Genomic DNA, 143,510 nt, shown 5'->3' with positions numbered 1-143,510 from the left:
CCCCAGGGCAGCAAGGTCTGTTTTTCTCACTGATGTTCCCATTCCAGGAACCACTCCTGGTCTGGAGGAAGCACTGGGCAAATATTTGTTGAGCGAATAAAAGAAGGGACTCCCAGCAGCTGAAGAAGGAGAGGCAGAGAAAGAAGTAACAGATTCACGAAGGGACTTCCCTGGCAGTCCAGTGGTCAAGACATCGCCTTTCGATGCAGGGGTGCAGGTTCGATTCCTGGTCAGGGGGCTAAGATCCCTCTGCACTAAAAAACAGAAACCCTAAAAGCAGAAGCAATATTGTAACAAATTTAAGAAAGACGGTCCACGTCAAAAATATCTTTAAAAAAAAAAGAGATTTGTGAAAGCGTTCCTGACACTTTCCCTTCCCTCCTGTCTGGGCCTTTGCATCCCAGGTCTGAGTGACAGGGCCTTGTCCTAAAACCCTAGATAGCCCAGCCACGGAGAAGCTACTTGCTAACTGTTTATGATATTAATACCAGTCCAATCAATCAATTGCGGCCATGTTTTTTCTAACCTACTATCTTCAATTGAGAGTCTTCCCTATGTATGTGTCTTGTCAGCCTGGATTTTATGTTCCTGAGGGCAGAGGATGGCCTTACACCCCTCTGCATCCCCAGGACAGGGGTCTCAAGAGAGTGCACATCCCAGGTTCAATCCCTGGCTGGGGAGCTAAGTTCTCAAATGCCTAGGGGCCACGTGAGGGCATCTGCCCAGGTGTGAGGAGGGACAGTTAAAACTACAATTTATATTTATTTTTTAGTATTATGGATTTCTAAAAAATAAAGTTAACCATTTTATTTTTTAAACATCTCCTTTTCATTTTATTTATTTATTTTAGCCACACCAGGCAGATGTAGGATCTTAGTTTCCCAACCAGGGATTGAACTGGTGCTCCCTATATTGGGAACACAGAGTCTTAACCACTGGACTGAAGGGAAGTCCTGATATTATGTTTTGTTTTTTTTTTCACTTTCTGTGCGTATATTTTGCAATGTGTATTCTGCTAGTTACTCTAGGCCATTAGTTCTCAATGGTGGGGGAGTGAGGAGTGAGTTTGCTCCCAGGAGATACTGAGCAGCATCTGGAGACGTTTTTGATGGTCACGGCTGGGATGGGGGAAGGGATGCTACCAGCATCCTACAGTGCACGGGATGCCCCACAAAAGAGGCCGGTCTGGCCCCACGTGTCAGCAGTGCTGAGGTTGGTCTAACCAACTATTTAGATCTCTCTGTGGGTTTTTTTTTTTTTTTTTTTTTTTTGGCTGTGCCAGATGGCTCATGGGATCTTAGTTTCCTGACAAGGGATTGAACCCAGGCCCCCTGCATTGGGAGCTCGGAGTCTTAGCTACTGGACCACCAGGGAGGTCCTGAATCTCTCTGTCCCTTAATGTTCACCTTTATTAAAAAAAAAGGGGTGGGGGGAGGATAAGACTAGTGCCTACCTTCTAAGTTCTTATCAATATGAAGAAAGTGTGCTAATACATGTAGGACATTGAGAACCAACAGGACCTCTTAAAGCTGGGCATATATTCATTTATAAATGATTGCACACGTGTTACTGGTTGGCTCAAAACGTTTTATCCTGATAAGAATGCAGCATAAAAAAATTGCAAATTATTACCACTTCTGGAGCTGAAAAAGGAGAGGGCTAAATTCAGAAGCTCATCAAGACTTATAGCTGTAGGGAGGGTGGTGGGACAGAAGCTGTATCCTTTAAGCAGTAGAGGACACAGCGATGGCCAAAAAGAGATCAGCAGGGAGGGAGTGGGAGGAATCAATACCTTGACCTCTTTCTCCTCCTGCCCTTTGCGTCTGCTGATGCTGCCCACTGGCTGAAGCCAACTAGGAGGCAGAGGGAAAACAGACTGATGGATGCAGTTCCTAAGAGCCAGCCTCTAGGGACACAGAGCAGAGTGGCTCTTGGTGGGGGGACAGAAAGAATGTCCAGCCCATCTGGAAGCTTGGGAAGTAGATGTCAAAACTATGGATCACCATCAATTGTGTAATTATTGAATTATATTGCCATGATGCTTATATCTTCAAAGTGAATTTTTACATTTAGTATTTCATTTATTTTCACCCTTCAAGGATGTTTCCTCAGCCCCATTTTCAAAGGAAGAAACTGGAGTCAGAGAAGTTAAGTAAGCACCAGCCCCGCCACCTCCCTCCTGATGGATGGATAGATTTGAAGAGAGTGGACACAGCTGATGAGTATCCATGGAAGCTGTGGTTCCTAAATACCAAGTATGGCTGGACTTCCCAGATGGCTCAGAGGTAAAGAATCTGCATGCCAGGCAAGAGACAAGGGTTCGATCCCTGGACTGGGAAGATCCACTGGAGAAGGAAATGTCAACGTGCTCTAGTATTCTTGCCTGGAGAATTCCATGGACAGTGGAACCTGGTGGGTTACAGTCCATGGGGTCACAAAGAGTTGGACATGACAAGGACTAAATAACGGCAACCACCAGGCATGGTAGGATGAAGGTGTCTCTCCGGACCCAGGACATCTCGGTAGAAGTGCAGTCAGCAGGCTAACTCACTGGTATGCCAAGCCAGCCTGGTCTGTGTGTGCTGTGAGTACAAATGCCCAGAGCTAGAAAGAGCACGCTTCCCTGCCCAGTGAGAGAGAAATTCTAGAAATTCCACTTGTAAAGCTTCTTGCCTGTAGTGGGAAAGTTTAAGAAAAGTTGATTGTTTTTTCTTTCTGTTCAATAAGCAATCCTCGAGTTTCTACCATGTGTGTTCAGCCCCTTTTCCTAAAGAGCTTGCTCACAAATGCAGAGCCCTAGTACACCTCAGATGTTCTTCCTTGTTGGATATGGATGCGCAAACCGACTCGAGTGGCAAGTTCTGAGAGGTGGAAGAAAGGGGCATGCCAACACAGCGAAGGGCACCGAGAGTGAGGGCTGGAGGGCAACTCAGCCAGAGAGCCTGGGATGCATGGGGGGCTCCGACAAGGGCAAGCTGGCTCCGGGCTCCTGTTTCTTGGCAGATGGGCAGATGAAATGCTATAAAAGACAAGAGGTAAATGTCAGCCAGTGACATACATCCTTATGTGTGATCAGAAATGAAATCGTGGGCAACCCAAGAACTGTTTTAACTCAGTGTGGGGACAGCTGTGCAGAGCAAAGGTGATTGTTTTATGTGTTCAGTCACTGGGAAGCTCTGCTTTTAAATGTCTGCTTTCTAATTAAGAGACAAAGTGTCCTGTTTTATTGGCAGCCACAGTGGATGAAGCCCCCAAGAGGGAAGTAAATGGCACCTGTGATCTGAGAGATAAAAAGAATCAAAGAGAGCAGAAGCTTCTTCTTCCTGCTCTCATCACATTCCTGCTGGTTCCACGGAGAGGTGCTTGTTCAGCCATTAGACCATTCACTTGATTGATCCAGTCATTCATCGGTCCATCCATCCATTCACCCACCTATCCATCCATCTATTCGTTAACTCATTCTTCATTTTTCTCATGTATTGACTAATCTACAATTTTCCTTACTGATACAGTTGACATTTATTGAATTACTGTACTGGATTTTAGGCAATGCAGAAAAAATCAATATCAAGACAGCAGTCATGCCCTCAGTAAGCATCCTGATGGGTCCATTGTCCTTTGTCCTTTCCGGCTTCTCTGACTGAATTGTGTTCGGGTCCAGTGGTCAGTGCTGTGTGCAACCGATGGGAGTATAAATAAAGTTGAGTCTCCCCAGACCAACTCACAGGAACTTCTATGGAGTTACAAACTGAATACAAGCATTCTCCTTCTTTGTAAATTGTGAAAAATCTTGTAATCAGATAATGTGAGTCCTCTGAACTCGTTTTTTTCAAGATTGGGTTATTCTAGGTCCTTTGGCTTCCCGTATAAATTTTAGAATCAGTTTGTTAATTCCTACAAAAAAGATGCTGCTAGCATTTTAATTGGTATTTTATTGTTCTATTTATTTAGAAGGAATTTGCATCTTAAAATATTAACTCTCTCAATTCAAGGTTATGGTATAATGTTCATTTATTTAGGTGTTCTTTATTTTTTCTTTGCAATTTTCATTATTTTCAGTGTTGAGTTCTTATATATCTTTTGCTACATTTATCCCTAAGTATTTTAGAGTTTTGATCCTCTTGTAAATAAGATTGTTTCAAAATTTTTATTTTCTACTGTTTCTTGCTAATATAAATATTTGACTGATTTTTACATGTTGTCTTGATATCCTAATACCTTTATAAATTAATGTGGTAATTCATAAATTAAATATGGTATTTTTTCAGTTCAGTTCAGTTGCTCAGTCATGTCCAACTCTTTGTGACCCCATGAATTGCAGCACACCAGGCCTCCCTGTCCATCACCAACTTCCAGAGTTCACTCAAACTCATGTCCATCGAGTCAGTGATGCCATCCAGTCATCTCATCCTCTGTTGTCCCCTTCTCCTCTTGCCCCCAATCCCTCCGGCATCAGAGTCTTTTCCAATGAGTCAACTCTTCGCATGAGGTAGCCAAAGTATTGGAGTTTCAGCTTTAGCATCTGTCCTTCCAAAGAACACCCAGGACTGATCTCCTTTAGGATGGACTGGTTGGATCTCCTTGCAGTCCAAGGGACTCTCAAGAGTCTTCTCCAACACCACAGTTCAAAAGCATCAACTCTTCGGTGCTCAGCTCTCTTCACAGCCCAACTCTCACATCCATACATGACCACTGTACAATCCATAGCCTTGACTAGACAGACCTTTGTTGGCAAAGTAATGTTTCTGCTTTTCAATATACTATCTAGATTGGTCATAACTTTCTTTCCAAGGAGTAAGCATCTTTTAATTTCATGGCTGCAATCACCATCTGCAGTGATTTTGGAGGCCAAAAAAATTAAGTCTGACACTGTTTCCACTGTTTCCCCATCCATTTCCCATGAAGGGATGGGACCAGATGCCATGATCTTCATTTTCTGAATGTTGAGTTTTAAGCTAACTTTTTCACCCTCCTCTTTCACTTTCATCAAGAGGCTTTTTAGTTCCTCTTCAGTTTCTGCCATAAGGGTGGTGTCATCTGCTTATCTGAGATTATTGATATTTCTCCCAGCAATCTTGATTCCAGCTTGTGTTTCTTCCAGCCCAGCGTTTCTCATGATGTACTCTGCATATAAGTTAAATAAGCAGGGTGACAATATACAGCCTTGATGTACTCCTTTTCCTATTTGGAACCAGTCTGTTGTTCCATGTCCAGTTCTAACTGTTGCTTCCTGACCCGCATACAGATTTCTCAAGAGGCAGGTCAGGTGGTCTGCTATTCCCAACTCTTTCAGAATTTTCCACAGTTTATTGTGATCCACACAGTCAAAGGCTTTGGCATAGTCAATAAAGCAGAAATAGATGTTTTTCTGGAACTCTCTTGCTTTTTCCATGATCCAGCGGATGTTGGCAATTTGATCTCTGGTTCCTCTGCCTTTTCTAAAACCAGCTTGAACATCAGGAAGTTCATGGTTCACGTATTGCTGAAGCCTGGCCTGGAGAATTTTCAGCATTAATTTACTAGCGTGCGAGATGAGTGCAAGTGTGCGGTAGTTTGAGCATTCTTTGGCATTGCCTTTCTTTGGGACTGGAATGAAAACTGACATTTTCCAGTCCTGTGGCCACTGCTGAGTTTTCCAAATTTGCTGGCATATTGAGTGCAGCACTTTCACAGCATCATCTTTCAGGATTTGAAATAGCTCAACTGGAATTCCATCACCTCCACTAGCTTTGTTCGTAGTGATGGTTTCTAAGGCCCACTTGACTTTACATTCCAGGATGTCTGGCTCTAGATGAGTGATCATGCCATCGTGATTATCTGGGTCATGAAGATCTTTTTTGTACAGTTCTTCCATGTATTCTTGCCACCTCTTCTTAATATCTTCTGCTTCTGTTAGGTCCAGACCATTTCTGTCCTTTATTGAGCCCATCTTTGCATGAAATGTTCCCTTGGTCTCTCTAATTTTCTTGAAGAGATCTCTAGTCTTTCCCATTCTGTTGTTTTCCTCTATCTCTTTGCATTGATCGCTGAGGAAGGCTTTCTTATCTCTTCTTGCTATTCTTTGGAACTCTGCATTCAGATGCTTATATCTTTCCTTTTCTCCTTTGCTTTTTGCCTCTCTTCTTTTCACAGCTATTTGTAAGGCCTCCCCAGACAGCCATTTTGCTTTTTTGCATTTCTTTTCCATGGGGATGGTCTTGATCCCTGTCTCCCATACAATGTCAGGAACCTTCATCCATAGTTCATCAGGCACTCTATCTATCACATCTAGTCCCTTCAATCTATTTCTCACTTCCACTCTATAATCAAAAGGTATTTTTTAAATCTTTTGAAATTTAGAGTTATTATTTCTTAGAATATTTTTCTGTCCCATTCTTCTTCTCTTTTCTTTCTGAGACTATTATACGTATCTTAGATTAATTGATATTGTTGCACAAATCACCAAAATTGTACTAATTTTGCTCACTTCCTCCACCCCCACCTTCATACTCAGTTTGGATAATTTCTATCGACCTGCCCTCAAGTTTACTGATCTTTTCTTTCGCAGTGTCTCTTTTGCTGTTAAGCGCCCCCCCTTTTTTTTTTTGAAAATTTCTAAGTTCTAGAACCTCCATTAAATTAAAAAATAAAGTTTATAAATTTAAAAACTACAATAAATATATAGTTTCTGTTGAAATTCTCTCTTTCTCTCTCTCTCTGTTTTTAAAATTGTTTGCCAGTTCTAGTATCTTTGATACCACTGGGTCTGTTTCTATTGACTTCATTTTTCTCCTGCTTCATGTCATTAGTAATTTTGACTGTATGCAAGATATTGTTGAGATTACATTATCTATCTTCTATATTATTATTGATAGTCTGTCTTTAAAGTGTTATGTTTTATTCTGATAGCTTATTAGTAGATCAGCTTAATCTCGTCATGGCTTGCCTTTTAGTTTTATTAGAGAGGACTCAGCATTGAAAAAAATAAGATTATGGCATATGGTCAATTCATGGCAAATAGACAGGGGAAAAATCGAAACAGTGACAGATTTTATTTTCTTGGACTTCAAAATAACTGCAGACAGCTATAGCCATGAAATTAGAAGATGCTTGCTCCTTGGAAGGAAAGCTATGACAAACCTAGATAGCATATTAAAAAGCAGAGACATCACTTCCTGACAAAGGTATGATTAGTTAAAGCTATGGTTTTTCCAGTAGTCATGTACAGATGGGAGAGCTGGATCATAAAGAAAGCTGAGCATCGAAGAATTGATGCTTTTGAATTGTGATGCTGAAGAAGATTCTTGAGAGTCCCTTGGACTCCAAGGAGATCAAGACAGTCAATCCTAAAGGAAATCAATCCTGAATATTTGTTGGAATGACTGATGCTGAAGATGAAGCTCCAATACTTTGGCCACCTGATGCGAAGAGCTGACTCATTGGAAAAGACTCTGATGCTTGGAAAGATTGAAGGTGAATGGAGAAGGAGGGGACAGAGGATGAGATGGTTGGATGGCATCACTGACTCAATGGACATGAATTTGAGCCAACTCTGGGAGATGGTGAAGGACAGGGAAGGCTGGCATGCTGCAGCCCATGGGGTTGCGAAGAGTAGGACGCAAGAGAAGCTCCTTATCATGCACACAAGCAAGCTCCCTCTCGGGCTGGAGGTCCCAGCTCCTGAAGCACATGTATGTCTAGCAAGTAGAGAACCAGGTTCTGTTGGCAAGGAGAAGGGGGCAGTGGGTATGGAGCAGCCCAATAGGGCTGACACCCATGGACCCCATCTTTCCAGTCTCCAACTCCAGTCTCAGGGAAGTCCATCTCTGCTCTGGGGTCAATGCCAGTATCTTTGTTGTAACCTTCTGCACTAGGTTGAATGCCATTGATCACGTCCACCCAGAACCTGTGAATATGATCTTGTGTGGAAGAAGGGTCTTTGCAGATATAATCAGATTAAGATGAGGTCATATTGGATTAGGGTGGCCCTAATCCAATGACCGGTCTTTGTAAGCAGAAGGCAATTTGGACACAGCGTCATGCACAGAGGGAAGACAGTGTGAGATCCAGAAAGGCAACCGTGTGAAGACGGAGGCAGACGCTGGAGTGTTGCCTCTATAAGCCAAGGGTCACTGGCAGTCACCAGAGGGACTCAGACGCTCCCTCAAAGCCTCCAGAAGGAACCAGCCCTGCTGACACCTTGAACTCGGACTTCTGACCTCCAGACTGTGAGACGACACATTTCGGTTGTTTCAAGCCACCCAGTCTGTAACTAACCCATCTTCCGATAGTAGATGGCTTTGTTAAGTTGGTTTGAGTAGGTTTCTGTCCCTTTTAACCAGAGGGAAAGTCAGCTATATTACTTTCCTTTCCCCTTCCTACGTCTTTGGAAATTCTATTTCTTCTTGACCACAGTCCACACACACTCAGTTACCCTCACCAGCCCTCCCTCCCTCTCGCCAGTGACCTACCCTTGCCCTTTATAACCTTCACCTCGGTCACATGAGCTCATCTCTCAGCAATGCTACAGACCCTGGAGGGCACCTGCCCCAGCTTCTGCCCCCCGCTGTCAGCCCCCAGCGGGGAGAGGCTGGTGGGCGGCTGAGGCCCCCCACAGTTTGAGATGGACAAGTGCCTCTCGGGAACAGGTCGGGGACGGTGGATGGTGAAACTGTCCGAGGCAATTGTCTGAAGCAAGTCAACCGTGCTGAGTCTAGAGAGGCCAAGAGTCCCCGTGCCCCGGGCTCCTCCCCCTCACCCCAGCCTCTGCCTTTGGAGCTGAGTCCCTTCATCTGCCAGAAGCAAAGCAGAAGTGAAGGACTCCCGGGACCTGGGATTATGGACACTTATAACTAATGCCAAATAAACAAGACAAAATTATACATAATTACTTCTAAAGTCATTTACTTGCCCCAGTAATTGACCTGTGCATCCTTTAATCTTTAATGCTCTTTTAAAATTCAGCCTCAGGGAGTCATCATCGTTATTGACGTTTGTCATGGTGAGGACTCTGGAGCCACGAGGCTTTGGTTAAGACATCTTCAAAAGGAATAGCCAATTTAAGAAGACATGACATTCATACGTGGGGTGAAGAGGTGCGGGCTGAGGGGCTGAGGCTGGCTGCATTTTCCTGGGTTGGTTAACAGTGGTGATGATGATGACGATGATGGTGACGATGATGGCAATGGTAACAGTGACACCAAGATGTATCGATGGCTCAACACACGCTGCAAATGATCTCCATTCATCCTCTTAACAAACCTTTGCAATAGATGCTATTATTAGCTAATTCTCCCAGAAGAAACAAAGGGTGGAGACCTGCATGAAGACAAGACACACAGCTCTTGGCTACTGAATTCAAGCTGGACCTCATTTCTTTGGGAGCCTCAAATCTTACTCCGCTATACCTTGCAGGGTGGCCCACAGCCTCTGCTCTGCAGAGACACCTGCCTAGGATGCCACACCTGCAGATACCCTTGGACAAGTTACCTCTCTAACCTTGGTTTTCTTATCTGCAAAATGGGGGGCAGTGGCTCCTACTTTATATGTATGTTGTGAGAATTAAATGAGATTCTATAAATGTTTCACATATGGCAGTTCTCTCACTTCCTTCCAGGTAACCCTGGAGTAAGGGATTCAAGCAGAGCACTCACCTTTCCCTTCTCACCTGAAGACAAAAAGAAGGAGACCCTTTGCAAGCTTATTATCTTCTTCCTTCTAGTGTCGCTAAGCTGGTGTTCTGAATGAGCTAAAAACAGGGCTAGATTTGTGCGGGCGTTACCAGTTTTCCTTCACATAGATAGGAAATGTTGGTGACATCAGATAAAGTATCTCTGCATCTATAAGTCATCCTCTCAGCAGTCAGGCGTCTGGTTGTTGTTCAGTCACTCAGTCCTGTCTGACTCTTTGCGACCCCATGGACCGCAGCACACCAGGCCTCCCTGTCCATCACCAACTCCCAGAGCTTACTCAAACTCATGTCCATCAAGTCGGTGATGCCATCCAACCATCTCATCCTCTGTCGTCCCCTTCTCCTCCCACCTTCAATCTTTCCCAGCATCAGGGTCTTTTCAAATGAGTCAGTTCTTCGCATCAGGTGGCCAACGTATTGGAGCTTCAGCTTCAGCATCAGCCCTTCCAGTGAATATTCAGGACTGATTTCCTTTAGGATGGACTGGTTGGATCTCCTTGCAGTCCAAGAGACTCTTTTAAGAGTCTTCTTCAACACCACACTTCAAAAGCACCTTATCCTACCCCGTCTTATTACAATAGGAACATTTAACAGAGATCTTCTCTCTTGAAAGACTTTCAAGTGTACAGAACAGTGTTGTTAACGACAAGCACCAGGTTGGAAGCAGAGCTCTAGGATTTTCTCATCTCTCGCAACTGAAACTCTGTACCCCTTGGACAGCAGCTTCCTCCTCTCCCCTCTGCCTTGGCCTCTGACAATTACCATTCTCCTTTCTTCTCCCAGAAATCTGACTGTTTTAGGTCTTTCATCTAAATAGAAACTTGTAACACTTGTCCATCTGGGACTGGCTTATCTCACGTAGCATCAGGTCCTTAAGAGTCATCCTGTTGTCCTGTTTGGCAGGATTTCGTTCTTTTTTTTAAGGCTGAATGATATCCCATTGTAGGTATGCTGTGGGTGCTAAGCAGCTTCAGCTGTGCCGGACTCCTTGTGACCCCATCGACTGTAGCCCCCCAAGCTCCTCTGTCCATGGGATTCTCCAGGCAAGAATACTGGAGTGGGTTGCCATTTCCTTCTCCAGAGGATCTTCCTGACCCAGGGATGGAACCCACATGTCTTATATCTCCTGCTCCGCAGCCGAGTTCTTTCCCATTAGCACCACCTGGGAGGCTCTCCTATTGTATGTATCTGCTACGTTAATGTATGCATTCATCTAGGTATTTCTCCAAAGAAGACATACAGATAAGAAAAGGTGCTCAGCATCACTAATCATCAGGGAAATGCAAATCAAAACCACAACGAGGTACCACCTCACACAGGTTAGGAAGGCTATCCTCAAAAACAAAAAAAAAAAGACGACAGTGTCAGGGAGGATGTGGAGAAACTGGGACCCTTGAGCACAATTGGTGAAACGTAGAACGGAGCAGCCGCTGGGGGAAACACTGTGAACGTTCCCCCAAATTATTAGAAACAGATTCACCGCGTGCTCCAGCACCACCTCTAAAGATGCCCTGTGATTCTTCTCCCTCCCCTCTTGGTTCCAGCTCCCATGGTCAAGGACAGCTGGAGGCCAAGGAAAGCTTCCTGAATGTCAGCTGTGTTAAGTCAAGGAATGGAGCTGACGTCCTGTTATTTCAGGTCTGCCGTTAAAGCTCAGTCAGTTAGGAGACCGACACCTGAGCACCTGGAATTTGGACTCCTCCTCCGCCAAGGTGTGTTTCCATGAGAGTCAAGAGGGGAGGTTGCTCCTGAGGATGTCTCGGTCTGAGAGCGGGCAGATCCTGAGTTTCTGGACCTCCCTGGGGGCCCACACCTGTCCTTCCTCACCCTCAGCTTCCGGAGCGTGTTAACTTTCCCATCATCAGTGCCTCCCTTGGAGCAGCTCTGACCCCAAACCGCTGCCCAGTCTTTCTCCCTGGTGGATCTTCTCCTGGCGATTCAGCTCACACCCCAACACCACCTTTCTCTGAGCCTCACTTCAAAAAGGTGTCCAGCCTTGTGATTCTGCCTTGGAGTTTTCCCTTGAACTCCTCCCTTCCTTCTTCCCAGCGCTGAGACCAGCATAGGCACTTTCTTGCCCAGATTTGGCGTCAACTTCTTTCCTACTCTCTAACCTGGGCTAAGTATCCCAGATGAGCCCCTCCACTGGAGCTGGCTCCCGCCAAGGTGCGCCTTTCTCACTCTCCCCATCATCAGTTTACGCTCCATCACTAGGCGACCATGCCGGACCCAGGCCAGGCTCCCACTTTTACTGCCCTTGCGTGCCTGCTAAGTTGCTTTAGTCATTGCGACTCTTTGCGACTCTATGGACTGTAGCCCACCAGGCTCCTCCATCCATGGGACTTTCCAGGCAAGAATACTGGAGTGGGTTGTCATTTCCTCCTCCAGGGGATCGTCCCAGCCCAGGGATGGAAGCTGCGCCTCCTGAGGCTCCTGCATCACAGGCGGATTCTTTATCACTAGCGCCACCTGGGAAGCCCTTTCCTGCTCTTATGTCAGAGTGAACATCCGTTCCCCCTGTTTCAAGACGGGTCATCCTCTAGCTTTCGGCTGGTTTCCCGACACTGATGCTGACGGCAGTGGAGATACATCTCTCACCATCCGGGTGCCCACCACCATCCACGAAAACCAGTGCATTCTCCTCCCTAGGCTTCCTCAGGAGCTCACACTCTGCCCCACACTAACCACTTAATCGTTTTTCCTTAATTGTCTTCCCAACAGCAAGCTTCTGGAAGGCGGCAGCCCCTTCCTACATTTATCTTGCCTCTGCCTGAGCCCTGAGCTGGGCACGTACTCAGCACACAATCCACGCCTGCCTAATGAATTGGCTGAATAAATTAATTTGGGGCTCACTTTCCCAGCTTCCTGCCTGGGTGGGGAAGCCACCTCCCTGACCCGTGGGGTCGGCCCCCACCCCCCAAGGGTGGGACAGACACAGCCTGGCATGTGAAGCCTGGCCCCAGAGCCCATTAAAGGGAGCGGGAGGGCGGGCGGGTGGCGGAGGCTCGCCCCAGAGACCCCGCACGTGGTCTCGCTGTTTAAGGAGGTGAGCGCGAGGGGCAGGCTCTGCTGCTAATTGTCCTCACGCATTAATCACAGCCTGCTGCTGGGGGCTCGTCTGTTCGAATGTGTTAATTTGGTAATTACCGAGGAGAGGGAGGCTGCTCTGCAGGCTTTGTCATTATTTTTTAGCTGAAATATGAAATGGAAATGGGCAGAGTGAGACATTCCAGTAAGGGTTTAAACAGAGATGCTTCTGTCTCCAGCTGGGATTCCTGCAGCCTGGGAGGTGAGTCTCCTCTCTCTTTGTTCCTGCTCAGCGTTCACTGTCTTCTTCCTCTAAGAAGAGGGGGCCCCAACCCTGAGAGGTCAAGTTCTGTTTCTTGGAGGGGCAGAACGGCAGTCTCCACTTTATGGCAAACATTACAACAGAAAAGAGATTCCAGTCCCCAACACCCACAGACCTGCTTATATCCCTGACAGCCTTCATAAGGGTCCGGGAGCTACCCACTCCCCCGAGCTGGGGCCTTCTTCCCAAATCCCAGCTTTAACAAAACTCCCCTTCACCCCTGGCCCCAGTCTTTGCCCTTGAGTCTGTCTCTCTTCTCCTGGCCTCCAGGGATGGCTAGGTGGTCACCAAGACCTCTAGGATGCTTTGTGGGGACCCTGCTGTCTCTTTGTAGGTGGGTCTTCATCTCTCAACAGTGCAGCAGGCAGGTGTGTGGCTTTCCAGAGCCTCACAGCAATCACATGGGTCCTCCACCCGGACTGCCCAGGCGTGATCTATTTTCTGATTCGGCAAGTGTCCCCAGAACCACGGCCTTTCTCCTGATTCTCATCGCTGCAAAGGTTTGAGAGCAAACTTTGGTGTCTCTCAGGACCATCCGGCCGCCTGGTGAAGTCTCCCCCTTCATCCAGGCTCTGTCCCCTTCCAGCCTTCCCTTTGCCATCCAAGGGCACAGGTGTTGGGACCAGACAAACTCTGGTTGCAACCTCAGACAGACGGCACCGTCCTTGGGGTAGCCTTGCAGGACCGTCAGTGACCAGGCCCCTGGTGGCTCTGGCTTCTCTCTCACTTGGTTCTAGTCGCACTGAGCGCATGCTTCTGTGCAGCCAGGCTTGAGAACCAGGACCTCCAGGATGAAGGTCAAGGTCATTGGGTACTTCTCCCACCTGGCCTGGGTCTATTCTTCTAGGTCTCTCTCCTCACCACCCCACCCCGAGCCCTGCCACCAGGCCCCTCCTCCACTCTCCTCCCAGTCACTGCTCTGAAATCACCCACACATAGCACACGCTTTTTCTCACCTCTGTGCCTTGGTGCTTACAATCACTCCACAGGAAAGAATCTTTGTTAACATCTCAAATACTTCCTCCAGCCCTGACCCTCTCCCTCCATCTCCTTGATGGAACCTTATGGATCCCTTTCCGTTCCCTGTCTCACTTTGCCCTTAAATGTTTGCATGGCAGATTGTGTCTAAGTCCTTCAGTTCTGGGAGGTCATATTAAATCATATCTGCCAAGCTCTGAAAGCACAGGAAGCCCTCCATTCACATCAACTCTTCTGTCTTAGAAATAACCACCTGCTGAGCAGAGAAATGGGTCTTACACTGTCTTACAGGGTTGTCAAGAAGATTAAATGAGATAATGTTTGTAAAGCTTGACTTAATAAATGTGAGTTCCCTTGCCTCTCCACACGTCCCACCTTCTGTATTCCTTGAGGGCCACGTTCCTTGGGGACAGTAAGCTCCTTGGGGACAGTAAACACATCTTCTATAGTCTGCCCCTAGCTGAGGGACTGGCATGCAGTTGGGACTCAACACATATCCGGATGATGAAACTCACATTTCCAGTCCTGCCCACCTAGTTTCCACAATGTCAGCACTTCCTTCCTCCATTCATCCACCTTTCCATCCATCTATTTATTCATCCAGGAACTTAAACACCTATCGTGCGCTGGACACTGTTCTAGGCAAAGATCCCTGTCCTCAGAGAGCTGACACTCAAGAGAGGGAGACAGACACAGACCTGCCTGCCTGCGGGTAGCGAGGCAGCACACTCCCGGGTAGCGAGTGATACAGGGGGCAGGTAAAAATAAAGACCTGTGAGGGGTGGATGTGATTTCCTTCCCGGCAGGCAAGGGAATGTTTCCTGTACACTATTGAGACAAGCCCTTTCTGAAAAGGTGACATTTGATCATTTTTAAAGTAACATGTATCTTTGTTAACATTTCAGAAAGCACTGGAAGAACATAACGTTCTCCAAATGCACCATTCAGAAATCACTCCATCCCCAACACTTTGTCTTTTGTCTTCGTGTTTAAATGCACAGATTTGTATCCCACTCTTTAAAGTGTAACATTACATAGCAATCATTTTGTAGCTACATTTATCTTTTCCATTTCCTGTGTATCCATATATACCATGTATTTTAAAAAATCGGTGCCATGAATATACATGCAGTTTTTTCCCACCTTACAGAGGAGATGCATATTATTGTTTAAATTCTAGAAAATCAAGATAAGTGAGAAAATAAAAGTTCTAAGCCACCATTTAGCATATTGGTTTACACCTTTCCCATTTTTTGCCCCCTTCCTTATAAAAGTGGGACTATACAGCCTGGAGAGCGCCTTCAGTTTTTGTATCTGGCTTTTTCATGATGGTGTTTTAAATTGGGGAGGTGGTTGGATTCAGGTGGCAGGAGAAATATCAAAGTCCAGAAGTCGTGCCAAGTCCAGGACGCAGTGTGAGAACCCTCACGCTTTGGTCCATCCCCCCCAGGTCAACTGTGCCAAGTTCTTCAATTCCTCATGTGCAAAAGGGAGCCGGAAGTCCTCCCTGGATACACACTGGAGACGGAAGTACACCTGCCTGCAGCTTGCCCCAGAGGAACACGCAGAGAGCTTAGCGAAGACCAGAGGTGGGGTCTGAAGGGCATGAATCCCCTTCAAGAATACACTGTTGAGTCTCACTTCACACTCTCTTCTTTACCCCTAGCACCCTCCCCTCAATGTTGTCATTGCTCTGCCCATTTTACAGGTGGAGAAACCGCCTCGAAGAGGTCAGGACACCTGTCCCAAGTCCGAGAGTCCTAAGCTGGAGCGCTGTGGGGCCATTCGCACCTGGTGGCCTCCCTCTCGACAGCTCAAGGTAAACTGGCCTGGCACCTCCCTGAAGTGTGATGGGCAAAGTGCCCAGGGTGTCCTGGAGAGCAGCAATTGTGTTTGTGGTGAAATTACTCAAGCTAACTGTGAGCAAGAATCTTGCTAAATGAATCCCAGTGTTTACTTCTCGCTGAGTTGACGTGGGGCCCACCTGGAAGCAGGATTCCGGGCCAACAGGACATCAGCCAGATGAGGCTCTGGGCTTGGCTCCAGCCTCTGCCCCTTGAACATCAGTGCACGGGGCTCTGGTGTGGACCTGGGAGGCCCTGATCCGAACAGGGCGGCACACGCATCTGGGCCTGCCTGAACTCATCTGTTTAAAAGTTCCTTAGCAATACCAATGTACTTTTTGAATGTAATTTATTTCTTTTCGACTCTGACGGGCCTTCGCGGCTGCTCGGGCTTCTCTCTAGTCTGGGCAAGCAGAGAATATCCTCTGGCTCTGGTGCACAAGCTCTCATTGCAGCGGCTTCTCTTGTTGCAGAGCATGGGCTCGAGGTCTTCAGGAGTTGTGGCACGCGGCCTCAGTAGTTGCAGATGGGAGGCTCCAGAGCATGGGCTCACTAGTTGTGGCCCTGGGGCTTAGATGCTCTGCGTATGTGGGATCTTCCCAGATCAGAGCTCGAACCCGTGTCTCCTGCATTGGCAGGCAAATTCTTTACCACTGAGCCACCAGGGAAGCCCTGGAAATACTAATTTCATTACTGAAACAGCAGCACTTGTAGAACCTAAAACTTAAAATAATGATAAGAAGTATTTGCCTAAGAGTCCCTCTCCCTCTCACCTCAAGGGCCCCAGGAGGAACTATCGAGAACTGCTTGTGTACCCCTCCAGAAGCTCCATGTACAAGTAATCGTATATGTTTGTGTATCTTTGCTATACACACTGTTCTGCATTCTTCCTTTTCAAATAATGTATGTCTGATAGCTCATAAAAGCAGCACATTTGCATTGAGCCCAACATTTTTCTTGGCTGCATAGTATTCCATCACCTGACTGGGCCCTGGCTGATTTACCCAGCTTCATATTGATGGGTATTTTGGCATTTTACAGGCTTTTGCTGTTGTGGATGCTGCTGTAAGGAGCATGCCTGCACAGGCATTTTCACTGGCCTTGTCCAAATATATTTATCTATAGAATAATTCCTAAAAGCAGAACAGAATTTGTTATCACCCTGGAGGCAGTAGCAGATGGAAAGGGAGGTAAGAAATAGAAAGAAGAGGTCCACAAACTAGAAAGCATGAGACAGAGCACCTTCTACCTAGAATATCCTCACAAAGAAGAACTAATGCGAGAACTCAACAGCACAACCAGAGAGCAGCTCATCACAAAAATCACCTGTCTTTCTATTCTCCAACAGTAACCTTTAAGAAGATGTAGCAGGAAAAAAGTAGTGGAATTTCTGAGACAAGCTGTCCTGTAAGCCAGCGCTTCTCTTTAGACTACGTGAGCATCTGCTTGAAGAACTTAAAACACAGATTCCTGGGCCCTGCCCCCAGGTTCCAGTTCCCAGTTCAGCAGCTCGGGGGGAGGGGCCTGGGAATCTGCATTTTGACAAACTCCAGGTGATGCTGGCCTTTGGACCCCACTCCGAGCAGCAAGTTCTAAAGTCACTGTTCACATTTCCACTGCGCCCAGCAGCGTGTGAGGGAACACTACTGCCCCCTACTTCCTCACCAAAGCTGGGTGCCATCGAAGTTTGTGCTGTTTAGAGAATTGAATGGGTGAAAAAATCTTATTTTATTGTTTCAGCCTACGAGTGAGGCTGGGCATCTCCTCACATGTTTGGCCTTGGCCTTAATTGTCCTGCCACTAGATGTTAAAGGGCCATCCACGGGTAATGTAAGTGTTCACATCACCAGATGGCAGTGCCATCTCCTGCTGCATCCTACCCAAGCCTCCAGCTACATGCCCCACTCTGCGGCAAGAAACAATGTAGAAGGCCCTGCTGGCCAGGCCCCCTGCCTCCAGCCCAGGGTCCTGTGAGTCTCAGCCCCCTAGAGAGCATTTTCCAACACTGGACCTTCTCCTTGGTGGAAAGAGCAAAGAATGTGAATCAAGAAAGCCTAGTGTCTCAGACCACAATGCCTTCCCTGAAAATGCAAAGCGATGCCAGAGAAGTCCGTGGAATTGCAGCACCGCCCTCGTCTCATCCCAGGGCTTGATTGCATATTTAAAGCAACACTTTGACACTCAGGAAATAGTAAGATGGATCGGAGGAAGCTGGCGAGCCGCCCCGTGTGAGATGGGGGTTTTCATGCCGTTCCAATCCTGCAATTTTAGCAATGCGTCCTGGCATGTTTGTTAATAAAGACACAGAGCTGAGGCAGCACGTCGGGGTTTTGTTTCAGCCCATTGTCTATCTCCAGAGAAATGTTATTGGAATCATATTGCATTTTCAGGCCCGATGAAGCTGCAGTAATATAAACATTTTATGCAAATGTGTTGTGGCGGAGAGGCGAGCGTGTCGGGTACCATAAATCTTGAGGTAGCGGAGCCCTTATTACTCCTCAGTTTTAACACAACCTGATAGGAGGCGATTATTTTGGACCAACAATCTGCCTTTCACGGAAGTTTGTCTCTGCTTGCAGCTAGAGTCTGTTTACTAGTGCCTTCTTATGCGAGCCCAGGTGGCCATAAGCAAGGACCGGGAAGGAGAGGAGGGCCCACCACTCACTGTGCAAGCCCTCACCCATCCGTCCTCCCATCAGGCAGCACCCTGTTGTGGGCAAGAAGGGGGGCTCTGGACTAAGGTTCTGGGTTAGAGCAACCGAAATAGTCTCTGCCCTTTACCACCTGGATGGCCTTGGACAGCCTTCTTCTCTTAGCTCCATCTTCCTCATCAGCAAAACGGAGATGACGACAGTCACTTGGAAGGGTCAAGTGGGGCAACACGTGTAAGCTGCTCAGGGCGGAGCCTGACATCACACATGGTCAGGATGTTTGCCTTTATAACATTGGTTCGTTTGGCCACAAAGCCAGCAAGGGCCTGCTCCTTAGGCAGCCCCATGGGAAGAACCAATTGAGCTTGTGTATATTGTGTGTGTGTGTGTGTTGGGGACCAGGCATGCCCTGTAGCCTGGTAAGGATCCTGCAGTCTTGAAAGCTGGGTCCCTCACTGTTGGCACATGTGTGACTCTTGATACACACTGTCCACAAAGAACCTGCAAAGATCTGTCACCATGCCGATGACTCTCTCAGTCCCCTCTGTTCCACACCACAGCCATCCTTTCCTTGGAGAGCTGTGCTGATGGAGGGAAACACAGAAAGATCATCTCCCACTGGGACCACCAGCATCCGTAGCTGGGCCACGCCCCACCCCCCCACCCCCCCGCCCCCGACACACCTGCCTGAGCTCACTTGGTCCTGGGACCATGGGACCATCTTCTTGGCACCTAGCAGCCCATCTGGAGATATCCACTGGCCGCCTGGTGTGTGGAGGACAGTGCTGGAGACAAGGATGACTCACAGGTGGGCAAGACCAGACCCTTCCTAGTGGGGGACGTGCCCCAGGGGACCATGACACCTCGAGGTGTACAGCATGTCGGTGGGTGGAGGGACTGGTCAGGAGGGAGCGGGTCTTCCAGCTGGGAATGCAGGAAGGATAGCGGCCCAGAACCGCCTTGAAGAACACGTATTTTGGTTTTTTAAAGATATTTTTTCCCCCTATGGGGACCATTTTTAAAGTCTTCATTGAATTTGTTATAATATTGCTACAATTTTATGTTTTTGGTGGGTTTTATTTTCTTTTTTTGCCTGAGAGGTGTGTTGGATTGAACCCGCAGCCCCTGCACGGGAAGGTGAAGTCTTAACCATTGAGCCTCCAGGGATGCCCCCTGGACAGGTGGTTTTGACTCTACCCAGGAGGCACAGAGCTGCCCAGCATTCCCTGGAGCCTTCCCGTCCTGATCTTATTCTGTGTCCTCTTGTTGACCCACAACCAGATCTAAGAGCCCTTCAGACCTGAGAGCCCTTCCAGGGCATAGGAAAGAAAGACTGGGGTGCAGAAGGAGCCTGCCTGCCCTCACGGGCTTCACTCCAAACCATCCTTTACATTTCCCTACATCCTTACTGCTGTCTCAGGCCTTCTGGAATTGAAATAAAAAGGAAAAAAGAGAAAACCCCGAGTTCTCAGGCTGAGACATTTAGAAGGCAGGGAGGGGATGAAAGAGGCCACAGTCAGGGGAGGGGTTCACTTAGAAAAGGGTTTTTCAAATTTCTTTAACTTTGACTCATAGTAGGAAGTAGATTTTGTACAGCAATCCAGTCTCCATAAAAATGTCTATGAACCAAAAATATCTTTCATGAAATATGACCCTTTCTATGTGGGAGACACACCAATAGTTTCTACTGCCTGCAGCCCCTGGTTCCCGTGGGGAAGCATGGAGGGAGGTCACGTGGGCAGAACACAGGTGGGAGCAAAATGGGAGGTCACGTGCGCAGCGTCCAGGGTGGGCCCAGCTGGAGGTCAAGTGCACAGGCCTGTTCCCAGTGGGCGCACAGCGTCACTTGCGCGGGCTGAGCCCACGTCCATTTCCTTCTCCCTCCCGTAGGCCCTCCCAGGCATTTCCTGCCCTTGGTCACCTCTTAGTTGACCCTTTGATAATGGATCTTCAGGGTCAAGGGTCTCAGGAACCCCCAGAGGTGGCTTCTCTAACTCTGTTAGAGCTGGCCCAGCGGGGTGGGAAGTCTGTCCTATGGTCGGTGTGTCTGTCCTTAGCGCATCCAGGCCAGGCCTGCAGACTCCTGGAGCTCCTCCTGGTTTAGAGGCAGGAGGGGACCCCGCCACCCACTGACCCAAATTCAGGCGGATCAGAGGACCCCTGGTGTGGGCTGGAGGGGCTCCTAACCCTATCAGACCCTGCTTTACTTCTCTTACAGAGTTCTGACAATTCAGAGTCATTTTTTTCAATGGTGATAAAATTCACATGACATAAAATTAACTGTTTTAAAGTGAATAGTCAGTGGTATTTAGTACAGTCACAATGATGTGTAACTGTCACTTCTGTCTAGTTTCAGAATACTGTCAGCACCCCAAAAGAAACTCCGTTAGCAGTCACCCCCCTCTTCCCCTCTCCCTAGTCCCCAGAAACCACAGATCTGTTATGTTTTCTGTCTCTGTGGATTTTCCTTTTCTGGGACTTTTTATATAAACGGAGTCATATGACGTTGGTGCTTTTTTTCACTCAGCATAGTGTCTTTAAGCCTCATCCGCATTGTAGCCTGACAATGCAGGAGACAGAAGAGATGCAGCTTCGATTCCTGGGTCAGAAAGTTCCCCTGGAGGAGGAAGCAGCAGCCCACTGCAGTGTTCCTGCCTGGAGAATCCCGTGCACAGAGGAGATTGGTGGGCAACAGTCCATGGGGTCGCAAAGAAGCGGACACGACTGATGCGACTTAGCACACACATGTGGTAGCCTGGGTCAGTATTTCATCCTTTCTTATGGCTGAATAAGATTCCACTGGGCTGGACTCATGAGGAAAGTGGCCACACGCTTATGGAAAGAGATCCCCACGGAACTGTGTGACGTGGACAGAAGCGCATATGAAGTTCTTAGGAGGAGCAGAGTGGCTGCGGCAGTTCAGTCTCCAGAGGCAGGAGGCAAAAACCGTTGTAGCTCAGGCTCCAGCCCCTGAGGGGAAACCAGAGATCTTTTGTTTAAAAAGTCTTGCTGATGTGGTAGTTTTTAAATCAGTGCTCCGTTGCCATAGATGAACATGTCTATTCTGGGTAGGGAAGTCTGCTGCAGTCTGGGAGAAATGTGGTCGGTTATAAAAATGGAAAGTCGGCCAGTTAACCTCATTTGTGGGCACCAAGAGCCAGGCATAGGGTGGGGGGTGTTGCTGAGGGCCAGAAGGGGCACTCTTAGTTTAGAAGGGGCAGAGTGACAAGAAATGAGCATCCCTTGGGACCAACCCTGGGTGGGGAACCGAGAGAGATGCTTCTACCCTGCTTCTCCCTGAGGAACCCTACTGGGCAAGTGTCTCCCCATTTTACAGATGAGGACACTGAGGCACAGAGGAAATGAGCAATAGCCTAGCACACACAGCTCCCCAAAGGCAGAGGAGCCCTTAAACCCTCCAGAAATGCTGAATTCTATTTACTGTGTCATGCCCCCAGAGGGAAGCAGCGAGATTTCCAAGACCAGAGACGCTATATCTGCCAGCCCAGCTCCTTCCAGCGAGGCCCACGGGCGCAGGAAGCCCAAGGTGGCCCTGCCCCACCAGGCGTCAGCCTCTTTTATTGCCTTAATTTGCAGTGTAACGTGCTGCCTGCCTCATGCTTGCGTGGAGCTTATATAAATTACCCCACCAGTGCGATTAGCTGTTTGTCCAGGCTAATTGTCAGTATTAAATCTTGCTCAGGCACGGTTTTAAAGCTTAATTTAAAATCTCTATCTTTTCGAAATCCCTGCTCCCTCCCACCAAGGGGAAAGAAATAGCTTTAACGGGTTTAGTCCATTTCTGTTTGTAGCAGCCCAAGTCATAATTAGGAGTATGCCAAGTGGACGAGGAAGGAGCCTGCAGGCTGGTTCCTCTGCTCGCTGGCAAGTCCTAACAGGAGGTGCCCTTGTCTCTGCTCTCGTGGATGATGCTCCGAATTAGGAGTTATTGCTTGGAGACCCCCAAGCCTCTGCGGTGGCCCCTCCTCGATTCAGCATAAATCCTGTCTGCGTGCTGAAGAGACAGGGATAGAATTCACCCTCGAAGGCAAGGCTGCGCTACAAGACAGGAGAAAGCCGCCAGGAAGCCAGGAGACCACCATGCTCCCAGCCGAGGACTAAAGGGCACCCGTGGGAGGGAGGGGTGTGGATGGGGAGGGGTCCTCTTTCCCGGAAGGAGTCAAAGACCCCAAGAGTCCACAGGCTCCCACCACCTTCCTGGGACCCGTGCCCCTCCCGGCACCCCATCTCCTTGAAGACTGATATTGCCACTGCAGCCTCTTAGGAGTGGGGAGGGGTCCCGTTCCTCTCCAGGGACCAGCCCTCCCTCCCTCTTTCTTCCTATTACTAGATCCCCGGTCAGAAGGAGGCGGGACCCATTGCTATGGAAAATCAGGAAAAGGCAGAGAATTCACTGCAAGGAGCCATCAAAGGCCCCAGGCTCCCCCTCTTCATTATCTCAGGCAGACCAGAGAGGGGCTGGCACACGGCTGGGCTGGCTCCAGGCTGAATCCCAGGGCTCTCGGCCCCCTTCACCCTGCTATGTGCGTACAGTCGCGTGACCGTGCAGCTCATCACTCCAACAGACATACTTGGGGATTAACATCTGTGTGTGCACACTCAGTCATGTCCGACTGTTCGCGACGCCATGGACTGTAACCCGCCAGCCTCTTCTGTCTATCGAATTTTCCAGACAAGAGTACTGGAGTGGGTTGCCATTTCCTTCTCCAGGGGATCTTTCTGACCCAGGGACTGAACTCCTGTCCCTTGTGTCTCCTGCACTAGCAGGCAGCTTCTTTACCAGCTGAGCCGTCGGGGAAGCCCAGGGGTTAATATGACTAGTGCCTATTACTAATGCTATGCATTCTATATGCACACATTGGCCTGTATTTGTGCCCACTGGCCCTCATCCTCTCCCCTGGGTATGCAGAGCGGGCTGGAGGGAGCAGAGAGGGCGGACAGGGCAGGACAAGGCGGACCAGCGTGATAACAGAAGAGATGAGCAAGATCCAGCATCAAGCTCGAAGGAAGACATAATAATTATTTCAGAAAGATCCCTTGGAGATGGAAATGGCAACCCACCCCAGTATTCTTGCCTGGAAAATCCCATGGACGGAGGAGCCTAGCGGGCTACAGCCCATGGGACCGCAAAGAGTTGGACACGACTGAACAACTTCACTTTCCTTTCCTTTTAGGATTTCAGTCCCCTGGTACCAGCGGCTCCAGGCAGCCAGCGACGGGGACCCTGGTTTGCTGGGGAAGGTGAGGCTGCCGGCGATGGTTGCCCCATGGACCTCTGCCAAGCTTCTAAGCTCCTGACAGGCAGGGCCATTTCCACCTTGGTGTGTCTAGCAGCTGCCAGAGCCGGCGAGGATCTTCAGCTCAGCAAATGTTGTGGAAGAATCCGTCAAGAGCCGAGGAGGGGGCCCAGCTGCAGGGGAATGACAATGAGCCCGCCTCACTCTTGAGTTGTCCCCAACCTCTGAAGGAGTCCACACAGTTGGGGCCGGGGAAGCAGGAGAGGGGGTGTGCATGGCCACACGTGAGGGTAGGGGGTCGGGCGCCCTGGGGAGAGGGGTGGATAGCAGTGCCCAGTTGCCAGGGGGGTGGATGAGGCTGAAAGCCAAGGCCAGGACCTTGGCCTTGGGGTGTGGAGTGTCGCCGGTACATTAGGGGCTGCTGTGTGCATCGGTGTACATTCAGGGAGACCAGGAGAGCCACAGAATTGCTAGGGTTAGGAAGGAAGATTAGGAAGAAGCTGAGTGCATGGCTGTCCATCCGGAGAAGTTGTGAGAGAGGGTGGGTAAGGTGGGCAGGATAACAGTCTGGAAAAGAGCATGAGGGGGCCGGAGGACCAAGGAAGGAAGTGGGGGCAGGTAGGGAGCGGGGGAGGAACAGGAGGTGGGAGATCACTCTGGAGACCCAGCCCCAGGCATCATGGAGTGAAACAACCCTCAGGGCAGAGTGGAAGGAGTTGTTACCCTCAGCTGCCAGTGTAGGAGGAGCTGGGGGTCTGCCCTTGTGCAGTTTTGTGGGTGGAACCTGGTGCCTGCAGAGGGTCAGGGAGGGGCTTGGCGGCCTGGGAAGAAAGACGTAGGAAGCAAGAGAAAACAACCTCCTACCCTCTGCTCTTGCCTCTCAGGGAAAAGCCAAAAGAATCAGAGCTGCTGGCTTCCCCGCTGAGCTCCCATTGCAAAATTAGGGGAAATGAGGAGGAGAAATTACCAGTGAGGCTGGAGGAGAAAAAGCCTTAGAAATGAGACGTGCTTGGAAAAGGTGAAGTGGGGAGGAGCGGGGGAGGGGAGGATGCAGGCATCTGGAAACGGGTCCAGAAGCAGGATGCTGGGAAGGGAGGCGCAAGCCTTGGCTGCAAGGGAGCCTCGGGGCAGGAGGCTGGGCTGCCTGCCCAGGCAGTCTCTTCTCTCCTGACTCTGGTGGCGGCCACATGGGGGGCGCCTGAACCCCCGCTTCCTGCCACAGCAGTGTGGCTGCATGTCTTTGCTCTGACCTCCCTGCCCTCCTCCAGCCTCTTCCTTCTCAGGGTCCAGCCCTGCTCCTGCTCCCTCCGGTTACCCTTCCAAGGCACGGCCCCCAACAGAGCTCCTGCAGGTTTGACTCCATCCTGGCACCCACTTCCCAGGGGACCCACACTGACTCCCTCCTCATGGCTCAGAGCCAGCAGCTCCTAGTGACACTGCCCCGCCCTCCCCCCCACTCCCTTCCACCCCCAGCAGCAAGCCTCACCATCGCAGGGCCCCTGGGCCCTCAGCCCCTCCGAGAGTAGCCCAGCACCTGTTCATTTCTCAGGGGCCTCTCCTGGTGTTAGGGTGGGGTGGGTGCATCCCAGGGCTCCTTGGTCAAGCCTGGAATAGACTGGCTTCTGGTCAGTGACACGGGCATTTAAGGCAGCAACAGAAATGACCAGTGATTCCCATTCTGGCTTCATTTGGTCCAAGGCCCATATGAGAGGAGGAAAAAGTCCTTCTCTGCCACCTCGGGGCACGTCCCAGGCCTGCGTGGAGACGCAGTGGAACAGAGAGCCCACCGGCAGGCGCCCTGGGGGAGGTGGCAGCCCCAGCCCTGGGCCCTCGCCCACCCTGGCCACTCTCCCACTGGGGAGGGAAGTGGAGGGCAGAGAAGACTACAGTGTCCTGGAAGCGTCTGTCCTTTCTCTGCCCAGGAACCAGGTGCATGGGAGGCCCACAGGGCCTAGACCTGAGCCCTTTCATGCCCAGATCCCTGGTGTTCACACTACTGGTCTTGTCTGCCCATGCCAGGCTCCCTACAGGAAGGGAGGAGGCTGGGTTGGTGTCTGGGGCCGCCAAAACAAAGCACCATGTGCTGGGAGGTTTAAAACAACACAGACAGACTCTCTCCCGGTCCTAGGGTCCTGGCGGGCAGACATCCAAATCCAAGGTGTCTCCGGGGCTGGTTCTTTCTGGAGGCCCCGAGGGTGAGGTGCCCCTTCAAGGTCTCCTGGCTTCTGCGGGTCACTGCAATCGTTGGCGTCCCTTGGCTTGTGGCTGTGTCATCACCCAGTGTAACCTCAGCTGTAGCCCTCTTCTCCGTGTCTCTGGGTTTTCTCCTTGTCTATTTCTCTCTGGAGTTAGGGCTCACTCCGAATTCAGGATAATTCCATCCCCACCTTTACCTAAATTACTTCTCCAAAGACCCTTATTCTAAAGAAGGTCACAGCCTCAGGTTCTGGATGGACCTGAATTTGGGCCACCCTGATGCTGAGAAAGATTGAGGGCAGGAGGAGAAGGGGACGACAGAGGATGAGACGATTGGATGGCATCACCGACTCAACGGACATGAGTTTGAGCAAGCTCCAGGAGACAGCGAAGGACAGGGAAGCCTGGCGTGCTGCAGTCCATGGAATTGCAGAGTCGGACACGACTGAACAACTGAACAACGCTTCAATCCACTGCTGCAGGAGATGGGGGTGGGGCTGTGGTCCCCCAGGGTGGATGGGGCACCCCTGTGTGTCCCAACAGCAGGAATGGGCCCAGCAGGTGGGGGGGTGTTGCTTGGCAGGGTCCCGAGGGCAGAGGGAGGTGAGGCCCCCTCCCCACCCCGTGCAACTGGCTCAGTGCCCCCTTGTGGAGCCTTCCTCCATCCCCGTTTACCCACCTGCCCTCGCCTGGGGCAGGGGGGACAACTGCAATGTTGCCTTTTGATTTTATCAAGTGATTAAGACAAGTGACAAATGCTCTTCAAGGAAGGTGATCAGGACCGGCAGGCAGCCGGGAACAAAGGATGATACCCACCCTCCACCACCGTGGATGCGCCAGGGTTGGCTGAGGGAGGGGAGGGGGAAGGCTGGGGAGGAGGGCGTGGACTCTCCCACCGCAGCCAGGCAGGGGGGAGGCCCAGCCTTGCCTTCCCTTCCTGGGAAGCGGGAAGCAGCGTGGCCACGATTTAATATGCAAAGGTGGAGAGGCTGGCACCGCAGCGTGCCATATTTCAAACAAAGAATATACAACAAAGGGCTGGAGGACGCGGGGATTTGTCAGAATTCAGCGATGGGAGAGATTTATCTAAGCCGAGTGGAGGGGCCTGTGACCTTGGGCTTGAGAGCTTTGGAGCGAACAGGCGGCTGTTGAAGACGGAACAAAGAGATGCTTGTGATTACATTATTTAATAGAATGGTCTTAAACTGTTGGGAGGGGGGATTAGGTGGCACCAGAGAATTGTTTTTTCTTCCAGGAGATGTAAGGAGGATGTAATGGAGGGGAAAAAGCAGGGGAGGGGGGAGGAAGAGGGTGGAGAGATTTCTCAGAGGAAAGGAGAGAGAGGTGGTGAGAAGCGACCTTCCTCCCTCTCTCCCTCCCTGTGGGTTCAGGTTCAACCCCAAAGAGCAGGTGGTTTCAGGGAAGGGCTGGGGTTTGAGGAAAGTGATCCAAGACGCCGCAGGGCTGCCAGCTTCCCCAGCCTGGGGGTCCAGGCGTCTGGGCACAGGGGAGGGGTGTATGTGCAGCTTTGGCTCAGTGATGACAGGGTCTGGGAAACAGAGCTGGTGGGAGGCAGAGAGCCATGGGGTCAGACTGGGCCCCCTCACGCAGGTGTCAGACCCTTGAAAGTGCCAGCTATGGCACACTGTGGGACTGCGGGCACAGGGGTGGGTGGCGGGCTGGACCACCTTGCTGCCAGATCGGATGCGGATTGGACCCACCTGCATGCCCACCTGTGCCAGGCGTCCCTGGTGTCCCTGAGCCTGAGCAGAGCACCCCTGCCAGGACACTGGAGTCTAGACCCTTCGCTGTCACAGGGCTGGTCCCCTTCTCCTCGTTTGTGTCTTGGCATTCTTTTTCTTAAAGTTCCTCCCACTCCCAAATTGTCTAAGCTTCAGGTCCAGCTAAGATTGGAATCTACCAGGTGGTCTTCCCGACCTATCCAAGGCAGGATGGCTGTGGTTCCTCCTGGAGCATGCCAGAAGCCTGACCACCCAGGCAGCTGGAGGGTGCGAAGAGGGTGCTCAGGAGAGCATCAGAGCTAGGTGGGGGCTGGGTGGAGCAGAGTGGGAGAGGGGTGTCAGGGAGGGCTGGTTGGTGACCAGGGCAGCTCTGTCCAGGAAGTGGGGATGCCCTAGTGGGCCAGACAGGGACCCTCATTTCCCGGCCCAGGGTGGCCAGCCACCTAGAACATGTTTCCCCTAGAAAGATTTTCTCGGTTTTACACTAGCTGCTCCGGCCACGGACTGAGTCACTCCCAGGACCTGGGAAACTAGAGGAGAAGAAAATAGAGTTTCTAAATCACACTGGAGGGGTTGAGGCCAAGCAGGAAGAGGCTTCTGGAGTTGGGAGCGGGGATGTTCTGGGGAGGCAGGGCACCGAGGGTCATCGCCTCTGTTCCCAGACCTGGCTCGGCCCCAGGGGCACTGGGGCAGCTGCTGGGCCCCCTTGGACCCACTGAGGTACACCCTGCACTGGGGGTGAGTCTGTGTTCTAACAAGTGCTCTGGAGACTCTGATGACCCCAGCCCAGCATCAGGCCAAGCACTGATCTCGGGGCCAGTGGCAGAGGGCCCTATACCTGGGAGCTGCCTGCTCCGCTCCAGAGTGGGGGGCTTCTAGCGCCTCATCCTTGCTCTTCAGCTCTTTTCTGCACAACAGGAGGGGCTGGGAAGCAGTGGAAGAGAAGAAGCAGCTGTTTCTTTTTCTCCTCTACTCCCTGGGGACTGGGGAGGGGCCTGCTCAAGAGACAGGAGGGGCAACTGTGGACGCCAACAGTCCAGGAAATCTCCCTTTAAACGGGCTGGAACTCCAGCTGCGGGGCGCTGGTGGACCCCCTCCTCATGAGGCGCCAGTTGCAGGAAAGCAGGACACGCAGGGCATGGGTGTTGTAAACGACCCGTGGCCTCTTGCACACGTGGGGGATGCTCAGGACCCCTTTGGTGAGTGGCAGGTGGCTCAGACAGTAAGGAATCTGCCTGCAATACAGGAGACCTGGGTTCGATCCCTGGATTGGGAAGATCCCCTGAAGAAGGGAATGGTTATCCACTCCAGTATTCTTGCCTGGAGAATCCCACGGACAGGGGAGCCTAGTGGGCTACAGCCCATAGTGTTGCAAAGAGTCAGACATGACTGATAGCACTTTCACTTTCAGTGTGGCCTTGGAGGAAGGGCAAGGCTGGAGTTGGGGCGCCTGGGCCAGTCACCTGCTTAGGTGTGGCCCTGGGCCTCAGTCTCCTCTTCTGCAGAATGGGGGGAAGGATAGGACGTGCTCATGGGGCAACTGTGAGAAAGGGGAGGAGCGAGGCGATATGCGGGAGAGGGCTCTGCAGGTTGCAGGGGCCTCTCACCCCACCTTCTGCTCTGACTCCATCTCCCAGGTAGTCGTCATCTCCAGAATCAGCATAAAAACAGCCCCCTCTGTCCACCCAGAAAGAAACCTGGGTCGGGGGCGTGATGAGCTCTGCTCAGAGGAAAGACAAGCCTTTGCCTTTTCCTGCATCACTTTAACCCTTCTAGAGCCCAGGTTCAAAGCCATTAAGCCCTTCAAGAGGCCACCTGGGAAGTGTGGCTAGGCCACTAGAAACTGGTCAGTGGTTAGAGACTGATGCTTCTGCCTGAAACAAGCCTCTGTGTGTGTGTGTGTGCGTCTCTCCATTTCGATCTCTCCCCCAATCCCCTACCTTGATGCCCCAGGACACGTTTCTAATGCTGTTCATGGGGATGTGACCTCTCTATTATTTGGTCTCTTAGCTGTCGTCCTGGTGATTTTCTGTTCCCCAGAATAGAAATTCCCCCCAAAAGGGGACATCTCCCTAGCCCGTGTGAAACTCTCTGCTTCCAGGGATAGCTGAGCTTGTCTGCACTGCCCCTCCCACTGGAGACTTCTACTCTAACCCACATCCCTCAGGCCGTAGCTTAAACTTATTTCATGTTCTGCTTTCCACTTTCATTCATTTCTGTACTTAACAGACTGATAGATGGAGAATGGTCCTTTATCAAACTCTTAATTCCATCTCTGGACCTTTCATTCTTTTCTGCCGCAGAAGAGCCCCAGCCCACCGGGGTCTGGTGCCCAGGGATCCTGGTGAAGCCCTCAGCTTGGCCGTCACCCAGCTTTGGCAGGATCCAGGCTTGGGCGTCCTCTTGCAGAGTCCAGGGTCCTCTTTCCCTTCACTTCACGTCATTATTAAGAGATGATGCTGGTCTGGGAGCGAGAACCCTTTGGCTCTGGAAAAATTATGTGTGACACTTTACATATGGATCAGGTAATTAATGGATGCCCCGATTTCCTCCACCAGCACATAAAGAGAGCGAGGACAGGACTCTAATTCCAGATAATTAAAGAGCGATCGAGTTCGCTCGCGCTGCTCGGAGAGTGCGGGCTGCTGTCATTAACACTGCTGAGCCCTCTCCATTCTCCACACCTCGCTGCAAACTGCGGGGCCTCGGCTCCCCCGAGGGCTGGTGAGCTGGAGAGCCCATGCAGCCCGCCCGCCACGTAATTGAAGCGGCCACATCTGCGGCACCGCCGAGTCCGGGATGGGGCGGAGCAGTCTGTGACCGAGGGGGGGCAGCCTGCTGCCACTGTCCCCTCCAGGGTCAGTTTGCCTCTCTCTGCCCTCCCCAGGTAGGCATCCGTATGTGTGTGTGCACACATGCATGTGTCTGTGTGTTTGTGTGTGCATGTATGTTCGTGTGTGTACATGTTTGTGTGCACACACGTGTGCATGTGTAGGTACATAGGCATGTGTTTGGGTATGTGTGTGTGTGTGTGTGTGTGTGTGTGTGTGGTTGGGATGAACCCCAGAATGGCCTCTCCAGGTCAGCCACATCTGATCTTAGGAACCTGGCTTCTGGGAACCACACAGAGCTCAGAGGCTGCAGCTGCCACCCAGGAAAAATGAGTGGCACTGGGTGAGAGCAGCCCCGATGAGGGTGCAGTGTCCCCGCTTCAGCCCCAAGGAACTGCCCCTCACTGCACTCGGCCACAGGAGACTTCCAGGACTTCTGAGGGCCTCCACTGCCCGAGGAACTAAGGGCTCTCTGGGTTTGGGATGTGGCCATAACTGGTGGTCCATGAGATGAACCACAGGCAGCCTCGTTCCTAAGGATCATCGTCCCTGTCGACGCCCGGGGTCTCCAGGCTGTTGTTCCTCCTGGGGAAGCTGCAGGGGTGGATGGACATCCCGTGGTGAACATGAGCCCGTCCTCGGCAGCCTCCCCGGGAGAGCAGAGCAGCGCCTAATTGCGGCCGAGAGGACTGACATATCCTGGTTCACACCGCACATCTGCCACGTTTCCTGATAAATATCAGCCCTTACTCTGTCAGCTGGGGCCTCTGGGGTCTCCGTGCTTTTTCACCTGTCTCCGGTTCACTCTTGGCTAGTGGCCTCTAGAAACACAGGTGTGCTTATTTCCACAGATCCTGACTAAGTGACTGCGGGGGCCAGGTGGGCACTGGCTAGTCGCTGGACCGGGGATGAACAGAGCGAGTTCTGGGCAGCTGGTAGCCACCGTGGAAATGCAGCTAGGCAGCAGAGTGCGGTGGGCGTGCAGGATAAGCCGAGCCCAGGTCTGCTGGGGAAGTCTGCGGAGGAGATGGAGCTGGCCTGGTCCCTGCCAGGCAGAGAGGGCAAGGGAAGGGAGGGACCCCACGTAGGGTGTTCACAGCGGACATGAGGGTGTGTGTGCCAGGATCTGAGTGTGCGCAAGCCAGTGTGTGCTGTGGGAGCTCCAGAGATCACCCCATCTCTCCTCCGCCCCAAGTGGCCCACATCCTCCTCCTGGAGAGCACCTGGCCACGCCTCTTAGGAAAAGACGCTGAGAAGTTTCAGGCCCAGCAGGCTGGCAATCATCACCTGGCTTTCCCTACAAATTAGGAACAGTATGAAGTTTTCCCTGAAACCCACTTTCCCCTAAGCCTGGGTGCAGGGCAGGGGGCAGTGCTCACACTTAGTGAGATTTTTATTTCATCCTATACCTCTCCCCCAAACCCCAGACTCTTATGTCCACGTGCCTACTCAATATGTCCACGTGTATGGCATCTCAAATTCAAAGTCAAAATTAAACTCAACCACTTCTTCACCTGGCAATCTGCTGCCGCTAAAAGCCTTGGAGTTACCCTTATTCACTTCTTCCTGATTCATCCCTAAACCCAATGACAAGTGTCCTTATAAGGGAAAGGCAAGTCTGAGGTTCTGAGACTAAGGGAATAAGGCCATGTGAGGTCAGAGCCGGAAACTGGAGTGATGCAGCCGCAAGCCAAGAATACCTGCGTCACCAGAATCTCAAAGAGAGGAACTTCCCTGGTGGCCTGGTGGTTAAGAATCTGCCTTGAAATGCAGGGGGCGCAGGTTCGATTCCTTGTTGGGGAACTAAGATCCCACGTGCTGCAGGGCAACTAATGCAAGATTCCACATGACATAATGAAGATCCCACATGCCAAAACTAAGACCCGAAGCAGCCAGATGGGTTAAAAAAAAAAGAATCTAGAAGACAGGAGTGTACATCCTGCTCAGGAGCCTTCAGGGGCAATGCAGCCCCGCTGACACCTTGGTTTCCGTTTTCTGGCCTCCAGAACTCTGACAGAAGCAGTTTGTTAAGATAATCATGATGGTTGTCTCTAGTTGGGTAGATTATTTGGTTATGACTTTACTTTTTTCCTTATAGTTGATCTTCCTTGCAGCCAGAACCAGTAAAAGCCATTCTAAAGCAAAAATAATATACCTAGAGAGCAGGCAAAACCAGGAATTGGTGAGTATATTTGGGTGAAAGGCTCTCAACTTTCTCATCGCCTATCACCTGGACACCTGTCTAGGCCACACCTGCTGTGTCCTAAGTTGCAAACTACCATTCGGATCAGAGTTCCTCATTCCTAAACCATCCCTTCTAAAGTGATCATGGCTAATATGCTTTCCCAGGAATAGCTTCATTGCATCAGAAAATCCAAATTCAAGGTAAAATCTTGCCAGTCAGTTGTGGCCTTCGGTGGGGGGAGACACTAGACAGGGGAGCCGGACAAAAATCACAAAGAATACAGGGTCTGCAAGCAAAGCACTTAGACTGAAGCCACAAGCTGTATGACTTTAGGCAAGCTGCTTAACATCTCTGTGTGTCATTCCTCATCCGTAAATTGGGTTTCATCAGAGTCCCTAACATACTGAGTCATTTGTGAGTCTTCCGTGAGATGCTTTCCATAAACCCAGGGGACGATGGCTGGCATACACCAGGAGCCCACTGGAGGGTCCCTGCAGCTGTGATGAGTAAGCCAGTGCATGGGAACGGATGCTCCCAGCAGCGGTTCTCAGCTCCACAGCCCCCGGGTACCTGCCCTCATGCCCCTTGCACACAGAAGCCAGCACCAGGCTGCTGCACACTGAACCAAGGGCCCAAGAGAGAAGCAGGGCATCCAGTGTGACTTCTGATGCTCTGGGATGGGGTCTCTGGGGATCTGCAGGTGACAGGGGAGGCTGCTGGTGTGTTGGGCAATTTCCTCCAGCCCAGGAGTGAGGGGCAGCCTGGGGAGGCAGCCTGCCCTCCTGGAGGCCCAGAGGCTGCAGACGGCAGTTTGTGCATCTGTGAGAGGCAGTGTGCTTCAACAGGTTTTTCCTTTTTCACTTTTTGCAATTTGCTTTTGCTCTGGCAGAATCAAGGTGGCCCTTGCATAGAAACACTGAGAGAGAGAAGCTGAGAGGTTCAGACCTGGCGAAGCAGAGGGCACGACTTCCTTTCCCAGAGGCTGCAGCGAGCAGTTTGGGGGAACTCAGGTGGACTTCTCTGCAGGCCAGCGGTCACAGCAAGAGGCTGTGTTTCGAGGCCTCCAATCCAATCCATGGAGCCCCGCACGGATCTCAGGTCCCTCCACCTCTCAGCATCTCTGTGGTCAGCAGGGCAACCCGGGGATGTCATTTCTCATCCCACTCTGTAGACTCCTGCCTTCTAGGACTCCAGGAACCTACAGCCACCCCAGACCTGCTGCATCAGCCTCAGGCCAGGGTTTGGGAGTCTGTATTTTGAGCCAGAGCCCCCAAGAATTCTAATGACAAAATGGCCCCAATCCCACACCTTCAGGTGCTGGGGGCCTGAGTTAGTACATGGCCTTCCCCAGGCAGGGTCCCCAGTGAGCGCTCTGTGGAGAGCCCAGGTCCTCTGCTGGCAGGTCCCAGGGAGAAGGCTGGGCCAGGTGCCAGGCCGGTCACAGGACTGGGCAAGCAGCTAGCTGCCAGTGGGCATTTATTGGATGAACAAATGCTGTCTGTGGGCCTGGAGATTCCCTCCCAGCAGATGGACTTGGACAGAGGAATTCAGATGCAGGGACTCGGCCTTGCCCCAACCACAGACACCTCTGTTGGCAGGCGCCAAGGAGCTCTGGTGGCTGAGGATGGGGAAACACACATTGTGCAACAGATTGGCAAAGGGTCGGCTGGCTTGCGCTTTTCAATTTTTCTGGGGGGTGTGTGCACACCTGTGTGTACATGTGTGCATGTGTGTGCTTGGGTGTGCATGGGTGTGTTTGTGTGCACATCTGTGTAGATGGTCCTGTGTGCATGTGCAGCAAGAGGCTGGGGGAGGGGTGTGGAGTTATTTGTGTCCTTGAGTGTTGAAATCTCCACTGTTCCTCCTTCTGGGATGCACAAGTCCAGGAACCCCCCTCCCCTTGGATTGGGGTGGCTTGTCCCCAAAGATCTGAGGAGGGACAGAGGGACACGTACCCAGAGCAGCTGTGATCCGGGGCCAGCTAGGTAGAGGTTCGTGGAAGTGGCAGGGAGAGTCGTCTTTGCATCACAGAGCTATATCAATGCCTCCCCCACATCTGAGGCTGCCAGTTCTATCCAGGCTGGGGGGACTCCTGGCTCAGGTTTGACCTCCCCAGGGCCTTCCCCAGGCTGGGATGCAAGCGACCCTCCCCGGGGCCACAGGGCTCTCAGGATACCGGAAGGCGAGAGGGAGATGGTGAGGCCATAGCCTCAGTCTTTGGCCTGGGCTTCTCTCTGAAGGAGCTGCCCTGCGACAGAAGTCTCCAGGAGCGGATCAGAGTTTTCCAGTGGCTCCTGAAAGGGATACACAGGCTTTTCCAACCCCTTTCCTCACGCTCGCCCCAGGCTCCCAGCCGCCCTGCCCTCTCCCGCCCCCTCTCCTCCCACCTCTCTCTCCTGCCTCCATCTTTGGGCCCGCCCCCGGTTTCCATCTCCAGGTCCCCCTCCCTCCCCTCCTCCAATCCCCAGCCTGCCTCCTCCGCTCTCCCCTCTTCTTCCTGCAGCCAAGAGAGGCACGACCAGTCAGCTGTGCCTCTAATGAAAAACACATATCCATGGGCTGCTTCTGCCTCCTGCCTTATTAATTCAACCCTTCCTCAGATGCTGCCTCCCACCTTTCTCAGGCTCCGTAAATAAATGTAATTAGCCAGCAGCAGGCACTTTCATCTGCGCTTGCCCTGTGAGCTGGGTCCATGGGCTGAGTGCCAAGGACGGCGTTAGCTCCACAGGGGGTGGCGAGGTCTGCCTTTGGAGACCCCCTTCCCTGCTTGCAGGCTGGGCTCTGGGCCCTTGCAGGATGGGACATACCCGGCTGTGATGCACAGGCCAGGAGGCAGCTGGCGCGGGTCAAACCTCTGTATCTGGGTCGAACCTGAGTCCTGCTGGGGCTGGTGGGAATAAGTGCGTGAGCTCAACAAAGGGGCTGGGCCCATACCTGCCTTGCCTGGGCGCTGGGGGAGGAGGTGGTTGGCTCTGTGTGGGCATATGGTTTCAGCTCCGATGTTAGATCTCAGGGGGGTTTTACAGAAGAAGTGACTGATGGATGACTCCAAATGGCGGCGGGAGCGGTCTCCAAGTCCCTTTCTTTCTGGTTTTGGGTGATTTGCTTGGCTGTGCCAGGCTGATGGTGCAGCTCTGGAGCAGCTGGCCCGAAGGCCTCCCGCTCACAGAGCAGCACCAAGGTGACAGCAGGCTGCCCTTGCCCGGGGCACGTTCAGTGCAGGGAGTCAGGAAGAAGGTGCCGCTCGCGTGTGGGGTTTTGCCCTGAAACTCCGGGGGGTTGCCCAGGTGGAAACAGGAATACATGTTCTGACTGTGAGCATCAGTGGCCTCGGCTGCAGTAACAAAATACCACAGGCAGCTCAAACCCAGGAACTATCGCCCTCAGTCCTGGAGGCCAGCAGACCGAGGTTTCTTCCGAGGCCTCTGCCGCTGGCTTGCAGACGGTGTCTTCTCCCGGTGTCCGCTCATGGCCGTCCCTCTGTGTGTGTCTGTTTCCCAATCTCCTCTTCTTATAAGGTCACCACTCGTGTGGGATTACGGTCCATCCGTATGACCTCATTTCAACTGCATCCTCTTTTTAAAGACAGCCTTTCCAAATATGAGCTGAGGCCCTGGGGATTAGGACTTGAACATACCAATCTAGGGGAGAGATAATTCAGCCCACAACAGCCTCTGGATAATAATAAGTCCCTTTGATCAGTCTGCACAAGTTCAGTGAGCTGTTGGTTTTCTTCTTTGGACTCAGTCGCCTTCCGATGCCACAGGCTCTGGTGAACATCCAGCCTTTGTTGAGCCCCTGCAACATTCCAAGTCCTGTCCTGGGCACGAGGGCATGTGGAGGATATTACAATCCCACTTTATAGATTGGGCAACGGTGACTGAGGTTAGGGAACATGTCCAACCAACGAGTGGGAAAGCTGGGATTCAAACCTGAGTCTTTCTGCTTACCCACCCTCTGTCCACACTGCCTTAGCAAGCCACATCTCCAGCCAGCTGCTGGCCAATCAGAGCTCTCTCCCATCTCTGCCCCACCTCCAGGTCCAGGGGTCTTTGCAGATCTGCCCTGAACCCTTATTTTAAACTTGCTCCCTCCCCACTCCCAGGCCCCCCTTACTTTGCTCGATAAGCCTCTAGACCCTTTATCATTTTTTAACACCACCGACAATATGCATATTTATCATATTCATGCTGTCTCCCCTCCATCCACTGCAACATAAATGAGGGATCTTGGCTTTGTTTCCTGACGTATCTCAAGCACCTCTGACAGTGCCTGGCACTTAGTGGGTGCACAGACTCCTTGGATGTCAAATGACCAGAGGCAAACCTCCCCCGCAACGTCAAAACTCTCAAGTCTTGGCTTCTGCCTGGGGGCTGGACAGGGAGCTAGGGCTGTAATTGGCAGGTACATATGTCTTTGATTAATAAAATCGGGGAACACATTTCCACTTCCTTAATTTATTCAATTTTGTTGGCAACATTTTTGAAAATATGGAGTCCATGCAGGGGAGGCAGTGAGGTTAGGACAGCAATAATTGGAAACATTGGCTCAGAAGCAGAAGAGCCAGCCCTGGGTTTGAGGCCCGTCCTGCAGCCTCACTCATTCACGTGGGACTTCCTGCAAAGTTCGTTCCCTTCTCGCTTCCTCATCTATAAAGGGGGATGCAGACAACCGCTGTGTGTGCCTCACAGAGGCGTCGTAAGGATTTGAGGGGATAATCTGTGCAAAAAACCATGAACTTTACATAAAGCTGTAAATTCACAACCTGATTCATTAGGGAAAGAATGACGTCAAGGAAAGACTCTGGATCACTCTGCATTTGAAGCCAAAATCTCCCTTAATGAATCGTGTAACCCCAGGCAAGGTAGACTAATAATAACACACACTCTCGGCCATGCCAGGCCCCGTGGCGTGCGAGGTTGCCGCTAACACCTCCAACACTCCCGACTATGTGTGGGGTCCAGTTTGTGTGGGTGATGAATAAACGTGTGAGTTGAAATGCAACCCCCTGAGACCCCGTGTTCCCCATTATAGAAAATAACACTAGAGATACCCATTGAGCACACCCAGAGTTCCCTCTTCTCATGATCCGGTCCTGGAGGAAAAGTACTACGAACAAGGAAGCAAGGAAGATGGCAAGACCTGGGGTTTTTATCCTGTTCATCCTAACCGGACCCGAGCTCCTGCCACCCCCACCAGGTAACCGCTCCGCAATTTGGGCAAATGAACACTGCTTGGTCTCCGTGTCCTTCTCTGTTGGGCAAAAATGCACTGCCTACCAGTGAGGACCAGGCTCGTGATTCTGGAATCCTGGTGTCCATTCCTAATTCAAGGAATAGAATATGGAGAGTCTGTGACTTGTCACCTTGGGTCCTGCCACTGATGCTGGGCAGCATTTCCTGGGGCTCTATGCACTGTTCACATTTCACAAGTGTCAAAACCAGCCACCCGCCCCACCCCCTGACCCCAAGGAAGGCACATCAGCAGCCAGCCTGGATGAGTTAATTTGGAAATAGAACTGTTTTGACTTGTCAGATGCCACTGCTTTGGCTGTTTTTGGCGCACGTGGTCCAAGCTTTGGGTCACTTGCCCAGAAAGCAATACCATGGGCTGAGGGCAGCTTTGTGCTCCCATCTCCAGAGAATTGTGCAGGCTGAGCCAGGTGGGCCTCTCTCCCTTTGGAGAAGCTCGCACATGCTTCCGAGAACCTCTGCCCCGTCTTTATCAGCAAGGAGCCTCCACAGCTGCTGGCGGGTCGCCAGCTCAGCTCTCCAGCTCCATGTCTGCCCCGGAGTCGTCAGTCTGGGCATCACTGCTGGGATACTGTGCATCGGTTGGCCCAGTAACCTGGATGCTAAGTCGCTTAGTCGTGTCTGACTCTGTGCCACCCCATGGACTGCAGCCCGCCAGGCTCCTCTGTCCATGGGATTCTCCAGGCAAGGATATTGCAGTGGGCTGCCATTTCCTCCTCCAGGGGATCTTCCCCACCCAGGGATCAAACCTGCATCTCTTAGGTCTCCTGCGTTGGCAGGCGGGTTCTTTACCACTGAGCCACCTGGGAAGCCCTACAGGGATGCTGAATGTCCCTCAGTGCTGGGGAGCCCTTGGACCCACTGGAAGGGAGTGCCCAGGTTGCCAAGAAACTGGCAACAGAGTGAGCCCCAATCCCTGCTCGTCACACTGGCGAATCTGAGGTTCAGGAATCTGACCCCCAGAGCTTTGGTTCCCAGGCGGTGCTTTAACCACTGCACTGCCCAGCCACCTCATCCCACCCAGTTAGAATTCCCCTTCTGATGAACCAATGTTTCAGTGGCCATTCCTCACTTCCCAACCTCCTTCATTGACCTCATTATGCAGATGACACCACCCTTATGGCAGAAAGTGAAGAGGAGCTAAAAAGCCTCTTGATGAAAGTGGAAGAGGAGAGTGAAAAAGTTGGCTTAAAGCTCAACATTCAGAAAACAAAGATCATGGCATCCAGTCCTATCACTTCATGGGAAATAGATGGGGAAACAGTAGAAACAGTGTCAGACTTTATTTTGGGGGGCTCCAAAATCAGTGCAGATGGTGACTGCAGCCATGAAATTAAAAGACGCTTACTCCTTGGAAGAAAAGTTATGACCAACTTAGATAGCATATTCAAAAGCAGAGACATTACTTTGGCGACTAAGGTCTGTCTAGTCAAGGCTATGGTTTTTCCAGTGGTCACATATGGATGTGAGAGTTGGACTGTGAAAAAGGCTGAGCGCCAAAGAACTGATGCTTTTGAACTGTGGTGTTGGAGAAGACGCTTGAGAGTCCCTTGGACTGCAAGGAGATCCAACCAGTCCATTCTGAAGGAGATCAACCCTGGGATTTCTTTGGAAGGAATGATGCTAAAGCTGAAACTCCAGTACTTTGGCCACCTCATGCAAAGAGTTGACTCATTGGAAATGACTCTGATGCTGGGAGGGGTTGGGGGCAGGAGGAGAAGGGGACAACTGAGGATGAGATGGCTGGATGGCATCATGGACTCGATGGACATGAGTTTGAGTGAACTCTGGGAGTTGTTGATGGACAGGGAGGCCTGAAGTGCTGCGATTCATGGGGTCGCAAAGAGTCGGACACGACTGAGCAACTGAACTGAACTGAACTGAAGGCAAACAGAGACACAAGGTCTGAAAGTCCCAGAGGAAGGGACCCCATCAAGCCCAGTGGCTTGTCCCAAGAAACCCAGACAAACCAACCCTCCAGACTGTAGGTGCCAGTCACAGCATCCAACACATCTGAGTGGGGAGCATGGGTTGCTGGGTGACTGTGATGCTAAAAAGACTGTCCCACTCCTCCACAGCCCTTTCTGTCCTTGATTACAGCTCTTACCAGTTGGCCTGACCAAACCACTGGAGTTCCCAAGGCTTCGTGGAGCCCTCCTCAAGGTCAAGGTCAAGGTCATCTTCACCTCCTACATGGCCTTGCCCACTCATGACCTCTCCTGCACATTGGTCACCCTGAGGCCAGACACTCAAAGCTGTGGATTCCATGGGGTGAGACTGGCTTCCCTTTCACTGATGGCTGTGATCTGGAACACCCAATGCAGGTGTCCTCTCTGTTTTCTTTTTTTTAAATTTATTTTTAACTGAAGGACAATTACAATATTCTGCCAGTTTCTGCCATACATCAACATGGATCAGCCATAGGTATACATATGTCCCCTCCCTCATCCTCTCTGTTTTATTCAGCCTGGGAAAGAAAAGAGGGAGGAGGTCTGGGTGAGGTCTAGCATCAGTCAAGGGTTTCAGCAAGGTGGGATGCAGATGTGCACATTTGCAGAAAGGGAACAGGAGCCAGAGAAGCAGGGAGGAGCATCACTGAGATGGGTGAGAGAAGGTTGATGGGGTTCCTGGAGGAGGCAGCAGGTGGAAGTGGGAACACACAGGAAGCTGAACTTTATAAGGTGGGAGAGGGACGGGACTTGGTCATCACTGCTTGGAAAGCCACTGGAGCAAGGGTGCTCCCTACGGCCTTTTCCAGCTGAGAGGGAAGAGACCTCTCTGATTGTCTGCCTTCCCCGTCCTCATTGGGGATGTCTTACCCTGTGACCCCAGTAACCATCCCACTGCCTTCCTGCAGCCCAGCTCAGCTCCCTGGCTGACCCCCCCCCGGGGGGCCTGCAGGTATGTGCAGGTAGCCGGAGGGACCTGCTCAACATCACATTGCACCTGGATTTCAGCACAGACTCTGCAGGCAGCCTGGGAGCAGAAACCCTAGGGGATGAGGAAGAGAAACCAGAGCTGAAACGGCATGTCTAGGGCAAAGTGAAGCCCACCCTCCCACCCCCAGTGACATGCCGTGACAGCAAGGGGACTCAGGGAGACCCTTCTGTTTGGGAGAGCTTAAGGGGCGAGGAACTCCATCTTTGGAACCTCAAAGCATCGGGAAAACTGGTCTCCTGAACGCGCTCATGACTCTGGTTGGACAGCACCCATGTGCCCTTGGCAGGTCCATTTCTTGCCATGGACTAAGCGAGGCCCTGGACGCCATTGGGGCTACGCTGCCCTGGCCCTGAGGCTTGGCATCTCTCCTCGCTCCCCTCAGGTCTCCTCTGCACCTCTGAAGACACCAGCAGGTCTCAGGCCCACGTGTGGCGCTGAGGGTGCATGGATGCTGCTGCTGGGGCCTCCCATAGAAGAGTCCTTGGCTGCAGATGGAGGAGGCTCCCGGGCCAATGGGAGCAAGAGAGACCCATGGGAAGGCTCTGGCGGGTGAGGGGTGCTCATAGAGTCGGGGTGCTGGTAGCAAAGGCTACTGCGCCAAGAAGGATTCACCCAGATTCGTGTCCATCTGGAGTCCCCTGATCAGGGGTCATGGTCCTGGGAGAGTGTCTGGACATGTCTACCCCCTGGCCCTCTGTCCCAGGGCAGGGGACACAGAACTGGTCTTTTTGTCTTCTGTGGGGGGAGGTGGGCACCCGGAGGCGCTGAGAGGGAGATGACACCCCTGGAGGAAAAGCAGGGGCCTCTTGGCAGCTTGAGCTTGAAGCCAGCGACAGCAGCCCCACATCCGTTTGGCGAGATATCAAATGAAAGGCTTGAGAGCAGAGACCAGGAGAGCAGAACCGAGTGAGACGCGGATGCGGCTGGGGGCGGGGGTGTGAGGGAAAGCGTGGATCCGGGGGCAGGCCCTTCCCAGCTCAGGTTCCAGTGACTTCTGCAGGCCGTGCGTTCTGTTTAGAAGCCTTGGCTGCTTGGTTGATGTTCAGATGGTGGTCCCACACCGAGTGCTAATCTCTGCTTCACAAAACATCCCTGAGAACACCACGAGTGCTTGTTCCCATACTCAGGCTAGACCTGGAATCCACAGGCCTCTGCCCTTTCGCTCTGCGGCTTCTGAGCCCAGCATCCTGGGGCCCCGCATTTGTGCAGCCAATTGGAGCGCATTTACTGTGACTTTGATCAGCCTGGATTGGGAAACCTCTAGGAAAGGGGGAAACTTCCCAAATCTCCATTCCACAGAGTCAGTGCTTATTTCAATCAAGAAGCCTCGAACTCACATATTTCTATTCTTGGGGGCTGTGGTTTCGCCTCTTGAAAACTGAGCTGTTCGATTGCCTCTCTGCACAGTCAGATGCCAAGGGACAAGGCAGAGCACAGTTTCCAAAGGCAGGGAGTGGAGGGGTCTGGCCAAGCTCGGGTTTGGACCTGGGTTTAGAGGGCAGATCTTCCTGGCTCATCCCAAACTGGCAATAAGCCAGGAGTCTCCCTGCCAGGAGGGCCTCGCCTGGCGCAGGCGCCTTCCCCCAAAGCTGGCTCTCCCTCTGTCTGCCCTGTTAGGGCCTGAGGCTGGGTGGGGGGGCGGGGGGGTGGGGCGGGAATCAGTCCCTCATTGCATTTTGCCTGGCCAGTCGTCCACCTGCGAGACATCTTTGTAGCCTCAGAGTCCTTCTCCCACTGGAGTCTTGACTGGAGCCTCCTTGACCTGTGCCTGGACCCTCCATGAGCCTTTTCTTCCTCCAGCCCAGATGGGTACAGGTGGAAGCGTTTCCCGGGCCCTCCCCCACCCGCCCCACGCCAGCTTCTCCCTGCCCTTTCCCGCTGCTGTTATTGCTTGTGTTGATTTGCATGCCATTTTGCTTGTGGTCTCCATAGCAACAACTACCAAATGGCCTAAGGATAATAGAGGGGCTGGGGGGTGCTGGGGGAGCGCAACGATGAGGGATTTGACTTTTAAAAAATGAACACGGTGATTCCACTGCATGCTTGGCACAGGCTGGCAACCCCTCCCCAGTCTTTCCATCGCTCAGGCCCCCTTGTGTGTCTCACCCTTGGTCCCTACCTTCCGAGGGGGAGGGGAAGCAGCATCCTGCAAGGAGCAGTGTCTCTGGCTCTAGAACAATGGAAAGAACAGAGTGAAGCAGAGAAGGCCAGGGATGGGGTGGGAGTACCCACCGAGGGCAGCCTGACCTCTGCACGAGCGGCTCCATCGTATGATAAAAATCTCAAGTCAAAGTCCCGTCTTTTCTTCACTGCCCGTTTTGCCTCTGGTCCCGCCACTTCCTTCCACCCTTTCCAGCCTCCTTTCTGCTAAAAAAAAAAAACCCAAAAACCCACAAAGCGTTACTTCATGTCTTAGGGCCTAGCTGCTAGGTCCAGAATTCAGAAAAATAACCCTCTAATTCCTTACATGTGTCCAGCCCTGAGCTGTTTACAAAACGCATTCATGGCAGCAGACCTCAAGTCCCAGGGAGGCTGGAGGCAGGACTGGGGGATTGTCCTTATTTAAAGATGAGAATGCAGAGGCTTGGGGGTCGGGGGCAGGCAGGCAGGGGCCGGGTGGAAGTGGGGCTGGCCTCCCCCAGGCCTGTGCGTCTTGTCACAGGAAGCTAGAAACCCATTCCTTATTTTGAATACTTTACATACTGCTGGGTAATTTCTCACTTCCCAGTCCCACAGCTCTGTGAGTCAAGGAGATCGACCCTGGACAGGGCTCCTGCCCCATCCCCCAGCCCTGCCGTCCTTGGTCTCTGCGCATGGCACTGATGGCACCTGGGAGCATGATGAGAGCGGCGGGCAGGGAGTGGAGAACGTGCTGGAAAAGAACAGATGACAAAAACAAGCATTGCTTGGGGAGCGGGAATAAACCCATACACCGATCATTCCCTTAACAGATGCTGAAATGAGGCCCAGGGAGGGAGCAACTTTTTGAGCATATGTGTGCGTACATACCGGAGAAGGCGATGGCACCCCACTCCAGTACTCTTGCCTGGAAAATCCCATGGGCAGAGGAGCCTGGTAGGCTGCAGTCCATGAGGTCGCGAAGAGTCGGACACGACTGAGCGACTTTACTTTCACTTTTCACTTTCATGCATTGGAGAAGGAAATGGCAACTCCCTCCATTGTTCTTGCCTGGAGAATCCCAGGGAGGGGGGAGCCTGTTGGGCTGCCGTCTATGGGGTCACACAGAGTTAGACCCGACTGAAACGACTTAGCAGCAGCAGCAGCAGGAGTGTGTACATACAAAGACAAGCACAGAAACACACACACAGTGTTTCTGCTGGGACCATAAGTCATCAAAGGACAGACCCCACTTGACAAATGCCTTCCTCCTAGAATCCACCTGCCCATTCAGGAGACAGATTCGATCCCTGGGTCGAGAAGGTCCCTTGGAGAAAAAAATGGCAGCCCACTCCACTACTCTTGCCTGGAGAATCCCATGGACAGTGGAGCCTGGTGGGCTGCAGTCCGTGGGGTTGCAAAAGAGTCGAACACGACTTAGTGGCAAAAGAGCCACAGTAACTATGTCCTCAAGCCCAGCCGCTCCGTTTCGGACAGGGGACGGCACACTACGGCCTGCGGGCCGCATCCAGCCCTCTGCCTGTCTCTGTGAATGGTTGCTGGAGCACAGTGTCCACGCCTGCTCTCATGCTGTGAACGCAGAATTGAAGAGTTGCAGCAGAGGCTATGTTCGCAAATTCTAAAATATTGCTTGTCCCTTTAATGAAGTAGCCCAACTTCTGGTATAGAGGGCTGACTGCAGAAATATTATCAGGCTCATTGTTTTTTTTTTTTTTCAGTCGAGTTCAGTCGCTCAGTCATGTCTGACTCTTTGTGACCCCATGAATCGCAGCACGCCAGGCCTCCCTGTCCATCACCAACTCCCGGAGTTCACTCAGACTCACGTCCATCGAGTCAGTGATGCCACCCAGCCATCTCATCCTCGGTCATCCCCTTCTCCTCCTGCCCCCAATCCCTCCCAGCATCAGAGTCTTTTCCAATGAGTCAACTCTTCGCATGAGGTGGCCAAAGTACTGGAGTTTCAGCTTTAGCATCATTCCTTCCAAAGAAATCCCAGGGTTGATCTCCTTCAGAATGGACTGGTTGGATCTCCTTGCAGTCCAAGGGACCCTCAAGAGTCTTCTCCAACACCACAGTTCAAATTGGGTCACTTGTTGTCCAACCGCTGTCTGTCATTCACGATCTGAGGAGAGTCACTTATTTAAGAGACATTTCTGGAACCTCTGCTGTGTGTTGAGAACCAGAATAAGCCAAGAAACACACAGAGGGGGCACACTGTCCTGCCCTCAGAGGGCTCACAGGATCCCGAGAGCCCGTGACTGCAGATGCAGGGTACAACGGTGGGAGGATGGATGCTCCATCGCAGGCTGAGCCGTGGTGGGAAGCCAGGATGCATGTGGAGTGCGAGGGGCTGGTGGCGTAGCCAAGTGGAGGTGAAAGCAACACCATTGCCTGCATAAGGGTCCAGCGTGCAGAAGCCAGAGTGTGGGCTGGGCATGCAGGGGTGGGGGTCATTTCTATGTGGCTGGTGTGGTCGAGAATGACAACGTGCTAGAGAGGCTAGGCTGGGAGAAGGAAACTTTAAATGGGAAGCTCAAGGTGGGTCTTTCTGCAGCACAAGCCGTGACACGGCCCCACACAGCACTCGTGTTGATCTCAGTAAACTTCCAGGAAGTAGAGCAGAGCCTCTAAACACCTCAAAAGTCCAGGAGTCTGACTCTGAACCCCAGGTTCGGCTAAGCGAATCTGACCCCCCCCAGATTTCTGCACGTCCCTCCAGCACAGCCCTGGCCCCACAGAAGCGATGGCGACACGGTCACCGTGCACATCTCCACTCCCTGCTCCTCGAGGGTGGGGGACCGTCTCCCTCTGCTCGGCAACCCCGGGTCTCCGCACCACGCCTGATACATACAGTGCGGGGGCTCAGTCATTAAGCCTGCATTGATGGGCAGTCTCCGTGCAGGGTGTGTGTTCGTTTCTTCTCCTAAATTTCCTTAAGAATAACGTACATGGATTTAGGCTGCAATGAAAACAATCGTTAGGATGGTCGCTGCAGGCACAGGTGCGCCAGCTGCTGAAGTTTAGCCAACAGAACGTTCACCGAAGTAGGCAAGGTCCCATATCTGCACCATCCAGGATGGTAGCCACTGGCTGGCTGCCTGTGGCTATCAAACACTTGAAATGTGGCTAGAGCAACAGAGGAACCGCATGTGTACATTTTATCTCATTGCAGCTGATTTTAAATAGCGACATATGATCAGAGGTTTCTGCACTGGACAGGACAGCTCTGGGGGCTGTTCTCATGTGTCAGGAGCTTCTAGCAGGGGGCCTGGGTCCCCTTCCTCCGGGAAGTACCTGGGACGTGCCGGCTATGGGGACAGAACCCCAGTCTGCTGAGCTGACAAGTGCAGGCAGGGGGAGAGTGAGTGAATTGCCCTCCAAACAGCTGGCTGTGCTCAAGGAGAACTCCCGCTCCCCAACCTCCCACCACTTCCCCCCTGCCCTGAACTGGCACGTGGGCAGTGTGTTGGACACTTGGCAACTGCAACCACTCTGCTTGCCAACTCCCACCCGCCGGCCTCCCTCCCTCCTTAATTAGCTTAGGGGCAGCAACTTCATTTCCCTTTGCCAAGATCAGGAGCCAGTATCCTGGCATGTGCCAGCCCTGATGGAGTGGAGAGGAATCAGCCAGCACAGGCTGGGCACCTCCCCCTCGTTGGGGCAGCCTCCCTATCCCACCCTCGAGGCTCCCCCAGAACCCCAGGCAAGCTTAGTCCGCGGGGCTCAGAGATTTGCATCTCAGTTAGGAGGAGGGTTGTGCCTCCTCTGGGCTGTGCAGAGCGATGTCTCCATTCAGGGATGGGGTCAGCCTGAGGGAGGAGTTGAATAGGGAAGGGATGGGAAGAGGGTAGGCGCCAGCTCTGGCCCTCTCCTTCTCTGTTCTGCCCTCCAGTCTCTGATGAGCATGGATGCATCCTGCAGAAGCTGAGGCTCCTCTCCAATTAATAAGAGAGGATCGATCCCTGGGTCAGGAAGATCCCCTGGAGGAGGAAATGGCAACCCACTCCAGAACTCTTGCCTGGAGAATCCCATGGACAAGGAGCCTGGCGGGCTACAGTCCATGGGGTCACAAAGAGTCAGACAAGAGTCAGAGTTAGTGAGAGACTAACACCGTCACTTTCTCACTTCATTCCTCCCTGTACTGCCTGCCTAAACCTCCATTGCCTCCATCCTGGGCCCTCCGCTGAGGCATCTTGTCTTGGGTGCCTGCAGGGCTCATTCAAGGGGGTCGGTAGGCACACCAATTTCCAGATCCCATGCCCAGCTATTCCAGTCCCAAGATCAGCAACAGGGCCTGGGAATCTTAACAATCCCCCAAGGTGCTCCTGCAGCTGGAGGCCCAGGTCCACTCTGAGAACCCTTGCTCTGAAACCCAGGAGCGGGAACCGGGCTGGAAGGGACCTGGCTTCAGCTCATTGGGCCCCATGGCACAGACAGGCAAACAGGAGAGGGGCGGACCGTGGCAGACAGTTGGAAGATACAGAAGAGGAAGCTAGGGCTCCCTCTCCTCTCAGAGCCAGGACAAACGGTCCTGAGGCAGAAGGTGCCCCAGGAGGGGGTCGTGTGGCTTCCCCCACACCCCCCAGCCTGATCAGGGAGGTGAGGAGCTGGCCTGAGCCGGAGGATGGTGGACCAAAGCCCCCTCTGTGTCCCCTCCCCTGCGGGTTAAGCAGGTCTGTGCTTGTTTCCCCTCAGAGATGCTGTCAAGAGGCCAGCTGACCTCGGCCTGATCCAACCTTCAGGTGACCCTTCCTGGCCCAGGCCCTGAAAGGGCCCCGGAGGTCCTGCTGTGACGGGCAGCTGCCCCCCAGGCAGGGACAGGGGGAGTGTGGACACAGACCGTCGAGGAGCATGGGAGACCAGCGCGCCTCCAGAGCTCCTGCCTTCTGGCCCTCCCGACACCGCTTCTCCTATAGCCGCTCTCCCTGAAATGCCCCCGCGTGGCTGTCTGCAAATGGGGCTGAGTAAATAAACAGCAGGGAGTACCTGGCAAGTGGAAGGCTCTCTGCTGGTTGTGAAAAGGGAGGGAGGGCAGGGATGTGGGGCGGGAGGATGGGGGGGTGGGGAGGTGAGCGAGCGGACAGAGAAGGGAGGGAGGAAGAGAGAAAGGAAGAGAAAAAGAAAGCGTTTATAAAATGCCGGTGGAAGAGCAGAAAAAAAATTACCGAACTGGAAACTAGAAGTGTCTGCGTTTTGGTCTCAGCCCCCTTCTTAACTAGCAGTGTGACCTCTGCCCTCCTCCCCTGCAGATGCTCTGCCAGGGGGCGGGGGGCTCTCTGCAGGCCTCGTGTGGGTGGGCCGAGGTGCCCTGACATCGGCTTTAACATCCTAGGATGGCAGCCTTCTCGCCGCCACCGCCACCGGGACCTTCTCCAGAAACAGATGGGTTTGTGGCATCTGGGGTCCCTCCCAGGCTCCCTAGCGGGACTGGGAGGAAGCCGCCGCCTCCCAACCCCACGCAGGTGAGGCTCATCAATAATGACAGGGAAGGATGTCAGGCTGTGTCTGAAGCCACCCGGGGCCCAGCAGCCTGCCGCACTTTGTCATAAAATATGTTGTCACCTGGGGAAGAATCATCACCGATGAAATATTTCAGGAGACAGAAACAAGAGGTGCATTGATTTTTCTGCGAGGTCAGACAACTTCTGGGAAGCCTCTTGGAACTCAGTTGTCACGGGGTCTCTCTCTGAACATCCATTTAGCCTGTGATGTCGGTGGCCTCTGACCCAGGTGGGCTCGCTTCCCTGAATACAGGCTGTTCTTTGCTGAGGCCAGCATCATCCTCTGCTCTCACCGGACTCTGGAGAGCACAGGTGACCCAGATCCAGGGAATATTTCCTCTCTGGACTCACCCAAGGTCTGCACAGGTGGCTCCAGGGCAGCCTCTGTTGATGAGCAAAGTTCATTATTAGTGAAGTTAATGGCTCGTGCAGAAGCACCTGCAGGGCTCCCCGACCGCCACCCCCATCTACAAAGCTGAAACCAGAGCACTCTAACGTGCAGGATAGTAACAGAACAGCTGAGACTGAGTGAGGCCGACAGATCAGGAGAAAATGACCATTGAAAAGACAGTTTGTGATTCATGGTTCCCAAGACGGGGGGCCACACCAGGCCAAGAAGGGCCACATGGGGAAGCACCAGAGGCAGCGAGGAGAAACATGGGTAAGAGCCTGGGTGGTGGTTTCTGTGGGAAGGTATAGGCAAGGCAGAGAGTGAGCAAGCTTAGGGTTGGATAGCTTGGGCTTAGGGGCTTCCCCTGGTTGTCTGGTCCCTGGCCCTGGGGTGATTAGGGCAGGTTGTTAGGAGTCCAGAGGGTGAGAGCCCTGTAGAGAAGGTGGGTGGTGGTGTGGACTCTGGATTAGTTTGTTTGTATATAAAAAGCACATTCGGGTGAGTTGTTTGCAATCTCTAGGAATTGGCTCACCCTGGAAGGATGTCTCTCTAGTATCAGGAAAGACCCAGATGTCAAAGCATCAGAAATCTAGTCAATAAAAGACATGGTGAATACACAGAGCTGAAGTGGCTTTCCCCTATTTGCAGATGGAAATAGGGATCTATACAATACGGTGGAGACCTAAGCAGAGTTTCTAACATTTTGTCACAACTGGTCCCCAAGAACAGGATGGAGACTATAGGCAGGAGCTATCCAGTATGATACTCACAAGGAACATGTGACCTGCGACTAGTCAAAATGTTCTGTGCCATGTGCGCAGAATTCACACTAGGTTTGGAAGACCCAGTATGAATCGAGGATTGAAAATATTTCGTTATCTGTTTTTATGTCAAAGAAAAGTTATAACCAACCTAGACAGCATATTCAAAAGCAGAGACATTACTTTGCCGACTAAGGTCCATCTAGTCAAGGCTATGGTTTTTCCTCTGGTCACGCATGTATGGATGTGAGAGTTGGACTGTGAAGAAGGCTGAGCGCCGAAGAATTGATGCTTTGAACTGTGGTGTTGGAGAAGACGCTTGAGAGTCCCTTAGACTGCAAGGAGATCCAACCAGTCCATTCTGAAGGAGATCAGCCCTGGGATTTCTTTGGAAGGACTGATGCTAAAGCTGAAACTCCAATACTTTGGCCACCTCATGCGAAGAGTTGACTCATTGGAAAAGACTCTGATGCTGGGAGGGATTGAGGGCAGGAGGAGAAGGGGACGACAGAGGATGAGATGGCTGGATGGCATCACTGACTCGATGGACGTGAGTCTGAGTGAACTTCGGGAGTTGGTGATGGACAGGGAGGCCTGGCGTGCTGCGATTCATGGGGTCGCAAAGAGTCGGACACAACTGAACGACTGAACTGAACTGAAATATTGACATGATAATAAATAGAATACATTGGGTTAAATAAAATATACCAATGCATTTCATTTTACTTGTTTCTTTTCACCATATCTACTAGAAAGTGGAGAAGGACTTAAAAGTGGCTCAAATTCTATTTCCATTGAACAACACTGCCCTCAGCCTCCCTAGGGGACTAGACCCCAGTACACACAACACAGTCAAAAGATAGTATTGAGAGATGTTATCCCAGGATCTGGTTTACTCTCCCAAGTTTACTGTTTTTCCAGAGTCAAAAGGACCTAGGAGAAGGAATCACTGCACCCAGTCCCTAGACACATGAATAACTATGCTGTAAGAACCCAGTCCTGAAAACCTGTGTCCTCTCTCTGGACCCCAGAATGTAGTTTTGAGTCCTTGGTGCCAGAAACTTTTCTCGAGGCTTTACAGGACATCTCCTCTTTGAGTGAACGTAATTTCTTCTCTCCACATTGGGTCTGCACTGGCCCTGGGGAACGTTTGCTCAGTTCTCTCCTGTGAGTCCTTGCTGTGCTGCGCTCAATCACTTCAGTCTTATCTGACTCTTTCTTTGGGACCCCATGGACCATAGCCTGCCAGGTTACTCTGTCCATGGGATTTCCCTGGCAAAAATAGTAGAGTGGGTTGCCATGCCCTCCTCCAGGGGATCTTCCTGACCTAGAGACCAAACCCTCTTCTCCTGCATTGCATTTGGCTTCTTTACCTGCTGAGCCATTGGAGAAGCCCCTGTCCTTATGCAGTGGTAATTGGTCACTTTAAGAATAAGGCCAGAGGGACTTTCCTGGTGGTCCAGTGGCCAAGACTCAGCACTCCCAGTGAAGAGGGTCCAGGTTTGATCCCTGGTCACGGAGCTGTTACTAGATCCCACCTGCCACAACTAAAGATGGAAGAGCCATGTGACAACTAAGACTCAAAGCAGACAAATAAATAAATAAAATGCATATTTAAAAAAAGCAAGCCCAAACCCTGAGCTCTGGATCTATGGCTGCCACTGACCAGCTGCTGGACTTGGAGCAAGCTACTCAACCTCAGCCAACCCTTGGTTAAATGACAGTGATAAGCCCTCTGCGGTATGATGAAGACTGTATCTTGCTCTTTCTCCCCAGTTCCCGGCACAGAACTTCAAAAACTCTTAGAATTTTCTCAGTGAAAGGAGAGTTTCTGTTGCTAGTGAGATGACCCATGGCAAGTTCTAGATGGCTTCAAGATGGGGACTGGCCACCAGAAAGCTCAACCACATAATTAGAGGGTTAGCACTTTGGACCCCTCCCTTTTCCAGGGGAGAAGACGCTGGGGATTGAGTTCAGTCTTGCAATTAGTGATGTAATCAACCGCATGTGTGTAATGAAATCCAATAAAAACTCTGGACTCAAAACTTTTATTTATTCTGGATATTAATCCCTTATCAGATACATGGTTTGCAAAAATTTTCTTCCATTCTGTACTTTTTTACTCTGTCAATAGCATCTTTTGATACCCCAGCACTTTCAATTTTCATCAAGTTCAGAAGTCCAACTTGTCTGCTTCTCCTTTTGCTGTCCAGGCCTTTGCCGTCGTAAGAAATCATTGCCAAATTCAAGGCCACAGAGTTTTTACCCTATGCTTTCTTGTAAGGGTTTTGTAGTTTTAGCTTAGCTTTTGGATCTCCGATCCATTTTGAGTTAATTTTTGTATGTGGTGTTAGAACTGACATTGGCCTTGACACTCTTGTCAAGATCGTTTGTGTGTGTGTGTGTGTGTGTCTATTTCTAGGGTCTCTGCTCTATTCTATCGGCCTAAATGTCTGTCTGTATGACAGCATGCTGTTTTGATTACTGTAGCTTTGTAAAGTGAGTTTTGAAGCTACTGGTGCTTGCTGGTTGGTGAACACAAGGCCACACCTGGAGAACGATGCCTCCTGATTCCACACAAAGAGGGCTGGGAAGTTGTGTGTCCAGTACTCTCCCAGATCTTGCCCTGTGTGTAGCCTTTACAATAAAACTGTAATTAAAAAAAAAAAAAATAGAGCACTGTCCTGAGTCCTGTGCATCATGTTAGAGAATTGCCAAACCTGAGGTGGCCATAGATAAAGCCATCTGGTCGGAAATGAGGGTGTCCTGGGGCCCCCTGGCTGGCCTCTGACGTGGGAGAAGCCTTGTGAAGAACTCAGTCCTTACTTTGTGGAGTCTGACAATAACTTGACGCAAGCCGTGTCACACTTGAGTTAGTCCATCCAGCTGGGATGGAAACAAAATACTCCTGACGAAGTGTTGCAGAGATTAAATGGAGTAATAAGTGTAAAAAGTCAGCCCTGTGCCCTGCCCACACCAAGACCTTTGGCACATGGCAGCTCTTACATTTGATTGTTTTAACAAAGTCTTCTGTTTCTGCCAGTGGATGGAAGGCTGAACGGTAAGGCCAGTCCTGGCTTCTAAACGGCCACAGAGCCTCGAGGGGACCGCGTCACCTCTTAGTCCTCTGTTTCCTTGGCTGTGGCATGGAGATACCAGACAAAATCACTTTTAAGCTCCCCCCGGGCTCCAAAATCTATGAACAGGCATGCCAAATTTTACCGCCAAGTGTGCTTTTAAATCTCAGAAATAAAACATTCTATGGTACTCTGGGCTTCTTCATTAATAAAGAATTTCAGTTCAAGAAAGAGATCCGTTGTCATGGGCAACCATAATTGAACGGCAGTATGCGTACCCCTTCTGTAGCTGATGCTGATGCCGTCCACCAGGTTGAGAAGCCCCCAGATTGCAGGCAAAGCACCTGGAAAATCCAGTGTTCCGGAGGGAGCCCCTTGCTCACACGGGGAAGTGTCTGTTCTCCCAAACTGGAGATAATGAGGCACCCACACAGTGGGACTGGAGCCTGGCTCTTCGGGGGCTCGTATAGACGTCCACTGGGGGGCTAGCATGATTTTAAAACACCGTGCAAATCAACCAAGACTGAATTGGTCTCTGCTGAGTGTGTTAAATGTGTTTCACAGCATTCTGATCCCTTTAAGCCCGTAACTGTGAGCCATTCAGATGCAGGAGGCCTATGTGACCCTGTGAAGCACTGTCTCTCAGGGTCACTCCAAGCACCTGCTCCTCACCCTCTCGTTTCCTGCCACCCACACGGCAGACCTGCCGCTTGCTCTCATCTGACTCCCCTGGGCTAATGCCTCTAAATCTTCTTTGCTCCAGACTCAGGCTCAAGCTTTACATGGGGTCCACTTTCCTGCACAGCTGACCTGGGGTGTCACACTCCTCATTGTGGAAAAGTGGGTGACCACCAGGCAGTAGGGCCTCCCTCCATCCCAGAAGGTGTAGTGGGGATGGGACAGTGCTTGTGCCCGCTGGTGACTCTCCTGTCTCCCCCAAACCACGTGGATGCAGATTCACACCGTGTTCATGCTCCAAGGATCTGATGCACCTTCTGGAAAAAGGAAAAAAAAGAACACTTTGCTTACCAATGAGGAAGGGGCTGGAATGGCCTGGCCCCAGCTTATGTCTTCTATGTGGGCATGCGTGCATTCCTGAGTCCCCAAGACCATCTTCAGGTCCAGGGATTCACTGGAAAATCTCACAGAACTCAGCAAAGCCATTGGATTCCCATGAGCACAGCCCATCCCAGGGAGAGGATGCAGATAAACGTCAGCAGTGGAAAGAGGCGCCCAGGGCAGCATCCAGGTGAGACCAGGCCTGAGTGTCCAGATTCCTCTCCCAGTGGAGTCCTGTGGAAGGCCTCCAATCCTTTCAGAACCATGTTCGACAGCGCTCACCAAGTGGGGATGCTCACCTGAGCCCTGGGGTCCAGAGGGTTCACTGGGAACTGACCACATAGACATCAATGACCTCGCACATGGTTGACCTTTGTCTGCATCCCCCCAAGAGGTCAAACTGATAGCTCGTTGGCCCGAGAACACCTCCCTAAACCACACTGTCAGCACAGACTATGTAGTGTGGTCCAAGGCCCCCAGGTAAACAAAGACCCTCCCAACAGCTTTGTGGGAAATGGGTGGTAGCTCTTGTCTCCAGGCACCAGACGGCTCCCAGAGGTTACATTACTTGCCCAGGGCCTCACAGTTACTATGCAGTCAACCCTGATGCTCCTTCTAAAGATCCTCTCCCTCCCCTTAGCTTCTAGGCATCTCTCTACCCGCAGGCTGCAAAGCCCCTTCCCCTCTTTCTCTGTCCTCACCCTCCCTCCATAGAGAATTTAACCATTTCAGCCTCCCCCACCACATGATTAGACCTCTCCAGAGCTGACTCTGCACTTCCCTGCCCGTGCTCAGCGGTATCGCGTTGGCAGTGAGGGTATTTACATCATGGACCTTGACGAAGGCCTAGTGTCCCCGCTGACCCTGTGTCCAGTTCCCTTTACCCCACCCTATCTTCCACCGCCAGCTGGCTCTGGTCAGAACCTGGAGCTTTTTCTCTCTCGGTGGAGTCCCTCGGAGTAAGGGCTGGGCCAGACCGTGTCTGGAAAGGTGGGTCTGCCGGCTGGAGGCGCAAAGAGCCTCCCTGGGAAGGGGAGGGAGCCAGGAGCCAGGAGTTTAACCGTGATGAGTCCTCTGGCTCATCTTCTCCCGGCTGAGCCTCCTTCACAGCCTCCTTGTAAATGCCAGTCAAACCTTACAATTTTCCTCTCTCATTATTCAGCGAGGAGGAGGCAGATTAAAGATACATGATGGCATCCTCCAGGTCGGATCGCTCAGCGTGGCAAGGGTGTTTATCAAGGGTCCTTGTTCCCGCTTCGATGGCTGGGGTGTGAGGCCAGACCCCCCTCCCTCCTGGCCCCCTCAGCCTCCCTGGACCTCATGCCAGCATCTGCCGTCTGGGAAGCGAAGGCACAGCTCCTGCCAACAGAAGCAAGGCCTTTGTGCTTTATTGAAAGAGACAGGGTTTATTTTCATTTTCTTTTGCCTCCTATGCTTTGAGGTTCCCTAAAGCCAGGGGATTCGGGAATAAGAAGAGGAATCAGATCCCCCATCAGAGTGGCTTTCTGGCTAATTGCCTCTGCCAGGATTAGCTGTGCGTCCTTTTCTGGTTTGAAATCTGCTTTCTCATTAAGCCTTATTGATCCTCAGGTAGGACAATTCCCAGCTCCTCTACCTTTTTATTTTAGGGACACTTCTAGAAACCTCATTCTTCTTTCCAACAGGGATTCTGTGCAGCGGGGCAGGCAATGCCTCAGGACGGCCCAGCCACACTGGCTCTGTTGCCATCCTGGGCTCACCTTTGCCCCCAGCCCTGCTCAGGCCTCCTTGACTGACGGACCCGGCACGGCTTTGCCCAGAAGGCACCAGGAGGTGGAAAAAAGACCTTTTGTGCACCAGGCAGGGGGCTCCTGGAGAAGGTGCGGGAGGGTGGGTGGTTCTAGAACAGGGTTTCAGGATCATATATCCTTCTACCCATCAATGTGCTGGAGCCACTCACACAGACTTGGAAGAGCCAATTCTGCATGTCTGCCTCCAATTCCATGTTTAATGACATTGTGATGACAGTTTGCAATGGGCCGAGGTGGGAGTAATTACACCACAGAAATTGGCAGACACCACCCCCCGCAGCGAGGCTTGTGTGTTTCCAGAGAGCCGGTTGTTGGGCATTGAGCAGCATGCCGCCTCACTCCTGCGCATTCCTTCTCCCCACCCTGGGGCAAAACCCACCTGCATGGAAGCAACAGGGTAGGACGACAGGAGATAAGCTGGAGCTGGAGCCAGGAAAGGCCTACGGGCACGTCTGCTTCTCTAGGCAACAGAGCTGGGACTTAAAGGTTCCTGACCGGTAAACAGGCTTCTCTGTTCACCCGAACTGATGTGGACGGGGTCTCCAGAGTAAGGCTACTTTACAACCTCACCCCGAGGCCCCAGGGGAGAGACAGAAGAGAGAGGTGAGGCCACAGACAGAGGGGTCTCCCCTCTTTGACCACAGATTTTGGACTGTCTTCATTCCCCAGGAGGAGGGTTTTGGAGCAGTGAAGTAGGGGCTGTGTTGGGACACCCCGTCCTGGAGTTTCCACCTGGGAACATAGATAAAGAATTCAGGAACTTTTAGTCCCAGTTTGGTCTTGCCCGTCTTGGGAAGCTTGGAGAGTTCCCAGCAGAGGAGATCAGGACACGTTCAGAAAGGTGACCAGAACAGAAAGTCAACTGGGCCTCAGGGCCCCAGAAGGAACAGGTCTCTTTCCCTCCGGCCACGCTGACCCGTGGATCACCCCAGAGCCATGAATTGCTTGTGGCTCCTGGGACACAGTGGCCCAGATGGGAGACCTGCCCCAGTCCATCCCAGTTAAACGGAGGTTCTCGGCTGGCTCCCAGGAAGAAACAGCACCCCCACGCCGGTGAAGCCTCCGACCTCCTCTGCCCGTCCCGTTTCAAATCAAAGGGGCCCTGAAGTTCGAGTACAGTGGGGAACACACAGCCTCTTTTGAACCAGAGACTCTGACTCTGCTCAAGGGATATTTCCGATTGCCTCCAGCCTCCCCCCAAGCTAAAAAAGAAAAAAAAAATTATATGCTTTCTCTCTTTGCTAAATTACCACATTCTCAGATGGGTCCTGAGGGTGTCCCTGCCGGAAAGCCCAAATGTCAACCCTCTTTGCAAACCCTGAGCCCCGTAATTGGTTTGGAAATACTGAGTGAATAGCTCAAAAGGCTTTGGGGGAATTAGTGTCAAATACCGAGTCCCCTTGATGGCGTGGGGAGTGCCGTGTGGGCACAGGTGGTGGCAGGCACTGTTCTTGTCAGCCCCCAGCACAGAAACGTCATTAGGATTCAGATTCTGACACACAGCTTCCAAGCCCCAGAGTAGCCCATGGAGCCAACGGATGCCGCGGGCATCTTGCAGCTGCACCCTCTCTTTTCCTGGGAGGGCCTGGAAGAGCACCAAAGTCTGAGACTCACCCAGCACCAGGGCAGGCCACACCTCCACCTGCCTCTGAGTGGCACTGGGCAGGAATTTCCTTTGCTCAAAGAGTATTCCCTGAATTGAGTGGCTGTAAGCAACTCAAGGCCAAATTCATTCTCCTCCTCCTAGGCCAGGATCCATGCCTGCCAGAGAAGAGCGGTCGTTCAGGTCAGAGGCAAATCAAGTCACCATTTGGAGCCTTGGCTTGTGAAATGGGAGAACTTCCAGTGAGTCATGAGAATTAGATGATTCCTTCAGGTCAGTTCAGTTCAGCCGCTCAGTCGTGTCCAACTCTTTGCGACTCCATGGACTGCAGCGTGCCAGGCCTCTCTGTCCATCACCAACCCCCAGAGTCTACTCAAACTCATGTCCATCAAGTCAGTGATGCCATCCAACCATCTCATTCTCTGTCATCCCCTTCTCCTGCCTTCAATCTTTCCCAGCATCAGGGTCTTTTCCAAGGAGTCAGTTCTTTGCATCAGGTGGCCAAAGTATTGGAGTTTCAGCTTCAGCATCAGTCCTTCCAATGAATATTCAGAACTGATTTCATTTAGGATTGGCTGGTTGGATCTCCTTGCAGTCCAAGGGACTCTCAAGAGTCTTCTCCAACACCACAGTTCAAAAGCATCAATTCTTCGGCACTCCGCTTTCTTTGTAGTTCAACTCTCACAATATTGTAAAGTAATTAGCCTCCAATTAAAATAAATAAACTTACATTTAAAAAAATAGTGCAACTCTCACATCCATACCTTGACTACTGGAAAAACCATAGCTTTGACTAAGCGGACCTTTGTTGGCAAAGTAATGTCTCTGCTTTTCAATATGCTGTCTAGGTTGGTCATAGCTTTTCTTCCAAGGAGCAAGCATCTTTTAATTTCATGGCTGCAGTCACCATCATGATTCCTTAGACCTCCCAAATCACCCAAGCAAAGATGGATCCTATAATAGATTTTTCCTGACATCCCATGCTGAGTCATCCCATGAGTCCATGAGTCACCCCATGATCCCTCAGGGTGTGTGGTCTCTCTCTGCAGCAAGTAATAAATCCAACTTATTCAGCTCCAAGTGTATTCTGGTGGTCTTTGGCTGGATGACATGAAGCTGAGCTGCATTTCAAGTGTTCAATAATCACATGTGGCTAGTGGCTACCGTACAGCACAGATATAGAACAATTCCATCACTGCAGAAAGTGATTGGGCAGCACTGATTCACAATATCTAATTCCAAATTCCTGTTCTGCAGGTAACCAGTTGTGTGAGTTTGACTCATCTTGAATCCCCTCTAAGCTTCATTTTCCTCACCTGTAAAATGGCAATAACAGTCTTGATTATGAGAATTAAGTGAGATAACACATGCCGAGCATTTGACATTATGCCTGCCATGTGGTTTAAAAATATGTCCTCAGATTCTTTGATACCCCTCACTTCAGGAAGTAGAGTTTAATTTCTCTCTTCTTGATTGTGGCTTGAACTTAGTGACTCACTTTGGTTTTGGTTTTTGTTGGGTTTTTTTTTTTCTTTTTGGCTGCCTGCATGGCTTATGGGATCTTAGTTCCCCAACCAGGGATCTAATCCGGGTCCCTGGCAGGGAGAACGCCAAGTCCTAACCGCTGGACCACCAGGGAATTCCCTAGTATCTCCCTTCTAATGAATACAGTATGGAAGGGGTAACAGTGGGTCACTTGCAAACCCTTATCATAAAAGGACTGTGGCTTCCTCCTTGTCCTCGTCTTAAATCACTCACCCTGGGGGAGCTGGCTGCCATGTTGTTAGGACTCTCAAGCAGCTCTCTAGAGAGGTCCACACAGTGAGGAACTGAGGCCTCCAACCAACAGCCATGTGCTCTTAGGAGCAGCTCCTTCTGCCCCCATTAAAGCTTTCGCTGATGCAGCCTTGGCTGACAGCTGGTACACGTCCTCATGAAAAATCCTGGACCAGGATTTTTCTGCTCTCAGGAATCTGCTCTCAGATTCCTGATACCCCAGAAACTGTGTGGGAAAATAAATATTTTTTATTTAAAGCCATTAAGGGTTGAGTTAATCTGTTACACAGCAGTGGATAACTAATACACATGGCCTATGGTGGTGCTTAATTCATGTTAGCCATTCATTCTAGCTAACTGGTCATAGAGTTGGCCTACAGGGAAAGAGTCCAGGTCAGCTAGCTCCAGCGGAACAGTCTATCCAATTCTCCTCCTTATTGTAAATGAAGAAATTGGTCCTCGGGCCTTAGATGTCAATCTGTGAGTATGGTCAATACAGCCAAGAAATGAGTGGGTGCTGGCAAGTGGGGGATCTGGGTGTCCAGGACCAGCCCTCAGGGGGCTCCTTCCAGCCCCAGAGGGCCTTTCCATCAGGAACTCAATGTCTCCCTGTGTCCACACTTCAGCCCTGAGCCTGTAGGAGGCTACCCAGGAGCATGTGAGTGAATTCACACTGCAAGAAGAGGAGCTATGAGCCTGGAAGGGGAGAGAGAGGCCCAGTGCTCCCCAGCTTTGGCACCAGCCCTTCCTTAGCTCTGTCCTGCCAGAATTTCACTCGCCCCAGGCCAGTCTCAGGCCTCATCATCTATGCGCCCCTCCACTATGTGGGGCATCACCAAGTCCGGGGAGATGGGCAATCAGAGACCACGTGCCCTGCCCCACATCACTCAGGGACCGCTATGGCTCAGAACGGGCAGAATTCCCCAGGACCTCTCCGTGCCCCACTGAGCGAGGACCCCAGAGAGAAGAAGACAAAATGTGAGTAGAAGACAGATGGGACCCGTGCGGCCCTTCGCCCTCATTCCTGGAGAGCTGTAGTGTGTCATTTCAGAACCGCGTGTGAGCATCCTCAGTTCTCTGAGTCCAGGGCCTGGGGAGGGAGGGTGATCCTGCCAGCAAGCACTTAACAAATTGGCCTGAAATGCCCCATTCCCTGGCTCCCAGACCTCCAGACGCCCAGAGAGAGTGAGGAGCAGAAAGCCCAGAACACAGGCAAGTGAGCTAATTGAAGGTTGAACTTGGCCCTCAAAGGCAGAAAGCGTCCTCTCGGGTGAGTGCACAGTCTAGAGGAGGCCGCCGCCTCCACCGGCCCCCCTCCCCTAATGGCTATGCAAAGCAGGGGGCCCCCTCTTTTTCTGAGTAAGTGAAAGGTCTATACCGGGGTTAACAATATATATTTATGAGATGTCGCCAGCTGCTTCTCTGTTTTTGCATGTGTTTGTTAATGAAAGGTAACCTGAGGGTCAGGTTATTATGTAAATAATGGCTGGGGGGGGGGGGTGGAGGTGGCACCCCCACCCCCACCCCCCGCCATGAGTCCTCTCTCTATAGCTTTCAGGAGGCATTAATGAATATTGGATCTTGTCATTTGCTGGGCACTCAGGCCTCTCTCCTGAGCAGAAGGTTGGAAAAGACAGGCTTATCTCCATTTGGGCTCAAACCAGCCACTTCTTCCTCTGCTCCCGCAGGACCTCAGTGAATTCAAATTCTTCTGACTCCTCCTCCCCACTCCGCCAGGCTCCTACATCCCCATGCAGGCTACAGGGAATGCTGGCTGCAGGGCCTTCTGGCTGCTTGCGGTCTGCAGTGTGAAAAATCACAAACCATCTTCACTGACCGGGTCCTGAAACCATCAGCCTAGGCCTCCCTGGAAAATTAGAAAGACAAAGGTTCTCCAAGAAGCCGTGGCATCCAGGGTTCCAGGCGGGAGGCTGAACCCAAGGGGGTGGACAGAGGTGGGCAGGGGGGCTGGTAAAGACCCCAGAACGTGCTGGAAGCTGGGCCTGGTGATGGGAATAGGCCCTGGATACCCGTAGCCCACCCTAAGAAGGGACAGCCAGTCTCCCTCCCTAGCATCCCGCATCCAGGAACAGCAGCGCAATGCCAAGCCTTGCGAAGGGAAGCGATGTCCGTGCCTGTTTGGTGGGGACAGAGACACAAGCTGGGTGTCCAGGAGAAGCTGTGCAGAGGAGATCGATGTGTCAGGGAGGTGGGCCCTTCGGCCTTCAAGGGCTCCCGTCACCTCCTACCAGACTGGAGGCAGTTAGCCTGGCTGGTATTTTTCCAGCTATGGAGCTGGAGGAGGCAGCTGGCCCTGCTGGCCAAGGGGCCTTCCTGCCCTGCCCTGCCCTTACATTGCCTGTGCGGAGCTCATTCAGGGCTCTGGGTGATGGATCAGTGCCACTGGGTGTCTCTGCCAACGAGATGCTACGTCTCCCCAGAACTCCCTGGATAAATAAAAGCCGAATATCAAGGTGCCTGCACTGCTCTCCGGCTCTGCCTCTGACTAGAGAGAACACATTGCAATGGTTGATTAAAAATAAATAAAATTAGGTGATCCTAGCTCCTCCAAACAGAAAGACAGGGCTCCCCTCTCTCTGCACCGCTGAGATAAAGCAGCCAGCACGCTGGGAGCTCGGGGAGGCGGCGGGCACTGGTTGCATGGCTGCTGGTGTGATTTACATGCATGCAGGCCTGGAGCAGAGAGAGGCATTTTTAACCTGTAATTGTCATGGAGATGGGGTCCTTGAGAATCAGAGAACCATCTCTCCAGAGAAAAATGCGTGCTCCAGTCTCTCCTGCCAGGAGCAGGGGTGACGGAAGCAGGTATTTCGGGGTGGCTTACAGGGAGACCAGGATGTCAGGGATACAAATGAGCCCAGCCTGGCCTTCCTCTGTCCCTTCTTGAGCCTGGTGACAAGCACACCTTCCCCACCACACCCTCCACCCCGGCCTCCAAGACTGGAAGCCCCTCCACCTCCGCTTTCTCCAAAGTTGGGTAGGGGGCACCTCACCTTTCCCAGCAGGTGCCTGGCTCTCCTGGGTGGCTGTGGTCACCACTGAGATGGAGACACCCAAAGGGAGCAGCTTCCTACTTGTGTGAAGCAGCTTACCTTCAACGTGAAGGTAAAACAGTCCTGACGGCTGACGTTTATCAACTTTGCTGCATTCCTGCCTTTAACCCTCACCACCAACCTTAATGCAGGCCCTGGAGGCTCAGCCACTTGGCAGTGAGGGGGTCAGCTTTGGGCATGTCCAGGATCCAGGGCTGACAAGCAGGAAAGGGGCTTCTGGACTCATACCTGTCTTTCGCCAAAGACTGTGCTTGGGACCAGCCAAGCTGTAAGCTCCGAGAAAGGGCCTGAGGATCCAGCAGATGCCCAATCAATGCTCCTTGAACGAGATATTTCATATCCAGCCGCTGTGTGGGCTTTGTCAGCAAGCGTCCTGCTCTAGATGACATGCCATCCACCCTGCTTCATTTCCACCTCGTGGCTACTGATTCTGGCTCCGTGTCCCCTTGTCCTTGGGAAGGTCTGCTTCTTCCCTGCAACATGCCATGTGGGCTCGGACAGGGCCCTTTGCCTGGCTGAGGTCTCAGCCTTCCCATCTGTAAGACGAACAGGCTGTATTACGCAGAGTGAGAAGAGCCAGATACTAACGGTCACACCGTGTACAGCTCCATTCACACGAAGTGCTTGAACAGGCACCTTGGTAGACAAAGAAAGCAGACACAAGTGTGCAAAGGCTGGGAGTTGGGGGGTGCAGATGGGATAGGGAGTGGCTGCTAATGGGTACAGGGTCTCTCTCCAGGGGGATGGAAACGCTTTGGAACTATTTGAAGAGAATGGATATACAGCACCATGAGTGTTCTAAATGCCGCTGAATTGTGTACCTTAAAATGGTTCATTTTCGGGATTCCCTGGTAGTTCAGTGGCTAAGACTCCACTCTTCCAGCGCATGGGACATGGGTTCCATCCCTGGTCATGGGACTAAGACCCCCGAAGCCATGCGGCATGGCCAAAAATAAATAAAGCAATTTCTGGAGACCGTCAAAAATGGTTAATTTTCTGGTATGTGATTTTTACTTCTGTATAAGAAAAAAGAGGGCGGCTTGAGGGAGACAGTCCCTTGAGCCCCTCCCAGGTACAATCTTCCATGTTTTATTATTTTGTGTGGTCCTGTCACTGCTCCCCTTCCTCGGCCTTCACCTCTCGAAATCCTATTGGTTCCCTACTGAAACAACTGATCCTAACGCCCCAGTTACAGAGGGTAGAGATTCCACCCATACGCATCAAGGTCAGAAAACTCATGACTCAAGGTAAAAGCGGGCCAGGAAGAGGGCACGCTCCAGAATGTCAGAGGAGGTGGTGCTGTGACAACACTGTGGAATGAAGGGTGCTTCAACTCTGCTGGGCAGTGTGGCATCTGGGAGGGGTCAGGGCACGTTTAGGGGGCTGACTGTGCAGCTGAAAAGCAGGAGAAGGCTTTAGGACTGAGGGATGGGGGCCCCAAGCAGGGGGCAGGGACAAAAGGGGAGGCCACAACAGATACTCAGACTGGCTGGAGCCTGGGGAGGGAGGTCAAAAACACCCTAAACGTTGTGGTTATTTCTATCGCACCTGGGATCCTTTGTGGAAAAGCGTGACATTTTCCTTAAAAGTTTCCTGCTCCGTCCCTAGGCAGCCCTGACCCCCCTCAATGGACACTCGTGCATTAGGGACACACTTCTTGGATGGACATTTATGTCACGTTATTTGTCCAGAGATGGTTCACGGAAGGAGCTCATGGCACTTTTCTCCTGTGATGTGGACTTTCAGAAATGGGAAATGTATTCTCATCCAGCCCCAGTTTCCCTTTAAAATAGGTTAGTAGCGTGTGGGCGAGGAACCGGTGCTTCACTCTGCAGTCTTCACCCCAGATGGCTCTGGAGCCAGGGCGGGGTCTGTGAGCCTCGGTGAAGGTCAGGGGCGCTCACTCTGCCCACCACACCCGCCCCGACCCGTCCAGCCACAGAGGGGGCTGTGCTGTGGGTTCTGATTTTTCTAAAATGCCCACTGTCCTTTTCTTCTCTGACGAGAGCAACACAGAGAGGAGCAGACAGTTTAGATCATATAGAAAAACACGAAAAAGAAAAGTAAAATCCCCTCCGGTCCCACCCTTGAGCACTTTGGGGAGCATCCCTGTAGACAGATCTCATCGGCTTCACGGGCACAAAGAACCCCTGTGTACAGGGGTTTCCAAGGGCCCCACCCCCACCCCCACAGCTCATCCCCAGGGAACAGCCAGCTGGGAGACCTGGTTTCCACCTTTTTCCAGAAACATCCATAAGTTTTCAACTCCACTGTTTCATCTCAGGAGAGCCTAGATGAGACGAAGTGCCATCTTCCATGGGTTTGAGGGAGGCCCAGATGAGGCAGGACAAGTTAGGAATAATCAGCCTGACAGCTCCCCGCTCTCCCTTCTTCTGTTTTACATGGAAACAGACACAGCTTCCTGGGCTTGAAATTAGATCTGCCAGGCCCTTTCAGAAAGCACAGGTGAGCAGGGACTCAGGCACCATAAATAATGAGCAGAACAGGGATTTGCTGATGATGGAGAGCCCTTCGAAGAAGAAAAACAGCATAAACCAGAAAGAACCCGCGTGTGCCCGGCAATACAGATGATCAGCGTAAGTGGAGTGGACATGTCATTAACATCACCTTGGCAAAATAATTACACGCAAAGGGAACCCATCAGCAAAACTGAAAGCCAAGTAAGAGCTTTGCCTTGCATGGTTTCCAGAAGTGTTGTGGGTTTCCCAAATCCACGGGTGTTGTGCTCTGATTCCTGGGCAGATCGTGAGAGCGGATGGGATGTCCTGAGGGTTCCGCCCCAGCGGGTGAACCAACAGCATGACCTTGGTAACGGAGAGACCTGTGTGGTTTGGGACTAGTTACTAAACTTCTCTGAGCATCGGTTTACTCATCTGTGGTGTGTGTTTACCTCAAAGTGTTGTGAGCATCGGAAATTGCCTTGGGCATTTGGCTGGAAGGAATGAAAAGCTTGAAAGGGGTACCTCTACCAACAATAACCATGATATGAAGGTTTTCTTTTTTTTTTATAACCTGCTTTGAAGGAGCTCAAAATCCTGCCATGCGTATTGCTGACATCCGTGACCTTCCATTGCCACACAGTTCACAGCCTGCAGGGCCATGTTCGACACCAAAGACCAAACATGCCAGGCACTCTCAGGGTGTGTCCAGGGGTATGGGAAGGATGCCCCTTGCTTTTCTACTGATTTATTTGCCCAGAGTCTGCACTGGGCTCAGAATGGGGCCCCTGCCTTTCTCTCATGCTATTCCATCCTCCATAAATTAATACTTTTCTCTCCTTTTGTCTGCCCCAAAACTGAAAAAAACTTCAAAACCCAGTATATATGTCATCTGCGCAGTGAAGTCTTCTTTGCTGCCCACCATCCAGGGAGGTGGATGGCATTTCTAGGCCTCCATGTCCTCCCCACTTGCTGAAAGTGTGCATTATAACTGTGGGAGTAAGGATGCAATTTCTGTGAAGACAGAGGCCATGATCCAGCCATCATTCTCACCCCAACACCCAGCACCACCCTGACACACGAGCAAAGCTTGGTAAATATTTGTGACATCCAAATATACATGCATGGATGGACAGAGGATGGATGGATGAAGGATGGATAGAAGATGGATAGATGGGTGTGTGACTGCACCCTCCAGAGAGAGTTAGTTCCTAGCTTTGGCAGCCCAGTGTCAGCAAATGGGAGTAGGTCATCCCAGCTCAAGGAGGCCCGAGAACATTTGGAAGCCTCTCCCTCCCCGTGCACTGTTCTCCACTCCCCGGGAGACCTTGGAAGCTGACTTGACAACAACCCAGAGGGAGCTTGTGTCTTCAGGCTGCAGCTTTTACAATCCTCCCATCATCAAAGCCTGCAAATAAAATAGTAGCTATGCCTTGCAACCTCAGAGGATCAAAGGCACCTAGAGAAAAGAAAAATCAAATTACCTTGAAAGGAAACAGGCCCTGGAAGAAACATGGCTTTCAGAACTGAAAGCAGGAATACAGGAACCCATGCCCCTCCTCTCCCACCGCCCCACCAGCTGCTGGAGGTTTTCCCCAGAGATTGCAAACTGGGTGTGGAAGGAGAAGTCAGCCCACAAAGGGTTTTGTTTTGCCCTGTGCTTGGGCTCCATCCCTCAGTTTTGTCTGACTCTTTGTGATTCTATGGACTGTAGCCCAGCAGGCTCCTCTGTCTGTGGGATTCTCCAGGTATGAACACTGGAGTGTGGTGCCATTTCCTCCTCCAGGGGATCTTCCTGACCCAGGGATCGAACCCGAGTCTCCTGAGTCTCCTGCATTGGCAGGCAGATGCTTTACCACTTGCACCGGCCTGGTTTTGCCCCAAGAGCCTTTTCAATTTAAAGTTTGGGGTGCCAACACTTAATATACACTTTCACAGAAAAAACCCAGCTTATATGTCAGCTCCGCTAGAGAAACCAGCTGCTCCAGGTGACCCCAGCCCTCTCCCCATGACAGCGGCAATCTGAAGCAGTCCAGTCTCTGCCTCTGGATGTGGCATTCTCCAGTGACCCCGGGCCCACCTCCTCTACCTGCCTGGCCACGCTTTCTATTCACGGGGGCCCCTGATGCTTCCCCACAAGTGCAGATTCCTGCAGTTCCCAAATGCCCAGTGTTCAGAGGACTCTTCCTGGCCTTTCACAGGATGGAGCCAACATGATTTGTCTTCCTTCTGTCTTTTTTAAGCATCTGCATTTTCCAGCAGAGCCCAGACGAGGGTCAAGACGCTCATTCCATAATGTCTGTGACTTGTCTGTCTAAAGGGGGGAGGCCAGTGTGGGCAACTGGGCTGCGCCCCTGGCCCATTCTCAGTTTTCAAACTCTGCGGATACTGGGTCAAGGGTGTGTGCAGTTCAGTTTTCCTCTCCCCAGCTACAGGATCAGACAGGAAATGACAAAGGCCTCACTGAGCCATTACCTGCTCAGCCTGTGGATCAATGCCCCTGGTGCCTCCATTAACAGGTGGGCGACTTTCCATGCAGGCCAAACCCCACCAACTCTGAACTCTGTTGGTGCAAGACTAGTTGTCAGAAAGAGGAGGTGGAGAGAGAAGAGAGGAAATAGTGCCTGTTTGCGTTCAGATATGCAGTGGGGTTTGTGCCTGTTTGAGTTCAGATGTGCAGTGGGGTTTGTGCCTGTTTGAGTTCAGATGTGCAGTGGGGTTTGAGTGTGGGGAGGAGAGCGGGCCAGGGCTACTTGTTCTGGGAATGGTTAATCCTTGTTCAAATGTATATCCTGAATCTTCTCTGCAACTGTGTCAATGCAGAGTCTGCAGCATTGCTCCGTACAGCTGGGCCTGACTCAGGAGTAATTGACTCCCATTGGAAGTGTTCTAAGCATGGGATACCCGCCCCAAACACTCATGCTTCCAGGAACCCCTGGAGCCTCCGACTTCCAGGAAGGTGGGCACAAGAATAGGAACAAGTGAACACTCCTCGGGGCCACTGTTTGTCATGGGTGATGCTGAGCAGGCTCTGCCCCACTCACTGCATAAAGAAGTCACATTACATAGCTCTGCGTGGGGAGCTTGTTTTATTCAGCTTGCAAGTATTTATTGTTTAAATAAGTTCTGGTGTTGGCTCAGAGCTGAGCCATCTCAAGCCAAGTTGAAGCAGTGCAGACTGTGTGGACAGTTCAGCCCTGACCTTGAAGGGTGTGACAGCCTGAGGGAGGCAGACGCTGTGCAGATGCAGAAAAAGAGGAACAAGAGCCCAGGGCACCCTCTCAGACAGGCCATGAAGCTAACTGGAAAAGCGCCTCCCCAGGGCCCCCTGCAGTGGGTACTGGTTCATCTTTAACAACCAGCTCTTCAAGGGGAGAGAAAAAACTCCCTGATTTGTCATTCATTGTTCAGCCACTAAGTTCTGTCTGACTCTGTGACCCCGTGTTTGTGACCCCATGCACTGCAGCATGCCAGGCTTCCCTGTCCTTCACTATCTCCCAGAGCGTGCTCAAACTCATGTCTGTTGAGTCAGTGATGCCATCCAACCGTCTCATCCACTGTTGCCCCCTTTGACTCCTGCCGTCATTCTTTCTCAGGATCAGGGTCCTTTCCAGTGAGTTGGCTCTTTGCATCAGGTAGCTAGATATCAGGCTTCCCTGGTGGCTCAGAGGGCAAAGTGTCTGCCTGCAGTGCAGGAGACCCGGGTTCGATCCCTGGGTCAGGAAGATCCCCTGGAGAAGGAAATGGCAACCCACTCCAGTACCTTTACCTGGAAAATCTAAAAGCTAAATATTGGAGCATCAGCTTCAGCATCAGTCCTTCCTATGAATGCTCAGGGTTGATTTCCTTTAGGACTGACTGCTTTGACCTCCTTGTGGGACTCTGAAGAGTCTTCCCCAGCACCATCATTCAAAAGCATCAGTTCTTCGGTGTTCAGCCTTCTTTTGATCCAACTCTCCCATCCATACATGGCTACTGGAAAAACCATAGCTTTGATTATACAGACCTTTGTCAGCAAAGTGATGTCTCTGCTTTTTAATACTTTTTGATACCCTATTTTGCAGCATTTGCCAATTTCTGTGGTGTAAATATTCCCACTATGGGAACTTTCCTGGTGGTCCAGTGGTTAAGACTTTGCCTTCCAATGCAGAGGGTATGGATTCTATCCCTTGTTGGGGAGGTAAGATCCCACGTACCTCGAGGCCAAAAAACAAAAACATGAAACAGTATTGTAAAAAATTCAATAAAGACTTTAAAAATGGCCCACATCAAAAAAAATCTTTAAAAATAAATAAATACTCCCTGATTTCAAGCTACTGAAGTGAGGTCACTAATCTGTGCAAGGCAGCTCCAGCACACCCCCAAAGCAGCTTGTGTGCTGCCCTGAGTTTTATTCTCTTTCCCTGCTGAGCAGCAAACAGAAGAAACAGAAAACTTGGAAGGCAAAGTGGGATCTTTAAACAGAAAAACAATAAACAAACATCAAAATCCCTTGTTTCCTAGTGAAAGAGCCAGCAGACTCACCAGAAGCCAAATGCAAACACAAAACTACCTCAGAGCCCCTATAACTCCCAGCTCTGCTGCGAGTACCCAGCAGAGCACAGTCCAGGCTGCTCATGCCCTCCAGGCACAGCTGTGGGGTGGGCCACAGCATAGGGACCTATTCTAAAGAGGAATCTACCCAAAGCTGGTGACTGCAGCCATGAAATTAAAAGATGCTTGCTCCTTGGAAGAAAAGCTATGAGCAACCTAGACAGCATATTAAAGAGCAGAGATATTACTTTGCCAACAAAGGTCCATCTAGTCAAAGCTATGGTTTTTCCAGTAGTCATGTAAATGTGAGAGTTGGACTATAAAGAAAGCTGAGTGCCAAAGAATTGATGCTTTTGAACTGTGGTGTCGGAGAAGATTCTTGAGAGTTCCTTGAACTGCAAGGAGATCCAACCAGTCCATCCTAAAGGAGATCAGTCCTGAATATTCACTGGAAGGACTGATACTGAAGCTGAAACTCCAATACTCTGGTCACCTGATGCGAAGATCTGATGTTGGGAAAGATTGAAGGCAGGAGGAGAAAGGGATGACAGAGGATAAGATGGTTGGATGGCATCACCAGCTCGATGGACATCAGTCTGAGTAAGCTCCAGGAGTTGGTGATGGACATGGAAGCCTGGAGTACTGTAGTCCATGGGGTTGCAAAGAGCTGGACATGACTGAGCGACTGAAATGAACTGAACTGAACCCAAAGCTGGTGCTGGGGCAGAAGAATGGGGGGAACTCAGTGTCCCCATCTGTAAAATGGGGTGATCGTAGCACACCCCGCAGAGGCCAGGGGTGAGGACAAGTCTCTAGAAGGTGTGGCTGTGGTTAATGAGACACGTCTGTAGATCACTGGGCTGCTCAGTGTGGGGAGGAAGAGATGTATGTAGATCACAAACCTTGGGCATCCCCCCAGTGTGGGAGAGCTTGTCTCCAACAAGAAGGGCAGGGCCAGGGGCTTCCTTGGTGGGTTAGCAGTAGAGAATCCGCCTGCCAATGCAGGAGACACAGGTTCAATCCCTGACCTGGGAAGATCCCACAGACCGTGGAGCAACTAAGCCCATTTACCACAACTATTGAGCCTGTGCTCTCGAGTTCAAGAGCCACAACTAAGACAGGCTGCGTGCCCTGGGGCCTGACAAGAGAAGCCGCCACAACGAGCAGGCTGTGCAGTGCAACTAGAGAGCAGCCCTCGCTCGCCACAACTAAAGAAAACCCCACACGGCCACCAAGGCCCAGCACAGCCGTAAACAAAAACATAGGAGGGCAGGCTGGGGCTCAGAGGCGCTCTACTGAGAAGGGAGGACAGGACGACTGAGGCAAATACACAGTGGGGATGGGAAGGGAGAGGATGTCTAGACGAACCAAGCAAGAGGGCGAAACGACATGGGAGGCGGAAGGGCCAGGGCCTCCGTGGGGAGTATGGAGACAGGCACTGCTGTTACCATGGCTTCGGGCAGACTCTTCAGTATTTCCTCCCCCGGGTTCCACCAGGCTAAGTCCCTTGAGATACAGTGGTCGTTCGCAGATGAATAGGTGTCCGCCAAAAAGGATTCCATGGCTGACACCAGCTGGCCTCAGCTTCTCCACCTGGTGTCCAGTCCTCTGAGTATCAGCTGAGGATGCTGGGGCTACCTGGCTTCTAATTTTCACTATGGTGTGAATGATTGCCAGAGAATTTATGCCTTGCTCTTCTCAGCTATTATGCTGACATTTTAAGCAGGGTCTCTTGGTGGCCTTGCTGGAAATATCAGGGAGGGTGAAGCTCTATGACAGGGATCTATTTGAGGCAGGATCTTTGTGATTCTTCAATTATAACACCCAGGCAAGTGGCCGTGTTGCCTATGCCGAAGGTTCTCTTTCTCTTTCTTCCTCTTTCTTTCTCTCCCTTCATCTCCTTCCCTCCCCACTCCTTCCTTTCCTCCCCTTTCTGAAACTGAGGAATCCCCAGGGATCAGATGGTAAAGCGTCTGCCTGCAATGCCGGAGACTCAGGTTTAATGCCTGGGTAGGGAATATCCCCTGGAGAAGGAAATGGCAACACACTCCAGGGTTGGGAAATCCCGTGGACAGAGGAGCCTGGCAGGCTACAGTCCATGGGATCACAAAGAGTCGGACAAAACTGAGCAAATATACTACTACTGCAAGTCCCTGGGGACAAGAAGTCCCTGGCAGAGGACGGAATTTGCAGTGTGAGTAAAGGGATTGAAGCTGGAGCAGGAGGAGGGCGTGGGGACTGCCAGGCTCTGTAAGCTGGAGGATGCTGGCAGAGCCAGCAGGAACAGCCAGTGCGCGTCCTCAGTTGCCCATTCTCCGCGGGGCTGCTGTCTTCCTCCTGCCTGAGGTCTGGGCAGGGCTTCCTTAGCCTCTGGGGCCCCATTTTGGCCTCTCCTGGTTTAGTTTTCATCCCACCAGCTCTCTGTGGGCCCCCAGCGGAGGTCCAGGAAGAACTCCTTCCTGCGCTCACAGCAGACCCCAAAGGACTGAGGACAGCACCGCCCCCCTCCCCTCACTGGGTCCTCAAATGACCCGAGGCAGGCAGGCTGCCTCCAGCCCACCCCTGCCTGCCCTCCAGAGCCTGCCAGCAGCCTGCCTGCCAGACCGTCCTCATCCCCCAGAGACTGGCCTTCGGGAGGGTAGAATCAGCCCAGCCCAGCCGTCTTGTTAGCGTGATTCAGTGCTAAATGATCTGATTAAATGGGGCTTTCTGCGGCCCAGCTGGAGGTGATCAGCTCCAGCGAGGAATTTGTTTTACCTCAAACTGGGATGTTTAACCCCAGGAAGAGGGAAAAAAAAAAGGAAAGAAATCCCTGCTCACTCCCTTCATCTGATTCATTTCTTTTGCTGCCTGTGGATGGGCTGAACTGATGGGCCATTTGCTGGAACGGTTGGATGGAGCCAGATTTTGTACCGGGAAATGGCATCTCTTGTGGCCATTTAAGAGAAAGTAAAATGTGAGAGAGGCAGGGGCTGGGAATCTACCCTCCTCCCTGCGTTGGGCTCCCTGGGGGTCGTGGTGGGGGACCAGCCATGCATGGACCTCCGCTGTACTCCCCATGGAGGTGGTGATCACAGGCCAGCTAGGCAGCCTCTACCATCCCAGAGACATACCCCCCAGGAAGCCGAGTGTGGGGCGGGGGCAGCAGCGGGGCCTTGAGATCAAGGAGTTTGTCCCATGTGATGAGATCTGGGCTTCGTTCTGGCCCAGACACTTATGAGCTATGTGGCCTTGAGAGAGCGGCCCTTGGCCTCTGAGCTATAGGACCATGGTCCATAAAATGGGACAATGGAACCTTGCATGCAGCATGATTTTGAGAGTGATGTCAGATGTCTGTCCAGCGCAGAAGCTGGCATCTGGCAGGGACTCAGGAGACAGAGACTGATGAAGAAGAGGGTGGAAGAGGACTCATCCTGGATGTTCCCATGGCCTGTGACCCAGCCACCCTCATCTGGCGTGTCTACCAAGGGGCTCTCTTGCAGCCACAGATCCAGAGACAAGTACAAAAATATTTAAAGCAACTCAGATGCAGTAGCAAATCTCTGGTCCAGATGTCCGTCGATAAGAGAAGAGAGAAATAAATTAAACTGTTTCCCAGTGGATGCTGTCTCTCTCTAGCAAGGCAGAGACTCCTGCATGTCAGGCCCTGACTGCATCCTTCAAAAGGGTTACTGGGTTAAAACAAAACAAGACCCCAACCAGAACCACACAGTCTCTTTTTTAAGAAAATTGAAAACCCAGCCCTATGAATATCACAGTGTTGGTGAGTGTGCATATAAGGATAACATCTTTTCTGAAAAGGCCAGGAATGGTAAACCCAGAAGGCTTGGTGGTGGGCAGTGGTGGCCAGGCGTGGGGTGACTTCTAGCCCTGCCGGCTGGGGCTTTGCAGGTATGCATTTCATTATTATGTTTACTACTTATGAGTAATATGACAGATTCCTTTCCATGTATTGAAATTAGTTTTTCAAGATAAAGAGAGAAGATTTTTTTAAAAATTTATCCTGGACTTCACTGGCAGTCCGGTGGTTAAGACTCTGAGCTTCCAAGGCAGAGGATGTAGGTTCAATTCCCGGTCAGGGAACGAAGATCCCACATGCCAGGTGGCATGGCCAAAAGACAGAAAATAAATAAATAACAACAACAACAAAAATCGTTCATCTCGGCTTGAGGATCCTTCCTTCATCCTAGCATGAGGGAGTGGCAAGGGACAGGTGAGACTTGCAATCTCTGTGGGTGGGCAATGCCGAAGAACATTCAAACTACCGCACAATTGCACTCATCTCACATGCTAGCAAAGTAACGTTCAACATTTTCCAAGCCAGGCTTCAACAGTATGTGAACTGTGAACTTCCAGATGTTCAAGCTGGATTTAGAAAAGGCAGAGGAACCAGAGATCAAATTGCCAACATCTGCTGGATCATCGGAGAAGCAAGAGTTCCAGTAAAACATCTGCTTTACTGACAATGCCAAAGCCTTTGACTGTGTGGATCACAGCAAACTGTGGAAAACTCTGAAAGAGATGGGAATACCAGACCACCTGACCTGCCTCCTGAGAAATTTGTATGCAGATCAAGAAGTAACATTTAGAACTGGACATGGAACAACAGACTGGTTCCATATCAAGAAAGGAGTAGGTCAAGGCTGTATATTGTCACCCTGCTTATTTAACTTATATGCAGAGTACATCATGCAAAATGCTGGGCTGGATGAAGCACAAGCTGGAATCAAGATTGCCAGGAAAAATATCAACAACCTCAGATATGCAGATGACACCACCCTTATGGCAGAAACTGATGAAGAACTAAAGAGCCTCTTGATGAAAGTGAGAGTGAAAAAGCTGGCTTAAAGCTCAGCATTCAGAAAACTAAGATTATGGCATCTGGTCCCATCACATTATGGCAAATAGATGGGAAAACAGTGAAAACAGTGAGAGACTTTATTTTGGGGGGCTCCTAAAGCACTGTCGATGGTGACTGCAGCCATGAAATTAAAAGACACTTGCTCCTTGGAAGAAAAGCTATGACCAACCTAGACAGCATATTAAAAAGCAGAGACATTACTTTGCCGACAAAGGTCCATCTAGTCAAAACTATGGTTTTTCCAGTAGTCATGTATGGATGAGAGAGTGGGACTTTAAAGAAAGCTGAGCACCAAAGAACTGATGTTTTTCAACTGTGGTGTTGGAGAAGACTCTTGAGAGTCCCTTGGACATCAAGGAGATCCAACCAGTCCATCCTAAAGGAAATCAGTCCTGAATATTCATTGGAAGGACTGATGCTGAAGCTGAAACTCCAATACGTTGGCCACCTGATGCAAAGAACTGACTCATAGGAAAAGACTCTGATGCTGGGAAAGATTGAGGGCAGGAGGAGAAGGGGACAACAGAGGATAAGATGGTTGGATGTCATCACTGACTCGACGGACGTGAGTTTGAAGTAAGCTCCAGGAGTTGGTGATGGACAGGGAAGCCTGGGATGCTGCAGTCCATGGGGTAGCAAAGAGCTGGACACGACTGAGTGACTGAGCTGAACTGACTGAACTGAACGCAGGAAGGTCCAACCACTTAGGAAAACAATTTTGTTGGTCCTCATAGAGTTTAACACACATGTAGTGTATGACCCAGTGAGCCCGTTTTCTCAATATTGGTCAAAGAAAAAAGGAAATGTATATTCTTACTGAGACGGGTGGGCAAACAGTCACAACAGCTTTATTCATAATTGCCCCAAACTGGAGCCAACCCCACTGTCCATCAACAGGTGAACGGATAAATAGGCAGATCTCTTCACCCAATGCGTCCCTTGTCATTTGTTGTTCAGTTGCTAAGCTGTGTCCGACTCTTTGCACCCCCGTGGACTGCAGCATGCCAGGCGTCCCAGTCCTTCACCATCAGCCAGAGCTTGCTAAAACTCATGTCCATAGAGTTGATGATGCCATCCGACCATCGCATCCTGCATCATCCCCTTCTCCTCTTGCCTTCAATCTTTCCCAGCATCAGGGTTTTTTCCAATGAATCAGTTCTTCACATCATGTGGCCAGAGTACTGGAGCTTCAGCTTCAGCATCAGTCCTTCCAATGAATATTCAGGACTGATTTCCTTTAGGATGGACTGGTTTGAACTCCTTGCTGTTCAAGGGACTCTCAAGTCTTCTCCAACACCACAGTTCAAAAACATCCATTCAGCACTCAAGCTTATTTATGGTCAAAATCTCACATCCATACATGACTACTGGAAAAACCACAGCTTTGAATCTACCCACCTTTGTCTTCAAAGTGATGTCTCTGCTTTTTAATACAGTGTCTAAGTTTGTTGTTGATATTTCTTCTGGCAATCTTGATTCCAGCTTGTGACACTATTCATCAGTAAAGAAGGCTGAACTTCTAATACTCACAAACACAAAACAATGGACATCCAAACCGCTAGGCAAGGTGAACGGAGCCAGACCCAAAGGGCCATGTATCGTATGATTCCATTTATAGGGAATTCTAGAAAAGGCAAAACTTTAGGAGAAGAGGCGGCACATCGGTGTAGTCAGGTGGACCCCCAGGATGGAAAAGGGAGTGAGGGCCCTTTTATCTGTATCCTGAGGCCCAGGGTGATCCCAGGTGACATCTAAGCCCATCCCACTCCTGTCCAAGGTCCCCTGGGCTTCATTCCACCAGAAATCCCAGGGGTTTTCCTTCTCGCCAGAACCACCAGTCTGCCTGCTCCCCTCCACTCCTTTCCCTCTCCTGCCCCTACCCCAGCTTCCTACTCCCAATCCCTCCCCAGCCTCTCTTAACATACGTGTGCCTGGTGTCCCGTGGCCTTGGGTCCAAGCCCACCCAACCCTCAGACCCTGCAATGTTTGTCCCATTTGACTCAGGCCCCTTCTCAACCTCAGTGTCTCCATCATCTCCTGGTATCTGCCTTGTGAAACATCTCGAGAACAGCCACCTGGTCTTTGAAGGGCAGCTCTGTGGCTGGGCCCTCCCGGCTGGGGCCCAGTTCCTGTGGGAGACACTCCAGAGACCACCCCTGTCCATCGTCACCTCCCCATCATCTTCCTGCCAGGAAGTCCTCATCTGCCACCCCCATGCCCACTCAGCCCAGCACTGGGGCACTCGGCTTCCCACCACTTGCGACTTCAGGTTCTCACGCCTCTCCCCCTCTGCTGTAGCCAAATCAGCTCCGGTCTTGCCCTTCAACCCTCCTATGGCTGGCTGGCCCAGGTCCCACCCTTGCCTTTGATGAGCGGTACTTCTCTGAAATCAGGGCTTATGTAGAAAGTTCCAGAGACACACACGCAAACCTCAAAGCCCACACTATGAGCTAAGTGAGCTCGGGCCACTCCATCCTGCTTCTTGGACTTCAGTTCCTAAACGTGTTAAACAGGTATATTACTCTCCCAAAGCTACTGTGACATTGAACAGACCAACGTAAATAATGGGCTTTGCGTGAACCGAGGTTATAAGGACCCCCATTGGGGCAGATACATCCCGATACCACAAAACAAGAATGCGTGTTGGGGTCACACCCTCTGTGTCCCAAGATACCCTGCTCTTGGTATCACCTCTTCCCATGAAGATGGTCACAGCCTGGTTCATCCGGTGTCGTTTCACCTTTGCAGCTGGGGCAGGGAGGGCCTTTGCAGGGGTGCAGATTACTGGGGCTATGGAGGGGGAAATTCGTGAAAGGTCTGGCGGGGCCGTTGGCCTTCAAACAAGGAGACTGGGTGAGGCTGCTCTGCAAACCCTCGCTGTGGTTCTTCATGGATCACATACTGGCTGCTGCTGCCTGAGCCCCTTTGCTTCAGGGAACAGCGTGTCAGTGATGGATGAGACTTTAATTAAAGTAATGAGACGTTTATAACGGTGGTTATCTCCAAAATTAGGCCTTTTAGCAATTATTCCTGGGGAATGTTCCCTGGGGTAGATGGCTCTCTTTTTAGAACAAATATGGGGTGAGGGAAGGGTCTCTGCACCTGAGAAAGATTTTCCCAGCATCCCCTGGGCTGTGATGGGTCAATGGCAGGGCACGGTTTCCCTGGAGAACAGGACAAGACTTCTGCCTGAGTTTTCTTCAGAGGAGCAAAGGGCCTCGGGCCCTGACTAGGTCATGGGATGCTAGTGGATCTCAGAGAGGGTGCCTTTGGACTCAGAACCCAAAGATCTGAGTGCAAGTCCTGCTTTTACAGTGCTTGCTGGCTCTGGGACTGTGGACAAATCCTTGCCTCTCTGAGCCTTATTTGCATCTGTGAAATGGGATGAAGACCTCACAAGCCATTGGGAAGAACAGACGAAATAAGGTGAACAGAGTACTTTGTAACTTCTGTGGCTGTCATGTGCCCCTAATAGCACATTCCAGAATATTCCTATTCAAACTCCAGGTCAGCCCCCTCCCTGATCACATTGGCATCGATTGTCTGGGTTGCTAACACCGTAGATGGCTATATATTAAAAACAAACAGGACTCCCCTGGTGGTCCAGGGGTTAAGAATCTGCCTGCCAATGCAGGGGACACGGGTTCAATCCCTGATCTGGGAGGATCCCCGTGCTTCAGGGCAACATAGCCTGCACACAGCTATGGAAGCCCACGTGCTCTAGAGCCGGTGCTCCACAAAAGAGAGGCCACCGCAGTGAGAAGCCCGCACTCCGCAGCTAGAGAGTAGGCCCCGCTCGCTGCAGCTAGAGAAAACCTGTGCGCAGCAACAAAGACCCAGCACAGCCAAAAATAAAAAAATAAATTTAAACAAACAAACAGGCCTCATAGACCCGCAGACTGTGAGGCCACAGGAACCCTGGGCAAAGGTCAGAGACTTGGGTTCAGGTCCTCGATGGCCAGGAAGGTGCGATTTCGATTGTTAACTACCTGGGCCTCGGTTTCTTCACTGCGGATCGTGGTCACGGGCCAGTGTGCGACACAGAGGAGCCACAAGAATAGTATGTAATTGCTCTTGGAGTAGCAAGCTGTGAGCCTAAGATTTCTCATCACTCCACATGGAGAGGTTGCAAGACCAAGTCAGGACCCCAGCAGCCACCTGTCCAGGCCATTCCATCCCTAACATCCCGAACTAGGGGCTCATCCAGAGACCAGAGAGACAAGTGACCCCTCAAGATCACACACCCAGCTGTGGTTGTGGGGTGTAAAATCCAGGCCTCTCGTTTCCTGAAGGTTTTATCAACATCCACATTTGGCTATTTTTATTACCGGCAAATTTCCTCTTAAGTTTATTTAAAATTCAGTTCAGTACAACTCACTGCTCAACAACCAATGACAGGAGAATGTTGGATCCCACCAAAAAAACATCCAGGGGTAAAGGAGAAGTCCCAGCAAGATGGTAGGAGGGGCGAAATTGCATTTAGAATCAAACCCCATACCTACCAGAGATGCTCGGAGGGCTCAAACAAACCTTGTGTACACCAGGACCCAGAGACCCCCCAGAGACTGAGCCAGAACTGTGTCTGAGTGTCTCCTGCGGAGGTATGGGTCAGCAGTGGACTGCCGCAGGGGCAGGGGCTCTGGGTCAGCAGACCTGGGTATGGCATGAGCCCTCTTTGGAGGAGGTCACCATTAACCCCACCACAGAGCCGCCAGAACTTTCACAGGACTGGGGAAACTGACTCTTGGAGTCCATAAACAAAAGATTGTGCGCACCAGGACCCAGGAGAAAGGAGCAGCGACCCCACAGGAGACTGACCCAGACTTGCCCGTCTGTCCAGGAGTCTCTGGGGAGGCACAGGTCGGCCGTAGCCTGCTGCAGGGCTGGGGGCACTGTGTGCAGCAGTACATCGTGGGACCTTGTGAAGGAGGTCGCCATCATCTTCATTACCTCCACCATAGTTTGGCCTCAGGTCAAACAACAGGGAGGGAACACAGCCCTGCCCATCAACAGAAAATTGGATTAAAGGTTTACTGAACATGGCCCCGCCCATCAGAACAAGACCCAGTTTCCCCCTCAGTCAGTCTCTGCCATCAGGAAGCTTCCATAAGCCTCTTATCTTTCTTGATCAGAGGGCAGACAGAATGAAAACCACAATCACAGAAAGCTAACCAATCTGATCTCATGGACCACAGCCTTGTCTAACTTAATGAAACTATGAGCCATGCCGTGTAGGGCCACCCAAGACGGACAGGTCATGGTGGAGAGTTCTGACAAAATGTGGTCCACTGGAGAAGGACCGGATGCCATGATCTTCGTTTTCTGAATGTTGAGCTTTAAGCCAACTTTTTTGCTCTCTTCTTTCAATTTCATCAAGAGGCTTTTTAGCTTCTCTTCACTTTCTCCCATAAGGGTGGTATCATCTGCATATCTGAGGTTATTGATATTTCTCCCAGCAATCTTGATTCCAGCTTGTGTTTCTTCCAGTCCAGCGTTTCTCATAATGTACTCGGCATAGAAGTTAAATAAGCAGGGTGACAATATACAGCCTTGATGCACTCCTTTTCCTATTTGGAACCAGTCTGTTGTTCCATGTCCAGTTCTAACTGTTGCTTCCTGACCTGCATACAGGTTTCTCAAGAGGCAGGTCAGGTGGTCAGCTATTCCCATCTCTTTCAGAATTTTCCATAGTTTATTGTGATCCACACAGTCAAAGACTTTGCCATAGTCAATAAAACAGAAATAGATGTCCTTCTGGAACTCTCTTGCTTTTTCCATGATCCAGAGGATTTTGGCAATTTGATCTCTGGTTCCTCTGCCTTTTCTAAAACCAGCTTGAACATCAGGGAGTTCACGGTTCACATATTGCTGAAGCCTGGCTTGGAGAATTTTGAGCATTACTTTACTAGCGTGTGAGATGAGTGCAAGTGTGCGGTAGTTTGAGCATTCTTTGGCATTGCCTTTCTTTGGGATTGGAATGAAAACTGACCTTTTCCAGTACTGTGGCCACTGCTGAGTTTTCCAAATTTGCTGGCATATTGAGTGCAGCACTTTTACAGCATCATCTTTCAGGATTTGAAACAGCTCCACTGGAATTCCATCACCTCCACTAGCTTTGTTCATAGTGATGCTTTCTAAGGCCCACTTGACTTCACTTTCCAGGATGTCTGGCTCTAGATGAGTGATCACGTCATCATGATTATCTGGATCATGAAGATCTATTTTGTACAGTTCTTCTGTGTATTCTTGCCACCTCTTCTTAATATCTTCTGCTTCTTTTAGGTCCATACCATTTCTGTCCTTTATCGAACCCATCTTTGCATGAGATGTTCCCTTGGTATCTCTAATTTTCTTGAAGAGATCTCTAGTCTTTCCCATTCTGTTGTTTTCCTCTATTTCTTTGCATTGATCGCTGAAGAAGGCTTTCTTATCTCTTCTTGCTATTCTTTGGAACTCTGCATTCAGATGCTTATATCTTCCCTTTTCTCCTTTGCTTTTTGCCTCTCTTCTTTTCACAGCTATTTGTAAGGCCTCCCCAGACAGCCATTTTGCTTTTTTGCATTTCTTTTCCATGGGGATGGTCTTGATCCCTGTCTCCTGTACAATGTCACGAACCTCATTCTATAGTTCATCAGGCACTCTATCTATCAGATCTAGGCCCTTAAATCTATTTCTCACTTCCACTGTATAATCATAAGGGATTTGATTTAGGTCATACCTGAATGGTCTAGCAGTTTTCCCTACTTTCTTCAATTTGAGTCTGAATTTGTTAATAAGGAGTTCATGATCTGAGCCACAGTCAGCTCCTGGTCTTGTTTTTGTTGACTGTATAGAGCTTCTCCATCTTTGGCTGCAAAGAATATAATCAATCTGATTTCAGTGTTGACCATCTGGTGATGTCCATGTGTAGAGTCTTCTCTTGTGTTGTTGGAAGAGGGTGTTTGCTATGACCAGTGCATTTTCTTGGCAAAACTCTATTAGTCTTTGCCCTGCTTCATTCTGCATTCCAAGGCCAAATTTGCCTGTTACTCCAGGTGTTTCTTGACTTTCTACTTTAGCATTCCAGTCCCCTATAATGAAAAGGACATCTTTTTTGGGTGTTAGTTCTGAAAGGTCTTATAGGTCTTCATAGAACCATTCAACTTCAGCTTCTTCAGCATTACTGGTTGGGGCATAGACTTGGATAACTGTGATATTGAATGGTTTGCCTTGGAGACAAACAGAGATCATTCTGTCATTTTTGAGATTGCATCCAAGTACTGCATTTAGGACTTTTGTTGACCATGATGGTTACTCCATTTCTTCTGAGGGATTCCTGCCCGCAGTAGTAGATATAATGGTCATCTGAGTTAAATTCACCCATTCCAGTCTATTTTAGTTTGCTGATTCCTAGAATGTCGACGTTCACCCTTGCCATCTCTTGTTTGACCACTTCCAATTTGCCTTGATTCACGGACCTGACATTCGAGGTTCCTATGCAATATTGCTCTTTACAGCATCGGATCTTGCTTCTATCACCAGTCACATCCATGACTGGGTATTGTTTTTGCTTCGGCTCCATCCCTTCATTCTTTCTGGAGTTATTTCTCCACTGATCTCCAGTAGCATATTGGGCACCTAATGACCTGGGGAGTTCCTCTTTTGGTATCCTATCATTTTGCCTTTTCCTACTGTTCATGGGGTTCTCAAGGCAAGAATACTGAGTGGCTTGCCATTCCCTTCTCCAGTGGACCACGCTCTGTCAGACCTCTCCACCATGACCCGCCCGTCTTGGGTGGCCCCGTAGGCATGGCTTGGTTTCATTGAGTTAGACAAGGCTGTGGTCCTAGTGTGATTAGATTGACTAGTTTTCTGTGAGTATGGTTTCAGTGTGTCTGCCCTCTGATGCCCTCTTATAACACCTACCATCTTACTTGCGTAAGATCCCATCACTTCATGGGAAATAGATGGGGAAACAGTGGAAACAGTGTCAGACTTTATTTTTTTGGGTTCCAAAATCACTGCAGATGGTGACTGCAGCCATGAAATTAAAAGACACTTACTCCTTGGAAGAAAAGTTATGACCAACCTAGATAGTATATTCAAAAGCAGAGACATTGCTTTGCTGACTAAGGTCCGTCTAGTCAAGGCTATGGTTTTTCCTGTGGTCATGTATGGATGTGAGAGTTGGCCTATGAAGAAGGCTGAGCGCCGAAGAATTGATGCTTTTGAACTGTGGTGTTGGAGAAGACGCTTGAGAGTCCCTTGGACTGCAAGGAGAGCCAACCAGCCCATTCTGAAGGAGATCAGCCCTGGGTGTTCTTTGGAAGGAATGATGCTAAAGCTGAAACTCCAGTACTTTGGCCACCTCATGCGAAGAGTTGACTCATTGGAAAAGACTCTGATGCTGGGAGGGATTGAGGGCAGGAGGAGAAGGGGACGACCGAGGATGAGATGGCTGCATGGCATCACTGACTCGATGGACGTGAGTCTGAGTGAACTCCGGGAGATGGTGATGGACAGGGAGGCCTGGCGTGCTACGATTCATGGGGTCGCAGAGAGTCGGACACGGCTGAGCGACTGAACTGAACTGAGCTGTGTTTAAAATGTATCTTGCACTACCTGATTTGGGGTTCCAGTAGAATTTATAAGTAAAATTCTCTAAAAAGAAAAATCAGCTGCGTGCCAGGCACTGTGTAAGCATCCTCATGCACCATCTTACTGAATCTGCATAATAACTCTGCAAAGGCATTGTTATTGTTGTTGCTGTCATTCCTATTTAACAAGTGGGGAAAGGGGCACAGAGAGGTTGAGACATCTCCCCAAGGTAACACAGCAAGATGGACCATGCAAAGTCTGTGCTCTCAGTATTGTACAACACTGCCTCCTAGTCTTGTAGCTACTCCAAAGGGGTGGCCTATCTGCTACTCTGGCCAGAGGAGGGACTTCTAATAAGGGAGTCGCTGCTGATCGAGCCTCTCTGGAGTTCTCCAGGGTCTGTCCTCACTCCCTTGCCTCTCCCGCCCCTCAGCCTCTGCCATCCATCCCACCACACAGCCACCTCACTCACATCTGTGCCTTCTCTCCCCAGGGCCCAGGGCCTCCCGGAAGTCAGGCTTCTGTTCTGTGGGAAGAGTGCAAACATGCCCACTCTGGCTGGGGGAAACCTCTCTCATCACTGATCTGTGCACCGTGTGCCCTGAGCTCTGCTCCATGCCTGACACTGTTCTTGGTGCTGGATGTGTAACTGGAGATGCCAGCAGGGCCTGCCCTTGGGGAGCTGGCACTCCAGAAGGCTGTTCATTTCCCCATTGGCTGAGCCAGACTTTGGGCTGCCTGCAACCACCAGGCACTGCACTCCAGGAGACAGGATGGGGGAGAGCCAGGGCCAGGGTGCCCCCCTGCTCTTCCAGCAAGAACAGGGCCCTGGGAAAGGCTGAGGCCCTGAGTAGGAGAGAAGACAGGCCAGCCAAGCTGGCAGAGGACAGGATAAATGATGCCACAGCTACGCTGCATGGAGGCCCACGGTACAGCGGCAAGGCAGCCTCAGGTCAAGATGGCCCCCTAAGCTGGTGGGCACGGCCTCCACTGGGCAGCCTGGGTGAGGAAACCGAGCAGACCCCTGAGAACAGGCACTGTACCCCGCTCCGCCCGGAAGAGGCAGAAGGACCAGTGGCAGAGGTGGAGGTCGAGTCTGGCCGGGGAAGAGCTGCCAAGACGCCTGGGGCCAGAAGCTGCCCCTCCCGCTTCCTCTCTGCCCTGGCTTTGCAAATGCAAAAAAACTGCCAGCTTGGCCTGGGCAGATCCCACGAGAGCCAGCTCCCTGTGCAGGGCCACCATGAGTGAGCTAGGTGCGTGACTGTCCCACTGGGAAATAGCATCTAAAACCTAGTCCTGAGATGCCTGCTTACCTGTGTCCACAGGAAGAGTGGAGACAGGACAAGCAGGAACTGCCCCCTCAGGGTCCATGACATGCAGGTCCAATGAATCAGCTGCCAGGCACCCCTGGCAAGGCAGGCAGTGGCATCACTGTTTTTACCCAGCCTGCAAGAGCCCATCCACAGGGCACTACTCAAGACCCCTTCTCCCCACAAAAGACGCCTCCCCAAGGAAGGCGCCTGCCCCTGATTGCCCTCCTCCAAGACCAGAGCCTTGTCGCCTGGAGGGGCCTGCACGAACCCCTCCTTCCCATCAGTGCATTTTTTCAAGCCAGAAATGGGTCAAAGGATTTGATCAAAAGGTGGTGAAAGTGCTATTCAGGCATTCCAGTGAAACGCATCTGGCCGCACCGCTGAGGAAAACTGCCCCTGGAAAGAACGCAGCGGCATGAAAGCAGTTTGCCCTGGTGGTCCCACTTCTCGCGCGCCCTGGATGCCCACAGAGGGGGTCTCTCCATGCGGTTTGGATGGGCCAATAGCTCTGGCCCCCGAGGACAGCGCTCCCAACCAAGGACTCCTAGGATCCATGTAGCCCGATGTCAGGCTTTGTCCCCAGATGCCCCTGCCCCGCAAGGTGCCCTGTCTGCAGGTCATCCTTTATGGGCCACCTCCTTGTTTGCCTGATGTAGCAGAACTCTCACCCCCCAGGAGGGCTCTGGCTGGCCTTGACTTCCAGAGGGCCCCGCTGGCTAGGGCGCTCTGCCATGTGGGAGGCCCCTCAGAGCTTCTCTGTGCCCTTCTCTGGACTTGGACCGAGCCAGGCTTCTGACAGGCCCTTGGTGACCCAGTGAAGGAGGAGGTGCCCGGGAGGATTGGACACCTTGGAAATGCAAAGGCGGTTCACCGTACCAGGTTGCCATGGGGGCAATTCCTGGCCTGTAGCAGGTGGGGCAAAGAAAACACGGGAACAGGGAAGGGAAGAATGAGAGGACGGGGCCCTCCAGCAGGACCCCCCTGCCCTGCCCTGCCCTGCCCTGCCCTCCTCAGAGTTAGAAAGGCCACGGGTCCCGGGGGAGGGGAGGATGCTCAGTCCCTCCCCTTGAAGAGAGAGCTTCGGGTCAGGGGTCTCGGACAGGGCCGCGTACCACTCCCCCGATCCCGGCCTTAAGCTAAACGTGCTGTGTGCTGGGGGAATGGGGGGCACTGACTCACTCAGCCTCTCTTTATTGTTAGTGCCCAGATGGGCACATTTTGAAATGGAACCATCGGTGCCACCTCCCCCAGGTGTACGCCCCGAGATCGCAGGTGGAGGGAGGAGGTGGCAGGGGCTCCCCAGGGGCCTCGCTCTGCTGCCATCGGCACCCAGCCCCCTCGTCCCCCTCACTGACCGTCCCCCCAGAGAATCTGTGGGCCGCCTCCTGCTTCAACCCCTGGCCCCTGGCCCGGCCCGCCCCAGAGCTCTCTGCCTCCCTGACTTCGCCCAGTAATAGCACGAGTGGGCCTTTTCTCCCTCTTTTAGTCAAAATCAATGACAATGACAGAGTTATAAAGCGAGCCATGGGGAGGAAGAAGAAAGTGCCTGGTGTCAAAATTGATGCAGGAGGCAGTTAGAGGAACCTATTAGGATTTCAGTTGCCTTAGGGTGTGCTGCTCCGTGCTGAGCGGTGTGATGTCAGCGAAACCCACTGGCAGGAGGCGGCCTTCTTCCCCGGCACACCTGTCATTAACGTGGAAGGCAGAACACCGCAGCGATTAGTCTGGGGGCGCGCAGGCGGGAGGGGCGGTGGACTCCATAGGGAGCCTTAAAATGCGATTTCTGGGCAGAGGAAAGGGGGAGCTCGAGGGTCTGCTGTGATTCTGGGAGCCCCAAGTTGGCAGCTGGGTGTCCTTCTGGGTGTCTGGGGGCCTCTGGCGAGTGGGGTGCCATGCACAGGGGCTGATCCTGGAGTACACAGACTGCATTGAGAATGCCCAGCCCTGGAGGGAGGTCCCTTTGTGTTCCTGTCATTTCCTCTGGCGGGAGGCCAGCACACCTGCTTACGCCTCTTCCTTCACCTCCCCACAGCACTCAGGACCCACTATGCTCCTCCCCACCGGGGGCTGCACCGGCAAAGGGGATGAGCCCCCACCACCCACTTAGGAGGGTCGGACTAGCTGGGATCCTTGTCACTTTGCCAGTCTCTTTTCAACGTCCATCAGAAAGAGGGACTGGGTGACAGCACCAACTCCTGATCACTCCCCCTCCACCCTCCCCAGAGACAGAAACAGACCAGGGAGAGGGGTGCTCGCGTGGCAAAAACTCGGCAAAAAATTCAGACCCTCAATAGCCGGCAATCCTAGGCAGCTGCCTGTTCCCTCATCTGTGAAGTGGGGGTGCTAACATCTGCTTAGGCTAAAGTCAGGGCCACCCTACACCTCTGCCGCACCCCGTAAGGTGGCTGCCTCCCTGCGTGTGTGTTAAGTCACTTCCATCACGTCTGACTCTTTGCGACCCCATGGGCTGTAGCCTGCCAGGCTCCTCTGTCCATGGGATTCTCCAGGCAAGAATACTAGAGTAGGTCGCCATGCCCTCCTCCGGGGGATCTTCTGCACGCAGGAATCGAACCCGCGTCTCTTATGTCTCGTACCTCAGCAGGTGGGTTCTTTACCACTAGCGCCACCTGGGAAGCCCGGTGGCCTCTCTCTCCTTCACAATTGCTCCTGCTAACCCAGTGCCCCTCCCACCAGGGGAAAGCGTGGACAGCCAGGCTGGCTGGGATGGGACTTGGTGTGGGATCGCGTGTGGCTAATGTTCCCATTAAATAAATACGTTTTGCTAATTGGATTATTCAGACAGTATAATATACTATTGGATTTCCAACATGATGCTAATAAATTGTGTGAAGAACTTAATCATGTTAGCATCCCAAAAGCTTGTAGGAGATGAAATTAGAAAATCGGGCCAAGCTGACATCTAGGCCTTCTGTGAGGTTTGCAGATTTGAGGAGCTTCCATGAGCTTCCCTGAGCGGGGCCTTTGAAGCTGCATATGGGGTACAGGGAAGGGGATAGGGGACAACAGGTGGGGAGAATGGGGTGTATTCAGCCAGAAAGTGAGAGCCCGTGTCTCAGGAGTAGGTCCCTGGGGTGGGCCCCTGGGGCTGGAGGCAGAGGAGCGAGGCAGAGGAAGGCTCCTGGGTGGATGAGAATGGCCCTCTTGCGGCCCCAGCCCTCACACTCCACCTGCACCACTAAAGTGGCCGTGGGGTCTGGTGGTTCCCTTAAGGCTCCCTGAAAACAGCACCAGGACCCTGCAAACTGTTCTCCAGGCTCACCGCCCGCCTCCCCTTGATGGAGACTTGCCCTCTTCCTGGTGCCTCTGAATGTGTTTTTCCACCAGAGAAGTGGTGATGGGAAGGGCCTGGGATTTGGGGGGCAGGGGAAGAAGCAAAGGCTGAGTCAAAGTTCAAGACTCTCTCTCCTCTTCCTCAGTCCCCTTGCTGGGGCTGCAGAGAATGGCTTCCCCTTCATTTTCTAATCTAGAAAATTGTGGTTGGAGTTTAATTAACATTGGTGTGTGTGCTGTGTGCTAAGTCACTTCAGTCATATCTGACTCTTCGCGACCCCGTGGACTGTAGCCCTCCAGGCTCCCCTGTCCATGGGATTCTCCAGGCAAGAATACTGGAGTGGGTTGCCATGCTCTCCTCCAGGGGATCTTCCTGACCCAGGATCATACCAGCATCTCTTACATCCTCCTGTATTGGTAGGCCAGTTCTTTACCACTAATGTCATCTAAGCTAAGCTAAGTCACTTCAGTCGTGTCTGACTCTGTGTGACCCATAGACGGCAGCCCAACAGGCTCCCCCGTGCCTGGGATTCTCCAGGCAAGAACACTGCAGTGAGTTACCATTTCCTTCTCCAATGCAGGAAAGTGAAAAGTGAAAGTGAAGTCGCTCAGTCATGTCCGACCCTCAGTGACCCCATGGACTGCAGCCTTCCAGGCTCCTCCATCCATGGGATTTTCCAGGCAAGAGTGCTGGAGTGGCTGCCATTGCCCTAATTAACACTGGTAAGAGACTTGAAAAGTGAGGACCAGAATGTATGAGCTCATTACTTCTCCTGACTTCCTGATCACCAACCCCCCAACACCCAGGAGGGGTTGAGAGAGAGGGTTTGTTGGGAGAAGGGTACAAAACATGCCCCCTCTCAGCCCAGTGTGCAAGTGCCAAAGCACAAGGCAGGCCCATTAAATGACATGCAAACACACACACTCCTTCCACACGCATCTGCACACACAGATGCCCCAAACTGGAGCATCTCTTGAATGACCAGAACCTCATTAAAATAATAAGTAGCTTCATGGCAGCTTCCCAGGTATTAATGCAAATGTTTCTCTAACTCTCCAGGTTCAAGAGTAACACCTTATCCAACTCTAATCAGCATAACAAAATCCAGTTAAGGAGGAGAGGGGAAAAAAAAAAAACCCCTCTTGTTTGCTGCTTCCTGGCAATTAGCTAGGACAATTACTGCAGCATCCGGAATTTCCAGCCTCAGAGATGCCAGGGACCCACTTGAGCCCATCAGGAGCCAATTTAGAGAAGCCAAAATAAGGCCATTATGAAGAATGTTCACCCTATGCATGACATGCATGCTTGCAAGCCAGGAGCACACCTGCCCTTACACCCAGACAGCGCTCCCCACATCAACAGACGGCCACACTCACCCCTCTCACACACCCTCCTCATGTACCACTCCCCTGTCCATGCCCCAAAAGTCTTGTTCCGTTTATTAAATGTGCCCTTAGTGCTGGCCTTCCATGTACCTTTGCTGAGTGCTGAGCATGTGAAGAGGAAAGCAAGAGAGCCCCTTCTTCAAAGAGGTCACGGATGAGGGGCTCTGACCTCTCCTGGGCAGGTAAGTATCAGGGAAGGCCTCCTGAAACAGGGGATGACGGAGCTGGGTTTAAGGATAAAAAGGAGTTGGCCAGGTGGGCATAGGTGTTGTTTGTTTTAGTCACCAAGTCCTGTCTGACTCTTTGCGACCCCATGGACTGTAGCCTACCAAGCTCCTCAGTCCATGAGATTTCCCAGGCGGGAATACTGGAGTGGGTAGCCATTTCCTTATGCAGGGGATTTCCCGACCCAGGGATCGAACCCACACCTCCTGCACTGACAGGTGGATTCTTCGTCACTCCTCCAGGGAAATTCAAGAGGTGCAGAAAGAAGGCTTATTTAGCCACCGGGCAATACCGTCATGAGAGCCAGAAGCAAAGCGGAGACAAGGCGGGTCTGGCGGTGGCGCCAGTAGAAGACGGATCCAGCAGGCGGCTGAAGAGTTATAGCAGGTCTGAGGTTGGGTCCAGGCAGCAGGTGAAAGGGACCCAGGGATGGAGGGGAGGCTGGGTGGGAGAGACAAGGCCATAGCCAGCAGACCCAGGGAGGACACCACTGTCATATCCAGGTGAGGGTGGACAGCCCCTCCAGCCCAGGCAGAGATCCAGGAGGTAAGTGAGGGTTCTGGACTCTCTGGGACAGAGTCCTGAGTGCCTGGATATGAGGAGGAAGGAGGACATGTCCAGAGTGCCCACGTGGACGCGAGGAGGAGGAGCTTGGGGAAGGATGGTGTTGGTTGAGATGGTTTGGGGCTCCTGAGGAGGAGGGGCCTGATCTAGAAGGAGGATGGGGGAAATCCTGGTTTCCTTAGACTTTTTTCATACTTCCTCTTCCTAATTCCTTGGCCATTTTTGTTACTCTCCTTAAAGATTTCTGTTCCTTTTTTTTCCCCCTTCAAATTTTTGGCTGCACTGGGTCTTCGTTGCTGTGTTTGGGCTCCTTCTAGGTGCGGAGAGCAAGGGCAGCTCTTCATTTCAGTGCAAGGCTTCTCCCCGCAGTGGCTTCTCTCGTTGGGGAGCACCGGCTCTAGGGCACGTGGGCCGCAGTCGTTGCAACACATGGGCTCAGTAGTTGTGACTCAGTAGTAAACTGACTCTAGAGCCCAGGCTCAATAGTCATGCTGCATGGGGCTCAGTTGCTGCGAAGCATGTGGGATCTTCTGGGATCAGTGATTGAACAAGTGTCTCCTGCCTTGGCAGGTGGATCTTTGCCACTGAGCCACCTGGGAAGGCCAGATTTCTGTTCTTGACGTGACCTTCTGATAATGCCTTTGTTGAAGGCAAAAAGCTGGGGCAACCACAAAGTCATTCAAATGCCATTTCTCGTTCAACCCGAAATCAAGCCCTCGCCACACAGGATGGGGCATGGAGTGGCCAGAAGGGCAGAGCTTAGCCGGCCCCCTCCCCGCTGCTCTCTGTCTCTGCACGGCCTGCGCCTCGGCCGCCCAGCGAGGGCAGGCGGAACCCAGGGTAAATGCAGAGAAGTCTCCGTGACAATTACAAATAGCCAGCAGTGATGTTATTTGCGGCAACTGGAGGTAAGAAAATGATGTGAGTAATTTAAACCCCAGGCTCCTGGTTGGAATCTACAAGCTGTAAAAAGGGAAAGGAAGGAGAGGGAAGAGGGGAGGAGGGCAGGGCGGGGGAAGGCAGAGGTATCTGGGCAAAGGGACAAGGAGAGGGGAGTTCCAAGCAGAGCAAAGATGAGGGGTGAAGCTCAGAGGGCTGGAGGAGCTCAAAGAAAGCCTGCCAGAGCAGAGTTAAGAGCAAGTAGCCCGAGGAGAGAAAGAGGCGAGGCAAAGAACGCTCTCAGAGGCGGGCAGCGGTGTGCTGGAGCCGGCTTCTACCTGCCCCAGAGACCCAATTATTCACTCCTCAGGAATCCTGTGAGCTGGTTGTTAAATCCAACAATTAAAAATTAAACTTCCAATTAAATAAATTTTATGAATAAACCGTGGAAATAAAAAATGCAAAGTTCTCCACTTCCTGATAATTTCACTACATTTTATCTTTAGCGGTACGCTTGGGATGGTGGAAATAGTATATAGTGCTGACTAGCGCACGTCTCCTTCCAGCTCTGAATTCAAGGACAGCATGTGGTTAGTTTAAAATCGGCTGTTTGAAGGAGGATCCACACCACGGAAAATACCACGGAAAGTGGCAAACTCTATGCAAACTCTTCGCATAGTTTTATTGGTTGCCTAGACCTAGGAAAGTGACAGAGAGAACGTTAATACAGATTCACATTAAAATGGATTTAATGCCATTATACTGTGAAGAGAAAAAAAAAAAGATGATCAATTTTGGGTTCCATTGCAACCATAGGTTGGTTACAAATACAAGAGCACAGAAAAAAATATTAGCGAAACCCTTCTGAATAACGATGCATTGTATAGGATTTACAATAGGGAGTATTGCATATGTTATTATTGTTTGTAAATGTGCACTTTTCTATCAGGAAAATTGATAATGAATGCACACACACTGGTTTTTCAGAGAGCTGATAGTCAAACTTTTACCAGAACACCAGTCTCTGAAAACCATTACTGGGTGGAAGGACTTCAGCCTGATTCAGAAGGGCTTCCCAGGTGACACGAGCGGTAAAGAACCTGCCTGCCTGTGCAGGAGACCTAAGAGACACGGGTTCAATCCCTGGGTCAGGAAGATTTCACAGGCTTTGGGGCCTCCCTGGAGGAGGGCATGGCAACCCACTCCCGCATCCTTACCTGGAGAATCCCATGGACAGAGAAGCCTGGCGGGCTACAATCCATGGGGTTGAAAGAGGCGGACACGACTAAAATGACTTAGCACACAGGCACGCTCCTTCCCCTAGGACTGAAAGCCCAGAAGGATCTGTAATAGGATTTGGTTAGGGGACACTGATTCAAGGTGGAGAATAGAAAGGCCGTCGGAGAGAAGGCCATGAGAGGTGTCCCAGCATCGTGTATGCAGCGGTGATAAGGTGTAAGTGGGTGATGGGGGCTACAAAGCTGAGAGCCAGGGATAAAGCCCTCTGATCACTCTCATGGCCCAAGGAGCATGGCCTGCAGCCCACCACCCTCTGTTCCTTTACACACATCTCAGGCTGTGAGCCATCTTCCCGGGATCATGGCTGAGCAGACTCATACCATGAGTTGCTGACATCAAGGGCTGACCTTATTTTTCAGGTCTCCCCTGTGGCTCTCCAATCAGGGCACGGCACAGCATGGGCTTCCACTCCGTGCAGGTAGATCAGTTGTCTGGTCATCGGCCTTCCATGGGCTCAAAGTCAAAGAATCCAGTTCATTCTTATCAAGCAGACAGAGCCATGTCTGAATTCCTGCAGAGGCCGCACTGTCGGAGGGCCAAGTGCCAGACAGGGCGGCCAAGGCTTGAGATGAGCACGCCTTCCTCCTGACCCCCAGCCCCACGGGGCAGGCCCCTCCAAAGCCATCTGGAGGAATCAAAGCTGGTGAGAGCAGCTGCCGAGCGTCCAGAAGAACTTTCTTTTCTCCTTGGCTTGTCACAGGCTGTGCGGCCTCGTGCCCTGTGCCCACAGGCGCAGTGAGAAGCCAGCAGCCAATTCACTGTATTGTCTGAAGCCCCTGCATGGTGCCATCGTCTAGTCTCTCATCCTCTTTGGTAAAAAAAAAAAAAAAAAAATCCTCATTGGCCCCTCTGAAGCACAGGAGATGGCTCACTGCCCGCCAAGGAATGATGCTCTACAAGGTTAAGCGTGTTTGCCCAAGAAATATGGATAATGCTCTTATCATGTATGACCTTTACTCTATGTGGAACACTGTCCGTGACAAAAATGCCATTTTTTAAAATGGCTTTCACACCAGGGTATCCAGCCATTAATCACGATGCCTGTGAGTGACTGTGGGCACTGCGGTACAGGAAATCCTGGAGGCCCGGCTTAGATTCTGGGCCGGCTGCTGGCTGCCTGGAAGCCTTCACTCCATTACAATGGGCCCGCATCCTGGGCTGGGCTCCCTCAGAGGGCTCGCAGAAGGAGCCTGCGTTCTCCGCATCCCTGGCAGCAGAGTCAATGGGGTCCTCATTTTAAGGCGTCTGTTTCCTCTCCAAGCTGATAAATAACTCTTCGCGATGCCTCTGCTGAGCCTGTATATTGAGGGTTGGTATTGAGGGTTGGCTGCATCTGAGATTCTAGGGGCTGCACACCCCCTCTTCCTCTATCTCTGGCCGCAGCTCTGGGTATTGTTTGGTGGGAGAACAGCTGATGTGCCTGCTTCCCCCACCCCCACCTGCCTAATTGGAGGAATGGAGAGCCGTAGCATTCAGGATGTTCATTTCCACAAAAGCATTTTCTGCCATCAGCCGGTGAACCCCCGTCCCTGTCCAATTAAGTAGCCACCAGCCACACGGGGCTCAGGAGCCCCTGGTCCAGATCAAGGGAGGCTGCAGATGTAAAATACACACTGGATTTCAAAAGCTTCACACACAAACCAATGCAAAACATCTTATTCATAGTTTTCATACTGATGACATATGGAAATAATAATGCTTCTGATATATTAGGTTAAATTCAATGGAATTCCACCCTTTTCTTTTTACTTATCTAACATGGTTACTAGAAAATTTTAAATTACAGGTGTGGCTGGCATTATACTTCTGTTGGGAGCACAGCTGTAGGCCAAACACACATGCCATGCAGAGGCCCGGCCTGGGTGTAGGACAGTAGGGAAGCCCAGGTCCCTGCCCTGCAGGTGGGTGCTCCCAACCTCATGGGGGTGGGGCACTTCTTACACAAGCATCTATGCAAACCAGCACCTTTTGGAGATTGTATTTTCTAAGTCTGATACTCCAGCAAGGATGAGTTGTGACACAGTTCATCTTATGAATAGATACCTAGTGATGTACTCAGGGATAGACAGAGGCAACCAGAGTCCCCCACCCCCCTTTCAGAAGGGAACCAGAGAGACCTCAACAGACAGTAGGGGTCCACCCTAAACAGCGAGCGGTGCCCCCACCCCTGTGTGGTGCTCAGATATCCCTCCCCCTGCAAACTGACTCTTGGATCTGTCCTCAGTCACTTCTTAAAATGGCCAGGAAACAAGCACCAAGGACCTGTTACCACTGAACCAGAAATTTCCTGACATCTTCTGGGTAGTTTCCAGGCCACACACAGTTATAACCCAATTTCCACCACTGTCCAAAAAAGCACCAGGAAGCCTGGGTACCCGCCCCATGACTGCGGGAGTGTTTCTCCATCCAGACCGTCCTGGGTCTAACTCACACACAAATGAAGAGTAAGAGCCTTCAAGCGCTGAGGGCAGCAGAGTGTCGGGGAGTCGGCTGTGCAGGCTGCTGTCCCTTCTCCCTAAGGGATTTACCTGGCAGACGTTTTGGAGCATCCTTGTATGGCAGACTCTACTGGGTGCTGAGGGCTCAGAAAGGGATAATTGGTACCCCAGCCGGGCACATTCACTGATCGTTCCAAATACAGCAGTGAGTGAGAGAAGAAGGCTCGTGAGATGCCTGGGACATTTAGCCCAACCTGCGTGGAGGAGATGGGGAAAATGATGACTCAGCTGCTTTAAAGTACAGATTATAGGTACCCGAGAAAAGAAAGGTGTGAAGAGGCATTAGAGAAGCAAGTCTCTGGGGAATGTGGCAGGGCTGACCACGGGAAGTGCATGGGCCCACTCACTCCAGGCAATTTGGTTTTAGTGAACAGTGAAGGCCAAGGCTTTGGGCTTCCCAGGTGGCGCTGGTGGTAAAGAATCCTCCTGCAATGCAGGAGACACAGGAGATGCAAGTTCGATCCCTGGGTTGGGAAGATCCCCTGAAGGAGCCCGTTTCAGTATTCTTGCCTGGAGAACCCCATGGAGAGAGGAGCCTGGCAGGCTACAGTCCATAGGGTCACAAAGAGTAGGACAAGACTGAAGTAACTTAGCACATATGCACACAAAGGCTGAGGCCAGGGCTTCCCTCGCTGCTCAGGGGTAAAGAATCTGCCTGCCAATGCAGGAAACCCAGGAGATGCGGGTTCGATCCCTAGGTTGGGAAGATCCCTTGGAGAAGGAAATGGCAACCCACTCCAGTATCCTTGCCTGGAGAACCCCATGGACAGAGGAGCCTGGCAGGCTACAGTCCGTGGAGTTGCAACGCTTCAGACACAACTTAGCAACTAAACAACCACAAAGGCCAAGGCAGGGACTGACCGGAAACCAAACTGAAAGAACAAAGGGGCAGCAGGGAAGGGCAGGAGGAGCCTTGAATGCCACACCCAGGAATCAATCATCTTTCTGCCATGGGCAATGGGCTGTGCCTAAAGCCTTCCCGGCTGGAGCAGAGGAGGTCAGGTTTAGATTTTTCATTAAGCTGCTCTGGCAACCGGAGCATGACGTGGGATTAATGCCAAAGGCACAAAGTCTGGGGCCTGAACTCAGACACAGGGATTAGGAATGGAAAAAAGGTGGAGAGCCAAGAAATATTTAAAACATGTATTGGCCAGACTCAGTGTCAGATTCAATATGGGGGTCAAGGGAGATCCCCTTATGTGTCTCCCCAGGGTAGGCTCCGATTTCCAGATATGAGAGAACCATAGGCATCCTCAAATACATCCTGCGGGCAGAAACAGTATCTGCCAAGGCAGTGTCCCTGGGACAGAGTGGCCCTGGCAGCCACCCACTGGCCTCCTGCTGCCCTCTTGCTCCCTGTCGGAACAGCCCAGGGCGCCAGGGTGAGTCCTGAGCTGCCCAAGGCAGCAGGTCAAACCCAGCTAAGTAACTAAATAAAGATGTGATTGTAATAATGATTAAATTGAAGCACCCCATTAATTTCATGTGAGAGGTGGGGAAACACGAGCTAGCGCTTCCTGAAACTCATTGTTTGCCTGGCCCCAAGACATCCCCACGCGACGTCTGGTTGGGTCTAATTTAAGTATGTAAATTTAATGGTTCAGTAAGTAAAATTGCCTTTATTGTTTGGAATGGTTTGTGCAATAATTTATGGGCTCGGCTGGTTCATTTGATGGATCTCTATGATGGAGTAGGTGACGGCCATGAAGCGGGTATTTATATAAAGAACTCAGGAAGGGTGTGGGGAGGAATTCAAGCCTGCAATCCAGAGCATCGTATTCCCCTCCAGCAGGAACAAACTGGAAGCCACTAAGGAATGAGGAAAGGTATTCCAACCCAGGACAGGCCAGCTGCAAATAGCCAGGACTGCTGCAGCCTCGCATCTCCTGGAGGGTCAGTGAGCAGGAACCCAGATGAGCTTCAGTCCTTCATTCCCTAGTTTTCAAGAGGCATTGAGTGTAGGACTTTCTGGCGGTCCAGTGGTTAAGGCTTCACCGTCCAACAAGGGGGATGCGGACTTGATCTCTGGTGGGGAAGTTAAGATCCCACATGGCTTGTGGCCAAAAAGCCAAAACATGACACAGAAGCAATTTTGTAACAAATTCAATAAAGATGTTTAAAATGGCCCAGACTTTTTAAATCTTATAAATTAAAAAATAAATAAAATGCATTGAGTGTAATGTGCCATGCAGAAATTGGGAGGATGAACTGGGAGCACTCTGCAAAAACATCTAGGTGTTTTGGTGTTTCATCCGCCACTCACTTCTGACCCAGCCTGTGTGTGCCACCTGGATTCTGGCAGGGTGGTTTTCCATTCCCACTCCCTCCCCCAACACGCACTCCACACTTTGCCTGCTGGACAACACAGGAGCTGACAGTGATGAGTGAAGATGGCAGACTCAGGGACAGGTCCTGACCAAGCCTGAGCAGAGGAGGTCAGCTGGAGGGCCAGGATGGAGGTGCACAGGGGACCCAGTTTCTCTGTCCCACTATGGACGGTGCCAGCGCAGCAATGAGAAGATCCAAGGTTGAGAGGTAAGGAGCTCAAGGCTCTTCCAAACTCCATGGACTTAGGAGGTGGGAGGACAGAGCAGATGGCCGTAGAAATTTCATCTTCATTACTTTTTGCCCAAGATAATTGGTCAATACCCATGAGCACCTGCGAGCTTGATAGCAAGAGCATGCTACAAGAAGACAGTGTGCTGGGGGACTGCAGCCCCACTTGTGCCGCTGAGCAATTCCTTGATTGTTCCTCCCTGGGTTGTTCCCCACCCCATCCTCTTCCCACCTCCCTCAGTTCCCTTTGAGACCCTGTCCCCCCCAAAATTGAGTACACACAGAAAGTCAGACAGAGCTAGAATCCTCTTTTATTGGCTATGTAACTTTTGTCCTGAGCCAGTGGTAAACTGAGTCTTCACAGGAAGAAAATCTGATGGGAAAATGGAGTCTGGGGAGCCTGCTAAGAGTGTGAAATCTAGGAGCCCTGTTAAAAGAATATTCCCTCTTTAAAGCTTGAAAGTGTTAGTCGTTCAGTCGTGTCCAACTGTTTGCGACCCCCATGGACTATAACCCGCCAGTCTCCTCTGTCTGTGGGATTTTCCAGGCAAGAATACTGGAGCGGGTTGCTGTTTCCTGTTCCACGGTATCTTCCCAACCCAGGGATCAAACCCCAGTCTCCTGCATTGCAGGCAGATTCTTTACCATCTGTGCCACCAGGGAAGCCCCTTTAAAGAATGAGAGCATTTTAATTCAGGGCCCAGGGATACTGCTCTTGACATTAGACCATGAGTCTTGCCTCTTGGAGGAAAGATGGCATATGAGTGAGGGGCTGAGATGCGTCCGTTCCAGCAGTCAGCTCCGGCTGGCAGCCTCCCCATTCTGGCAGAGGCTACCGAAGTCCCCTCAGAGGACCTGAATCCCTCTTGCTCTGTCCGGGTTTGAGCCCTCCCTCTGCTAAGTCTCCCCCCGCCCCCGCCGCCCCCTGCAGTGTGTATCTCTATCAGAGAGGGTATAGATGAGCATCACCGCCTCTCAGTTTTCCTTGGCTGATTATCCACTTCGTGGATTATCTAAAGTCAATTTTTGCTTCCAGACCAGCATTGCTGTACCTGACCGCCCTCTCCACCCACCTGTGTGGGGAGAGTCAGAGGGGAAGCCCTCTCATTTGCCATCTGGCCTCAGAAAGATGTTTCTCAAGGCGACAAACCAAACCACTGTCGATGCTGGAGGCTGTCCACATTTGAAGGGCATGGGTCCCTTCAGACGGAGGGTCTAGAAAGGGTGAATCTATAGCCACAGAAAGCAGAGTGAAGGCTGCGGGGGCTGGAGAAAGACAGGAACGGGGCAGAACTGTTACCTGAAAACTGGGTTCACCTCTTGGTGGATGTCGAACCAAAAGACACAATCAAGCCAAAGATTGGGAGGAGAAAGGATTTCTCATTACTAGCAGCAAGTAAGGAGACTACAGGGGGTATTACCCAGTGCCTCCCTGAAAGGCAAAACTGGGAATTTTTAAGCAAGTGTGACTGATTGTACATGAAGGGGCTTGAGCAGAGAATTCACAGGGCAATGGTGGACAGAGTCCAAGCCTTCGTTGATTAAAGTCAGGAGGATCAGCATCATCATTTCATCCTCCACCTGGGGAGGGGTCTTAAAGACCATATTAGAGCTTAAAGACCGTATCAGATTGTGATGTATCGATAAATTCTTGAGGAGGAATTAGGACTCTGTTTTATCTCCAACCTATTATTTTGTTTTGTTTTATTGAAGTAAAACTGTGCTGAAGACTGAATGCTCTCTAATTGTGGTGCCAAAGAAGACTCTTAAAAATCCCTTGGAATGCAAGGAGATCAAGGAGTTAGTCCTAAAGGAAATCAACCCTGACTATTCACTGGAAGGACTCATGTTGAAGCTGAAGCTCCAGTACTTTGGCCACCTGATGCAAAGAGCCTCAGGGAAAAAAAACCCTCATTGGAAAAGACCCTGATGGTGGGAAAGACTGAAGGCAAAAGGAGAAGGGGGCAGCAGAGGATGAGATGGTTGGACAGCATCACTGACTCAATGGACATGAATGTGAGCAAACTCCGGGAAACCGTGGAGGACAGAGGAGCAGTCCGTGGGGCTGCAAATCGCTGGACACAGTTTAATGACTGGACGACAGTTGCTTTACATTGTGTTAGTCTCTGCGGTACACCAAAGTGAACCAGCTCTATGCAGACACGTGTCTCCTCTCTTTCGGGCCTCCCTCCACCCCACCCACCCCACCCATATGGTTTCCTGACTGCTTTTCCTTCGTTCCTGCATTCTGTTACTTTCCCTAAGATCACTGATAACTGAGACCAGTTTAAGGGCAAACATCATAGCCAAACATAGATCACAAAACGACTTAGACCCAAAAGGCTTCTCTTACGATGTCAAGAAAGCCATGTCTGGTTCTCTTGCTCCAGGGACACCCTACCCTTTCTGCTGTACAGAACTGTGTGTTGTGGGGGTTCCTTTGCAGTGATAAAAATGTTCAGGAACTAGATAGCGGTGATGGTCACACAGCACTTCAAGTGGACCAAATGCCACTGAAATGTATTTAAAGTAGTTTAAGTGGGAGCTTTTAGGCAATGCATATTTTACCACAGTGGAAAAAAAAAAAAAAGCCACTCACCCAAGAGGGGAGGAGTGATATTGACTTTATAAACAGTTACTGCACATAATTCAAAATGGGCACTTGAGAAGCATGAGGAATCATGGCTTTTTTTTTTATTTTAATGCCCATAGTGGAGCCTGGGGACAAACCCAAACCAATAATAATAAAACAGTAAGGCCTAACAGCTGTAGGGATAAAGTCATCTCTTTGGCTCACATGTGGATAATCGAGAGTTAACTCTTAATAAAATAATAAAGCATGAGAGCAGCGGGAATAAAGATTACCTCCTTAGCCAACTGTCAGAGACCATCTTCATAAAATAATGACCCTCTTTTTTATTTCCCTCATTTTATTGTACAAGATGTAATTGTAGCCAGACTGTTCCCCAACTTCCAGGGGAAGGTAATTGTCAATCAAGATGAAAAATGTCATCATTTAAGTCTGTCCCGGCCTGACAGCAAGGTCCATATGGTCTATGAGGGAGGCATGTGGAGTGGTGATTTATGCCACCACCAGCAGCGCAGCTTTCTCTGAGACAGTCAGGACCCGCGAGGACAGGACAGTCACCTCCAGAAGCTCGAGCCACCAGCTTGTGTTTCCCGCTCAGCTGCAGAGTGAACAGATGGCGTGCCCCACTGTGGGAGTCCTTGGTGAGGCCCCCCGAGATGGGAGAAATGGGCAGGGTCTCCACCCAGAAACACAGGCGGAGAGCTGGCGCTGGAATAAAAGCTCTGGTTTCCGTGAACCTCTGCTGGGAGGGTTTACCTAGAGAGCAAATGCCAGAACCTGGAAGTCTGGGGGTCATTGTGTCAGGATTTGCTGTTGTTGCCTTGTTGCTTTTTTTTTTGTCTTAAGTTTGGAAGCGTTGTTTGTTTCCTTTGCAAGGATGCATACCAGAGATGCATACTGAATTTTCGGGTGTCCCTATTCTGCCCCTTGAATGTGCACCCAGCCAGGGATATTCCTGGGCCAGAGAGCCTGGTCCCTGCCTCAGCCTCCTATAGCTTAAACCAAGGCTGTATGGGCTGAACCCTGTCCCCTCAACCCTTGACTCCAACCAGGAAGCTGGAAATCAAGTTGTCAGACCCCAACAACCCAAGAATCAGAGGAGCCTGGGGTTAGTAGATCCATTAAGCAGGACCATGCTGCTGTCTGACGTCCAGCCTTGCTGATGAAGCGTCCCCCAAGACTCCCCCCAGGTAACCCAACCCTGGAAGCCCTGCAATGGGGCTGCTGCTACTCTGGATAAATAGACCCAATCGTGGCTCCTCCTCCTTTTGAGCCTGCCTCCGCCTCTGAGGTTGTGTTCTTTTTTTTTAAATAAACACCATCTGAATAGCAACACAATCACACAGTGAAGGCGTCTGCCTGTCAACCCCAGCTGCCTAGGGTCCACTCACCCAGGGAGGCCAGTGGAGTTTCTCCCAGGAAATCAGGAGCCTGGGGAGGCTCCAGCAATTTCTGAAGACCACAGCAGGAGATGGCAGAGCGCATGCCCACCGCCCACACTGCACCGCACACACATGCTCTTATACGCACATGCAGACACACTCACGTGTTCTCCCTACTCTTAGAAGTCACCCACACACCTCACTGGCATCCAGTCCCATTAACTGATTGCTTCTCCCTGTCCTCGTAATAGACTGTTCAGCAAACCTCCTTCTTTTGTTTCTGCTTCTCATTTTGAGAGGGGTCCATTTTGATGAATATTAACGCTCCATCTGAACCTCTCTCTTAACCATTTTAAAGAGGCATTGATCAATTGACACAAAGCAAGGGACGGGGATCAGTACAGAGAGCAGGAGTCGGGAGCATGTTCCGGAGTCTTTGGATGGCCAAGATTTGACATCTCTTTCTTCCCCCAAAACTCCTCCTTCTACTGCCCCAAGCTTCAAACAGTGGGGCTGGAGGGGCTTCTAGAACAGGCAGGGCCCTGCGCCTGAAGCCGTCCAAATTACCTCTGAAACAATGTGATAATCAGCTGAGCAAGGGACGGCCGCCTCGGGGCACCATCCTGCTAATCCTGCTTGGCAGTCTCCTCCCCTCTCTCCAAGAGGCTCCAGGCCCCCTGCTCTGGGTGGCAGCCTCCTCCCTCAAGAAGCCAGGCTCCCCACTGGCCAGCTCGCCTGGGCCAGCCAGGGCACTAGCCCAGGGTGGGCGTCGGGACGAACCCTGACAATCCCCGCCAGCTTGTCCTCCCCTTCCCCTCTCCTCCCTCCTCTCCTTCCCTCCACCCCACCCCATCTTTCCTCTCCCCAGATCTGCTGTAACTGACATTTTCCATCTGACAGGTTCTGTTTTCCCTGCCTCCGGTTGCCAGGGAAACAAGCAGAGAGGACCGCAGCCAGGGAGCCGTGAGCTGCCTTTTTTAAGGGGCCCTGGACATAAACAGCACTTTCCATAATGGGCACCCGGCACAGAGGTCTAAAAAAAAAAAAGAAACAGCGCAGAAGAGGCTAAAGTGAGAGAGAAAAAAAGTCAAGTTCTAATCCCCTCCCTGATGTGCTAAAATACCAGATGCCTGATCCCCAGCCCTCTGTGGCCCCCATTTCCTAAGGTCCTCAAAACCAGGAATCTCTGTAGGCAGGACTCACAGCACCACTACCTGAGACTCAGGCTCCACTGAGCTGCAAGCAGGATGTTAAGAGTGAAACCACCTTGGGGTTGGAAAGAAGCTCTCCAAGAAGTGATGGGGACCATGCCGTCCCCTCCTCGCCTGAGGGTCTGTAAGCCCACCTGTCACCTTTGGGTTCTGCCTCTGCAGTATTTCTGACCCATTCCCCATCTTCACGACTCCTGCCCACGTGGGCTTCTACCATTTCCCATGAGCCTATACACTTACCTCCTAATCAGCCCCCACCCCCTCCACCTCCCCTACATTCTTCCTACCCAGTGATGTTCCCCTGCACAGACCTGTTCCCCTGTGGAGCCCTCTTGATTCCAACTTGAGCTCATTTGCTGCCAAATCCTTAGCCTGGCACCCAACACCCTTCACCATCTGACCTTGACTAGCTTTTCAGCTCCTTCTCCCATCTACATCTTGCACCCTGACTGGGTCACATGGAGCCCCAGGCCCCATGGGCTCTTTCACACCCCCATTTCCTCAACCTAGAAGCCTCTGCCTTCTTATCCCCACCCTGCTAGCCACAACCCAGTTAAAATGTCAACTCCATGTAGAACCCCCACTGCCCTTCCTGCCCACATGGGTCCCCCTCCTCTATTTTACTCTCAGCTCTTCTGTTGAGCACCCTATCTTGGGTTTGGTTATAGGTCCTTTGCCCTCCCAGGTATGAGGATTCTGAGGGCTAAGAAACAGCCTACACCTGGCACAGTCCATTGCATACAGCAGGTGCTCAATAAATGTTACTTCTTTGTCCTCCTGGTAGACCTGTCAAGGAAAAAGGCAGATCTCCTTGTGGTAGAGAGGACTCGGCAGCAGCATCTCAAACACACCTGCAGGGCAGGCTCACCTGATCGCAGGCAGGACCACATCCCTGCCTGATGGAAAGAACCATCCAGTTTAGAGGGAAAACCTCTTTTAAATAGATTCATTTGCAAATCTTCATGATATAAGGTTGGAAAAATTTTTACAGATTAAAAATAGATCCAACTTTCTTCAATAATAACAACTCAAAGGGACAAATAAAGTATTGTTTCTTTAGATAACAGCCCAGATGACGTTTTCAATATTTTTTAAAAGTAGTAGAGAACTACACTGTTATTGTTGCTCAGCTGCTAAGTCACATCCAACTCTTTGAGACCCTATGGACTGCAGCACGCCAGGCTTCCCTGTCCTTCACCATCTCCCAGAGTTCGCTCAAATTCATATTCATTGAGTTGGTGATGCCATCCAACGATCTCATCCTCTGTCAGCCCCTTCTCCTCCTGCCCTCAATCTTTCCCAGCATCAGGGTCTTTTCCAATGAATCAGCTCTTCGCATCAGGTGGCCAAAGTATTGGAGCTTCAGCTTCAGCATAGAGAACCACATGGTTCCTGTATAAGGCAAATTCACAGCACAGGTCTCCTGAAGTCCAGGAAATGAACTGGAATTGTTTGGAAAGCACCACAGAGGAGGGTAAATGAGCTGGACTACAGCTCGAGAGGGGACATCAGACCTGGGGCAGCCAAGGTCCTAGCCAGAGGGTGGGGAAGGAGCAGGTACAAGTGAGGAGAAGGAACAACTCAGGGCGACTAACCTGGCAGATCTGAGAGCTAAGGATTCAGTGTCAGGGAGGTGCGAGTTGACAAATACACAGCAATATTTGAGAAACTCGAATTGGATCAGATCAGGCTTCCCAGATGGCTCAGAGGTAAAGAATCCACCTGCCAATGCAGGAGACGCCAGTTCGATCCCTGGGTCGGGAAGATCCCCCGGAGGAGGAAAAAGCAACCCACTCCAGTATTCTTGCTTGGAAAAAGTCCCATGGACAGAGGAGCCTAGCAGTCTATAGTCCACGGGTGCAGAGTCAGACACGACTGAGCGACTAAGGAGGAAGCACACACGAGCGTGATCAGATCAGAGATGACTGAGAACACGCAGCAGGGGGGCCATAAGATGTAGTGTGTGGGACTCCCCTGGTAGTCCAGGGTTAAGAACTCATCTTCCAATGCAAGGGAGGAAGGTTTGATCCCTGGTCAGGGAACTAAGATCCCACATGCCACCGGTGACTATGCTCGAACTCCACAGTGAAGATCCTGGGTGCCTCAACTAAGGCCCGATGCACCCAAATAAATAAATAATAAAATAATAAAAAAAAGATGTGTGTGATGCAGGTAAGAGGGGGAATGGGGGAGGCCTAGGTGGAAACTAGGACTCACAGGTGATTGAGACTCTTTCAGAAATGCAGTTGATGTTGTCATGCAATTTTTATGCTTATAAACTTTAAAACTGAGGGCAATCTCAATAGAACCATTGTGAGATCAGCCTGCAAGACACTGAGAGGCCTGAAAGGGGTGAGGGACTTGGGTGCCGATATACATATGCCAATCAGACAGAGAGGGAGGACTTTGCAAAAAAATGGACCACCAGGTCAAGGCAGCTGGGTAGATGCCAGGGGAGCGGAGCTGGAACCAGTGGGTTGGACGTGAATGACCAGCTTCCTCATACCTGGTGATTCAGGTCATGCCTGCCAGGTGGTAGGTAGTTGGCAGCTTCTCCTGCGATGCCCAGCACTGTTGAGTAATAGAGTGAATGAGTTTTGAACTGGTGCTTTGGGAGTGGTGGGGGAGAGCCTCTCCAGGTGGTCTGCTCCCCGGGCAAAGGCTGGCTGCAGGGGGCTGGGTCCTGGAGCATCCTCCTGGCTCAGGTGCTCTTGATGTCTGCAATGGGGCATCTCACACAAGGCTGCTCCCCTTTTGAGCATCCTGGGGACTCAGGGGTGTTCTTTTGGCCTCCCAAGAGTACAAGGCAGCCAGAGAGAGGGTGAAACAGCTCTGAACCAAAGCAGGGGCTGTGAGGTGCCGCCACTCTATGGGATCCGACCCTCGGAAATCGCTCCTGCATTTTCTACCAGGACCAAAGGGAGCTGATGTGATAAACGAAAAGGCTGTCTCAAGAAGCTCAGGCCCACCCAGCATCCAGGTGGCCACATCCCAGGGGGAGGAGAATTATCATACACCTCATTTGCATCACTGTTTTTAATTTACCAAAGTGCTTTCCCATCTTTATTCCATCTTCCCTACAATCCTGTAAGATAAGTACCTGAGACATAGGCTTAACCTTCCTTTATGTGTGTAAAGCTCAACCACTTCATTATATAGATTGTCAAGTGATTGTGAAGGAAAACGGAGGCCCAAAAATGTTCGAAAAACTGCCCAAGGGGCCAGGCAGAGCAGACACCAAAAGGGTGGTTTATATCTTCTAGGTCAGGGCGTTTCTTAGACACTACTGCCTCCTGGAAGAGGTGATTAATAGACAACAGTTAATATGATAACGATGATGACAATGATGATGTGTATCAGATTCATGTTTTATAAGTTTGCAATAAATGATGAGAGTTTCCCAGATTACTCAGCGGGTAAAGAGTCTGCCTGCAGTTCAGGAGACATAGAAGACCCAGGTTTGATCCCTGGGTTGGGAAGATCCCCTGGAAGAGAGCATGGCAACCCACTCCAATATTCTTGCCTGGAGAATCCCATGGACAGAGGAGCCTGTTGGGCTACAGTCCATGCGATCACAGTGTCAGAACTGACTGAGCGACTAAGCATGCAATATATGTTAGAATCAACATAAATGATGAAACTGGAGAGGGAATCAGGGACCAGACTGAAGAGGATCTTGGATACCAAGGTCAAGAGTTTCAGCTTTTCCCAGGAGAACTGGGGAACCAGGCTGTTTCCAGCAAGGAGTGTGTTGGTGCTCCTCCCCTCAACCCCCAGCCCCCACCCCCCAAAAAAAGATATGTCTATGTCCTAATCCCAGGGAACCTATGAAGGTGACCTTATTTAGATAAAGGATTTTTGCAGATGTGATTAACTTGCAATCTTGTTTTTTTCTGGTGGGACCTAAATGCAATCACAAGTATCCTATAAGAGGGGGGCTGAGAGAGATGAGAGAGAGAGAAGATGAGGCCATGTGACGACGCTGGAGGGATGCAACCACAAGCCAAGAAACCAGAAACCAAAAAAAGCAAGCAAGAAAGATCGTGCTCTCAAGCCCCTGAGAGAGAGAGCACAGCCCAGGCAATGCCGGGCTCCAGGCCTCCCGGACCAACAGAGAATAAATCTTTGCTGCTTTCGCCCCCAGGCCTGTGCTAAGCTGTCACAGCGGCTACAGGAGATTGATATGGGGTGCCTCGTGCCACACCCAGGGGGACAGGCTCCATTTAATTCTCCGTTCCCCTCACAGGCTTGTCAGCTAGGCTAGGACCAGAGAGCAAGCCCCTGGGGGCTGTGCCCAGGTTCCCGCAGTTGGTGAGCACAGAGGCTCGGCCAGGGCCCCAGTGTCCTCCCCTGTCGCCGGGCCTCCCTCACCAAGCTCCAGAAGGCCCGGCGCCCTAACTCAGGACTGTGCCCCTTACCTGCTTTTGTTCCTTAACACAGACCCCACTCCTGGGGACCTAAAGATATTTTCACCTGCTTTTTGAATCAGTTAAATAAAGACTTAAAAGAAATCTCTGCCTTAACTCAGAATCTACTTTACAAAAAAAAGGCAGGGTGAGTTGGGAGACCGACCCCAAACTGTAGGAACAGACCTCCTTTTCTCTGGCTGTGGTGACTGGTCACCCTTCAGAGGCCACGACTGAGCCCCGGGGGAGTCTAGGGAGCCCTCAAGAATTGCTCCCATCCTCAGGTTACCCTCTGAGGAGGTCAGACCCAAATCTCTCTGGTCTTCAGTTTACTCATCTGCAAAATGGGATGGTTTTAGTGACTACTTCCCAGGGCTATTAGGAAGGATTAAGTCAATGGGAAAATACATGCCATGTGTTCAGTGAGATGCCTGGGCAGGTCAAGATCTTCCTGGGTGATGGGCATGGGATGAGGTTGAGGGTGGAGATGGGGATGGGGAAAAAAACCATGTGATGAGAGTGGGCAGCACTCCTAGGAGGCCATGCAGCTTGTTTGGCAGCTTGAGTACTCAACACACCAGCTCGCCAACCTTTCCAAGTGGGGCAGGCTTGCTCTGAGCCAGACCGGTGTCCACAATGCCCAGGGCTCCAGGACCCTGCCCACCACCCTCCAAGAAAGGCAGCGCCATGTCACTGGCCAGGGAAATGCTTGGGGCACGTTCATCCCAGGGGCACTGCCAGCCCTGCCCACCTTTCCTGGCTCCAGGAACACGGTCTGGCCAGCCCCCTCCCTGTGTGTTTGATCCAAATTAATTGTCTTTGTTAGGTTAATCGTGCAAGTGTCCCTCTGATTCCTTCTCATGCAGCAGATTCCTGCGTGTTGCTAAAAATACAAACGCATGACTCACAGCTTCTGAGGACCATAAAGGAGAGAGAACACTGCATGGCCTTTCTGCGCCTTGGAGTCAGGCCAGGGTACCAGCTGGGGCGGAGGGGGCTGAGCACAAGCACTGCGCTTGCGCCAGCTGCAGCGGGCAGAAAGAGGAGGGGTCCAGGCATGCCGGAGCTCCGAGCTGTCTGCAGCTGGGTGGTTTTGTCTTCAGGGCCTGACACCACAGTTGTTAAGAAAACTTTTTGCCTCGTTTCTTTGAGCTCTTCATTCGCTCTGCTGTTTGGACCGTTAGCTGGAGAAAGCTTAAGCTCTCAAGAGCCGGGTTCTTGTTCATGGCCTTTTGTATTCACCTCCCACCTGCTCACACCTGCCCTTCGGAGGCAGTGAGTGGTCCCCATGTGTGTGAGCAGGAGTGTCCGCTGTCTCCGGGCCTCCACGGACTTGCACCAGCAGAGAGCGGGCTGCCAGAGACCCACAGGGTACCTGCCTCACCTGAGACGAGCAATATAGATCCATTCTCTCCCTTTCCCTTCTGATGCCCAGCAGTCCTCCATCCACCCACCCCGACCCCCCACCCCCGCCCCCCAGCGCTGCCTTGGGAATATCTTCCATGTTCTGTGAGGCTGACCTTCATTTGCTTTGGGGACAGACCTTGGGGCCCAAGAGGCAGCATCTCATGACCTTGAAGAGATGGGACTTTGGAATCAAAGACACTCTCTCTCTAGCAACCTCTGCTTCCTCCTCATCCAATCAGGGTGTTAGCAGATGCCCCCACCCTCATTCCCAAGGGTGATGTGATGAGAATTATGGGAGAGCAAATATGCAAAGCTCTGGCCCAGAGAAAGGCTCCACACACACCCCCCCTGGTCGGCGGGTATTGGTACTGCTACCATCTTCATTGCTCCCACACGCGGGGCCCCCACTTACCCCATCCGCACCCCACATCTGGATCTTCAGCACTCTCCTTCCTGCATGCCTCAGCCTCTGAGTCACAGACAGTTGGCAGAAACGCAAACGCTGTCAGTCCCTGACCCTGGGAAGCAGCTGCTGAAGAAAAGAAAGCCTTCAGGAGAATTTCCTTGGCAGCCAAGGCCCTCCGATGAATCAGGGGTCTTTGATTATTTTATTCCAGGCGATCTGCTGGGTCATCTCCCATTCTCCTCCCGGGGTGGGGACAGAGCCTACAGGAAAGGGCACGCAGGAGAGGTGAAGGGGAGAGGAGACGGGTCCGGGCTCAGAAGTAAGGAGCTGACAATCCCTATCAGGGTCCCAGGGAAATCAGAGTTGCCGTGGCTGGAGTTGAAGGACCAGACATCCCTTCGCATGTCTGAAGCCCTTTGCAGCAGCCACCACCTCCTCTCTGAGGCAAGGGTGATACTAGGGCCTGCCTCTACCCCGGGCCCCTGGAACCCTCCAGCTCCAAATGGGCAGAAGTGAAGGCGACTGGCATCAGGTGAGAACTGGCAGCCAGGGCTCCATCCATGCCAGCTCCACTGTATTCTGCACCATGTTCAGTATCTACACAGAACGGGACAGCCAGATGCCTGGTCCCCAGGGCTCTACAGCCCGACGCTTTCAAACACGCTGGAAAAAGTTGAAATGTAGCTGTTAGCAGCAAACCACATTAAACAGCAAAACCACCCAGCTAGAGATCTGGTTGAGGGCACTTTTTACCCTCCCCCACCCCAACACCACCACATGTACCCTCTTTGTCAGCACTGGTTGCAGCCACACTGATCCACAGGTAGCTAACTTTCTTGCAGCCAAGCCCATAATGAAACCTAGGAGGGCAGAAAGTCCCTCTCATGTTGAACACCGATTGAACCAGAAAGTATAGATTCTATCAGAAGATCAGTCCCCAGATTGATCACTACTGGTTTACCTTGGGAGTAATGTGGGATTTTTTTTTCAATTATTAAGATGGTGGAACATTCGAGTTTTATCTTCATTATATTGCTGGCCAAGGAGAGTTTCATCTTCTTGCCCGTCTGGGGTAAATTATTATCCGGCATAACCCCGGCTTGCTCTTGCCTGCCTATAGCTATGACCCCAGCCCCTGCGTTGCTGGCTCTGAGCCTGGTCGCATGACCAGCTTTACCAGTGTGAGGACAGCAAGCATGACACCACGGAGGCTTGGAAAGCGCTTGTGCACTGTGGACCCCTGAGCTCAGAGGCAGGAGGCTGGGACTCACCTCCTGGGGGGTGAGAGGCCGCGCAGAGCAGAGACGGGTGGCCTCGGCTGGGATCCGTGGACACGTGGCCTGCCAGCTGCCGAAAGGTGGGTAAAGTGGTCCTGGAACCCCCAGCCCCACTCCAGCCATCAGCTGACCATTCCGTCAGCTAAACCTGCCCAGTAAAGAACTACCAGCCAACCCATAGAAAGCCACGAAATCACAGGCACTTAATTTGAGGACGGTTTATGACAGATACAACTCTCCAAACTCTGAGCATCATGAGGTGCTGGAAGGCAAAGAATGTCTTGGATCAATATGCATTTCCATCCCTGAAACAGTACACTGTGGAGAAAATGGCAACAGGGGTTGCATGGAAAATGCACATATACCCAAACGCAACTCACACACATGCAGCAGGCGTGCACACGGGCAGACACAGGTCTCATGCATTTATCTTCTACATGAACTGTAGGCATGTAAATTTCAGGCATCACTCCTGCGACTTTCCTGGGGGAGTTTTCGCTATAGGTACCGCACCTGGCAGCCAGGTCAGTGGGCGTGGCTGCCCTGCCCTCTCTGGGCACTCTCAGCTCTGCCTGGGACTTACCCCCACCACAGCTGGCACTCCAGCATCACAGGTAAAGATTCCTCACCACGTTCTTGACGAACCGGGCAGTGGGACCTACAGGAGAGTCCTTGGAGAAGGCGACTGAGGTCTCACAGGGCAAGAAACCAGACCACCCTTTGACAACCCTTCCAGGAGTAGAAGTTAGGGGGTCCTAGGCTATCTGCGGGGATCACCTCTTTTCACAAGTTAAGACTCACCCCTAACTGTTTTGCCCTAAGAGCCGATGTGCACTTAGGTGTGACTGGAGTTTCTCCCTATAGAGGGATCAGCCTTTTGTACAATCTGAATTGTTCTCTGAGCCTGAGAAATAAATGACTTCCCTTGTTCAGTTGGTAAAGAATCTGCCTGCAGTGCAGGAGACTGGATTCAAGTCCTGCGCCAGGAAGATCCCCTGGAGAAGGAAATGCCAACCCACTCCAGTATTCTTGCCTGGAGAATCCCATGGACAGAGGAGCCTGGCAGGCCACAGTCCTTGAGGCTGCAGAGAGTCAGACATGACTGAGCAACTAAGCAACAACCGCAGCAGAGTTTATGGGGCCCAAGGTCAGGTGTTCTCAGGGCAGCCCAGCACTTAGAGTTGCCTTGCACAGACAGGCTGGGGAGACAGGAGCCAGCCCGGGGTTGGGTCTCCCGGCAGGATTTCCACCACATCTCCAACCCCTCAGCCTCCAGCCTGGTGGCCAGTCACATGGCAACCTCCCTGCCACCCTGGGAGTACCCAGACCAGAAGTCACCCTACTCCTCTCTCAGCCTAAGCCCAACCCAATTCCCCAGGAAATGCTCAAAAAAAACTGAGCTTAATAAAGTGCTGCCCATGGGTACTATCATGGACCACTTTAGGAAGACAAATTGCTATAAGTTTTACGAGGGCAATTTGACAACATACATAAAATTTTTAAGTGGCCATATCCGTTGACATAGCACTTGTCCAAGTTAATCTCAAGTATAGAAAGTTTAAGAATGCTTATTTCAGGATTGCTTGTAATAGCTAAAGAAATTGTGAGTGGCTGATCTATACAACACAAACTCAAATATTCGGGGAACCAAAAGCAAAGGCACAAAAAAAAGAGGGGGGATTTTATTTTTGAGGAGGGGGAGAGGAGAGAGGCCAATTAGAATATCTCCTTTTTAGGGTTAGAATAGCATATTCAAATTGATCACCTACTGTGTATTTATCTTGGTCGTGTCACGTGACTTGCAGGAGTCTAGTGAGAGAGTCAGTTCCTAGGTAGGTAGATAAGAAGTCCAGGGTTCCTGAGGAGGAGAAAGGGGTCTGGAACCCTCAAAAAGGAGAAAGGAGTCTGGGGCTCTCAAGGAGAAAAGGACAAAGGTTCTTTTCTACATTACTTTGTCTTAGTCAATATAACAATATATCTTGCTTGAGGACATGTTTCTCCTTAGCAAGACCCTGCTGACTAATCCTGTCATCTTAAAATGCACATTATGGAAGTGGGTCTGAAAGTAAAATCTTTCTATTATTCGTTCTAATCTTGTTAATTTAAGAGGTAAGTTGAGGGAGCGGGTCTGAAAAAAGTATATAAGGCCTTGATAAGACCAGCAAGGGAGGCATTCTCCATCCCCCTTCTGATGTCTATGTCAGAAGCTTCTTCAGTCCCTTTTCTTACTTTAATAGAACTCTGCTACTCAGAAGCTATTGAGTGATCAAGCCTGGTCCCTGGTCCCAAAGCCAGATCTTCTTCAGAGATCATGAATCTGACATCGTTCACCGTGAGCAGTCACTAGCTGCCAGACCAGGGATTGAGCCTGGGCCACGACTGTGAAAGTCTAGCCACTGGGTCACCAAGGAATTCCTTACTTTCTTAATTAAGTTAGACCTTTTAAAACACGTTCTGTGAAATAAAGTTTAAAAATATGACTTTTTTCCCACCCATGTATTCTGTACAATAATCTCATCCTATTCACCTTCAGCCTGGGTCCTCCTCACCACCACGCCCTTTTTTGGGGTCATTGAACAATTTTCAGGAGGCATTGTTCCACTGGAAATTTCATCCCAGGCCACAGGGGCCCATTCACTTGATATGAGGACAGTGTTTCATTTTGTTTTGTTTGATTCATTCATCCTGTGGGGCATATTCACAATTTTCACAAGGTAGCCTCTTACTGTATTGCATTCTAAACTGACATTTAATGTCTTGTTTACAACAGCATTGATTGAAGTCTAATAGATCAAATACAGACAATTCCTGTGTTTAAAAACTCTTGCTTTATTCTAAGTTACACAGAATAAATGTCTATCAAGGAGGAATTGTCTTCGTCAGCGATGCAACTCCATGCAATGGAAGACTACACAAACTTTCAAAAGGATATGCTAAATCTCGAACATCTGCAATATATTTCTGAATGAAGAGAGCGCACTATGGAACAAGATGTACAAAAAGATCCTATTTTTAAATGCATTTATGTGTTAGTAATTGCATTAAATGTTGTAAATTGAAATAGATCATATTATTAAAAGTTATCATCAAGGCAATAGGATGGTAAAAGCACTCACTTTTCTGAAGTGCTGGCACTGCCTGGCGAGTAGGAAAAGTATTATATTTCCTTTATATTAATCTGTAATAAGTCAAGGAAGAATGTTACAACCTCTAGTAGGATAACTATGAAAAGAATAGTAAGTGAGTTTAACTAACAAGCTTATGATGGAGGAAATGAAATAATAGCATTTACTTGATTCGTCCAAAAGCAGGCACGAAAGGAAATAACAGGGAATGCAGAATAGGTGGGACAAGTGAAAAACCCATGGTACCATGGTAGATTTAAATCCTAACAAATCAGTAATAAGAATAAATGCAAGTGAACTAAATACTCCAACTAAAAGACAAAGGTTGTCCTTTTTATTATTTTTTTTAAAAAATCAAACTATACACTTCCGGTAATATCACAGAGTGTTGAAAGCAAAAGGTTGAAAAAGAGGACAGGTTTATTTCTGGCTCATGAGATTACCCTGGGGGGACTGGGTGCCTTCCAGGGCGTGGTCCAGCCTTGCCCCTCCTCTGTGCTAGTGAGTCTCACACAGGCAATTCAACGCTCCCTTCAGGATATGGCAGGCGTCATCCTGCTCACATTCCTCATAGAGCAGGTCACACGGCCTCGACCACCTCAAGGGGCTGGGAGGTGCAGCAACCACACACTCAGAGGAGAGGAATCTCCCCCCCACACACAGTGAGGAACACACAGAAGACACAAGGGGTGCAACCTTCTGACTCAGACCTCCATCCCCTGAGAGGGTCGACCAGAAGGCTGGTTGTTTCACTGTGCGTGTGTGTGTGTGTGTATGTCACCAGGCCCAGGGATGCGTCATTCAACCATATTGGCTGGAACTAGGTCACAGGTGAAAATAAGTCTTGCGCCAGAGAGAAGCAGACGACCCAGGAAGCTGAGGGGCGTAGCTCTTCCTGGCCTTAGTGACACACGGCAGCTCAGCACTCCCTAGGGCTGAGGGACTCTTGCTGCCCCAGCCACGTCCTTTCAAACACAGCCTCCTTCTCCTGGATGAACACTTCTCCACGCTGTCCCAGCAGATGGCTAAGCCAGTGGTGGGAGGGCAGTACCCACAGGCCAAGATCATGCCTTCAGCCAAGTACACTCTTGTCTGTTGCTTTCTTCCATGGCCAAACACATCCCTGTGGCCAGTCTCCAGCAAATATCCTTGCTGGCCACAAGGGTCAGGGTGAGCTTGTAAACAGGCTGGTGGAAACTGGACTCCACGTTCACTCCTCCTGTCTGTTGGCTTTGGGGCCTCATTTGATCCAATTTTGCTCAGGTTATCACCAGGGCTTTCAAATGTGGATGCTTCAGCCTAGGATGTTTTGGTCTAATGCACCTATGGAAGATTCCAGGTGCTTTGGAACCTCAGAAAAGTCTACCAGGCGGTAGGATGTATACATCAGAAGCTCAGAAGGAAGGCCTGGCCTCGAGATATAGACATAGAGACCATCTCAGTTATCTGAGACCAGCCACTCCAAACGTGGTATAAAACAGCCCCTGTATCATGCACAGCGGTGGGGCAGGACCTCAGATGGAAAGCGATGCAGATGGCTTGTGTCTGTTCTGCAAGGTCTGAAACCTCAGCTGGAAAGACTCAGAGTATGGGGGCACCTGAATGACTGGAGCCGAAATCCCCTGGAAGTGCCTGCCTGGCACCTGGACTGAATGCCTCAGCAGAGCTGGTCCATCTGAGCACCTACCTCTTGGGCCTCCATGGGCCTTCAGTCTCCCACAGATGGTGACGGAGCTCCAAGAAGGATGCCCCAAGAGAGTGTCTGAAAGCGACTATTCCAAGGGACCAGATGGAGGCTGCTTGGCCTTTTCTGACCTTGTCTCAGAAGTCATGTAATCCACAGGGTCTACTGGTAACAAGCGAGTCACGAAGGCCAGAGTCATTGTGGGGAGGGGAATGCGACCCTAACCCTCGGTGGAGGAGGGGCAGGATCTCACAGCCGGAGACACATGGGGGAAGCAGGCGAGGTGTGGATGTGGCTGGGGTGACGTGGCTCCAGGCGTCATCAGCCCCTGGCGGGATTTGGAATCATGGAATTGACACGTAAAATGAGAAGAGCGTCGTGCAGGGCAGAGGGAGAGAAACCACGTGGGAGACAGGGAGGCGCATGGCAGGGAAGGAAGGCCCAGGGCGGACAGTGTCGCCAGCACACACCCAGCAGCGAGGCCTCCAGCTCACCTGCTACAGCCGGTGCAGCAATCTCCATGCCGGCTTCTCAGTTCCTTGCCAGTTGGGAGGGGACTTGGACAAACTCCAGGAGATGGCGAGGGACAGGGAGGCCTGGCATGCTGCCATCCATCGGGTTACAAAGAGTTGGACAGGACTTAGCGGTTGAAAAACGTCAACAACATGGGAAGGAGTTCCGAAAGTTTAAGGTGTGACCCTTTTCCATTGTTCCCACTGAATGTCCTTGAAGTTATAGTCAGAGCTAGGCGGACAGGGAAGGAAGGGCTCGCTGTGGATGAGGTACTGAACGAAGAGTCTGTGGGTGGGCTCCATCTGAGCTCCAACACCAAGCACCTCGCCAGAGGCTCCTCTGCTGATCCCACTGCCTCTGTTGTAGTAAGGATCCAGCTGGAGGTCCTCAGAGCCTCTACAGCCCCGGGAGAATCCTCACCCCTTGCCTCCATCTGCCCTCACCTGCGCACATGTGCACATGCACACACACACACACACTCTTCCAGACAGACACGATGGTGGCTCTTACTCCATAGACCTGGGAGCTTTCCCAGATCAAATGACAAGAGATGAAAAGCATGGGCTTGATTCTTCCTCATCCAATTACCACTTTTATTGGAGGCCAGTATCCTTCAGGCTGTGGAGAGGGAGGCAGACACTGACGAAATCTCACATAGAAGCAGCAGCCAGAAACATCCCCCTCCTGGGAGCCACTCTCTTCCAGGGACGAGTCACCAGAACTCCCCGCTAGGAGGAGGGAGGTTAAGGCTAGGCCACCTCACATCGGAGGCGGGCGGAGAGTGTCCTGAGCTCCCAGGCAGGGATCACCCCCGCCTGGCATCTCCCCAGTGTACTGGTACACATCTCTGTGTACCAGTCAATTATTTGGGGCCAGCCTCAGTTTCCACATCTGTAAAATGGGAATTGTAACGTCATAAACTTTCCAAGGCTTTTTTCAGAACACCCCAGGGCAGTGCTCATGAGAGCATTTGTAAATCACGAATGCGTGCATTGTAAAAATGTATTTTTTTAAATGATGTTTTGTGTTCATGGGAAGGGCGAAACAACAGATTCTGGGAACTGTGGGTGTGAGCTCAGAACATCTCTGAGCAGGACATGGAAACGATTCCTGTGGCCCCGGGACCAGGGCAGCAGTGTGAGGGATGGGTTGATGGTGAGGCCGCACCACAGCCTCTGCCTGGCCCGACCCCATAGGGCTCTGAAGCAGCCAGCAAGCCAGAGCTGGTCCCTCGCCTCCTGCCTTCCCTTCCAAACGGTTTCCAGGAAAGGCACTGTTGCCATGGGAACACATGTCCAATTATTCTACTTGCAGAAAATCACTCATCAGCCAACTTGGCTGGAACATACTCCTTTCTGCAGAGGAAAACTGCATCTTGTTTTTTCACCTCCGCCATGACCAGCTCTTTGAGCAAAGAAGTGGAGAAGCAAACCAGAGGGCTCAGGCCACAAGAGAGATGGTCTTCTGGGCAGAGAATACAGAGGCTACGAGAGAGAAGCAGGCCCTTTAGTAAAGCGCAAGCAGGCTCCCATGTCTGCAGGTTGGTACACAAGCTGGAGGCTGAGGGATGGCAGGTGGGCAAGGACTGGGGCCACCGATCACCACCAACCAGCATTACTGAGCACTCACTCTGAGCCAGGCTCTGCTAGATGCTGAGCAGAAATGGATGCTTCCAACATCTCTTTATGCCTTCAGCGGGTGGGGATTCAGAGTCCAGAGGAGGGCAGAGACTGGTGAGCAGATCAGTCACAATAAGTGATCAGGACACAACAGAATGTTTAGAGTAGTCAGAAATAGACCAGAAGGCAAAAGAATGGAAGGTAAATGAGAGGCTGGGTTTTGATGTATGAATAGGAGTTTGCCAAACAGACTAGGAATGTGGGTGTGAGCTCTGGGCAGAGGAGACATGATTAAGGAGTGGACTCCTGGAGCAACAAAGTGCATTCTGAGAGCCAGTGGTTGAGGCTGCCCCAGTGGGGCTCCTGGATAGGGAGGGGAGGGAGAAGAGGTGGGCAGGCTTAGAGACTGGAAGCCACCTGTGCCCCCACAAGGAGCATGACCTTCAGCCTGCAGTGCAGCTGGAAGAACTCAGTCAGATTCGCATTGGGCAGAGGCAGGCAGGACAGAGAGGAGGATGGGAGCCTGGAAGACCAGCCAGCAGGCGGGGCCACCGTCCAGGGAGGAGGCCCACTGGGTGTCTGCACAAAAGGGACAAAGGAGGATCTGCAGGTTGGGGGCAAGGAGCGAGGGCAGAGCCCAGGACCAGAGCTCCGCCCAGTTCTCAGCTCTGGGAGAAAAAGTGTGGAGGCGGCCTTCACCGGATGAGAATAGTGGAGGGGTGGGTCTGGGGAAGGAACAAGATCAGATGGGGTCACGCTGAACAGGAGGCAGTGAGGCATCGACAGCCTGAGTTCAAGTCCCGGGGCTCTGCTTAGTGGCCATCTGTGCAGCCTTAGGCCAATCACTGACCCTCCTCTCTGTAAAATGACCCCCACTTCCTTGGGTCCTCATGAGGACTCACAGAGGTCAGCCCCAATGGTGGGTGCTAAGTACCTGAGGATGCGGCAGCCCTGAGCCCGTGACCCCAGGGTTTCCGGGTCAAGGTACTCCTGCAGACGCTGCCAAGCACAGCCCGCTCGGGGTTCAGTAAAGAAGCTGGTCCCCTGCACACGTCCCCGTGCTTGCCCTGTCACCTGACACTTTGCACCTGGAAACAGCTGTCCTCCCAGATGGTGTCCTCCAGGGCCGTTGCTGCAAGAAGCCCATCGACCTGCCATTCCCAGCCTTCCAGCCCCACCTTGTCACTTGGAGCACACTGACTGGGCCTTCATCCTGGGTTCAGGGTCCTACCTGCCCAGAGGGTCGTGACTTGTCTCCCAGCTGGCGCACTCGGTAGACACTGTGTGTTCATGTGTGGCCCCTCCTACTGAGGACCTCTTGGCTCTCGGGATGGAGCAGTCAGGTCTCTGGATCTTGTGTCTTGTGAAATGTCCAAGGAGATGACTCACCTTCACTATCTTCACCCACAGCACCTCTCAGCAAGACACACCGCTACTCCCCCTAAACAAAGCAATAACAAGGGGATCTGGCATGGCGGGCTTTCCAAAGGTGCTTCCCCTTTTCTTAGCACAGAGCCTGCTCATCAGAGACCCTCAGTAAATGTGTTAGTGGATGAGTTAATGAATAAACATACAACTGCTTCTCTAAGGCAGCCCCAATTCTCCCTAGTGGCCAGAGTTCATCTGCAAGGAATTGAGTGTGTGTCTGAGTAGGAAGTTCCCGGCTGAGACCAGATAGGGCCACCTGGCCATGGCAGAGCAAAGGGGAATAGCTGGCATGCAGGACCAAGCAGGATGAGTCCAGGGAGCAGGCACAACCAAGGCTGGCAGCTGCTGGCAGGGGAAAGGGACTGAGGAGAAAGACGGCATAAAGATTAAAGTACAATCTTAACCCCAAGAAGTAGAGGAGGGGCTGAGGCAGCAGGACCCTTCAGTTGGGGCAGATGGCCCAGGATTACTCCCATCAGGAGATCGGTCAGTGCTCTAAGGGAGCATTTGACTGGAGCTTCGTGGGGCTGTCCCCACCCTGACTCTAGTACATCTGGGCTCCTCTGGGGAACAAAGGCTGACTTCTACAGTCCAGAAGTTCCTAAGTCCTCAGACCAACTGGGACCTTCTCTATCTGCACCTCCCTCCTCCCAGGACAAGGACTTCATTGCTGGCCTCTTGGGGCCTTTCCTTGGTGGCACTTGCTGGGATGACCCCTGGTTCTCCAGTTGGGGGACTTCCAGGGCCTCAGACACTCCACGCACACCCCACCCCAACTTCTCAGACCACACAGTGGTATCCTCGAGACTTATCCCAGCAGGGAGGAGGAAGTCATGAACTTTGGGCTTTACAGAACCATAATTGAAAACCTCCACTACAGCCAAGTGACCTTGGACAAGTCAGGCTCCCAGGACGGAGATTTCATGTCTATTCTGTGGAGGAGAGGACACCTGCCCTCCGGAACCCCAAGATACCCACCACAGGGAAGGGGAAGCAGGAGCAGACAAGCTGGGACCACCTGACATGGGGCTTCCCTGTCCCCGCCCCCATCGCCCCTTTCCACCCTGCTCTGTGGTCTACTGAGCTCGCCGTCTGAACCAAAATTTAGAACATGTGACTTGACAAAAGATTTTTGTCCTCTTGCTTCAACACACAAAGGAGTCCGACTAATTCCCTGGACAGACACAGGCATCATTGATACCCTGACCCCAGAGGCCAGCCCTCCTGTCTCACCTGTTACCTGGGCCATGATCCCAACACACACGATCCTTGTCACAGAGACATCCATCGGCCTGGACTTCATGGCTCAGCCCTGAGTCAGGCCAACAACGGCCCCTGATGGGGAACCAGGCCCCACCCCTACCCCAGAAGCAAAATGATGCAAATAATAAGGCCATCAGACACTCACCAGACCCTCCAGGTGGAGCCACACAGAGGCTGACACCAAGCAGGTCCTGGGGATCCACTACAAATTACACTATTTGAAAACAAACAAACAAAAAAATGGTGGGAGGAATCGTCACAAAGGAAAGGCTCATTTTCCCATGTTTTTTAAGGCAAAGCTCTCAGCTCTGCAGAACCATCCCAGTTTCCTTGTGCTTTTATCAAAAAGGTGGGTTCTTTTGGGTCCCCTGAGATGTACGTGGCAATATTTTCTGGATATCTATTCCCTTCCAAAGAGAAGAAATCTCTTCCTGTCTAAAACAATAAAAAGGTGGGTAATTAGAGTGTAACGGTTAAACAGTTCATAACATCATTCTGAATATATTTGCTTTTAACTGAACTCTCTTTTTTTCCCCTCCTTTCTTCTGTGATAATTTTTTTTTTTGTAACTGTAATTAGCCTAATTGAGATCTTCCCTAACGAAAACAAAGAAGAGCTGTCTTCAGGAGAACTGGCTTCTGGGGAGGCCCCAATGCTAGCAGCACCCTCTTTTCCCAGGCAGCCTCCAGGTCCCCCGGGGACCACCCTCCGCCACCGGTGGCTTCTGCCGTCCGTCTGCCAGCCGAGCAGGCAGGTAGGCTGTTGCGTGTCTAGTTGCCTTCATTCATTTATTCCCCTTCTTCCAGAAACACAAAAGCCCAAGAGCTCTGGATTTTTATTCCTACTCACTACCATTACCTAGGGGGGTGACTCTGAGCACAAAGCACAGAAAGAGAAGGCTGCCGGCAGGTCCCGCCCTCTGAGTGTTTACATCAGGCCTGGAAGGAGAGGGGCAAAGGTTAGTGGGCAACAAGGGATGGGGGGGCCCTCCCTGGCCCCGACCTGTGCAGCCAGGAGTTCTGGTTCCAGGACTCTGCCCCCGCCCACCTTGCTTTGGACAAGAGCCAGTCCTCTGCCTCCAGGCGGCTCCTAGCACTTGGCCACTTGATTCTGACTGGGCAGCGGCCCAGGTCTCATCACCCGAGTTCCTGACCATAGCTCCCACGCTGCCGATTCCGCTTTACTATAAAGCCCTGACCCCTGGGTTTCTGCCCCAACCCCCAAGCTGCTCACGGGCCCCCGATTCTTGGAGGCATCTTCCATTCAATAGACAGGACCCTGAACTTTCCCTGACACCCCTTGGACTGCTCAGGTCTCTTCCTCTGGCAAACGCAGGGGTGTGGGGTGTTTGGAGGTGTTCCCACAGACCTGTCTGGGTGGCTCCAGGGCAGGAGGTCTGGCCCACATCTCTGAGGACTTCCCAGGCCAGACATCTACCTGGGTCTTTAGAGTGACAGTTGAGAGCAACTATGTAAAGGCATAAAGTAAATGCTCGGGAAGGTCAGAGAGAGGACACTGGTCCACGGGACAGGCAGCCCCCGCAGGCTCCAGGGACATGGTCAGGAACAAGCTGTAGGACATGCGTTACACGAGTACCACCCACGGATGTGAGGTCCTAAATGTGCCAAACGCAGCGAGGACAGTGGGATGTCAAGTTCCCACTCAGAGAAATGTTTCTCCCCCTCCGCCGGGGGGTAAGGGCTGTCCCGGCAACCCCAGCTCTCTGCCTCACCAGCATCGGCCCAGCTGCCTCTCCCCCAGGTCACCAGGACCTTTGCCACGATGGCCAGTCCCTGGGAGACAACAGTGACCTTCACAGAATGACCACCATGGTTAAGGCCACAATGTAGCTGTTCACGTGGTGGGCAGGCCCCAGCTCAACAGAGGACACAGGTCAACAGCAGAAGCAGCAGCAGTTGGCAGGCCAGAGGCCATCTCCTGAAGGACTGGTCCAGAAGCCCTCACAGGCACCTCTCTCTCCAGCCAGGCCCCGCCCCTCCACCCAGGTCCCTCCCCTCCAGCCAGGCCCCGCCCCTCCAGCCAGGTCCCTCCCCTCCAGCCAGGCCCCACCCCTTCAGACAGGTCCCTCCCCTCCAGCCAGGTCCCGCCCCTCCAGAAAGGTCCCGCCCCTCCAGACAGGTCCCACCGCTCTAGCCAAGCCCTGCCCCTCAGCTAGGCCCCTCCCTTCTCCTTGCCCACAGAGCTTTCCTCCCAGGAGGGCCGAGCTGCTCTGGGGAGGAAACTCCACCCAGATTTTTCATTGTTTTTACAGAAAAGTTGGTTTCTGCCAAAAGGGAAAAATTAAAATGGGAACAGACTTTCTCTGCCCCTACCCCCACCCCCAGCCTCTGGGAATCGTTATCCTCTTCATGAAACTCTGTGGCCTGGTTTGGCTGGCCACCGATCCCCGGCCTGGCAGTTCTCTCTCCTCCCTGACTGAGGAAGGCTTCCACTGCCTGGGAGGCCCAGGCCCCCTCGCTGTCTGGATCAGAGGCAAAAAAGAAAAGAAGCAGGACCATCAGGAGGGTCCTGAGTGGGTGGGGCGGGAGCACCACTGGCAGAGAGAGCAACAGGCAGGCAGGGATCCCGGCAGGCCCCGGCCACCCGAGGGAGACCACTGCCACTCTGAAAGTACGAGTCAGGGTTCCAGTTTCAAAAGCCCATCCGTGAGTTTTTGTGACCCCCCAGCCCTAATCATGGAGCACAGCCCTCTCCTTCCCAAAGTCTTCCTCACACTCCTTGTTGCAATCCACCAGAACCTGACTCCCAGAGGCCACCCACTCAGCCACCGGCTCACCTTCAAGCCCACTGAGCTATGGGCAGCTTATATTCCCTTTCCCGGTTCCTCTGACTCACATAGTCTTGGTTGAGGGGGGCAGCTGGCTTTCAGAGGCAGGCCCTCTTCTGCCCCTCCTCCCTACCCTGAGGAAGTCCCAAGGGTAGCCAGGTTTGCATTCCTGCTTCAGCCAGAGCCCGGGCCTCCCAGCCCCTAACAGTCAGGTACTCTGTCGTCTGTCCCAGGCAGGCAACGTCTTTAAACAATGAATCAGGGAGGTCAGGTGAAAAGCACCTGGGCAGGCATGGAAATAATGCTGCCTTCACACACTACAGGAGAGACCAGAAGACCGCCACCACCTCCTGCCTCCTCCGGAGAACTCCACAGATGAGAGACAGAGGCTGGCGTGGCTTAATCTGAGGGCGATGGAGGTGGGAAGGGTCCACAGGGGTCCGCTCGCATCCCTGCAGCCCTTTCCATTTCTGGGCTCACTGACCTAACATCCCACCATCAGCACCGGGATCTCCTTCCTGGCCCTAGGACCAGAGCCGAAAGACCAGGGAGTTCACACATTCTCCCACCAAAGCAGCCGCAGTCAAAACCCAGCAAGTTCTGGTGGGGACACAGCCCAGGCCCCTTGCTCTGTGGGGAGATGACCTCTGTTCCATACTGTCTCTCAAGAGCCCACCGCCCTACCAATGCTCCTGAGGACCACACCTCTCTTATACGCCTGGACTCAAGTACTTGCTTCAGGGTCTGCATGGAGGGCTCCAAAATAAGTTGGGGGCACAGGCAAAGCCACAAGCACCCCTTTCCCTGTTCCTAGTCACACAAGCCACACAAATAAGGGTACTGGCCAGTGGTCATGCACCCTGAGTCAACAGTGCAATGGGGCTGCCTGAGAAAGCTCATAACATCACAGTTATCCTTGTGCACAGAAACACACAAAACTGTGTCCAGTGAAATGTAGCTGAATATCTAGTGGAATCCTGGAGGAGGGCGTGACAACCCACTCCAGTGTTCATGCTTGGAGAATTTCATGGACAGAGGAGCCTGGTGGGCTTCAGTCCCTGGGGTTGCAAAGAACTGGACACAACTGAGAGACTATCACTTTCACTTTTTTTCACATGGGAAGTATGGGAGAAGAAAACCTAGCAAGTCAGCTGCCAGAGCCCCCCCGCAATGGGGGCACCAAGGGAGGTTCAGCCCTGACCTCAAACAGCTCAAACCTGGCCAGCACCTCCCCACACAAGCCTGAAAGGCTGGCTGTGCCCCAGACCATGAGTATAGGTGGGATGCTGGGGTATTCTGGGTGGCAGACATGCTTCATCCTCTCCTCTCCCTGGTGCCCCCAGGTCTCCACAGAGACGGCTTGAATGTGGAGCAGAGCGGAGGGGGGTGGGCTCCCCCAGCACCAGGTGTCTGGGTGGGACAAGCCCCAGAGGGCTCTGCTCCCTCCCTGAAGATGTCTCACCCATCAGGCAGCTTGTCAGAGCCTGCAGCCCCCTCATGACGCCCCCGTGTGACGCACAAGGTGGGTGATGGCTTCAAGACTTGGGCTGTCTCTCCTTTTCTTATGAGTCACTGTCCTTGGCATACGTCTCGGGCTCAGGCACCTTCAAAGCCCTCCATGGATATTAATTAATTAGTGTAAATATAGGAATGCGGAGATTACCTATTAGCAGGTTGCTGTTGGTATTAGATCATTAAAGGTGATGAAAACCCTCCCTGAGCGCTCCTCCAGGACTCAGCTCCAACTTTTTCCCCTGCAAGTCTGGTCTCAGGGTTGAGAGGAGCATAATGAGGTGGGTTTCGAGTAGGTGAGAAACAGTAGCTCCTTCTGTCCCCTCCAGTGGACTTGAAGACCATGGCTGCTCAAGAGGAAGTCTTGGCCTGCACTACAGGAGGCGAGAGAGGCAGAACCACTTGAGATGGTCCCTGGGTGTCCAGGCAATCTATGGCCCCCAGAGTGTCCACAGGTCAGCACTCAGCTGGTGCCAGGGAGGATCCTCATCCTTGGAGCCTCTAGAAGGACAGCCGTGGGGCAGAGCGGGTCATGGGAGCCCATGGTTTCCAAGTTCTGCTGGGGTACTGACCAGCTCAGTAGCCTTAGAAACTCACTTCATTCATTCACTCAACAAGTTCCCCAAGGCATTAAAAACAGAGATTCTCAGTTGACAGCAAAAGCAAAAATCAGCAAGTGGGACTATATCCTACTAAAAAGCTTCTACACAGCAAGGTAAACCATCCACAAAAAGAAAAGGCAACCTATTGCGTGGAAGAAAATATTTGCAAACCATCTGTCTGATAAAGGGTTAATATCCAAAATATAGAAATAACTAAAACACGTCAACAGCAAAAAACCGAACCAATTAAAAGAGGGACAAAGGATCTGAATAGACATTTTCCAAAGAAGACATATAGATGGCCAACAGGTACATGAAAAGATGCTCAAAGATGTTATTAACCAAGGAAAACACAAATCAAAACTACAATTAGATATCACCTCACACCTGTTAGGATGACTACCATCAAAAAGATAAGAAATAACAAGAGGTGGTGAGGCTGTGGAGAGAAGGAAACCCTTGTGCGCTGTTTGTGGGAACGTAAATTGGTACAGCCACTGTACCAATATGGAAAACAGTGTGAAGCCTCCTGAGAAAGCTAAAAATAGAACTACCCTATGATCCGGCAACTCTGCTCCTGGGTATTTTTCAAAAAAAGCATTAACTCCAAAAGATATCTGTACCCCACCTTCACTGCAATGTTATTTATAATAGCCGAAATACGGAAGCAACCTAAGTGTCCACCAGCAGATGAGTGGATAAAGAAATACACACACACAACGGAGTATTGTGCAGCCATTAAAAGAATGTAATCTTGTCATTTGCAACAACATAGATGGAACTTGAGGACATTATGCCATTAAGTGAAATAAATCAGACAAGAGAAAGGGCAAAAAAAAAAAAAAAAAAGCCCATAGATACAGAGAACAGATTGGTGGTTGCTAGAGGTCATGAAGGGCAAGATGAGCGAGAGGACTTAAAACATACAAACTTCTACTTATAAAATAATTAGTCACGTATAATATACAGTATGGCAACTATGGTTAATAATAGTATATAGTTAATAATACTGGAAGTCGTTAAGAAAGTAAATCATAAAAGTTCTCATCACAAGAAAAAAATTCTGTAACCATGTACAGCGATGGAGGGGAGCTAGATGTACCATGATAATCATTTCACAGTGTATACAAATATTGACTCAATGTGTTGTACACCTGAAACTAATATAATGTTATATGTCAATTATTCCTCAATTGAAAAACAAGCCCCGATATTCTTATCTCATCAGCCAGTCCTGGCACTGTCACCTTCTACATTTATCCTGAATCGACCACTTCTCATCTTCCCCAGGCGGTCACTATGGTTCAGGACAACTAGGTCAGCACAGTAGCATCCAAACAGGTCCCCTGCCCCTGCTCCCAACACACACACACACACATACACACCCCGTCTACACACCATGTGGCTGTCAGCACAGCAGGCTGCCTGTAGCTTCCAACCCTGCAGAGTAAGAGCCAAACCCTTGCAATCCCCACCTCACCTACTCCCACCATCCTCCTCACCGCCCTTGGCCACACCTGGCGCATCCACCCTCAAGGCCAGGGCACCTGCTGCTCTGGGGCCTTGAGCCCTCCTCCCACAGACGTCGGAGGGGTGCACTTCCTCCCTTTCCCTAAGTGGCTCTCCCCAACCTCATGTCTACACAGGATTGGCAATCTTTTCCCATAAAAGGCCAGATAGTAAATAGTGTCTCCTTTGGGAGCCATAATCTCTGCGGCAATCACCCAACTCAAAAGCAGTCATAGGCAACACGCAAGGGAGGGAGCGTGGCTGAATTCAAATAACACTTTATTTATAAACATGGGCTACAGTGAGCCAGATGTGGCTCAAGGTTGATCTAAAAGGGCAACCCCCAGCATTCTCTCATCTCTCCCTCTGCTGCTCATCACCACGTGTTGTTCAGATGCTCAGTCGTGTCCGACTCTTAGTGACCCCGTGGACTGCAGCACGCCAGGCCTGCCTGTCTTTTACTGTCTCCCAGAGTTTGCTCAAACTCATGTCCGCTGATTTGGTGATCACCAAGTGATGGCACAGGAATTGTTCACATCTTCGTTATTTGCCTCCCCTGCTTCATTGGTGCCATCAACACAAGGACTCTCTTTTGTTCCTTGCTGTGTCTCTAAATCCCAAGACAGTGCCTGGCATATAATAGATACTTGATGTAATAAAAGTAGGTAAATTAAATAGCCACAAACTGTTAAAATTTTAATGAGAGTAACAGAAAATCATAGCTAACATATAGATAGATAGAGATAAGTAGAGTATACACACACACACACACACACACACATACACACACACACGCATAGTGCTTAGTGCTAAGGCAATAAGGAAGTGGAGTGAAGAAAAGGTTAAGTAACTTAGTAAAGATCACAGACCTGGAAATAACACAGCCAACAGACCCAGCTTCAGAGCCTGTGTCTCAACCCCTTTCCTGTGAAATGAGGAGGTGGGAATAGAATTGCATCTCCCTCTCTTGAGACAGACTCCCTCCTTGATGACAGCCAGGTCCTCCAGGCAGCTGCCACCCACAGATCACACGGATCTGCAGAAGCGCCTCTCCCACTTACCTGGAAAAGGCCTCCAGAGCAGTCCCAACCCCTCATCCAGCCTAGACCACGCAGGCAAGCATCTGATTAGTCCCTGAGGTCTTCTTCTTCTGCCTGAATCTCCTGAAAAGTCATGAAGACTGCAACTTAGGAAGAGAGAAGAGCTCGGGCACCTTTTAAAACAAATCTGCCCTGAAGGTGAAATGGCAGTGTTGATATTACCTATGATTTGCTGCAAAGTGTGGTGAGTAAATGGGAGAAAGTATCACCCTCCAAAATCCTGGCCAAAAAACCAGTCTGTGTCTCTCAGTTACTGCTCTCTCCATCTTTCTCTTTGTCTTTTTACCCAGAAACCAGGCTCTGGTAGCCTCCTATGTTCATGAAGGTGACACTTAGCCCCTTCCACCTGCCTGATGCTGGGGTTGGGGGCGCAACCCTCATTAACTTCAGGGAGGCAATTTATCAGTTTCAATAAAGACCCCAGAATCACTCTCTTTGGGGCCAGTCTCTCTTTCAAGAGAAGAGGGGACCAGGTAGAACTAGCAGGGCCTTGAGACCAGCTCCCGCAGGCTCTCAACAAGAAGCTCCATATACCAGCCTTATTTGGAAGGGAAACTCTCCAAGTCTCCAAGCTCCATGAGTCACCCAGCAGGAATGCCTGTGACATTTCATAACAAATAATAACAATGCCTTACCTCCCTGGGCCTCTTAATAGGCCGTCACATTATCTCATTCTACCTGCAGAAACCTGCGAGTGGGCGTGTCCAATATTTTATCGATAATGTGCGCAGAGCGCAGACAGCCTAACCCGACATCCAAGCTGAGCTGGACGATCCAGGCTTCCGGCCCCCACCCCAGGGCAGCTCAGACACTTCCTCCCCACAGGCCAAGCCTCCTGCTTCTCTGATGCACAAACCAGTGCTAAGGCAACAGTGACTGAAGTCCAGGTGCCCTGGAGCCCGTGCTCCGCAACAAGAGAAGCTACCACAATGAGAAGCCTGCACACTTAGAGAGCAGCCCCTTCTTGTCGCAGCTAGAGAGAGCCCGTGTGCAGCCACAAAGACCCAGTGCAGCCAAAAATAAAAATTAATTAATTAAAAAATAACACACATCCTGGACCAGAAGAATAAAATAAATGGACAAAAACCTGCTGTGTGGGCTTAGTCGCTCAGTCGTGTCTGACTCCTTGCAACCCTGTGGACTGTAGCCCGCCAGGCTCCTCTGTCCATGGGGATTCTCCAGGCAAGAATGCTGGTGTGGATTGCCATGCCCTCCTTCAGGGGATCTTCCTACCCAGGGATCGAACCCAGGTCCTCCCCGTTGCAGGCTGAAATTTTACCAACTGAGCCACCAGGGAAGCCCAAGAATACTGTAATGGGTAGTCTATCCCTTCTCCAGGGGATCTTCCAGACCCAGGAATCGAACCGGGGTCTCCTGCATGGCAGGCAGATTGTTTACCAGCTGAGCTACCAAGATGTACTAAAAGACTAGTCCAAGTAAACGACAAAGACAAAATAAGAAATTATTAATCGACAACTAGAAAGGAGTAAGATTAATATAAAAAAAAAACCCGCAATAGTCACATCTCACACCTCTGTGAGTCAAGAGCTTCTCATTGCATGAATACAAGCCCAAAGTAGACATCCTTGGCTGGACCCCAGACCCTGTTCTAGAAGTTTCCTTTAGAGGCTACTAGAGGGTGCATCAGCTGTTTCATTGAAGTGCAATACACATAAAGAAAAGCATAAAACTGTGTGTCCAACTCTGAATTTTCACAAAGTATTAGTAGCACACCTGTGTGAGCAACACCAGGTCAGCACCAAAGGAGAACACCGCCGACTCCCCCAGGTCCCCTCCTGCCTCCTCTTGTCCCAGACCTCCCTCCACCTAGACAGCCACCAACTTGACTTCCAGCGAGAGATTGATCTTGACTCTTCTTTCAAATCCCTGGCTGCTCACTCCAGTATTCCTGTCTGGAGAATTCCGTGAACAGAGGATACAGTCCATGGGTTTGCGAAGAGTCGGTCCGAGGGGCTAACACTTTCACTTTCTTCCTTTTGAAAGGCTTCCCAGGTGGCGCTAGTGGTAAAGAATTCACCTACCGACGCAGGAGCCGTAAGACAGGCGGGTTTGATCCCTAGGCCGGGAAGCAGGCATGGAAACTCACTCCAGGATTCTTGCCTGGAGAAACCCATAGACAGAGGAGCCTGGCAGGCTACCGTCTATGGGGTCGCAGAGAGTTGGCCAGGACTGGGCAACTGAGCACACAGGGTATAACTGCTGTTGTTTAGTCACTAAGTTGCAATTGGCAGGTGGATTCTTCACCACCGAGCCACCTAGGAAGCCCAGTGCTATCTCATTGTATTTTAATGTATGTTTCAATGATGATTATGAAGTTGAGCACCTTTTTATACCCTTGTAGTTTGCCTTTTTCATATTGATTTGTAGAAGTCCTTTATGTATTCTGGGCACTAAATGTGGATGTGGGTGTGGTTATAAATGCTAGAAACAGAGATGAACACGAGTAACAGATGCTCTGTCAGGCTCTACCACGGTAGAGTCTTTCTCCTTTGTTCCATTAACGCAGTGAGTTACTCTGATAGAATCTCCGCTGTGAAAACATCTCTCCATCCCTGGAATTAACCCAGTTTGGTCATGGTGCATCCACCCTTTCACACAGCATCGGGTCTGATCGCCTGGTGTTTGGCTCCGGACTGTTGCGCCCACATTTGTGAGCGAGGTCAGCCAGTAATTTCTGGAGGAGACCATGGAAGGTTTGGGTGTCCGCGTCTGACTCACGCAGTGAGTTGGACGGCATCCCCACTGCCCCCTCCTTACTCTGTGTCCTCCCAGTTAGCGAAAGGTTGGTTCAATGCACACATTAGTTGTTGACTTGGGGGAAGGCCCACACAGCTCATCTTTCCAGGCCTGGGGACTGTGTCTGGAGGTCCTGTGTCTGCGGCCTCATCTGTCTTCTGAGTATGGGGGAGGGGGACTGGGGGGGGCGGTCTCACCTGACAAACATCCCTGAAATGACCAGGGAGTCGGGGCCGCACCCAGGTCCTTCCGGAGGCTCTGCTTCCTGATCCTTTCTCCCCTCTCTGCTCCTATCTCTCGTGTCCTCTTCCCCCACCCTCTTCCTCTGTCTCCATCTCTCTCTCCCTTCCAAGACCCATCAAAGACCCCTTTTCAACGCCACATGTGTGTGCGTGTGTGTGTGTGTGCTCACGCATCCACGTGAACCCAGCCACAGTGCCCACCGCTGGGAGATGCTGGAAGCGGCTGACTCCACCAGTCACTCACCTGCTGCAGTCGGACTCAGGTCTTTACCTCCCCAACCCCTCCCATGCCTCCACAATCTCCCCACCCTGGCTGATGGCCCTGCCTCCTCTGTCTTGCTCTTTGCTGGAGCTGCAACTCCGCAGTGCCCCCCTGGCGTGTACCTGAACAGCCTTCAGAGTGCCGTGAAAGATTCATGAGGGCGAGAGCATGGAGGCAGGCAGGGGATATAAAAGCTGGCACTGGGCTCTCGGCTGGAGGGCAGGCAGGGAGGGTAAGCCCTGGCCATAGGTGGGGAGCCGGGAAGGCCAGTCCAGCACCAGCCCTGGCCACAGAGGAGGGCGCCTGACTGCGCTGTCCCCAAAGTCAGCGCATCACTGCCAAGGGAGGAGGGCAAAGGGCGCAGGGGTTCCACCTGTGCAAACACGAAAGGCCTGGGCCAGGTATTGACAGCTGTGCTGGAGGGGGTGCCTGGGCAGCCCACCGCCTTTCAAAGGACTTGTTCGCTTAATACCACTTAAAGGTTATGGAGCCAGTGTGCGCAGTCACCCAAACACCTGCGTGTGTCTCTAAAAATGGAGCTGTCTCAGGGATGTGCCCACTGTGGAAAGGTAAAGTGAGTGGGTGGGTGCTGCTCCAGAAAGAGGGAGCCTAGAAAAGAACACGCATTCCACAACCTTCTGTGCCAAATCCAGGGGGCTGTGATGACAACTGAGAGTCCTGCAGAATGGTCCTCCCAGTCTCCTATCTCTCCCACCCTCAGCAAGCCCTCCAGGCAGAGGCTGGCGAGGATGAGCATCCTGGTCCCTCCAGTGGGGGTCTACCCTCCCCTTTCACTGGCCCGTGTGGCTGGCCTGAGCCACTGGTCCTGAACAGGGAGGAGCAGGAGGAAGGCCAGGGCTGGGCCACCGAGGTCTGACCTGGGCACTGCCACTAACTCACGTGATGCTCCTGGGCGCATCCTTTCACACCATAGATCCCATGGCCCTTCTGTGAAGGGACACAATTGCGCCAAGTAGCAGGAGCCATTCCTTTCCACCTTGACGGTCCCCAATCCATGTGACCTGGGGTCAGTGGAGCAGGCCGGCACCAGGGGTCACAGGAAATAGTGGGACGCTGCCCTGCATCCCTGGAGGAGGGTCTCCCTGCACTCCCCTCCAAGCCAGGGGCTTCATGGGCTCTCAGCAGGAGTTGTCGCACCATTATTGTTAATTACAATAATGAGAATAATAGTTATCATCCTAATCACAGCCTGGCTGAGTAGGATTGTGGCGGGCTTAAGGGAGTCATTTACACCGAGGAGATGATATTCTTAGAGACAAGAGGCATTCCCCAGGCTCCAGATGGCTGGGGAAGTGGCCAGGGAGGAAACAAACCCCAAGACCTGGACCATAATTGGTGGGCACGCGTTGGCACCTGTGCCAGGAGGCCCTAGTGGTAGCACAGTAAACAGGGGGACTTCCTGTCTGGGCTCAGCAGGCAGGGGTCTGTGCTGGCCCTCCATCTTATTACTAGAAGCGCCATGTGCCATGGGCTCCCCAAGATTAGCCCTCCCCCTGTACCCCCAGGGAGCACACCTCCTGCTGGCCTTTGCACCTGTTTTCAGAGGGGATTCTAACACATGAGAGTGTGCCCATTTGGTGACTGGGAGAGGGAGGCAGGTAAGGATGGCGAGGGAGAGAAGGCAGGGTGGAGAAACGGTGCTGCCAAGCACTCTGGGTGCTGGAGGGGAACCTGCACTGATGGGGGGAGTGGGCTGGCTTTTCAGTGCCTCACAGACCCCCCAGCAGAGCTGTGCGGGCCCTCAGCGAGGGTGAGAGCAGCACTAGCCAGGGTCAGACAGCAGGTAGTCCGGTCTCTCCTCCTCCAGTCGCTGTCCCTGCTTCCTGCTACTCAGCCTGGCAGGAGAGAGCTGCCCTCAGCAGATCTGCCCTAGAGCCTGGCCAGAAACAGGGGAATCCGACCCAGGAAGCCAGGAGAGAAAGCTGATGGGCGCAACCTGGGTCCAGTTCATCACCGGCTCAGATGCCTGAGGCCAGGAAAGAGTCACACAGAATCCACGTGGAGTAAGCAGTTAAAGGCTGGGCGTTACGGGCTTCCCAGGTGGCACTAGTGGCAAGGAACCCGCCCGCCAATGCGGGAGATGTAAGAGACGAGGGTTCCATCCCTGGGTCAGGAAGATCCCTGGAGGAGGGCATGGCAACCCACTCCATTATTCTTGCCTGGAGAATCCCATGGACAGAGGAGCCTGGTGGGTTACAGTCCACGGGTCGCAAAGAGTCGAATAGGACTAGAGTGGCTTACCACATTACCGGCTGAGCCGTTATCCCTGATGGTGCCGTATCACATCCTCTGGGATGTGGCAGGAGTGTGCAGCCCACGGACGCAGAGCGACGTCTTACTGGAGGCAGTGAGGGAAGCGTGAAGGGCAGCCAGGGGAAGATGAGATGAGTCTGTGGCCCTGGGACCCTTGGAGGGCAGGGAAGGGAAGGGCGGTGGCACTGAGGAAGCAGGCTTGATGTCAGGAGGCTTCTGGTAGCCAGGGGAACTGAGCCCACTCTCATGGAAGGGCTGCCTTGGAGTGGCTGGGTTCCACACCACCTTAAACGTTTGGGTGGACTCATGCCCAGCCGCCAGGGACAGTGGACAGCAGGGTCCCTCAAGGCCTCTGTACTGGTCAGCGATCTCCAGAGAAAGAGAACCAACAGAAGAGAGGGGTGGAGACAGAGACAAGAGAGAAAGAGGTTGGTTTACTGTAAAGGAACTGGCTCCCACAGTTACAGACCCTTGGAGGTCCCACCATCTGCCATTTATAAACCGGAAAAGCCAGCAGTGTAAGTTCCAATCTGAGCGCGGGAGGAGACTCGTATCCCAGCTCAACAGTCAAGCAGAGAGAACTCTCCCTCCCTCCAACCTTTCTGCCCTACTCAAGCCCTCAATGGATTGGATAACGCCCACCCACTCTAGGGAAGGTGGTTTGCTTTATCCAGCCCCCCAGTTCACAGGCTAATCTCTTCTAGAAAAACACTCTCACAGAAACCCCTGGAAATAACTTTTCACCAGCTGTATGTGCCCTGTGAGGCAGTCCAGTTGACACACACAGTCAGCCATCACAGCCCTCTCCCATGGCAACCCCGGGTCCCTCGTGGTCCTCAAAGCCCCACGTGACCAGGCTCCTGTTCATCCCTCCCTCATCCTCCCTGCAGGCCCCCAGGGTCCCTCAGGGCCACATTCTCCCCCTTCCAGGCTGGGCACCTGCTGGTCCCGCCATGTCTCGCCTACGCACCCTTCACTTTTCATCATAAGCATCACCTCTATAGAATACTCTTGAGAGTCCCTTGGACTTCCAGGAGATCAAACCAGTCAATGCTAAAGGAAATCAACCCTGATAGCCATTGGAAGGACATGCTGACACTGAAGCTCCAAACTTTTGTCACCTGATGTGAAGAACTGACTCACTGGAAAAGACCCTGATGCTGAGAAAGACTGAGGGCAAGAGGAGAAGGAGGCAATGGAAGATGAGATGGTTGAATGGCAACACTGACTCAATGGACGTGAGTTTGAGCAAACTCTGGGGGATAGTGAAGGACAGGGGAGCCTGGTGTGCTGCAGTCCACAGGGTCGCAAAGAGTTGGACACGACTGAGCAACTGAACAATAGCAATGAGCTCTTCCAGAGAGCCTCCCTGATAGGGTTGGAGATTGCCCTTTCTTTGTCTTACTCAACTTTCTCAGGGTGATTTGCAAACTGTGATGATGGGAAGGAACTGGGAGCTGTGAGGGAAACCCATGGGGTAGGGGATGGGGAGAGTTTAGACATTGCAGGAGGACGGCCAGCTCCCTCAGAGCACTGGGGATGAACATGGCATCCAAGAAAACCTAAACCACATTTTCAGTCCTCCTTTATCAACATGTTATATGACCCTGAAACCAGTCAGTCAACGGACTGCAAGACCCCAAGTCCAACTCCAGTTCCTGAGTGGTTTTCAGAAGACTGTGTCCCCCATGCACCCAGCCTAACTCCCCAAGCAGGTGGCCATGTACTGTCCAGAGAAGGGAGAGACAGCAGGGACCCTGCCGGGCTTCCTTTGCCTGCAGTGGCGTCATGACTGAGCCCTGGGTCCTGGAGGGAGGAGGGTCAGAGATGGGGGAGGAGGCCTAAGAGGAAGGAGGGAGGCAGGAAGGTGGGGCGGGGGAGCACTGCTTCTCATTCCTCAGGGAGGCCCCGAGGCTGATGCATGCAGTCAACCCAAATCTAATCTCAGAAAAGAACAACGAAAACAAAGGGAGCCGACCGACTCCCAGGCTTTTGCTTTTTCTGCCTTGAGATTGGGGAGGAATCCGGGTATTTGAGGAGCAGTCCTGCGGTGGAAGCCTGTGCCAACACCACTGCTTGCTGTGGGGTCCCAAGTGGACTCCAAGAAGAAGCTCCCCCCAGGGAAGCCCCCAAAACCAGCCGGGTTTGGACAAAACTGGCCAGACTCCCCAGGCCCCTCCTCGATTCTTTCTGCCCCCTCCTGCCCCAGAAGAAGTCATGGGCTTCTCCCAGTTGAGTCCCTGGTCCCACCTCTGCGTGGGCCCCTCTGGGTCCAACAAGACCAATTACAGTCCTTGGTGTGTTAAAGGTACTTATGGAGGAGACCCCTCCTGAGCCCCAGGCCGTGGGTTCCTGCTGAATTGACCATCTGCTGCTGTAAGCGAGGCAGCCGTGGTGAGCCAGGCACTGGCCGCACCAAGGGGCCTCCTTACAGACCCTCTCACCCAAGTTTCCATCAGGTCTCTCTGCCCCCTGTCCGGTCTGCTTCTGCCTTATCTCACCGTTAGCCCGGAGGGATGAGGAAGTAGCAGTGGTTGGGTTTGTTGGATATGGAACATAGATCCAGAAGGGGCAGCACGTGGCCTGACCATTGGGGCGCCTCAGCCTTAACGCAGAGACCAAGATCCCCACATCCAACCCGCACGGGTAGACGGAATAAATAACGCCCACTTCAGGGTTATTTTTCAGATGCCTGTGCATGTGGTGACGAGTAATCAGATACAAATTCATTTTAAACCACGGCTGAATTCAAAGTAGCTTTTTGTCATTGTGAGTTCTCTCAACCAATGAATCCTAAAAATAAAAGCACAGCATGTGAAGAGATCCTCAGAGTTTGACATTAAAATGCAGCTCACAGGCTCAGAACAACAGGGCACCTCCTCTCCATAGCAGATCCTGCCTTTTTGCTGAAGAAAAATGAAGTTCAGAAAGGTTGAGAGCCCTCACCAGGGTCACACAGCTTATGAGGGTCATGATGCCTGGACTCACCCAGGTGATGACCTCAGGCCAGGGGACTTTAATCCCTCTGACTCTTCAGTCCTCTTCTGTAAAATGGGATTGTTGAAAGGATTCAATGGAAGGATCCAGGCACAGGAGTTGATACGATGCCCAACTCATAGGAGGTACTCAACAAGTGATGAAGATTATTACTATCATTATCACTGTCACAGTGATAGCCTGCAGCCTTGTGCATCCTCTCGCTGGTTCTAAACCACACTGACCCTGTGAACCACTGACCCCCCCCCCGCCCCCCCCCCACACACACACATTAGAGCTGGTTGCAATGTGGTCAGGTAGTATAGTCCCTTTAAAGCGTCCCATCCCTACCTGCATGCGAGAGCTGAGAAATAAACATCCCTTGGCACAGAGCCCTGCTTGTGAGCTCCCATACCAACCAGTATTTTTCCTACCACGGCTCTGATCTTTCTGAATTGCCTTCACCTGGGGAAAAGTCCAAGTCCCACGTCAAACAGCAAGCAAAGTGGGATTGAGAACCAGGTGAAGAGTTCACTGGTTACCACTAGTGCTTAACAGAGTAATCAACTAATCGGTTGATGGATAGATGTTGGAAAAATGGACGGACAGATGGATGGGTGGGTAGGTCAGTTGATGGAAGGATGGTTGATGATGGATAGAAAATGGATGGATGGATGAGTAGGTGAATGTGTGAGGTGGATGGATGGAAGGATGGTAGATGATGGATGGAAAGATGGGTGCACGGATGGCTGAATGGGTAGGTGGATGGGCGGATGGATGGGCCATTTTCTCGAGATACTTCCTAAAACTTCAGAGAGGGAAGTATTAAGCAAGAGGGTGAGGAAGCCAGGCTCAATACTTCAGATGGACTCCAGGTGACATTTCCAGAGCTATGGAACACCACAAAGAGCTTCCCTGGATTCTAGCATCTGTGCCCACCCTCACAGGTCAGCACTGCCTTGGAGATGACGATAGGAGGCCAGGTGGGAAATGAAAAAAAAATCCATGGATCCGCAACCCTGCCCCAGGAGCAAACCACCTTCTGCCCTGAGCAGAAGAAGGCACACGCAGAGGAGACCAGGTCTACTAGACCAGGGAAGGAAGGAGGGACTTGAATGGTGGCTGAATTGATACAGCAGCTGCAAACAGGGTTTCCTCTGAGGTCTCCAGTCTCCGGCCCTGGAGGAAGGTGGAAGATCGGGGGACTGGGCCTCTCCCACCCCCAGCCCAAGCCCAAGGACGAGCATCTAGGGCTGTGGAACTGGCCTCCCGCTGTTGCTCCCACTGGGGAGGGAGTGGGTGGCTGCCTGTAAGCTTCTCTTGCCTTCATCTATTTATAGCCCCGGCTGCTTGTTTTATTTATTTGTTTTTTGGCTCCTGCATCCCAAGATCTTGTGTGCTTTGTTCTGCTGGAAGGAACACGGCTGTGTGGCCTTGGACGCTGCCTCCCACTAGGACCCCCACCTTGATGTGACAGTGGAAAGCCTCCCACAGACACACAAGCAAGCATTCACGTGTGCACACCCACAGGGTGACCACACTTGGGTCAGGGCCTCCCCGCCCTCCCTCCACCTCAAGCCCACCCCACTGCACCCAGTCCCAGGCCCCCGTCCACCTCTGCTGACCAACACAAACCTTGTTTTATACAAAAACTTGTCTCTGGTATGTTCACACTGTTGTCTAATTTTGAAAATCAAATATCTTTAAGGATTGAATATTCAGATCCTTCTGCAGAGGAAACCCTGGAGCAGGTCTTGGAGTAAAATTAGAAATTCTTTTTGTAAGCAAAGGCCTGGCCATCAGTAATTGGCTGGGAATCCAAAACAGGGACTCGGAGTTTCAACATCACCTCTTAGAAACAGTCCATTTTGTGAGCAAATGGACTTGGGAACCCCAAGTTTTTACTGCCAGCCCAAAGGGGTCAGTTCTAAGGATTAGTATCTGGGTTCATTGGGGTGCCTGGAGCCAGCCCCTGTCTCTCTCTCCTGGTCCCCTCAGAGTGGGTCACTGGGCAGTTTGGCCTGACCCAGCACGGGCTCTCCACCCTTCAGTGGTGCCTGGGCAGGACCTGGACCCACCAGCCGGCGGCTATCACTCCTTTGAGGAAGGAAGAGCAAAGAAGGGACCCTGCCACCCATTAGTAGGGGCTGTGGGGGAGGGGCAGGCCACTAAGGCCCCCCCAGGGCCCCTGGGTGTGAGTGCGTGCTGAAGTAGACACCTTGGGAGACCCTCTTGTCTCCACCAGGCAGACCCAGACCAGGTCTGGCTGTTGGCAGAATAAAATAAAAAGATGCCAATGTTTTAGAAACATCATGATATCCTTCATTGGTACTGGACCAGGAGGACTAGAAACCCCAGCAGCTGAGAAGCTGAGGTTGGACCTAAAATGTCTGTGTCGAGTAGGTGCCACGGTGAGAGCAGTGTGCCAGGGTGAGCAGACCCAGAGCGCCCAGGTGTTTTCTCCTCAGGTCCTCTTGCTAAGAACCACAGTTCTGTGTGTGTGCCATCTACGTGAGTTTGATCACTTCTTTCTCTGCAGAGAAGAGAATTAGATAAACAGCCATCCAAACCTGGCCCCTCTGGCCGGAACTCCACTCAAACACTGAAACGCCCAGAGAGCAGCTGTCCCCCGCCTGCCACCCACCCAAGTCTCCCAGGGCACCCCCTCCCCGGACGTGGGCTCTGCCAGCTGGACAGGCAGGCCCGGGCTGGACCCTGCAGACGGAACAGCTAGTACTCTGGGGGAAGACTTCTTTCTCCAGCTATGAAGCTCCAGGAGGCATCTTCAGGGACCAGCCAGACACAACCAGCTAGACCTAGCAGCTTAGCCTCCAACGAAGGGCCCTGAAGGAGACCTGCCCCGTGAACGTCCCTCCAGGCCTTTCACTATTGTTACTAAGAGATGGTCTGAGGACTTTCCTGGTGGTCCAGTGGCTAAGACACCACAGTCCCAGTGCAGAACCAGGTTCAGTCCTTGGTTAGGGAACTGGATCCCACATGCTACACTGAAAGATCCCACCTGCTGCAACTGAGACTTAGTGCAAGCCAAGTGCTTTTACACATTTACTTACGTATAAATAAATAAATACACCTTTTAAAAAGAGTTCTTACAAAAAGACCATTCAGTCCCGAGGTAAAGAGCCAGGACTTTGGCTCTGATAAGGCTGGGTTCAAATTCTGCTCTGCTGCTTATTAGCTGTGTGACTCGGGGCAAGTCACTTAACCTCTCTGGGCCCCACTATCTTTGGTCTATGGAGTGATGATACTGTCAGTATCGCCTCCCTGGGATACTGTGAAGAGTGAGTGGGAGGACACATATAAAGCAACTAGCGTGCTGCCCAACACAGAGAAGTTATCAGTGAAGATATTATTGCCCTTTTTATTTACAGCTCCTTATTTAGTGAGCAATATGATTCTATCTGGGATTCCCCGGTGGCTCAATGGTAAAGAATCTGCCTGCCACTGTAGGAGACGGAGGTTTGATCCCTGGGTCAGGAAGATCCCCTGGAAAAGGAAATGGCAACCCACTCCAGTACTCTTGCCTGGGAAATCCCGTGGACGGAGGAGCCTGTGGGCTATGGATTATGATTCTATTCACACCAACCTGCAACTTATAGATGTCATGAGCCCAATGGCAGCTTCCAGCCCTACACACTAAGCCACGTTCAGCCTGCTTTGAAGTAGGGCTAGGGGGCTCAAGGCTTCCACTCTGGCCGCACCCACCCACCCCTCATCTTCTTCCTCCAGATCCTCAGGTACCATTGCCCATCCACACCGGGCTGGGTGCTCCCTGCACAGTTTCACTTGCAGTTTCCCAGGTCCAAACCTGCCTTCCTTGGGATAAGTATTGAAGCTATAGGGGTCAGTCTTTCTGGGGCTGCCCACATCCCCCTGGGCTGGCCTTCCCTGGGCAGAGGGAGGGAAACATTTGCCAGACTTCTGGTCCCTCTGTCTCCATTTACTATTGAACCCGGAGAGGGTAAGCCACTTGCCCCAAGACGCACAGCAAGGCAGTGGCAGAAGATTCTCAGGGTTCTGCATTTCAGCCTTTGGTCTTCTCCACCAGACTAGTTTGCAACCCAACTGCTTCATGTCCCAGGAACATGGAGGGTAAGATGAGCCCTCAGAAAACATTAAAGGCCCCCTCCTCCCTCTTGAGGCCTCCTGAGAGCTTCTCACACACTTCCTGCTGTCTTCACACTGTGGTCAAAACCTCATCTCTCTCCTCCACCTGCAGGAAGACAGGCTGCTGTGCTGGAGGAGACATTAAATGGAGCTGGGGACGGGGGGAGGGCGAGGGGGACAGGACGCTGGGAGAGCTAACAGCCCTGATGAGCAGCTGTGAAAGCCAGTAGCCACCTCCGCCCTTAGCACGGAAGTCAGGCAGCACCCTGCACAGAGCCTGGGGTCCTTGGCCAAGCACCTCGGGTGTTGGGCAAGCCTGCTTCTCCCGGGCTCGAGCAGGGCCCCCAGGAGCTCTGACACGGCCTTCACTGCCACAGAGACCTTGGGCGTCCCAAGGACAAGCTCCTCTCCGCCCAGAAGGCAGCCTCTCAGCAGTCCGAAAGCCTGCAGAGCCTGAGACGACTGTCATCCACAGATAAAAATAACAGCATGGATCCCTCCCTGTCGCCGCACCTCGGGACCTTCTGTGGTTCCGGGCAGGGCAAGCTCAGGAATTCATGGCCACAGCTCTGAGACGGGGAGACAGGCAGGTCAGAAGCATCTCAGGCACTTCATCCAATCTGCTCACTTCTCTCCCTGGACCGGTGAGAAGACAGAAAGCTCTTGGGCTGGAAGCTCTTTCAGGGACAGACTTTAATTCGAGCCCTGCCACAACCGCATGGGGGAGGCCAGAGCGGGTGTGCCCGTCCCGTCTGTCAGGGGAGGCGAAGCAGTGGCTGCTGGCCCGGCAGCCTGTCCTGCACACCCCAGGGGCTGAGGCAGTATCTGTTCTCTCTTCACCCTCCTGCCTGCAGAAAAAGGTCGGCCACCTGAGCTCCTGGACGGGGTGCTGGAAGCGCTCAGAGAGAGTATTAGAGAAACAGGTGGAGTCCTGTTTTACCAGCCGACGGGACTGGTTAAAAGGATGCTCAGGTGGTAAAGAACCTGCCTGCCAGTGCAGGTAAACATAAGAGAGGCGGGCTCAATCCTTGGGTCTGGAAGATCCCCTAGAGCAGGAAACGGCAACCCACTCCAGTATTCTTGCCTGGAGACTCCTATGGACAGAGGAGCCTGGCAAGCTACGGTCCATGGGGTCACAAAGAGTTGGACATGACTGGAGTGACTTAGCACACGTGCAGGTTTGCATGGAATCAGGGTTGCCTTCCTGGAAGAGGAGGACTGCAAGCCGGGTTTGGAAGGATATAAGCTCCACCGCTGACCTGATTCCCGGCGTTAGAGCGGGTGTGCTGTGCTGCCCGCCTGCTTGCTCGGTGGGGGAGCCTCCTGCCGGGTGCTGTTCCAGGACCTCCGAGAGTGGCTGTCACCTCCAAGGGGTCCTACACAAACTGAGCTGGGCTGTGTTCAGGGTGATTCAGGGGTGTATCTGAGCGGCATGGGTGAAAGATGAAACTGCAGTCTTTTCCACTGACTCACTGTCACTTTCCCGTTGTGAGCTTCTCGTGGCCCTGGGGAAGTGTTGAGGCTCCAGGAGAAGCCTCTTGCCCACAGCAACAGGGCGTGGGAGAAAACCAGGGATGTCCTGGGACTGGGCACCCCCTCCTTCCGTTGCCAGCAGCGTGGATTCCCCCATCATCTCTAGGTCCCAGATCCATGGCTTGGGAGAGGACAAGCTGTCCAGAGCACCACCAGCCTCTACACACACACACACACTTAAACACACATACACTTAAACACACACACACTTAAACACACACACACACACACACAAAGAGTCCTGGCAGGAGGGCCAGCCAACACAATGCCTTGGATGAGAAGAAAGAAATGGGCAGACGCCCTGTCCTGGAGTTACATCTGCCAGGAGCCCCCGTAAGAACAGCAAACTAAGTCCCAGGGGCTGGGTGGACCTCACTGAAGTGTGGGGGAAAAAGGGACCCAGTGAGGGCCAGAGCGGGCAGCCAGCTGCTGGGCTGGGAGCCCACAGAGCCCACCACAGGCTTCAGGCCCCCAAATAGACCAGGAAGTCCCGGAGGCTGGGCCCCAGCTGCCAGGGAGGCCAGTCCTGCGAGGAGGGCCCTGGGGAGGCCTGGGCCTCCCAGCCCGTAGCACCTTCCTCTGGGTTGTTTAGCCTCTCAAAGCTGTTTCCTATTTATCAGGGAAGGGGAACACTGTTCAGACTTGAAGCCAACTGGCCCACTTGGGAACTCTCCTACCCCATCAGCTTGGAAATTTCCTGCCTGCAGGCCTATAGATGGAGGAGGGCATCCCCACCCCCTGAAAGGCTTTTCTGAGAAGAGCCAGGGAGGGCCAGCTGTCTGCACAATGAGAATGGACACCTTCTCCTGGATCGTGCAAGTCCAGTCTGTCTCCATCAGCTGTCCTTGGGCCAAGCGCCGAGGCCTCTGGCCCACTGGACCCCCTCTCCGAAACTGCACTGCTGTGAGTCCAGCCCTGAAAAGGAAGCCCACTGCCTTTCTTTTTTCTTTAAACTGAAATAGAAATGCTTTACAATGTTGCATTAGTTTCTGCTGTAAAACAACGTGAATCAGCCATATGGATACATATATCCCCTCCCTCTTGAGCCTCCCTCCTACCCCCAAATCCCATCTCTCTAGGTCATCACAGAGCACCGAGCTGAGCTCCCTGGGCTATACAGCTGAGCTCCCTGGGCTATACAGCAGCTTCCCATTTGCTATTTATTTTACCCATGGTAGTGTATATGTGGGCCTTCCCTGGTGGCTCAGATGGTAAAGAATCTGCCTGCAATGCTGGAGATGCGGGAGCAATCCCTGGGTTGGGAAGATTCACCATGGACAGAGGAGCCTGGCGGGCTACAGTCCATGGGGTCACAAAGAGTCGGACACGACTGAGCGACTAACGCCTTCATTAGTGTATATCCGTCAGTGCTCCTCTCTCAATCCGTCCTGCCCTCTCCCTCCCTCACTGTGTCCACGAGTGCATCCTCTCCGTCTGCGCCTCTATTCCTCTCCTGCAAAAAGGTTCATCAGTACCATTTTTCTAGATTCCATATGTAAACCTTTATATGTGCTGCCTTTCTTTTAAAAGCAATAGTAGAGACTCTCCTGGCAGTCCAGTGGTTAAAACTCTGTACTTCCATTGCAGGGCATACGGATTCCCTCCTGGTTACGGAACTAAGATCCCACGTGCCAGATGATGCAGTCAAAAATAAATAAATAACAGTCATGGATAAACATCATATTTAATTTGTGGTCCATCCAGACAATGGAGTATTTATTCAGAGATTAAAAAGAATAACCTATTAAGTCATGAAAATACATGGAAGAAACAAATGCGTGTTGCTAGGTGAAAGAAGCCAGTCTGTAAAGGCTACAGGCTGTCTGATTCCAAATATATGATATTCTGGGAAAAGCAACAGTATGGAGACAGTAGGGTTTCCCAGGTGGCGCTAGCGGTAAAGAACCCACCTGCCAACGCAGGAGACGCGAGTTCGATCCCTGGGTCGGCAAGATCTTCTGGAGGAGCGCATGGCAACCCACTCCAGTATTCTTGCTGGAGAATCCCATGGACAGAGAAGCCTGAAGGCCTACAGTCCTTGGGGTGGCAAAGAGTCAGACACAATTGAAGTGACTTAGCACTCATGCATGGAGACAGCAAAACGGTCAGTGGTCGCCAGGGGTTAGCAGGGAGAAAGGGATGAATAGGCAGAGCATGGATGATTTTTAGAACAGTGAAACTATTCTGTTTGATACTGTAAGGGTAGATACTTTTGTCAAGCAAATGTCATACACTTGTCAAAACCTGTAGAAAGTATGATAGCCGGTGAACCTTAATGTAAATACTGGACTCTAGTTAATAATCATGTTCTAATATTGGTTCAGTTGTAATGAGCTGATAATAATGCTTAAAGTTCCCCAAGCCAGACTTCAGCAATACGTGAACCGTGAACTCCCTGATGTTCAAGCTGGTTTTAGAAAAGGCAGAGGAACCAGAGACCAAATTGCCGACATCCACTGGATCATGGAAAAAGCAAGAGAGTTCCAGAAAAACATATATTTCTGCTTTATTGACTATGTGGATCACAATAAACTGTGGAAAATTCTTCAAGAGATGGGAATACCAGACCACCTGACCTGCCTCTTGAGAAATCTGTATGCAGGTCAGGAAGCAACAGTAGAACTGGACATGGAACAACAGACTGGTTCCAAATAGGAAAAGGAATACATCAAGGCTGTGTATTGTCACCCTGCTTATTATTTAACTTATATGCAGAGTACATCATGCAAAATGCTGGGCTGGATGAAGCACAAGCTGGAATCAAGATTGCTGGGAGAAATATCAATAACCTCAGATATGCAGATGACACCACCCTTATAGCAGAAAGTGAAGAGGAGCTAAAAAGCCTCTTGATGAAAGTGAAAGAGGAGACTGAAAAAGTTGGCTTAAAGCTCAACATTCAGAAAACGAAGCTCATGGCATCCGGTCCCATCACTTCATGGGAAATAGATGGGGAAACAACGGAAACAGTGTCAGACTTTATTTTTTGGGGCTCCAAAATCACTGCAGAT

Source organism: Budorcas taxicolor, chromosome 19 (assembly GCF_023091745.1).
Source record: "Budorcas taxicolor isolate Tak-1 chromosome 19, Takin1.1, whole genome shotgun sequence".
NCBI lineage: Eukaryota > Metazoa > Chordata > Mammalia > Artiodactyla > Bovidae > Budorcas > Budorcas taxicolor.
This window is presented reverse-complemented; position numbering follows the sequence as displayed.